The sequence below is a fragment of the Toxorhynchites rutilus genome, chromosome 2 (assembly GCF_029784135.1).
Source record: "Toxorhynchites rutilus septentrionalis strain SRP chromosome 2, ASM2978413v1, whole genome shotgun sequence".
NCBI classification, from domain to species: domain Eukaryota; kingdom Metazoa; phylum Arthropoda; class Insecta; order Diptera; family Culicidae; genus Toxorhynchites; species Toxorhynchites rutilus.
The window spans coordinates 5,171,554-5,299,143 of record NC_073745.1 but is presented as its reverse complement, the minus strand read 5'-3'; the positions used below and the strand labels follow the sequence as shown (position 1 = coordinate 5,299,143).

Here is a 127,590-nt window from a genome sequence, read left to right as displayed (position 1 = left end):
GAGCACCGATGAATTAGCCCATTTTAGCGAAGACATTTTTGTTAGAACAAGTTTGCGTAGCGGGTATACGAAAGCCGTCAAAGTTTTTTTTTTTTTTTTAATTCGTTTATTTTTACAGGCTCAGTTACTTAAGTTTAAAGGAGCCGAATTCTTAAATATAATTTTAAAACTATATATATAAACAATTTTCTTACATCTATGGTTAGTAAGGTGGAAAACCGATTACTCGCGGTGTACTCGAGCTTAGGAGGGTGACATATTTTTAGGAGAAGGATGGGATATAAGGAAATTGTAACAATGTTGATGAGCACTCAATTCTTAAATCTATTCGTATATCTATAGTTTATTTACATTTCAACTTATTCTACTATTTATAGCAAGGGGACGAATTACCCGCAAAGGAAGGAAAGGAGGGTATAAGGATGTAGGGACAATCACACACGAAGATCTATAGCTTTAAGGAAAACATATATATATGGGACATGTAATCAAGGTCTAACCGAGCCAACACATCTCTCACCGGCACATTGGGCTGTCTTCCTCGGGCCCGAAGGGAGTTTTTTAAATTCGATCTGGCGACCAGATACACCTCGCACGACCAAACAATGTGCTCGATGTCGTGATAACCTTGGCCACAAACGCAGAGATTGCTGCTGGCAAGATTGAAACGGAAGAGTAGTGCATCTAACGAACAGTGATTGGACATGAGTCGGGAGAAGGTGCGAATAAAGTCCCGACTCAAGTCCAGACTTTTGAACCATGTTTTGAGGCTAACCTTAGGGATAATCGAGTGAAACCACCGGTCCAATTCATCTTCGTTCCATTTGCGTTGCCAGTTAGCGATGGTATTTTTACGGACTAAAGAATAAAATTCATTGAAGGCGATTTGAGGCTGATAAATATCGCCTTCAATTGCACCAACCTTTGCTAATGAGTCAGCCCTCTCATTACCCGGAATGGAGCAATGTGAAGGGACCCAGATAAAGGTAATGACATAACAGCGTCTGGATAAAGCACTCAAAATTTCTCGTATTCTCTCAAGGAAGTACGGCGAGTGCTTTTCCGGCCTCACTGAACGGATAGCTTCGACAGAGCTAAGACTATCCGTTACAATGTAATAGTGTTCAACAGGTCGTGAGGCGACGCTGTCCAGCGCCCAATGAATTGCTGCCAATTCAGCAATATACACTGAGCAAGGATTCTGAAGACTGTGTGAGGTGCTAAAAAATTCGTTGAACACTCCAAATCCTGTGGACTCGTTTATAGTGGACCCATCAGTAAAGTACATATTATCACAATTGATACCCCCATACTTTTCATCGAAGATCGTTGGAGCGATCCTCGATCGTTGGTAATCTGAATATCCATGGATATCTTGCTTCAAGGACAGATCAAAATGCACAGAGGAATTGATGTAGTCAGGGAAACAAACACGGTTGGGAATATACGAAGAAGGATCAACCTGCATGGAGATGAATTCATGATATGAACTCATGAATCCGGAGTGAAAATTTAGCTCGATCAGCTGCTCAAAATTTCCGATCACCAATGGGTTCATGACCTTACACCGGATGAAGAACCGAAGAGATAATAAATTGAAGCGATCTTTCAGTGGGAGTAGGCCTGCCAAAACCTCGAGACTCATGGTATGCGTTGAGGGCATACATCCCAACGCGATACGGAGACAAAGATACTGAATTCGCTCGAGTTTAATGAGGTGTGTTTTGGCAGCTGATTGAAAACAGAAACTGCCATACTCCATCACTGAGAGAATAGTTGTTCGATACAACATTATAAGATCTTCTGGGTGGGCTCCCCACCAGGTGCCGGTAATTGTACGGAGAAAGTTTATTCTTTGTTGGCATTTTTTACTCAGATACCTAATATGGGCCCCCCAAGTACATTTGGAGTCGAACCAGACCCCAAGATACTTGAATGACATAGCATGAGTGATCGGTTTACCCAAAAGTTGAAGCTTTGGTTTTGCTGGTCTATGCTTCCTAGAAAAAACCATCATCTCTGTTTTCTCCGTGGAGAATTCGATCCCTAGACCAATGGCCCAGGCTGAAAAATTGTTCAAAGTATCTTGTAAGGGTCCTTGCAGGTCGGATTCGTTTGATCCTACGACAGACACCACTCCATCATCTGCAAGTTGTCTTAGGCTGCAATTTTGTGTATGGCAATTGTCGATGTCGCTTACATAGAAGTTGTACAAAAGGGGACTTGAACATGAGCCCTGGGGGAGGCCCATGTAAGAGACCCGACTTACTGCCGAATCTCCGTGAGAAAAGTTCAAATGTTTCTCACAAAGCAAGTTATATAACATATTATTCAATAGAGGCGGCAGACCCCGAGAGTGTAATTTGTCCGACAAAACCTCTATTGAAACAGAATCGAAGGCCCCCTTTATGTCCAAGAATACTGAAGCCATTTGTTTTTTTTCGGCGTAAGCCATTTGAATTTCTGAAGAAAGCAACGCAAGACAATCATTCGTCCCCTTGCCCCTGCGGAACCCATATTGTGTATCTGAGAGTAGGCCATTCGTTTCAACCCATCGATCAAGGCGAAACAAGATCATTTTCTCCAACAATTTCCGTATACAAGACAGCATTGCTATTGGGCGGTACGAATTGAAGTCGGACGCGGGTTTTCCGGGTTTTTGAATAGCTGTAACTCGTACTTGTCTCCAATCATCTGGAACAATATTATGCTCCAGGAACCGATTGAATAAATTCAACAAGCGATGTTTCGCCACATCAGGGAGGTTTTTCAGCAAGTTGAACTTAATTCTATCCGATCCCGGAGCAGAATTGTTACATGAGAGCAGAGCAAGAGAGAATTCTACCATCGAAAACTCGGAATCAAGATCGCACCTACCTTGTGGTATATCTCGAACAATTTTTTGCACAGGAGCGGAATCAGGACAAACCTTCCGTGCAAAATTAAAAATCCATCGATGTGAATATTCTTCGCTTTCGTTCGTTGAAGAGCGATTTCTCATGTTTCGAGCCACTTTCCATAATTTTTTCATTGACGTTTCTCGTGACAAACCTCCCACGAAATTTCGCCAATAAGCACGTTTTTTCCCTTTGATTAAGTTTTTAAATTGATCTTCAAGGGCTAAATACGTTTGAAAATTTTCAGGGGTTCCACGTTTCCGAAAAGCTTTAAATGCATTCGATTTTTCTACATAAAGCTTGGAACATTGGCTATCCCACCATAGATTGGGAGGCCTTCGGGAAATGGTGGAACCTGGGATGGGTTTCGTTTGAGCGCGAATCGCGCTGTCATGGATCAAACGAGAAAGGAAGTTATACTCCTCCAATGGAGGTAAACCATCTCTGGAATTGATGGCTAGAGCAATCGCGTCCGCATATTTTTTCCAGTCAATGTGTCTTGTGAGGTCATATGCCATGTTTATAGATTCAGAAGAATTCGACCCAATGGTGATGGAAATTTTGATTGGCAAGTGATCACTACCGTTGGGGTTCTGGATTACATTCCACTTGCAATCTAACGATAGTGAATTCGAGCAAAGCGAGAGGTCAAGAGCACTTGGGTTAGCAGGAGGTTTAGGTACACGTGTTGTTTCCCCAGTGTTCAAAACGGTCATATTGAAGCTGTTACAAAGGTCATATATCAACAATGAACGATTGTCGTCGTACTGTTCCCCCCAGGCAGTTCTGTGAGAGTTGAAGTCTCCCAAGATCAATCGTGGCTCAGGAAGGAGTGAGCACATGTCATCAAGTTGTTTGCGGCTAACCGCAGATCTCGGAGGTCAATACAAGCTGACAATACAGAGGTCTTTGCCTCTGATGTTTGCATGACAAGCAACAGCTTCGATCCCTCCAATAGGTGGAAGGTCAATTCTAAAAAATGAGTGGCACTTATTGATCCCCAAAAGCACCCCTCCGTATCTATCATCACGGTCCAAGCGTATAATATTAAAATCGTGGAAAGAGATATCATCTCGCGAAGAAAGCCAAGTTTCGGACAGAGCAAAAACATCACAATCGTAGTTATGAATTAAAAATTTGAATGTATCCAATTTAGGGATAAGACTACGACAATTCCACTGTAAAACAGTGATATCTCCGACCTCTCTATTTGAATTAGACATCAAGAGAGATAATCATTGCAAGGAGGGGCCATGTTTGCATCAATTATTGCAAAATTGTCTTTAATACGCATTGAGATGACAAGGGTTCTGATGGAGTCGGAAACATTAAAACACTTGAAGATTTGGTCCAAAAGGTCAGACAACTTTATAAATCCCGATTGAGAAGTTGAACTGGACGGAATAACAGGGACAGTTGGGGTTTTTGATGTCCCCTCGAGTGCTGGGCCATTCGAAGGTGTATTATTCCCACGGAAACCAGGAGGAACCTGATTTTGCTTGTCCGCTGCACTCGATTTTTTAGGCATGCTAACAGGGGGTATCACCGGAGGGGCTTGTCCTTGAACTTTGGGAGTGGTCACATTTTTGCGCCGGGGATTCCCTTGGAAAATGAACGATGTGCCCCCGTTAGCTGTGTCCGCTTCTATTTCGTCAACGGGCAACGTGGCGAAGACATTTTGTGTGTTGATTGGTTGTTGGGCCAGTGGAGAAGCGCCCTTTAAAATATCCGCAAAAGTGCGTTTCGAGCGTTCCTTCAAAGAGCGCTTCTGTTTCTCCCAGCGACTCTTGTAATTTTCACAAACTGAGAGCTCGTGTGGGGATCCCCCGCAATATGGACATTTATGCTCAGTCGCACTGCAGGATTTCCCCTCATGTTGCTCTCCGCAAGTGGCACAGCGCTCCTTGTTGGCACAATAATCCGAAGTGTGACCAACTGACTTGCATTTGTTGCAAGTCATGGGCTTTGGCACGAAGAGTCGCACAGGTAGTCTCAATTTGTCCACCATAACGTAGTCAGGGAGGGCGGCACCAGCAAAGGTGACTCGAAACGAGTCGGACGGCGTAAATTTAGTTTGGTCCCCATCATGGGAAAGTTTCCCGAGTTGGCGACAGTCCAAGATTTTCACTTCCATTGAGGGGAGCTTCTTGAACTTGCCTTTTCCTTCTGCTTTTATTTGTTCGCTCGTCAGACCCGTTTCAGTTATCACCCCCTCAATTTCTACTTTATGGGAGGGTATAAATGTTCGATATTCGAGAGTGAAATGTTGATCAGCAACAATCTCGTTTGCGTGTTTCCGTTCATTCACGACAACTCGCAATTTGTTCGGTCTAACCCTGCGAATTTCAGATACAGAAGTGTATGTGGCCAGATCTTTCATGATCTGAATCACGTTAAGGTTTTTTCCTTTCGGTTTTGGCCGGAGGAAAACAACCCAAGGGCCAGTTCCAGGTGCATCTTCTGGATAAACTCTGACGCGTGGAGCGGAGACAACAGAGGGGGAAGACGAGGACGAGGATGAGGATGAGGACGAGGAGGAGGATTGGGTTGGATCGGAAGCATCAGAAGGGGGAAGCGAAATCGATGATGGGAGAGGGGGAGTGGAAGTAACAGTGGGTTGAGAAGGGAGGCTTGCAATTTTCTTAGAGGGGTGCTTGGTAGGATGAGCGGATTCGTCCCCAGAAGAATTATCTTCCTTATGAGGGACTCGTTTATGTTTTTTCCCAGATCTTGTATGAGATTCATTATCGGAGATCTCCATCTCTGGAGATCCTCCACTATTCTCCATTTTACAAAAATTTCTGTCTTATTTCTAAATTTTTTTGATTTTAACAATAATCTTAAAAAAAATAGCAAAAAATATAATAATATCAAACAATGAACAAATGAATTGAATAATAATATTAATAATAAATATGTGTACCTTAATATATAAGTTGTTCCAATAATGCGCTCTACTGCCCTAATCAGGGAGAGACAGAGGCTACGCGCTACGGAGACAACACAATGGCGCAAGAATAGCTTACGAAGCCACGTGATGATGAATCCCGTTTGCGACAGTCACGCGATGGCGATCCCGTTATGCCGAATCAGTTCAACAGCCGCAATCCGGCTCGCTGCAAGAGCGCTGCTTCCTTTGTTCCTTCGTTCCACTTCACAAAAGGTCAGGTCGAAAGCGGACAGCAATGACCTTCACTCGTACACGATTCACTCGTACCAATAGCACAATAGCAAAAGTGGCAACGCACAATACCGACACTGAACTTTACTCGTCAAGAGTTGGATAGCGAATGTGCCGTCAAAGTTGACAGGAAGGATTCATAGAAGAAAAGAAAACAAAAAAAAGGAAAAGCACAATTAAGTGAAACCGAGAGTTGTGAATTTGATAAAAAGTATGTTTTTTTAATTAAATTGATTGAAAAGAAGGTAGTATAGGTGGATTTGTAGTGCGTATTCTGGATGTGAAATTTTCATAAAATTACAGGGAGAAATTAGGAGAAATTTAAGCAAGGCAAGGCAAAATACTGGAAGCGTGGAAAAAATCAGGAAAATAGGAGCGAGCACGAGAACTGAAAAAGAAACTGTTTTGTAAGCAAAATAATATTATTGAATTTTTGTAAAATTTGAATAAAAATATTTTTTAGTTTGAGCTGATCATAAAAAAGGACTGCTTCGAAATTAGTTTCTGTATCCGCAACACAGGCAGCGCATCTATTTAAACATTTATGTGATAATTCCGCTATGAGAACTGGTATTCTGCCCAAAATATTACTCCTTCACAATCGCACATTCGAGAAAACCAACGACAAATGCATATCTGCTTTTCTAATGGTTAAAAGACGGTAGTAGAACTGCACAATCAACCAAAAACTTTTTTTGTAATCGTAAAATCACAGCTGAATCAATAAACTAGAATCAAATGACGCATGAAATAACATCTAAAGAAACTTATTTGGCAATAGAATCATTCGCCTGCAGAAAATCTTCGGGTAACAAGTGTCTATCGAACATAGTTTTCCTGAAGACTTCTGAAATGGTTTAGCACAATTGAATGTTGTTTTAAATTAAGCTAATCAAGATACTATTAAGAAAAATGTGTCGAAAGCATTCCAATAGAGAAACAACCAATGGATTTCGGCATACTTCTTTACTGAACTTTGACAGCAGGATACAAGTTCAGATAATGAAGCGAAAATTAGAAAAAATAAAACAATATTTTGAATGCCTAAAATGCTCCAATTTGAAACAAAAATATGTTCGATGTGGTTACTTTCATAAAACGTGGAATTGTCAAGTTCAATTTCAAATATAGGAAGACTCATCGCTTGTGATTTCCACTATGCCATTGATCTAATTGATAGCAGTCTCTTAGCTGTGGTGCAAAATACGTAATCTAATCCCGGATTCAAAGCCTCTTTAAAAAAAAAAACACGAATGTTGTAATAACATGTGCTAATTAACGGAAATCTCACTTGTAACATCCCAATCTTTCGTTCGGTAGGACAAAGTGATCCGCAAAAAAAACCGTTCCCCGGTGCTGATCATGCCTAACTAAGCTGTATTAAAAGTAACGTCGCAAAATTCGGGAAATATTTGGGAGCGAGGGCACCCAGAAAAGGTGGACTGAATTTGGATCTTCTAATACACTAGTGCAGGAATAGAGATTTAGATAGCACTCGTTTCCCTAAGTCCTTCCCAAATTATATAGATAATCCTCCAAATATTCCGGTCATTTCATCATGTTATCAACACCCCACATGTACTCTGCTGATAAAAATGTATAAGCAGTTCTCCGTAGACTTGGACCTAGAACAGAGAGTTCAGTTTATGATCAAATGACGTAGCTTAGAAGTTGAAAACAATGACATCCAATGACTCTACTTCCAATAGAAACATGATCGCTCACCATTTAAGTGAGTTTCATTTAGAATACATATTTAAGCGGAGAAGTTCGTTGATATGGAAAAATATTCGAAATAACTATTTTAAGGATAAAAATGGAGTACTCAAAATGGGTGAAAAGTTTAAACATTTTTAAAACAGCATAACAGATTTCATTTATTTTTGAAAACAGATCTGAATGTGCTTTTAAAAAACTTTTGTTAAACGTGTCCACGTGGACGTGGACACCGCGGACAAGCGTGGACAATTTCGTACCCCCTACTCCCCCTAAAGTTGTCCACGTGGTATGTAGGCAGATTTCGAGGTAGAGAGTTGTATGAATTTTATCAAGAATAAACTGAATAAACCGCCTTCGAACTAATTGCCTACGGAACGCGTAACGAACGGAAGTCGAATTATTCCGCCAACAAGTTGATTCAACTGCCTTCGCACTAATTTCTTACGGAGCGCGTGACGAACAGGAGTTTGAACAACTTGTCGAAATCTACTAAGTGGGAGGATCACCGAGAGCAAAATCTTCTCGAACACCGAGCGCAAATTAGGCAATTATTGCTTCGAACGTGGGAAGTCTCGAAGGTGTTGATCTCTCATTATTCAAATTTGATCGGGTTTGTTTTGGTTCTACGAGCAGCGTACGCCTTCGTAACGTACTAAATTCTGAACTCCTCCCAGCCGAGCCAAACATATGATCAGAGATGCCAACCTTCCTGATTTTTCTGAAAAGATCCTGCTTTTTCCTGATTTTTGTACTCTCTACATTATTCGTAATGAATATACTGGTTTCCATGCCAAAGTTTTCTGCATGGAAACCGCAGATATATATATATACATATATATATATATATATATATATATATATATATATATATATATATATATATATATATATATATATATATATATATATATATATATATATACATATACATATATATATATACATATATATATATACATATACATATATATATATATGTATCTATATCTATATATATATATATATATATATATATATATATATATATATATATATATATATATATATATATATTATATTATATATTAGCGCAGTTCTCCGGCTCGCGCTTGTATAAAGGGTGTGTCACATCAAATTGCATCACGGAAAAAACGCTGTAGAAATTCGCCCAGTAGACCGATCCTTTTTTTTTGAACAGAAATCCATTTTCTCTTGAAGTCCGCCTCCGATTTGACAACTTTTGGGTTCTTCCGGAGGGCCTGCTTCATAATCGCCCAATATTTCTCTATTGGGCAAAGCTCCGCCGCATTGGGCGGGTTCATTTCCTTTGGCACAAAGGTGACCCCGTTGGCTTCGTACCATTCCAACACGTCCTTTGAATAGTGGCACGAAGCGAGATCCGGCCAGAAGAGGGTCAGGTCCTCGTGCTGCTTCAATAGTGGTAGTAAGCGCTTCTGTAGGCACTCCTTAAGGTAAACCTGCCCGTTTACCGTGCCGGTCATCACGAAGGGGGCGCTCCGCTTTCCGCAAGAGCAGATCGCTTGCCACACCATGTACTTTTTGGCAAACTTGGATAGTTTCTGCTTGCGAATCTCCTCCGGAACGCTGAATTTGTCCTCTGCGGAGAAGAACAACAGGCCCGGCAGCTGACGAAAGTCCGCTTTGACGTAGGTTTCGTCGTCCATTACCAGGCAATGCGGCTTCGTCAGCATTTCGGTGTACAGCTTCCGGGCTCGCGTCTTCCCCACCATGTTTTGCCTTTCGTCGCGGTTAGGAGCCTTCTGAACCTTGTATGTACGCAGGCCCTCACGCTGCTTGGTCCGCTGGACGAATGAACTTGACAAATTCAGCTTATTGGCGACATCCCGGACCGAACTTCTCGGATCACGTCTAAGCTGCTTAACTACGCGCTTTTTCACTGACGGAGCATCCATTTTTGCCGTTCTTCACCTTCCGGTCGATGGTTAGGTTCTCGAAGTATAGTTTTAGTACTCTGCTGACCGTGGATTGGACGATTCCCAGCATCTTACCGATGTCCCGATGTGACAACTCCGGATTCTCGAAATGAGTGCGCAGGATTAATTCACGACGCTCTTTTTCGTTCGACGACATTTTTCCAAATTTACGAAAAATTGACAGTGAAGCATGGCCAACGTGATCTATACACTCTTATCTGATTATAAGCGAAAGCTGAAGATATAATTCCTAAAAATTAAATTTCTACAGCGTTTTTTCCGTGATGCAATTTGATGCGACACACCCTTTATATCTTACATTAAGTTAAACTTTGTACTTAACTTTTTTTTCTCTACCCTCAATTGTTTCGTGGGTTCCCAAAACATTGCTAGAAAATTTAATTTAACCAGATTGTCTGACAAATAATGTGTATGTAGATGTATCCCCTGAGTTATTAATGTAGGAATACGTTTCAGAGTGTACTCAATTACTCAAGAGAAAACTTTTAAATCCACAGTCGATATAAAAAGATTTTATTTGTAACTTAAAAGATGAGACTATGGTAAATATATCTATAACCGTACTAAATATCATAAAAAATAGGAAAAATTCTACAAGTTTTCCCCTGCTGATATGCTTTCCTCATTTGTTGAGTGAAAATTTGAGTATTGATTTCTCTGCAATTGACTGTAGTGATGCTGTAAGTTTTTCGGAATAAATATAAACGATCAGAAAGTCAAGCGAAACACTAGCATTCCCGCTTATGCGAGGATTTTTTACCATGCTTTTTAATTCTTTTACATTCCCGGTCTTCGCCCGAAGTAATGAAGACATAGAACTATGAATATAAAATTAAATAATAATGCTTCGATTGAAAATTATGTTTTTGTTTTCCCAAAAATCGACATTAACTTCTTTGACAACCCAATATGAGCTATCCTGATTTTTATTTTCATTCTCCCTGATTTTTTCAAATTATAGTTGGCAACCCTGCATACGATCGCTTCAAGTGATAAAAAATTACACGCCAACTGTTCTAGAAGCTTTGAAGAGGCAATGAATGAAAATAGGGAAAACCACGTGATTCTAGTGCCGACCTTCGTTTGCCTACCATTCTTATTGGAATAAAAATTCTTTTGATTTCTTACAGTACTTTATAAATTCAAAACAGAATATTTGCAATATTTTTTCTATATACACATTTTCCGTAGAACGAACGCTGCATTTCCTATTTGTATTTAATAAAACAGTCTCCTGTTTTCTGATATGGCACCATTACTGAAAGACGTAACCCTACGTTGAAAAATTAGGTCATTATTTCTAAGGTTTTCGTTATTGTAACTCATACACAATAGTTTGAAATGAAGTAACACCAGATAGGGTCAACCAGGAATGCCATGTTGGGTATAGCTGCATAGATGTATACACTGGAGAAAAACATTAGTAGATGCAGCTACCAAATCTTCAGTAACCGAAACATTGGTAAAATATACACATTTTTTGTACATATTACCAAATTTTTGTAAAACTAATGTCAAATGCAATGTACATCCCTACCAACGATTCGTACATTTTACTTCATAGCATGAGTAACCTTGAGTATTTTCATGCTTAGCAACTGCGTGTGTGTGCATTCGCCATTTCTCTAGTGGAAGTGGAGCGATTCGGAGGTAAACATTTTGTTTTTGTTGATTCGTTGTACCTTAATATTTCTTTTTTTAGCTTCTAATCGTAGAAAACAAATAGCACTGAGCAATCATCAGCTGAATTAAACTACCAGCGCCGATTCGGACAACATCGTCTTGGATGAGGAGCAGCAGCACCTGCGCAGATCTTCGGTGTTGGCCCATCTGCCGCTCACAACAAACTTCTGCGAAAATGGAAAACTGCAAAGTTTTATGTGAATATTAATATTAGAATATTAACAAGAATAAAATTATTTGAAAACAGCTTTCGAATCAAAGATTTATTATTCGACAAATATCGTTATTACTGTGATTATCCCTTTACAAACGAGGGCCAACATATTCATTGATATTGCCCCAAAATTGAGCCAATATTGCCCCTACAAACCGTGATTTTGCCTGAAATTTGTGTCTACCAATTTGTTTTTGTAGAATGTACCAATAATTAGTAGGGTAGAAAATGACTAACGAATTGGTAATATTTACCAAACAATTTGTCATATTTACTAATTATTTCTCTTAGTGTAGGTCTTTCCGAACCCAGTTTCCTATATTTTCGAGCGGTTATAGGTACAAAGTGGATCGAGCGACGGAAAGTGCTACAAAAGTGCTGGAATCATACCCCGCCTTGCCTCCCCACAGGCAGCACTGTCTACACTTTCAATTATAATTGTATGCGATTATTTATACTGAGCGGAAAGGCATCACTGCAGCGATAGCTTTTCTCCTTCTCGTTGAACTGTCAACACATGAAACATGAAAGTGTTTAAAAAACAGTCGCCAATATCAGCTGGTTTTAGGGATTCTATTCTCAATTGGAATTCTGCTCGGTAAAACAACACAGAGAAAACTTCCAATCGAAGTATGGACAGGTAACAGAAGTATTTTGTTTCATTGCTTTCGATCTACAGAACATTTTACCTCTATCTCATATTTTTCAGAAACCCTTAAACTCTCAATGGCACAGCAATATTCCGTTGCAATCGAAGGAAACTTTAAGTGCAGTTTTCATCAAATTCTGCAAACGGCAGACATCATCTGGTAGAAGTGATGTGAGGACGGAGAAGGTGGTTTCTAGAGATGGGCAAAACAGTTCACTTTGAAGAACGGTTCACTCACTAACCGTTCATCTAAGTGAATCAGTTTTTTTGAACCGTTCTTTCGCTCTTTCGTTCAGCGATATTGAGAACAACATAGAATGTTGGCTGGAACCCAACATCAATAAACAGCTATTATATGATATCGTTGGATTGGATAGTGTACGTATGGGATTTATATTTTTGAAATTTAGTGGGGAAAGATAACCTGCTTCATTAAAAGTCGCAAACTGTATGTGAAAATATGTTTATCGGTCGACAAAAATTATGTAATAGTTTGATGCGCACAAAATATGTGCAATTTTTCATATTTCATACTTCATTTTTACACACAGGTTCCATGTAAGATCATATTTCATAATGTTCATTCAGGGAAAAAAATCAGCAGCGATTTTCACTAACAATCAATCATATAAACAATCACGATAACATGTACACGCAATAGGTCAAACAACGAATTGAAAGCAACGAAAAAACTTTTTTCTCAACATGCCCTCACTATAAAATTTTATGTTTACCTAATCCATGAATCGCCCCAGCTTCCCCCAGATTTTTTCTGATAACCAGAAAGTATAGAAGTTTTGCTTTTAAAACTACAAAAATCTAATTTAATTTTTAACCCAAAATTGAGAATACATTAACAAAATAAACCCAGCGTTACATGCATTTTGCTCATAAATGACAAATCGTTTTATTTTCCTTACAAGCGTTCTCGTTGTATTTATCCATTCCGCCCAGCGCAAATCAGTTCAGCTGCACTCGTTCGTTCGCAAACAATTTGCCCGCAAACACGTCGTACTCAAACAGTTCGTTCCCAAACAGTTCACTCTCAATCAGTTCTTTCCCATACAGTTCACTCGCAAACAGTTCGTTCACAAACAGTTCACTCTCCAACAGTTCACTCTCAAACAGTTCACTCGCAAACCGTTCTTACGGAATCAGTTCGTTCACAAAACGGTCGCTCGCAATCAGTTCGTGGGGAGAACTATCGTTCTTTGAAAAAGAACGACCGCTCGTTCACTCTTTTCGGCGAACTAGTTCGTTCGTACCGTTCGTGAACGGTTTGCCCATCTCTAGTGGTTTCGAAGAAGACAAAAACTCGATCTGTGTCAATAAGGAAACATTATGCGGTAGCTGCAACCAGCCATCCACTGAAATCCCAATAGTCGATGATGAATTCTCCTGCTGTCGCTGTAGAGCACAAGATGCGACGAAAACAATTGAGCTGAGAGTGGATAAAGTTCCGAAGAAAATTTGCACCTGTCAGGGATTTGCTGCTGACAACATGAACACTGCAAATGTTTGCTTTCAATTTTAGTGGCATTGTATTAAGTTTGAAAGCATTGCATGAAAAATAAATGTTTGTAAACAACGCAATTTTATTTTTTTTGTTCCTTGGAAACTTTAAACTTTCTTCAAAACAAATACCGCCATAATAAGGTTCGAGCAGTTTTTCAATCGGTCGACGCGGTGCCAGATTGGCACAGGTTTGGCTTGTAATTGGCTGTCGAATACGAAGGGTAGGTCGACAAAATCATTGCAAAATGGCACGATATCGGCATCGTTGTCGACACCATTTGTTGGGACCGATTCGACACAACAATGTAGAGTGGGAAACAGTTCCCACTCTACACTGTTGTGCCAAATCGGTCCCAACAAACGGTGTCGACAACGGTGCCGATATCGTGCCATCTTGCAATGATTTTGTCGACCCATCCTTCGTATTCGACAACCAATTATGAGACAACACTGTGCCAATCTGGCACCACGTCGACCGACAGAAAAATTGCTCGATCCTCATTATGGCACTATTCTCTTTTCAAAGAAATAGATATAAAAAGTGAAGAAAAAACAAACCGTTGATGGATATTATTTATTTCATTATAAATATATACAAATACATCATACATTACATTTGCTATTAACAGCTAACAGTTTGAGCGCAACGAATGATCCCTGAAAATAATCAATGACCGATTTGTTCGCAGTCCACCTAGACATCAGATTTGGTCTTCATGTTGTATCACAGTCGAGCGAATCATCTCCGATCGCGACAATAACGCCACCCTCGCCAGTCCATCCATCAGCTCCATCGACTCCAAATCGGAGGAGGTATGTATGTGTTGAGAATTAAAACTCCTTCTGTAGCAGTTCGGTTTGAATCTGCTCAAACTGGAAAAATATGATTTTATTTTTAGTTTGAGAATGTAAGGTAAGTGTTTTTTTTTTGTATTACATACAGATTTAGTTTTTTACTCCTACTACGAGAAACGTGCCTGGATTCTAAGTTGCCTCTGCATAAGTTTTTCGCTGCGTAAGTAAGGTTGGTAAGTATCAGAAGATATAACAAAATAATCAAATTCTTCTCACCTACGGTTTTAGAAATCACGCGCTAACTAAAATCGTGTTCTACTTATTAAGTTTCAGTTCAAATAATAGTCACAAAATCAATAACTAGACTCTTTTAAAAATTCACAACCAGTCTTGATTTTTCTTGGTTCTCGAATGTTCGGAAATGAATGGCTTACTTTGACGTTTCTTGCTCTAACTGTTTTCCGGTTGCCAGGGCTGCTGTCACTCAGATGAAGTTAATTTGGCCACTTGGGTTTCGGTGCCCAGTGGTTTCAACATTTCCCCGACCCGTAAACCTCGTCCAGAACCTGCTTCCTGGTCAGATTTACCTGATGACCCGATCTCGATGACTGCAAGTTTAGCTACTGGTCGCCGGAACAGCCCACCGGAAGTGTGAACTTCTGCTTGTCTCACACGGCCATCCTTGCCTGCGATGACTTTGTCCACTCGCCCTCGGACCCATCCATTGCGATTCTGATCGTCTGTGATGAATACTAGGTCGCCTACCTTAAGTGGTTTCGAGTCTTCCAGCCATTTGGTGTGCACGTTCATCGAAGGGACATATTCTTTTAGCCACCGCTTCCATAGTTCATCGGCGATGTACTGAGACCTTTGGTAAGTGCTTCGAAGCGCTTCAGCCTGACGTGTTGGTGCGATGCAAGGATCCTTCAACTCTGTAACGGTACCACGCAAATAATGGTTGGGCGTGAGTGCCTCGGCATCCGTTGATTCTTGCGGCATGTAGACCAATGGTCTGCAGTTAACGATCTCTTCGGCTTCGGCGATAACGGTCAAAAGAGTTTCATCGTTCATTCTACGGTTCGTGTTCAGTGTTGCCATAGTCGTCTTGACCGTCCGTACCATACGCTCCCATATGCCCCCCATATGAGGGGCCGATGGCGGGTTAAAGCACCAACGTGTCTTGGCATCGGTAAAGACATTGGCACAGCCTGTCCCGATCCGACGTATCTGCTCTTGGAGTTCCTTGTTGGCTGCCTTCAGGTTGGTGCCATTATCGGAGAAAATGATGATTGGTGGACCTCTACGCAGCACGAATCTCCGTATGGCCATGATACACGAGTCAGTGTTCAATTTGTGTGCAATCTCTAAATGCACTGCTCGGATCGTCAGGCATGTAAAAAGTACAACCCACCTTTTTTCGACCCATCGTCCTAATGCCACCTCGATTGGCCCAAAATAGTCGACGCCGACATAACTAAATGGTCGCAGGAACGGCATCAATCGTTCAACCGGTAGAGGTGCTATAGTAGGTACTTGCGGTCGACTCTTCTTGACTCTACACCATTGGCAATTTTTCATCGCCCTCTTCACACCACTTCGCAGCTTCGGGATATAGTAACGCTGTCGGATTTCGTTGAACGTTGTCTCTCGGTTTGCGTGTCCATAACGCCGATGATATTCCGCTAGCAGCAAATCGGTGATATCGTGGTCTCTTGGTAGAATGATGGGGAACCTCGTGTCGTAAGGAATAAAGTCCGCATATTTCGTCCTACCGTCCATCCGTAATACATCACACTCATCTAGGAACGGTTTGCAGTGATAGATGGCACTGTTCTTCTCAATCGGAATCCAATTTTCCGATGTCAGTTGACGGTTCTTTTGTGTGATAGCTACTTCGCACGCAAACATCTCACGTTGCGCCGTTTTCCACAGCAGAACTTCGGCTAATTCGTATTCTTCTTGTTTCAGCGGAACAATGGTATAATTTGCATCACGGATCACCAATTTTCGCATTCTTTTGGTAGCATCTGGAATGACCTCGATGGGCGTTCGATCAATCCGACGGCGGCAGTTCGAAAGGAACCTGTAGACGCAACAGATCGTACGAAGTAGAACATTCCACCGGGAAAACCGACTAACGTCGATTATTGGTTTATTTGCCTTCGATGTGTGGAGCATGTGACATGCCCGGAGTTCGGTCTTCGTGTTTGGTGCAGGTGTCTTCTGTATCGGCCACATCTCCTCCGATTGCTGCAGAAACTGAGGTCCAGCAAACCAGGGTCCATCAGAATCCAAGCAAGGGCCCTTGCCCCACTTGGTGAGCATATCTGCCACATTATACTTCGTTGGCACCCAACGCCATTCGTCGATCTTCGTCTCTTGGAGAATTTCGCCGATCCTGAAGGCCACGAATGGTTTATACTTCCGCTGATCGGATCGGATCCACGAGAGCACATTTTGAGAGTCGGTCCAGAGCGTGCGTTTCATTACCTTCAGTTCATGGTTACCTTCAACTGAATTCAGCAATCTCGCTCCTAGTACTGCACCCATTAGTTCCATACGAGGGATTGACATCAGCTTCAGCGGGGCCACCTTCGTTCTTGCCATCACCAATGAGCACCGGGGACCATCGTCGGTTGTTATTCGGAAAAAAGCAGCTGCACCATACGCCTGTTCGCTGGCATCGACGAACACATGAAGCTGTAAGTCTTCGTAGACCTTCGGAGAAGCACCTTGTAGATAACAACGCGGGATTTTTACTTCTTCAATCATAGGCAGTTTCGATATCCACTGGGACCAACGTGTGTAGCTTTCGTCGTCGATCTTCTGATCCCAATCACAACCAGTACGCCACAGACTTTGTAAAACGATTTTGCCATGGATTGTGAAGGGAGATAGGAATCCGAGCGGGTCGAAAAGGCTCATTAAGCATCGGAGGGCTATCCGCTTTGTCGGTCGCTGATCGTTGATGAGGTACGGTAGCAATTCCTTCCGAAAGTTGGTTGAAAAGGTAAAAACATCCTCGTGGGGACACCATATAATCCCAAGAACACGTTCCGTTGCTCCATCATCATTTAGTTGCAGCGGCACTCGATCCTCAGTTTCTTGTCCACCTAGTGCTTGAGTGAACGATCTTTCGTTCGAGACCCAGCTATGCAGCTCGAACCCAGCTTTCGAATGCACGTAGCGGACCTGCTTTGCTCGATTAATGGCTTCTTCAGCAGTATCGGCGCTGTCGAGGTAGTCGTCGACATAGTGTCGACGAACTATAGCTCTTGCTGCATCTGGGAATTGGTCCGCATGTTGGGAGGCATTTAAATTCTTCACGTATTGAGCGGATGTAGGTGAGCAAGCTGCCCCGAAGGTTCCAACATCCATAACGTACACGTCCGGCTTACACGAAGGGTCTGTTCTGAAAAGGAAACGCAATACGTGTTTATCAGCTTCCCGAATCCGATATTGGTGGAACATTTCGCGTATGTCCGCTTTGAAAGCCACCGGTCGTTCTCTAAACTGCTGAATAATGGCTGGCAGCGATGTTAGAAAATCCGGCCCAGAAAGCAGCAGGGAATTTAACGATGTTCCATTCACTTGAGCCGCCGCGTCCAAGACCAAACGTATCTTGCCAGGTTTGTTTGGATTGACAACAACGCCGAGAGGTAGGTACCAAATCTTCTTGGGATTCACCGACACCATCTCTTCATCCGTCAACTTATGCGCATACTGCTTCGTCTGGTATTCTTCGATTTTTCGGCATACAGCCTGTTCGAGGGAAGGATCCTTCTTCAGTCGTCGCTCGAGACCACACAACCTCTTTAGTGCCATAGGGTAGCTGTCCGGCAGCTCGAAATCATCGTGCTTGAATAATAATCCGGTTTCGAAACGACCTTCAACACGAACGGTTGTTCTCTTCAGCAAATCTCTAGCTCGACGAACTTCATCTGACTCAGACAGTTCGTTCACTGTGACTCCAGCTTCTTCTACGACGAAGTACTCACGCATCACGTCGTGCAGTTCCTTGTTTGTAAGTTCGCGGTGACAGCCTAAAAAGCCTTCAATGTGCGAAGCTCCCCGAGGTCCGTAGATTGTCCAACCGAGGAGGGACCTGACAGCGATTGGTTCGTTGATGTTTCCAATTCTTGATTCCAAAGGCGCCATCAGATGGATATTGTTAAGTCCGATCAGAATCTTTGGCTCCTCTCCTGCTTGGTTAGCCGAGTACAGTCCCTGAAGGTGCGGATATTGACCGATAATCTCTCTGAAATTCACGCGCTGTCTTGGGAGGTACAGCTTCTTCACCGTACGAGCTTCGTTCAAGGCCAATCGTTGTTCCATTGTATCACCTGACACTTGCAATGATAAGCACACGGAACCCAGTTCGCGACGGACGATATTTCCTGTCCACTGAAGCGTTAGTGGCTGCGGCTCTCCGCTAGCCTTCAGCTCATCGAAGAGGCTCTCCTCAATAAGCGTCATAGACGAACCTTCGTCCAAGTAAGCGGAAGTTTTAACCGATCGTTGATTGTAGTAGAGTATGATCGGTATAATCCTGAAGATCACCGAGCGCTGCTCCGTGATGTGAGCGTGATGTTGTTCTGTAGTCGGAGGTGCTGTGTGCCTCGGAGTTGAGTTGGCAATTGCATTACGGTGCACCAAAGGATGATGATGCTCACGACAGTTTCCAACATTGCAGGTTATTTTAAACTTACACCAACCTTCGTGCTCGTTTAGACACCGTTCACACAGCTTGTACTGCTCCTTCCATTTCAATCGCTCCGCACCAGTCATACTCCTGAAGACGTCGCAGTTCCTGACTCGATGTCCATCTTTCTTGCAGACTTGACAAACGAGTTGATGTTTCATGGCTGGACTACTGGGGTCGCTGTGTGCTTGGACAAATCCTTTCTCCCTTGACCTTGGTTTGTCTCCCTTGGCAGATGCTGTTCCTTTCGGATCGACGACTAAGATTACTTCAGTGGCCTCCGCTACGATACTGGATGTGAAATCCGCAAATGTCCGAAGAGTTACTCGGTCAGTCAATCTTCGACACTGCACCCACTCGCGCTTCGTTGCAGCCGGAAGTTTCTCGACTAGTTCCTGTATCAGGATCGGGTTAACCAAGTGATCTTGTAGGTTAGCTGCTTCCAAATGGTCACATAATTCTTGGACCGCCATCCCGAAAGGAATAAAAGTTTCTAATCGATCGCTTCTCGGAGCATCCGCCTTCCGGACCTTGTTTAGAAGCGCGTGAATCAACTGCTCAGGTCTGCCGTACAGCATCCGGAGCGTTTTAATCACCTGTGGTACGGAATTTGGCAAAAGTAGTCGACTACGAACGGACTCGAGTGCCGGTCCCTTTAGGCACTCTTGAAGGCGGACAAGATTCTCAATGTTACTAAATCCACAAGCATCCGTTGAGTTAATATAGCTGCTGTAAAATAACGGCCATTCTTCAATTCTGCCGGTAAATGTAGGTAGCTTCTTGGTGAGGATTTGACGAGCGGCGCGTTGTGCCCTGGTAGGCCCCGACCCGTCTCGAGAACTGGTCGTCGACGTTGACAATACCTCCTCATTTCTCCGACTTTCATCCCTAACGGATTCTTGCTTGCGGAATTGACGATTTACCTGTTGGTACTGGAGTGGGGCGATATGTCTCGGCTGTCGCGGTACCTCCGGATTCCGCTTGGGCGTTTGGTCCTCGTAAACTTTCAGAACCTCGTCCACGTTTTCGTTAAGAACCGCTAGTTTCGTATCCGGATTGACATGGTGGATTAGCCAGTCGTGCACTTTTTCCCGGTTGTCGTGTTCGGAAAAATCACCCAAATATTGTCCTCCAACTGCGCCGTCATCGCTTCCTATTTCTTCCAACACCAATTGGTGGCGGTCACGCTGATACTTTTCTTGTAGAGTGCGCTGCTTCCGCTGAAATTCAATTTCTTCTGCCAGCTGCTTCTCTAGCATCTCCTTCTCCTGAGCCAGTCGCCTCTCCTGCAGCTCCTTTTCCTGCTGGAATCGCTTTTGCGCTATCAATTGCTCGATCTCCAACCTCCTCTCGCGGATCAGTTTTTCCGCCTCTAGTTGTTTCTCCTTCATCGCCAATTCCTCTTCCATCCGACGCATTTCAAGCTCCATAACAGCGGAACGTTTGCTGACTCTTGAAACAAGCGATTTGTCATCGCCCCCTTGGATGGCGGAATTTCTCACTCTGCGTCTTGGTTCCGAGATAATCGTTCGAGTCGTAGACGTGGTCATGTTACCGGTAGGTGGTCGATTGTCGAGAGCCACGAACTGAGGTAAGGGTTTCGGAACAGTTCCGGTCGCGGATTTGCTACCGGACTTTTTCCCCTTTTTCTCCCTCTTCGCGGCACATTCCGAGCATCGGAAATCACGATGTTCCACACCGGGTGATTCATTCACGCAAGCGAAATGGAACCATGTCTCGCAGTCGTCGCAGGCAACCATCTGTTCGTTATCCGGGCCATTACATAAGCGGCAGCTTCCCATCTCAAAGTGAGGTTATGTAAATCTTTTGAGAAATGTTGAGAATTAAAACTCCTTCTGTAGCAGTTCGGTTTGAATCTGCTCAAACTGGAAAAATATGATTTTATTTTTAGTTTGAGAATGTAAGGTAAGTGTTTTTTTTTTTGTATTACATACAGATTTAGTTTTTTACTCCTACTACGAGAAACGTGCCTGGATTCTAAGTTGCCTCTGCATAAGTTTTTCGCTGCGTAAGTAAGGTTGGTAAGTATCAGAAGATATAACAAAATAACCAAATTCTTCTCACCTACGGTTTTAGAAATCACGCGCTAACTAAAATCGTGTTCTACTTATTAAGTTTCAGTTCAAATAATAGTCACAAAATCAATAACTAGACTCTTTTAAAAATTCACAACCAGTCTTGATTTTTCTTGGTTCTCGAATGTTCGGAAATGAATGGCTTACTTTGACGTTTCTTGCTCTAACTGTTTTCCGGTTGCCAGGGCTGCTGTCACTCAGATGAAGTTAATTTGGCCACTTGGGTTTCGGTGCAGAGTGGTTTCAACAGTATGTGACGACCAACTATTTGGCGTTGCTATGTGAATATGTAGCAGCATAATGTAGGCAGCCCACTCTGCTAAAACCATTTGAACAAGCTGAAAAAAGAGCAAAATACATGGAGGTTGTAATGAAACAATACATTGTAATTTAATGGAAAAAACTTTTCATACCTACGAAATCTGATTCTCTATCCATTCTCTGTTTTGTTTTGAATGACAGTTCAGAGAGAAAGAGAAAAAACATTCACTGCAGTGATGCCATTTCGGTCAGTGAAAGTATCGAGTTCATTTATAGCTGCAACTATAGGAAATGGTGCCAGCGGGGGGCAAAGAGGAGCTAGATTCCAACACTTTTGTAGCACTTTTCGTCGCCCGACCGACGTGGTGCTTATAACCGCTTGAATATATTTGAAACTGGGTTATCAGAAAATCCTTTTTCAACGTGACGATTATTAGTTATGCTACCCTAATCTGACAGCTTTCTTGTGTGTGAATGGTGTGAATACGCGAGGCTGGCAGATTGTTTTGCTGTCAATTCGTCAGCTGGGATAAAATATCCAGTAAAATTCTGGCAAACGAACAGACGAACAGACAAAATTATATCCTGATGAATTAACATGATAATAAATATGGCAAGCGGTGAGCCTACTTTAAATAGCGAAAACGATAGAACACAACCAACAGAGCGCATAAAGTGTTGGATTTGTCCGGCGAAATTTTTCACTGCTGAACAAGAATATGAACATCACATAGAGGTAAGATGTTCAAATTTAATTTGATGTTTCTGAATTTTACTATTCCTTCAGATGATACATCAAGGCTTCCGGTTTTGCTGCGAGGAATGCGACGATGTGACACTCTTCAAAACAATACAGGAAGCTCGGGATCACGTTGACGATAGACACGATATTAATCTGCAGCAGTGTCCAAATTGCGAGAAATCCTTCAATGCATTTAATCTGAGGAGGCATTTTAGCGAAGTTCATCAAACAGTTCGGCAGTACGAATGCAGTTTGTGTGAGAAGGAGCGTTTCGACGACAGAGGGAAGTACGAAAACCATGTTTTTCACGCCCACCAAGGTTTCCGTGTGAAGTGCCATATTTGTCATCGAATGTTGAAGACTAAATTGAAACCGCACATCGAATATATTCATTCCAATGGGACGGCGAAATGTAACATTTGTGGCAGAGAGTACAGTAACAAATATAAGCTCATGCGGCATTTGAAATGCCACACCGATCCGAAGGAACCAGGGACCTCCGTTCGCTGTGAGCGATGTGACGAAACGTTCGACAGCGTTAGCAAACTTAACTATCATAAGGTAAGCAAGCAATTTCCTCCAGTATGCTTAATAAAACTTTTTACTTATTATTTTTTAGGCCAAACACCAAACCAAAATACATCAATGCGACAAATGCTCCAAAATGTTCTATCGCAATGGAGCGCTTGTCCAGCATCAGAAAACCCATGAAGAAAGTGAGCTTCATTGTGAGTTATGCAATAAATCGTTCAATAATGTTAACCATTTCCGGAAGCATATGAGAGGTCACAACAAACGACAATATAAGGAGCGAAAAGATACAAAACATGTTAGCTAATTATGACTGATAGAAATTTGAGTGTTTTACTAAAGGATGTGATATATCATTCCGAAGCATTTCTCGCTTTTTTAAATATTCTGCTCCGAGTGTATTGCCAGATGCTCCTGAAATCGAGCTTTACCCTTAACAAGTGCATTACACACAGGACAAGACATCCTCTGGTGCACATATTTACCCTTCATGTGATAATAAAGCCCAGCGCTCGTAGCGAATTTTTTGTCGCACTCTTTGCAGTCATATTTTTTGATTAAAACTCTATTTGGATCGTGGATTTTCATGTGACTCACAAGCAAATAGTTATGCTTGAATCGCTTATCGCAAATTTCACACACAAAATTACCCGATCCACGCAGAGTCGAACGTTTATTCGCTTGTCCTGAAACCTTCTGGTGTGACTTGATATGAAGATCCAATCCGACCTTTCGTTTGAATAACTGACCACATTCTTCGCAAATAAACTTACCAATGGTTTCGTGAGTGGTGAGATGTTGTCGGAGATCGGTGATAAGATGGAAGATCTTTGGACAGTGGGGACACTGCTCAGTTGGTTCTGTGTGGGCTTTGGTCTGTACAGAAATGAACGATACATTAATGATAACCGAGCCATAATTTGGTTGTAAGATAATACCAACCTTGTGATACCGCATTTGGTTTCTGTTTGCGAGACTCAATCCGCAAACGTCACACACAATCGGTTTGGCCTTGTGAATTTTTGCGACGTGATTCTGAAGCAAGGTTCTATTACGAAAAGATTTGGAACAAAATTGACAGAATGATTCGATTTGTTGGTGCAGCCGGGCAGCTTTCTCTCGAGCTTTTAGACCAACTTTACACTGGACACCTGTGTGGACAACCATGTGTTTTCGCGTACGAAACGTTTTCCCACAATCTGAGCATCGAAGATGTCGACCATCATGCTTGTGCTGAAAAGAAAGCGAGTGTGAATTTATACCACTCGACAGTTTGTTGATGCCTTACATGAATGTGGTTCCAATAGGGATTTTCCTCATAGCCTCGTCCATCATCGCACAATGCACAGCAATATATCTTTTGAAAACTTCTCATTTCTTTGTATGAAGAATCTTTATCAGTCTCATTAGTCTAGAGTGTTTATAACACATATCAATTGATAAGAATTTGTAATAGAAAAGTTCAAATACTTCATGACTATCAAGATGCTTCCATATAACTGCTTTACTCGTATAACGTTCCTCACAAAAGGAACAAGTGAACATTAATCGCCCCAAGCAGCTCTTTTCATGTTCATCTTTTTCCCCTTCTCCAAATCCTTCCATGCAGATGGTACACATGTGCGCAAACCCATTGTGGTCGTCCCGGATATGTTTTTCCAAAGATTCAACTCCTTTGAAGAAAAGGTGACAAATATGGCATCGGTTGATTTTCTCCTCTGGATGCAACTTTCGCATATGTCTTGCTAGCGATCTTCTATTGGCCACCTTTTCATTGCAGAATGTACATTGCAGCTTGAGATTCACTCTGGACGCTGTCTTTCCCCTTCTCATGTCTTTACTGCTCAACTCTATACCGCACTCGTTTGTCCGGTCATTATCAACATCACTTAATTGGTTTTCTATCAAAATTTCGGGTTCAATATTTATCTCAGTCCGTTCCAAGTCAGGAAAACCGTTCCCGTCGTCTAGCGCTGTCGCGGAAATAGAATCCCTTGCACTGCAATCACTGTCTAGATCACTACTACTGGACAGATCACTTCCGTATTCTCGGGCTAGTAAATCAAACAGACAGCGCGCACAGAGCTGATGTTCTGGGACCCAGCTTATGGCTATCTGAATGAACGATGAAAACGGGATTTATAAATGAATAGAGGAAGTAAAATACTCACTTACTGGCGTTAAATCGGGTGAAATCCTGTGGCAAATTGTGCATTTATTCATTGTCAAAAGGCTTAGCTGCTACTTTCCCAATAGTGAAGGTTTACTTATTTGCCAAGAAATAAACAAACCGTTGAAATATTTGGGAGTTTTGGTATGACATCTGGGAAAATGTTTTATAGCATTAAACTGGCCCATGCCAAAGTACGTAGAGTAGAAGGTAAGTGATATTACCTGTGTATACACACGGAGCGCGCACACAAAGAAGATAGTAATAAACAATCCTCAATTTGTTCGATGTTCGGAAGTTTTGACGTAGGACTACGTCTTTCATTTCTATACCGGGGTGTAAAACCAAAGTTTCGAGAACGAAAGCGTTACGCCGGAGATCGAGATTTTGAGCGTTAATAGCTCTTAAACAACTGAACGAAATGGTATGATAAACACTTCATTTGAAAGATAAAATGTCTACGCGTCATATACTTGTTACTTTTTCATCCAAAAACTTGTTTCAATAGTCTTAAAATTGCTTTCAAAACAGGCTATTGAAATCACCAATCGGTATATAAGCGAGCGCCGCTCGTAAACCCACTCAGTTATGATTGAACAGCGATTGGAGCATGTTGTCGCTGTTGTTGTGAAGCTAATTTCGTTTATCATGAAAGCGCTGATGAACGGTGTCACCAAAAGCCTGTTTGTGCACCTAAGGCCAAAAGGGAATCCATCAGGAGGAGAGTGATGCCACGGTTCCGCTTGAAACATCGGAGCAGCCGCCACACACACACACACACATACACGCGCGGAATTCTCGTTGCTGAAAAATAATCTGCCAGTTCCCCTGGGAATTAAAAAATACATTAATACGAAATAGTTTATTTTAATGTTTTCTATCCATATAACACTGCAACCAAATACATTTGGTTTTGTTATTTTTCAATCAATCGCAATTAACAGGAAAGCTTCTGAATATTTTTTTCCCCATCAGTGGAAATTTTCGTATCCAATGTTGGATGCATAACATGAAAAACGGAAAATGTTTTACATCGCGAAAATCAAGTCATTTTCGAGCGATTATTTGCTTTCTACTCATATAATGCTGCGACCAAATACATTTCGTTTTGGATTTTTTCAATCAAGTGCGATCAACGTAAAACCACGTCTTTCGGCAATTTATTAGAGGTGCAATGAATATTTAGGAATTCCCGCTCTACGCGCACTGGCAAACAATGTTTACTCAACAATTTCTCAAACTAGAAATGGGTGTTGAGAGAAAGGATTAGCGAACGCGAAAACGACAAACGGGAGAAAGATACGTTTGGAGGTTGAAGGAAATTGGCAGAAAACTTCTTCATTCTATCATTCAAATAATGTGATTCATACCACATCGTTTTGCCAGAAAGAGATTATTAATGCTCAAAGGAGGAATCGAGTCCTCCGAGGAAATTACCCAGCACAAATTAGAGTCGACTACCGATTGCTGCATTCGTACACAAATAATTTTATAATGCAGTTTCACCAAAGTGATTTCTTCGGATATATTCACTACATCATGTCATGTATTTCATATTCTTCATTACGAAATCCATATCCATGGCACCTATCGGTAACGAATTATTATCGAAACCACGATTTTCGCTAAATGCTCCTTTTAGTTCGGCCTGTAAAAAACTTTTCTAAACTCTAATCCATCAAATTTGGAGCCCTGAAAAGGGCCGTTGATTATATGCTAAGCTAATATAGCACCCTTTCCTTGGATTCGATGGGCCAGCTGAATGTCCTTGGGCATGATGTGACGCGTTTTGCGTGGATAGCACACAAATTTGTATCTTCGAATAAGCCTCCTGCAGCGTCATAGCCGCGGAACTTTGGAAGCGCAAGTCGGTTTTGAAGTCCTGAGCAATTCCACGAACCAAATGCTGCAAAGGTAGCTTGCGGATCAGCAATTCTGTCGACTTCCGATAGCGATGAATTTCACGCAAAGTTCCCGGTCGATAGCGATGTGGCTTCTCCACCTATCCTGCTACTGGTGCGCTTATCCGAGCTGACTTCGTGTGCCTTACCACCGAATGACTAACGAGCTGTCTGCGAAAGACTAACGAGCTCGAGTCCTCACGGTGCGAGAGTAGAGTAAGAAATGAACGAAAGCAAAGGAAGCGTCATTTTATAAACCATAAAAGTATAGAATCTAAACCCCACCCTTCGTTGCTTACCCTGAGAGAGAAACGAATAACATCGAAGTAAGTATACAGTAATGTATTTGAATCCGGACACTTTGCGTTACATTTAATACCATACCGCAGCCACAACATTTTCTGCATGTTGAATTAATGCGATTGATTAGTAACTATCAAGAAACTATCAGTAACTATATTAGCAACTATTAATCGCATAAATTCAACATGAAAAAAATGTTATGGCTGTGGTATGATATTGAATGTAATGCAAAGTGTCCGGATTCAAAAGCATTACTGTAAAAAAAGAGTTAACTCGACTGAAATTTTTTCGGTTCGGCCTGCAAAAACGAAATTAAGAGCCATTTCTTACTCTACTCTCGCACCATGACGACTCGTTTGTTCGGGACCAAGCAGATAGCTAGTTAGTCTTTCAGTGGTAAGGCACACGAAAGCAGCTCGGATAAGCGCACCAGCCGCAGGATAGGTGAAGAAGCCACATTGCTATCGACCGGGAACTTTGCGTGAAATTCATCGCTATCGGAAGTCGACCGAATTGCTGATCCGCAAGCTACCTTTGCAGCTTTTGGATCGTGGAATTGCTCAGGACTGCAAAACAGACTTGCGCTTCCAAAGTTCCGCGGTTATGACGCTGCAGGAGGCTTATTCGAAGATACAAATTTGTGTGCTATCCACGCAAAACGCGTCACATCATGCCCAAGGACATTCAGCTGGCCCATCGAATCCAAGGAAAGGGTGCTATATTAGCTTAGCATATAATCAACGGCCCTTTTCAGGGCTCCAAATTTGATGAATTAGAGTTTAGAAAAGTTTTTTACAGGCCAAACTAAAACGAGAATTTTCGTTTGGATGCCATACAGCATCGAGAAAATTCCGGAAAGATCTAATCGTTGCTGAAAAATAATCTGCCAGTTCCCTGGGAATTGAAGAATACATCCATGCGAAAGAGTTTATTTTAATGTTTTCAAATTATATGGCAAACACAGCGACCAAATACATTTGATTTCGTAATTTTTCAATCAAGTGTAATTAGCTGGAAAGCTTCTGAAGATTATTCTTTCCCATCAGTAGGATATTTTCGTATCCAATATTGGATGCATAACATGAAAAACGGAAAATATTTCGTATCGCGAAAATTATATAATTTTCAATCGATTATTGCTCAGTCGCCGAAATTTTCATATTCAGAGAGTTCATTCTCCTCTAGTTTGCCTTCCAAATTGCCATCGTAAACCACACCTTCTCTCGGTTCAATCACGCACGAAAAGCATACTGAAATGATATTCAACATCGTTACTGAACGAGCTGAACGGCGAGGGATCGAGGGATTCATTACCTGGCCTGACCTGACCTGAAATGCAATCAGTTTGTTTTAACTGTGAGGGAGCGCAGAAAAGCCGATGCTGATACTCTCGTGACCAAGAGAGTATCAGCATCGAAATACGGTTCCTCGGGAAGACATAGAAGCAGCCGCCACACCCACACACATACACGCGCGCAACTCTTTTCATTTGCTGGTTATCGAGAGGAAACCTGGAAAGAAATGATCGTTGCTGAAAAATAATCTGCCAGTTCCCCTTGGAATTGAAAATTACATTCAAGCGAGTTTATTTTAATGTTTTCTATCCATATAATACTGCGACCATATACATTTGGTTTTGTGATTTGTCAATCAAGTGCAGTTAGCAGGTAAGCTTCTGAAGATTATTCTTCAGAACAAGGTTTTTTGTATCCAATATTGGATGCATAAAACCTTGAGTCTCCAACGTAACACTCTCGTTTTTTAAGTCACCCAAATATTTATTTATTCATTCATTCAGGATGGATTTAGATTCAACTTCAAACAAATGATCTCTAAATCAACGATAGTCCTACGTCACCCTTGCGGTTATACCATAGATATAACCCACTTCCTGTTTTTGTGATTCAGCGACATCTGGAATCAATTAGACCAAACAAAAACCTCAAATCTGTAGGACCAATTCACCCCACAAAAACGTGTCCATGTCACCCCACACAACATGCAAAAACTAAAATCCAATTAATTTCATTCATTGTTATCAAACTTACAGTTTCGCTACATCAAATTGATCCTCTTCTATAGGCGAACAGAACTTTACTGCACAATACACGAAAAGTTTGTTTGATTAGCTGGAAAAACATTAAAACCACTATCGGAAAACTCACATTTTTTGACGATCAAAGTGCTTGCTGTGTTTATGCTACCGTTTCCCTCTACTTGTGAAGTTTACATCAAGTTCTCGAAGAAGGTCCTTCTCTGACAGACGCGAAGGGAATGTCCAAACCGCTCTTCTTTCGAGTCATATGGTGAACGGGGAGATATATAGTACGAAGTGCTTGTTGGGAAGGTGATGGGGTCTTTATGCCGAACCTGGGATCAGTTCATTATGCCAAAAGATCACTGGAGGATGGATCGGCTGGAGATAAACATTGTCGCGAAGACCACCAACCTTCCCAACATTCTCTAGATGCGCCCGATAAAAAACTTGTTGGCGAATAGCCAAAGTAGAGAGACAGACGACCACCAAAGCCACGAAAAAGTAAAATAACACCCCGATATACATCTTTTCATCGACCATGGTTCAGGTTCCGGCCAACTTCCGTAAGACAGCATCAAACAACTCTGCCTCTTCCTGTCGAGTATACACTAGTTCTTCTGGCTTATTTAAAACGTTAAGCCCTGACCGAGTGAGGGGACCAAAGATGAACATTTCGTCTGACTCACGTTGGTCCCTGCGGATCAATAGGGGACTTTTATAAAAATCATTTTCCATTTTTGTTGCTGTCGCTTCTAGTTAACACTCTCTAAACAAAAAGCCCAATGTCAGTGCGATGAAACCAGTTCAACGTATTAATCTTTGGATGCATTAGAAGCGCTCTTGAACAGTCTGCCAAATAAAAGTTTTCATGAATTTTAACCATTTACAAACCAGGGGATTCGAATGTATAGCATATTAAACAAATCTTAGAGAATTTCCGATTCGTTTAGTATGTAAATCGCCAAAATCCGTTCGCGGCAAAAATAGTTATTAACGTTAACTTTATTTCATAAAAACGTGACCTGTTTTCCGATTTGGCACCCTTAATGAAAGACGTAGTTCTACGTCAAAAAATATGGTAGTATGCGGACGGCCTTTGCTATAATCCATAAAATCGAAACTCGCTAGCTTAAATTATCAACCCACCGCAGGAAAGTTGTATTGTTTTCTCCTGTTTTCTTTCTTTGAGATTCGCATAACCGTCAGTCTAGCATTTCAGCTCGTACGTGTGGTGTCGTTGTCGTAGCGGCATACTGCTGAGCTCTCTTTTGCGAAGCCTCCCGCTTCAGGTGCAGTTTTTATGTAACAATTAGCTAGTATAAGTGCATGTGAGAGTAGGGAAGACACGCACGTAAAACGCGTGTTTTACGCTGTGTTTTACATTTCCATTTTCAGCCTCGCAGCGCTGTTGTTCAGTCGGTGTTGTGTCGCGACTTTCGTTTTTCTTACCCCAGTTTCTCTCGTCATGCAATCGTGAAAAACATCGGTTGTCCCCACTCGGTGAAAAAAAAGTCAATTTTTCTGTGATATTTTCCCTTTGGTGGTATCAGATAACTGTGTCGTGCTGGTGTATCGAGTTAATCAAGAGTGCGGGCTTGGATTTACGTGCTGTTGAGAAAGTTTCAGACTCAGTAATATTCGGTCGATTAGACAATATCAAAAAAAGCCGCAGAACTTATGTAAGTGCGATTGAGGTCTGCGCTAAATCGGCATTGCTACGAAACAAAGTGTGGGAATCTACAGACGACTGATTCATTCACAAGAAAGGGATAACAAAGCGGAAGCAGACTGCGAGAAACAGTACATATGTGTGTGTATGTTTATATATAGAGATTATCTTATTCTAGAGGTCGACTGCTGCAGTTTACGAGGTTGTGCGACAGTAATAACAATATCGAGCAGTAGCTATAGAGTGGAGCGAGGATGCTAAATCCGGTGGAAGCGTTGGCGAGCCTCTCCGGCGCTTCACAGCCCGCAATTCGGCTTATACTATCCGTGCTAGCGAGTAAGTTATACAACACAAAAATCAATTTCGAATGAGTTTTAGCGGAGAACGGGGGGTGTTTACGCATCAGCCGATATCACGTTTGCTCAGCGAAGCATTGCAAAAAAAATGTGACGCTCTTGGAGCGATCGATTTGTTTATATCCTAGCCAGTGTTGCTAGAGTGATCGGAACTCTTTCATGATAAGATTGAATTAGTTAGAATCTAAGTGGTGCGGACTCAATCCACTTCATTTTCAAGCAAATTCATGCATGTTTTCAAGCGATTTCTTGCAATAAATTCTCAGACCACCAGAGATGCTAGATTTACAAATATGTTTGTAAATTTACAGACATATCTGTAAAACACTTTTTTATTTTTTTGGAGACTTTTTGGATATAACAATATGCACAGGTTTTTGAAAAATAAGAGGCTCTATTCATCCCATCAAAAATATTTGACTCACCATATGACATTTCCCATAGTTTTAATACAGAAAAGGAAGGAAGGAAGGTATTGAATTAAAGAGACTTTAAACTCTGAGAGTTCATTCGTCTCTTGCCCTTGAGGGCGGGAAATTTAACTAAAGGAAAACTAAGAAAAACTATTGCAAAATTCGTTATTCTCGCTCGACTCAGTCCTAGTAACCGCTATGGACGTATGTCGTATCGCCGCACCCTACACGGCTTTGGGGCCAAAAACACAACCAAACAATTGGAGCAGGGAAAAAGCCCATTTTAGTGTGCTTGAAGAGCTTGCTTCTAAAATGGGCGTAAAAAACTGCTCATCTTTTGCTGAAAATAAAAGAACAGAAAAGGAAAATACTTTTAATGTGTATTCATTTCGATATTATATTATTAAATTTTGTCGAATAAACCTGTATCCTTTAAGAATTTTATGGTCCGGTCCTCTTCGATGTCGTCTCTTGCTAATGCAGTTCTGATGCTGTCTCCAACCTGAAATTTTGTTCTAGAGATGTTAAAACCTGGGCAATTGATTAACAAATGCTCTACTGTGAGCCTTACATTGCACCATGTGCAGCGCGGTTGATTTGCGATCAAGTAATTATGTGTTAATAGAGTATGCCCGATACGCAAGCGTGTCAGGCATACTTGAATGGGGCGCTTAGTACTGTCCATCCAAGGATGGGTGGTATTCTTTATCTTTCTTAGAAAGAAGTCATTAGAGGTGTTCCAATTTATATCCCAACACGATCGTAGGTTGTTATCAACCCATCTGATGATGTCTTCGGACGGGGGGATATCAGTCCATAGTTCAGAATTTCTTCCCTCTTTGGCAAGACGATCAGCTAATTCATTTCCTTGAATTCCGCAGTGTCCCGGGATCCAACAGAAAATGATGTCCTTTCCCTTGATTCCAGCTTCAATGCTTTGGGTCCAGGGGTGCTTATTTTCGCCACTCTGGAGTGCAAGCAGGGAGCTGTAGGAATCGGAGAAAATCACCGTTTTCGTGTTATCATCACATAGTGATATCGCAACGAGGAGGGCAGCTGTTTCTGCTGAGAAAATTGAACAAATGGATGGTAATTGGAATTTTATCTGAGCATTGTCGGAAAATATGCCAAAACCTACTTTATCACCATCAACAGATCCATCTGTGAAGATTTTGCGATGGAAGGGGAACTGTTTATGTATGTGATTGTTGAAGATAGCTGTGACTATACTGTTGGCTTCACCAGCTCTAACAGAGTTTTTAATAGTCCAGTCAAATTTTGGTCCTTGGTCGTACCATGGTCGAGGGCCTTCTCTAGTTAGAGGAGCGGCTCCCGGGAGAGTGATATTGCAAATGTCTTGAAGCCATTTGCTAGCTCTCGTGGTGGTTGATGTGAGATTTGGATATTTCTGTGAGATTCGGATGGCTCTATTGGCCAAGGCTCTGGTGATGAACATTTCGAAGGGAACTTGGCCAGCCTCCACAAGCAAAGCTTTTATTGGGCTGGACTTACAGGCTCCTGAGGCATATCTGATTACGCTATGGTAGCAAGGTTTTAAATGATCAATTGATTTCCAGGATGCACTGCTGAAGAGTTCAATCCCGTATAGCATTTTTGTGAAGACGATACTTCTACCGATTTTATAAATGGTTTTACGCGCGCTTAAGCGGCTGCGACCACTTATTACCATCGTTAACCGAATACGGCTTTTGATATCTGCTTTTGTCTTTTTGATGTGGTCTGTGAATGAAAGATTTTTATCTATTGTAACACCTAGAATTCGAGCTGATTTAACTCGTTTCACAAGTGCACCATTAATTGTGCATGGTTTGAATTTTTTCTTGTGACCTTTTAGACTGCAGCAATGAAGTATATTGGATTTTTGTGCTGAAATTTTGAAACCAATTGAATCTGCCCAGCTGCTGATAGCAGAGATTCCTATCTGGAGTCTTCTGCGTGCAAGTTCAGTGAATGATGCTCGGGCCATAAGCAGTATATCGTCAGCATATGCCAGTATTTCGATGTTTGGTGGAATAACATCGAAAACTGATTGCATTGCTATTAAGAAGAGAGTTGCCGAAAGAACAGAGCCCTGTGGTACTCCGTTTTCTTGAACTCGGCTTTCAGATATTGACCCTCCGAAGAAAACTTGAAAACTTCGGTTGAGGAGGAAACTTTGAATGATTTCGAAGAGGTAACCTTCGAATCCCCATTGGTGGAGTTGATCTATGATATTATGCTTCCAGGTGGTATCGAATGCTTTGGAAAGATCAAGCAAAGCAAGTTCATTGTGTTGTCTCTTCTGTGTGGAGTCATGAAGAAATTGGTTGAGATGGCAGAAATATGTACTTGTGCCTTTTCCTCGACGGTAAGCATGTTGTCTGGGGTCTAGTAGTTGTTGTTCTTCGAGGGTTGTTATCAGTCTTCGGTTAATCATCCTTTCAAAAAGTTTCCCTAAGCAGCTGAGGAGCGTGATAGGGCGATAGCTATTCACATCACGTTTGTCCTCCTTTGCTTTGGGGATCGGGATTACCATGCCAGCTTTCCATGAATCTGGAAAGTATCTGTTTGTCCAGCACTCGTTGAAAATCTGCAAAAGCAGGGTTTTCGCATGGTGGGGCAGGTGTCTTATCATCGGGTATTCGATATTATCCGGGCCGGCTGACTTACCTTTGGACCTTTTAAGGGCCCAGAGCAGCTCGTCCATGGAGAAAGGTTTGTTGTATTCGTGCTGTTGACCTGTAGCAGAGGGAAACACTTCTAGTTCTGCTTTGGCTTTGATATTTTTAAAGGCATTGGTGTAATTCGAAGTGGATGAAGATTTGGCGAAATGATCTGCCAGATGTTCGGCTATGGTACCAGGGTCTTCAGTAGTAATACCGTTGATCTCAATGGAATAGCAGTTAGAAGCTTTCTTGCCACTGAGAGCGTTGACCTTGTTCCATAGTTCTTTTGAAGATGTTGAAGGATTAAATTCATCAAGAAATTCAGTCCAGCTTTGGGTTTTTGCTTCGGCTATTGCTTTTCTGGCATTAGCTCTAGCTTCCTGAAAATTGGATAAAGCAATCCTTTTGCTGTTGTTTCCATCTGGAAGACGTCTGAGAAGACGAAGCAGTTTTCTTCTTTTTTTGATGGCAAGTGCTACTTCGTTATTCCACCAGGGGACAGCCTTACGACCGGGGTTCCCACTTGTTCTGTAGATATTTACTTCTGCAGCGGAGAGAATGGCTTGAGTAAAGTCATCAACAGAGTAGCTTATGTGTGCTTGAAGTAAGCTGTCAATTGTAGATTCGAAGCCTTCCCAGTTGGCTGATTGGTATTTCCATTTTCTGCGAAGAGTAATATTGGGATTCCTTGTTAATGTTCTGATGTGAATTGGGAAGTGATCACTTCCTCTGAGGTTATTGTCAACAAACCAATTTAGTCTGGGTGCCAGTTCCCAAGATGCGATCGTGAGATCGAGGGCAGACGTTGATCCAAAACGTGGATCGAGTCTGGTATGTTGATGATCGTTGATGATAATGAGGTTCAGTTTTTGGATGATTCTAAGAATCGTATGACCTCTTGCGTCACATTTTTTTCCTCCCCAGGAAGTATGGTGTGCGTTGAAGTCACCCATGATAATAAATGGGTGTGGTAATTGTTTGAAAGCATTTACCAAATCAACTTCAAAGTCATTGATATTGTGCTGAAGGGATATGTATATTGAAGCAAGGGTTACCTGGAAAGGTCCCTTGAGTTGGACTGCACATATTTGTAGTGGTGATGTTATGGGGATCACAGTATGAGGAAGGTGACTTAGGACAGCGAGGCATGTTCCTCCTTGTTGGGAAGATAGTCCATCACAAAAATACCATTTGAATTTGCCTCCTAGGGCACTATTCATGTCTGTACCAGTCGGTACTTTAGTTTCTTGGAAAGCTAGGGTTAGTGGGAGATGTTTCTCTTCCGCTAACATTAATTTTATTTCGTTCATTGAACTGTAAAGCCCACGCAAGTTCCATTGAATGGAAAGTTTGCGATTAGGGAAGGGTCTCGAGACGATGGTGTATGATTAGGTGGGGGATTGAATGTTAAGATTGGAAGGAGGGAAGTGGGCTGAGGTGTGGAGGATAAATTGGAGATTGGTGGAGTAGAAATCAGTTGAAATTAGTTGTGGTTGGGTTTTTCACCCTTGGATTGTTTGAGTTTTAGTCTCGGATCATTTTTGGAAACATTAACAATTGGTTTGTTGGTAGTAGAATTGGGTTTGTGTTGGGTAGTAGGTGGATTGGATCCAATTGGTTGGGTTGAAGTGCTGGGTTGTGATAGGTAGTTCTGGTGGGATTGGGTCTTCTGTAGGGTTGGGGTCGATTTCTTATTTTTAGGTTTCTTCCTAGAAGATTCCTTCTCAATTGGTTGTTCATCTTCCGATGATTTGAATTCATCTGAAGTTGTTGTTTTCGAGATGATTTTTCTTTTGTTTGAGTAAGTTGATTCGATTTCCATTGGAGATTCAGAATCTTCCTCAGAGTCAATTGGAATGATGCTGGATCCCTGTTCAGATTTTTTATTGGCCTGAATAGAAACAGTCTTATTCGATTTAATAGGAGTTGACTTTGTTTGTGTACAGTTGCACTTGCATTGTTGGCATCCTGTGTTTTGGATATTGTCGAGCCGCTCTTTCAATTTACTAGCGTAGGAAGAACCATTATTGTTTTCACAAATGGATTTAGCTTCCTTGTAGGAGATTCCTTTATCAATCCTAACTCGTGTTATTTTGTCCTCGGTGATCCAAGCTGGGCACTTCCTGCTAGTGGAGGAGTGATTTTCCTTGCAGTTCACGCATGAGGCAGGTGCATTGCATTGAAACTTCTTCGCCTTTTCTTTATCGGTTTGGTTTAGTTCTGGGTGTGCTACACCACAGTTACGGCATAACTGTATTTTCTTCATACACTTCTTGAAAGTGTGTCCATAATTATAGCATCAGAAGCATTGCATCGGGCTTGGATAGTAGTTTCTGGTTGGTGCGCGAATGAAACCGAAGTTAATCGCTTCGGGAATGACTGTTCCGTTGATGGTTAGGATTAGGGTAGAAGTTGCTACCTTTTCCTTTTTAATTGTATCGTATCTAAATATTCTTTTGACACCGATAACTTTTTGCTCAGAGAGTTCAGTAAGAAGTTGATCCTCTGGCATGAAAACAACATCCCAGCAAGATACAACACACTTGCGTTGATTAAGAGTGGGATGAAAAATTATTTCAATTGGGGTCGAGTCAGTTAGCGACTTCATACCCAATAAAGGTTCAATCTGTTTGACGTCGCGTATTTGTAGAACATATTGAAGGCGACCTTTATCATCGCGTTGAGTTTTTGCATCTTTGAATTTACCTCCGATCACACCTTGGATCGATTTCGGTACAACGAAGGGGTTGGGTGGAAGAATATTACCATCAGTTGCTCTTAACAATAAAATTTGCAAATTTCCGCCAAAGGGATCAGCCCATTTGGGGGAAGTGTGGGTGGTGGGAACACCATTGTATATATTTGTTGGCCTTCCGGCGCCGGAGCTGCTGGAAGCCATGTTCAAGGCTGGCTATACCTAGGTACAGCCAGGTAAAAAGTTTTTAAATTTTCTTATTCTATGTACGTTGTGCGTCGGGGGACAATAACAGCGGGGACGAAAACGGCGGAGGACAGTAACTGCGGGGGACAATGCCAACGCAGTTACAAGGACGAACACCGAAATCACTTGGCTGAAAAACACTTGGGGCAGAAAAGCACTGTTTTAAAAACACTTGGAAAAGTCACTTTTAAATGTCTGTTATATAAAATTAATTTGGGATATGTAATAAAAATTTCCTAACCTATACCCTTTGGGCGTCCTATCTTTCACTAACTCCTGGTAAAATGAAAAGTTTGGTCACTCACCGAGCGTGTTGAAGGACCTCCTCGAAGATCACCACCTAATGATAGTGGGGTAGCGGGGAAGGGACCGGATACCGCCGACGGCAGGGCAACAGCCGCAGCGGTTCGAAACGACGAAGTGAAAATAACCTCCTTTCACACCTTACACCTCCTGAGCTGCTGATGATTGATGAGAAGAAATTGCGCCAAAATCGCGCGTCACTGGCAGGGAAAACGTTGCTGATGAGACGGGCGCAAACAGCGGGACACGTAAGGGGCAGTGAAAACTGCCGGTCAAAGTGGCCAATCCGACCGAACCAACTTCCTGAATGGCCGTTGGGGGCTTCTCGGCTGCTTCCTCCTTTCCTGATGTCCGGACAACTGTTGCTGAAAAAGAACGCTTTATTTAGTACCGAAAACAGCTTTGAAAAAAGCTATGCATCCGGTTGTAGGAGAAAACTTTTATTTCTATGCTTCTCTTTTAGAATGGCGCTAAAAACGTAACCGTTGCGGTCGAGTGTCAGTAGCACCATGAATACAGAAAAGTTATTATATTCAGTTTATATCAATACACATCACGTTAGAATAGCGATACTCAACCTGCGGCCCGGCAGACTTTCTGGTTGGCCCATCTGGTGTGTATGAAGTTTGGAACTCATACACATAAGTACTTTTGCCATGACATCATTGCAGACGAAAGAGAGGATACGGTTATTCACAATTAATGAAAAATTGCATTCTCTGCAGCTAGGGAAAAATGTTGAACGAAAATTGTCTCTGATAATTATTTTCTGTTCTAGATAAGATTGTTTTGCTAAAATGCAAGGAGATTTATTGAAAAAATAGTTAAGTTAGGGTCAGAACTATGTCTTCTAAGTATTTAAACAACATCGAATAAAAAGTTTCATTCTATTTTCAACAACTTACATTTGCTTTCTGGTCTGCTTATGACGAAATATGGGTTACTGTTCGATATTGTTACCACAGACATGGTTTATGGCCGTGTGGTGATCCAAAACTTGTATAGCTTTGCATGACGGATGAAAATATACACTGCATTTTCTTATAAATTTCATCAACGACAAGGATGTCCAATATATCAACGAAAAAATACTGATTTTTATAAAAATAAACAACGCGTATGTATGTGTGTGTATTACACAGTTGGAACATTTAAACACGCTTACAACACATAAGTTATTTTTTATTTTACAACTACTATATTCACTAGGAATATTTTTCATGGCAGAAAAACGTTTTCCGGGTATATATATATACAGCCATTCCATGCGAAACCGATATAGTGGTTCTCAGATTTCCGTCAAAAGTGGTCATTTTGTTCTTTATCGCAAAACATTAGACCCGTATTTTTTATTTTTTCATTAGGGTGCCCATTTCCATTTTAGGGCGGTCCGAAAAATCAATTTTTCCAATTTTCCCAAAAATGACAAATGAAAATTAATAACTTCTGAATCACTAAACCGATTTAGATGATCGACATATAAAATTGAAACTAATGACCTAGTCTTTTATTAAAAAATATTTAACTTGCGAAAAAAAACCATTAAATTTAAGTAATTATTGATTGTAGTCGTTTTTAGTTTTTTATGACTTTGGACTAGATGCCGCTATATTTTTTAATATTTTTTCTTGAAAGCTGAGGATTTTTCACATAACATATGTCGATATCAGAAATGCTATTTTTTCGTTTTTTAGATATGATTTTTCAAAGTTAACCGGTGGTTCGAAAAATCATTCTTCCCTCTTTGTCCAAAAATTACTTTCTGCAAAAAAATCATAACATTTGAACTACTGAACCGATTTAGATGATCGATATATTAAATTGAAGCTAATAAGCAAAATTTGAAGAAATATCACACTTGCGAGAAGACTCTAGTCGCATAGGTCTAGTTTAGTCACATAGGAATATTGATCGGAAACTTAAAACATGTTAAACTCACAAAATTATAACTTAAAAACGATAATTATAGCGTCTCTGATATCGAGATATGTGAGGTAAATAATTTTCAGCTTTCCATAAAAAATATAAAAAATATAGCGCTCCTATCTTTAACCGAGAAAACTATGAAAAACAAATTCAATCAATAATTACAAAAACAAAAATCCATTTTTTTCGCAAAAGTAATATTTTTTCAAAGAAAAATAACTCGTAAGCTTCAATTTGATATGTCGATGATATGAATCGGTCCAATAGTTCAAAAGTTATGACTTTTTGTAGTGGGAAAAATGGGGAAAAATTGTTTTTCAAACCATCGATTAGTTTTGAAAAATCATATTTCAAAAACGAAAAAAGTAGCATCTCTGATATTGAGATATTTTATGTGAAAAATTCTTAGCTTTCAAGAAAAAATATAAAAAAAAATATAGCGCCCCCTAGTCCAAAGCCATTAAAACCATTAAAAAAACGACTACAATCAATAATTACGAAAATAGGATCTATATTATCTGCAAGTTCAATATTTCTCAATTAAAGCTCATTGGCTTCAATTTGATATGTCGATCATCTAAATCGGTTAAGTGGTTCGAAAGTTATAAATTTTTTGAAAAAGTGATTTTGGGAAAAAGTGGAAAAAATGAATTTTTGGATCACCCTCAAATGGAAATGGGCACCCTAATGAAAAAATAAAAAATATCAAGTCTAATGTTTTGCGATAAAGAACAAAATTACCACTTTTGACGAAAATCTGAGAACCACTATATTGGTTTGGCATGGAATGGCTGTATATATATATACAAAATACAATCTTACGTGCATCGTGCATCATGTACAAAGTATTATTGAATATGTGAAAATTCACGTTAAAAGACATTTCTATAGATCTGCACACTTTTACAGACTTTTCCACATTTTTAACAGACATTCACATGTTTTTACAGACTTTTTTTAAAAATCATCTGGCATCTCTTCCTTCCACTTTTTATCGAATATTTTCAAAACGCAGGAGTAAACTTTTACGTGACTCTGACTTCGTTTGTTTTTATTTCCTTCGGAAAAAACGTTATATTAAAGAAAGGGGACATTAAAAATGCGTTGCTCAGTGAAAGGCTGAGATACTCTTTCAGAGATGCAATGGTTAATTAAACATTTGACGGAAAAATGTAGTTCGTTCATTTTATAATGTTAATTATTTTTGCCCTCGACAACAATACCTCTTTTATAGTGTTGATATCATAAGAAAAATAACACTCCTGATCGTTGGATCTCTTTTGACATTTCAATTGGATCTTTTTTGACAGCCGTTTTGATTCAGTCCGCACTACCTAGGTTAGAATGCCTTGTATATGAATTATTCATGTAATTAACTTCAGTTGATCTTCTTTTATTAGATAACGTTCATTTTACGTTAACTCTTTGAATTTTTAATTCGTCATCGATAACATGAGAGCTAATATTGGAAAAATTCTGAACGCTATTGAAGTTTCATGCGCCGCAACGGATTAGCTCTAAATGACCTCGTTAACTACCAGGTCATTGTCGGAGTCTCGACCGAACACTCGTCGGGTGCGGATGAGTTTTTCTTTGCTCCGCGTCTGATTTTTTCTTCTTCTTTGTTTAGCGCGTTTCAACTTGTTTCGGCTCTATTCGCTGCTAGGAATAGTTTGTTGGTGGAAGTTATCGTGAAAATGGTTTCTGGTTTCGTTGTGTTAATGGTGTTGTAATGAAAAAAAAAGTTCAAATTCAGTTAATCAGTTTTGTGGTTATTTTACTGGATTATGGCGTTGTTTTTTTTTCAACTCTCTCGTGTACCGTGGTTATGTGTGTATGCGTGGTAGCTTGCTTTTTAGAGCATGTTTTTTACAGCAGTGATATTAAGGATGGAATCCACTAACCACTAATTCTGCCAGCAAAATGATCCAACTGTATCGAGAAACATCAACATCCCAGCTAAGTACTATTAACAATTTGTTATTTTTATAACCGATCCAAAATGCAATCCGCTTCAAGTCTCTCGGTGTTGTGTGCGAGAGAGAGAAAGTGTCAGTCAGTAGAAGACTGCGGTGATGGCGGGTGCGGCTGCGTGTGAGAGTGTGGCATTACGAGTGCGCGATCGTGGAGGATGACCAGCAAACATGTGATTGTATTGGTGTGGTTGCCTTGCTTCCCAGAACGGACTCGTTTGCTTCGGAAGACCAAGGTAGTTTTATTCTTTTCGTCGGTTGACGTATAGTCGAGTTTTTGTGAGAGGATTGGATCGGAGAGCATATTTTGATTGTGCGATAGCTGACGGATGGAGGCAGGCTGTTTTGTTTGTTCGAGGCAGACGATTTCGGTCACGGCAAGGCGGAGCGGACGGTGTAGCCACGCCGGAGCAGTTTTATGTCGTTGTTTACTTCTCGTAGTTGCGTGAGATTTGTGCAGCCGCATTTTCGCGCGAAGTTGCATTCAATCTAAACGACATTCTAGAGTTTTAGAAGATCCAATAGTTTTAGAGGTTTTTATATATCTAATATTGTCTTCGTGGTAAAGAGCGCATTGACGTCAACGTAACATCGATTTTCTTTTCTTTTAAATCTAGCTAGACGTTGACTTTGATGTGTATGTACAAGCGGCCATAAGATTTCCATGCAATAATATTCAATGTAGTGTGCGTTTCGACCATGAGAATGTTACGGAGGTCGAGAGAAAAGTTTGAATTAACTTACATTTGTCTCTTTTGCTCACCCATGTTTTTTCTTGGGATTAGTAGTTCACCTTGAATGTCAGTGAGTTCTTCTTGTATGTATCTCCTTTTCGGTTTTTTTTGAATAGAGGATTGACGTTGCTTTTCCTTCAATTATGTCATTCTAACCCTTACTACAAGAACAATGATTTCGTTAATAATTGCTCGACTGATTACTTGAGACATTGTTAGTTTTTATTACAAATCCAAATCGCAGGTATCAAGTTTTCCTTTTCGAGGTTCAAATATAAATTGCAAGACTAGGTTCAAGATGCTAGAGTCCCAATTCGGAAAACTTCCGTGATTTCCGTGTATTACAATGGAAGAGCATGACGTGCGACTAGGCACAAGTATTAAGTCTGATCCGAGTCTGATAAGACCTTATCAGGTGACCCTTCAATATATTCAATCTTCAAATGCATTTGATTTTCGAGTTTTTGCTCCGTTGAACAGAGGAGACTTTTCAAGTTATCGTTCAGCTGCTACGAAATACATTTGATGTTCGAGTTTTCGTTTCAACGAGTAATTGGGTCCACGCTTACAAAATAATTCACTTACCAGAGTTATGATCCTTTTGCAGAGACCTTTTCAGGTCACCCTTAATATCTTCACGGCTACGAAATGCATTTGGTTTTCAAGTTTTCGTTTCGTCAAGTGATCTCTAGTTTGCGTTAGCATAATCACATCACTTACCACAGTGAATCCTGATTATTACCCCTTCCCACTAACAAACTATCCCTTCCATGATAAACGCTAGGGAACCACGCTATAGAGGCGACCCTTCTGGCCTTCGGGCGGCGAATATCATACTAACATTCCTACCCTTCCCCTGGTGACTGTAAGGACGTGGCCGGCGTCGTTATTGATCATTGAAAGCTCGAATCACCGAAAATTGCACAACGAGAATGATTTGCTAGTCCCAAGCGTCATTCTGTGTGTTCTTTGTGCAATTTGGTTGGTTCAGGTCAATCACGGAGAGCAACTACGAATTGTACAGTCTACCCAAGCTCAAGCTCGTTAACTACCAGGTCATTGTCGTATATAGGAGCTTCTACAATGTTATTGCTACTATTTGAGAACCACATAAAAACGTGCCGCAACTTATTGTGTCCCTAACGAAGTTTCAACTGTGTTTAATATTATAACTCATTAATAACAACAGTTGATAGAAAGGATGTGACATGTAAAATCTCGAACAAAGGCTTTATGTCATGACCAGTATGTGCTAGGAATTTGATGCTAGTCTTGATGAATACATTCCTACGATGGACACTCAAAATTGACTAGGCGGATTTGTTATGCCAGATCAAGAGCACTTACGGTTGGTAAAGCAAAAAGGTCAAATAATAAAAGAAAACAGTTGTCTAAGTTCTGCGGTATATCTGGGTAGACCACGCTTGACATTGAAATTGAAACTCGTTTGCTTCCGTTATTGCTGTGCTGTGTATAGAATACAGTGCTGTGTGCGAATTTCGAGTGGATTATCTGATCCATTCGAGTCCCGCAGGGGGCTTCTCTCTTGCCTACTGTTCAACATCGCGATAGAGGGTGTTGTGAGACGAGCGGCGTTTAACTTGCGTGGTACGATTTTCAATAGATCCAGTCAATTCATCGATGACGTAGACATTGTCGGCAGAACATTTGAGACGGTAACTAAACATTACACCAGACTTAAGCACGAAGCAGAGAGAATTGGACTGTAAATCAATGCGTCTAAAACCAAATACATGCTGGCTTTCGGATCCGAACACGACAGGACCCGATTAGGTAGTAGTGTAATGATCGACGGCGATGATTTCGAGGTAGTGAACCAATTTGTCTACCTTGGCTCAATGGCAACGGCTGACAATGATACCAGCCGCGAGATCCGGAAACGCATCATCAATGGGAGTCGTACCTACTAAACACTTAAGGTCAAGCAGTCGTGCGAAATGTTCCCTGTACAAAACGCGCACAAGACCGGTTGTCCTTTACGGGCACGAGACGTGCACAATACTCGAAGAGGATCTGCGAGTACTCGGAGTCGGCGGGTGTTAAGAACGATCTTCGGCGGTGTACAGGAGGACGGCGTATGGAGGCGAAGGATGAACCACGAGCTCACGCGACTCACCGGCGAACCCAGTATCCAGAAAGTGATCAAAGCTGGAAGGATACGCTGGGCAGAACATGTTGCAAGAATGTCGGACAACTATCCTGCAAAAATGGTGTTCATCGGGAATCCGGCTGGTACGAGACGACGAGGAGCACAACGAGCAAGGTTGTTAGACCAAGTGAAGCATAGCATGGTGAGCACGGGGTGCCCGCAGAATAGGCCATGTTGTAAAGACGTTAAGCCAAAATAAATAAATAAATAAATGCTGAATGAACGCAATAGATGTGTCTTGACAAACGATAAAACTTATACGAAAGCAGATTTCAATCAAATCCCAGGGGTCAAATTTTACGACGGCTCTGCTCACGGCAAGGTTCTTAGAAGGTTCAAGTTTATTTTCGAGGATAAATTCGCAAAAAAATATGTTCTTGCAAAGGACCTGTTCATGTGGCAAGAAAACAACATTTTTGTGGCAGATGAGACTAAGAATACAAAAGAGAGGATTCCAACAAACGTATTTTATCCTTCATGTCATTTGTCATTTGGCCAGATCTAACCAGCTGTCCTTACAGCTATGACGTGCTACATTGGTATTGAATCCCACAAATTGTGTCCAGTTCCATTCATTAGAGAAGTATTGGGCGATAGGGCATCGGAAGCTGAAGATGAAAAGAGCAAGCAGCGACATTGTTCCGTGACTGAAGAAGGTGTGCACCGGTCTAGTTAGAAATTATCGGGAAACGCCGATGTAGTAGAATGCGTGATTTACTATTCAATAGATCAAAGGCATCATCGAATTCATGGAGAACCGTTAAGAACTGGTTGGACGCATCTGGATCGCGGCCACCAATTGATGGATAGGTTTCTGGTGAGCGTTCGTGAGAATGGACGCTAGCGATGGAGCGACTGTTGTAACCGATGTTCTTGTCACTTCACGGCTGGCTCAAATCATGAAAAAAAGAATACAATATAAAAACAATACACTTTTACAACGAACTATCTAATCATCGAAACACTTTTTATAGCTATATTCAAGATTTGCCTTCAATCCACGCAGTAGATTCGTTTTTATGTCTATGATGCTGTCAAAACCGGTCCCATGAAGCGTTAATTTGAGTCTCGGAAATAGGAAAAACTACATCCATGTCTCGATGCCAGTAATTATGCGTTGAATTAACGTGGGATCAGAATTTGATCGTTCAAGCATGTCTTCAGCCACTTGATTGCAATTAAATTTTTGAAGGAAATTGAGCTCTTTTGACACTAATCGTGCTGCGATTTTCTCATGCCCAAAACGTCAACCAAAAAACAGGAAGTGGGTTATATCTATGGTATAACCGCAATGGTGACGTAGGACTATCGTTGATTTAGAGATCATTTGTTTGAAGTTGAATCTAAATCCATTCTGAATGAATGAATAAATGAATATTTGTGGGACTTCGAAAACGAGAGCGTTACGTTGGAGGCACAAGGTTTTATGCATCCAATAAAGGATACGAAAAACCTTGTTCTGAAGAATAATCTTCAGAAGCTTTCCTGTACTTGATTGACAAATCACAAACCCAAATGTATTATATGGATATTTTATGGATAGAAAACATTAAAATAAACTCTTTCGCTTGAATGTAATTTTCAATTCCAAGGGGAACTGGCAGATTATTTTCCAGCAACGATTAGATATTTCCATATTTTCCTCGATACTGGAAGCCCACCAGTGGTTAATGCTAATTCGATAACCATCTGTTAATAGCACTTGATTGAAACATATTTGGTCACAGTGTTACATGGAAAGAAAACATTGAAATAAACTCTTTCATATGAATGTATTTTTAAATTCCCAGAGGAACTGGCAGATTATTTTCCGGATCTTTCTCGATGCTGAATGGCATCCAAACGGAAAGAATTCCGTGCGTGTATGTGTATGTGTAGCGGCTGCTTCGATGGTCACCTTCTCTTCTCCTGAAGGATCGGCTTCTCTGTGCTCCCTCACAGTTTCAAACAAACTGTTTGCGGCAGATCTCGATCCTTCGCCGTCCAGCACCCTCAGCAACGATGTTGTCTTGTCGAGGTCCTCACGAAAAATGAATGCGTCTCACCACCAGAATATCGCTTAAGTATGCTTTTTGTGCGTGATTGAATCGAGAGAAGGCGTGGTTTACGATGGCAATTTGGAAGGCAAACTAGAGGGGAATGAACTCTCTGAGTTTGAAACTTTCGGCGACTTAGCAATAATCAATTGAAAATTATATAATTTTCGCGATGCGAAACATTTTCCGTTGCGCGCGCATAAAATATTGGATACGAAAATTTTCTACTGATGGGGAAGAATAATTTCAGAAGTTTTCCTGTTAATTGCGATTGATTGAAAAATCACAACACCAGATGTATTTGGTTGCAGTGTCATATGGATAGAAAACATTAGAATAAACTCTTTCGCATGAATGTATTTTTAAATTCCCAGAGGAACTGGCAGATTATTTTCAGTAACGATTAGATATTTACACATTTTCCTCGATATTGGAAGCCCACCAGTGGTTAATACTAACTCGATAACCACCTGTTAATAGTACTTGATTGAAAAATATTTGGTCACAGTGTTACATGGATAGAAAACATTCAAATAAACTCTTTCATACGAATGTATTTTTAAATTCCCAGAGGAACTGGCAGATTATTCTCCAGCAATGATTAAATCTTTCCGGAACTTTCTCGATGCTGAATGGCATCCAAACGGAAAGAATTCTGAGCGTGTATGTGTCGATCCTTCGCCGTCCACCTACTCCAGCACGTTAGGCAACGATGTTGTGTTGTCGATGTCCTCACGAAAAATGAAGGTGTCTCAAAAAAAGGAAGGTCTTGTATTATAGAGACTTTAAACTTTTGCAGTTCATTCGTCTCTAGCCTTGAGAAAGGCCCTTTGAAAACTCTACTCTACTCTACTCTACTCCAGCGCTACCACCTCCACCCTCTTGCCTTGAGAAAGGCACTCGATCCCTCGCCGTCCAGCTCGTCCAGCAACGATGTTGTCCAGTCGGTGTCCACACAAAGAATGAAATGTGTCTCACCACCAGAATATCGCTTAAGTATGCTTTTTGTGTGTGATTGAATCGAGTGAAGGTGTGGTTCACGATGGCAATTTGGAAGGCAAACTAGAGGGGAATGAACTCTCTGAGCTCGGAACTTTCGGCGACTGAGCAATAATCGATTGCGTACGCATACAATATTGGATACGGAAATATCCTACTGATGGGGAAGAATAATCTTCAAAAGCTTTCCTGCTAATTACACTTGGTTGAAAAATTAAAAAATCAACTGTATTTGATCGCTGTGTTATATGGTTAGAAAACATTAAAATAAACTCTTCCACATGGATGTATTTTTAAATTCCCAGAGGAACTGGCAGATTATTTTCCAGAAATGATTAGATCTTTCCGGAACTTTCTCGATGCTGAATGGCATCCAAACGGAAAGAATTCCGCGCGTGTATGTGTGTGTAGCGATGTCTTCCCGGGGAACCGTTTGTGGCATCATTCTCCTCCTGATGGATTCCTTTCTGGCCTCGGGTGCACAAACAGGCTCTTGGTGACACCGTTCATCCGCGCTTTCATGATAAACGAAGAGCTTCACCACAACAGCGACAACATGCTCCAATCGCTGTTCAATAAGAACTGAGTGGATTTCCGAGCGGCGCTCGCTTATATACCGATTGGTGATTTCAATAGCCTGTTTTGAAAGCAATTTTAAGACTATTGAAACAAGTTTTTGGATCAGAAAGTAACAAGTATAGAACGCGTAGACATTTTATCTTTCGAATGAAGTGTTTATCATACCATTTCGTTCAGTTGTTTAGGAGCTATTAACGCTCAAAATCTCGGTCTCCGGCGTAACGCTTTCGTTTTCGAAGCTTTGATTTTACACCCCGGTATAGAAATGAAAGACGTAGTCCTACGTCAAAATTACCAACGGTTTCGTGAGAGATATCTCTAGTTCTCCCTAACTTAAATTACGATTTCCGAACATCACTCCTTTTATTTCGCCGATGTTTTCATCATTTGAAGAGGTGGGTGATCGTTCATCTCTTCTCGGCTGCTTTTGAATGTCTTATACCATTCATACACCCGTGTTTTCGATATAGTTGAGTCATCAAATGTATTCTGCAACACGTGTCGGCACACGAAAATTTTGCTTGCAACACAAAATTACCAACAGAATTATCCACATCTAAAATCGTTGAGCAAAAAAAAAGTCACAGTAGTGTTGTGTCCGAGACACGACAGCATAGTTAACGTAGGATTCCGTTAAGCTTTCTGTTGATTTTGGATATGTTTGAAGAATTACATCGTTAAACTCCTTGATAATTTGGTGACCCTAAAAAGGGCCGTTTTGTTTGGTTGTTGGATATTGTTTTCTCACTCCACCAGTGTTTACCGAGTGATGATGATAGAAGGATGGTAAACAGTCGTTGGATGGTGCGTATCAGATAAAAGATGCCAAAGTGGAACGAGATATGATGAAAACCACCCTCTATGATCCTAGACGAGATGCCTCTTGTGTTATGTATGGATGAAATAAAGAAAAAAAACTCATCAATGTAGTATAAAATAATTACCAATACCGAACACAATTATTGACTTTTCTCATCAGTATAAGAATGTTACTTTAATATAAAGAAAACGTATTTAAAATGGAAAAGATAATTTTCTTTTATGATTTTTACTTTCTGAGTATTTATTCAACCCAATGCGAATTTTAATTGGACTAACAACACTATGTAGAGCATATGGGAAATCACCTTTTCTAATATTTCTTCACTTTTCCAATTTTTTCGCCGTATAAACTTTCCTTGGGTGAAAACGAACACAACAAACAGACCAAACGACCCGTTCTCGAGTGGGAACACACCTTGGTTTTTTTATGAAAATTGAAATAAATCGTTTCATATAGGGGTAGTGGGGGCAAATTGGTCATGGGCGGCAAAGTGATCACCTGCTTGTTTGGTAGTCGGGCTATTGACTATTGAAACCGTATTGGTAGTCACCTTATGTTTGAAGAATTTAATCACTTTTGAGTCACCCTGTACTTCAGTAGAGCTGTCAAAATGTCAAAATATAAATAAAAACAAAAAATGCTCTCTCGATAGCCATTGGGCCGTAGTTCTGTGCGCATGGTATCTAAGGATTTTCACGTGAAATTTAGTATATTCAATCTGATATGTTGGACAAACCATCAGCTTGGACAACTGTTCACCTATTCTAGGAGAGGTGAACAGATATTTTGTTCAATCACAGCGATTAATTAGCATAGAGATTTCTTTCGTGTTTGGGGGCAAAGTGGTCATTCACTTACAGTGTTCTGTACCTAGTCACATTCTGCTCTTGAAGAGGTTTCTTTTGTGGCATTGAGGCTGCAAAAATATGACACTCCAACTGAATGAAGCCTAGTTATGCGGAACGTTACGTGTTTCTTACTACATTTTTGTATGTATGAGAAAATTTAAATTGAGACTCTAGGTGAATAGGCCAAGCTTATTTCATACATGTACCTACTATATCAAGTATGATTTGAACAAATTTGGACGAAAAGAACGCTTAGATCGATCCCATTTAGCTTGATATGTGCGAGTGACCATTTTACCTCCAAGCAAAAAAAAAAGTTCGAATTTTCACCTTTTTTCTAATGATGAAAAATGTACTAATTTGAATTTTTATAGTAAAAGCCGAATGCTATCTTGAACAACAATTAGTTGAACTATAATATTCTTCGAAAAATGGGAATTGAAGCAATATGCGAACGCTGGAAATGGGCATATTCCTTAGGGTGACCACTATGCCCCCATTTCCCCTATCAAGACATTTTCAACACAACTGCTATTATATACAATTTTACACTTACACTTGTGCTAATTTTTTCACAATACATGATCGGTCATTGATATGAAATTTGACGAAGCATGATGATGATGATGGTCCCGCCTCCTTCCCCTACAGAGGTTTGAGCAAGACGAGTTATCTAAAAGATAATTTATTTATTTTTTCTCAACATTGAAATCAGTTTAGCAAACACAAAAAAAACGCACTGATTTTATTCACAGATATAAGTTCAAAAAAATTGCAATTTCCAAAGACAAGCCAATACTCAGTCATGTCCGCCACAGAGCCGATACGGTCCCGAAAAGGCCCTTGCAGCCAAAGGGTCCACCAGAGCACAAGTCCAACCGCCAGCCTTGCTTTGGATTGACAATGAATATCCTCATTCAGAGAAATCGAGAAAATTTCCTTTACGAAAATTTCCTAGACCGGCACTTAAAAATCTTTCAATTTAATATCCTTTATATCTGTGGCACGAGCGCGACGCTCAAACTTTTGTAGACTACTTTTATTTTTTTTCAACTAATACAACTATAAAAACAACAAAATAAAAATAAAAATAGTCCATCATCACCAGATCATGACAGACATAATAGAGATCAATACTAATTAAAAAAAGATAATTTAAAAAAAAAATTAGATAGTCTACATAATATAATCCGTTCCAAAAACTTCGTCAGGTTACTCAAAAACATTGAAAAACAAACTACCAAAAATTGTCCACATTGATTATCCGTTCGTATAAAACTTCGTCAATAAAAATCTTCGTCATAAAATTAAAAAAAAAATCGTTCGACTGTTAATAAAACACAGTTTTCACGTGTGAAATACAGTGCCTCTTAAATTCTGTAAGTGTTGTTGCGCATTTAATATGTCTTGGCATCGAATTGAAAACATTTAATCCTTTGAAGTACAACGAATTTTGTGAAGCACATGACAAGAAATTAGGTGTTCTTAATTCATTCGCGTTTCTGGTGTTATATCTATGGAAATCACTTCCTCTTTCAACTCGATCACACAAATATCGAGGCAGCAAACCGTGAACTACTTTAAAAATGAACACCATAGTTAAATAAACAATTCTTTGCTTCACGGATAACCATTTTAGAGCGTCCAGCATCAAAGATGAGGAAGTGAATCTATTACATTTTAGAATCAACCGCATTATTTTATTCTGCAAACGCTGTAATCTCGATATTTGTGTATCATTGGCTAAAAATAATATGGAAGAACAAAAGTCTAAATGAGGAGAGATGATTGATTTGTATAGCTGTATTTTACTGCACATAGTTAAATCGTTTTTCAATCGGCATAAGATTCCATACTTCTTGGCACATTTCCTGATGACATTGTCAATGTGAGTATTGAACATGAGTTTGTCATCAATAATCACGCCAAGATATTTAATCTCCCGAACGCGATCAATGGTCTCATCATCAATTATAATAGAGACGTTTTCATTAGAACGATTTCGCGAGATTACCATAAATTTAGTTTTATTTATATTCAACTTCAATTGCTTATACTTCAACCATCTACTTAAAGAACGCAAATCTCCATTCAAATGTAAAACGACCTGATTCAAATCATTAGCTGCAATGAATAACACAGTATCATCTGCAAAAAGGTTAATATCACAAAATCGTCGCATGTCGTTGATGTACATAATAAATAGAAGGGGCCCTAATACACTTCCCTGAGGTACTCCAAGATTATTCCCTACGGGACTGGAAATTGAATCATTAAAAATAGTCCGTTGAGTTCTGTCATACAAATAACTTTCAAACCATTTATATGCAGTACTCGTAATTCCAAAGCGCTTAATCGTATTCAACAACAAGGGCCTAGAAATTGTCTCGAAAGCGCGTTTCAGATCCAAGAAAACAGCAATGATGGTATCTTTACATTCTAATTTCTCTTTCCATTTTGCTAACACCAAGTTCAATGCGGTTTCACAGGAATGTCCTTCTCGATATCCCGATTGTTCTGGTATTAGCAAAGCGTTGAGATTTAAATATTGCAACAGCTGGCCTTTAACAACTAATTCTAATATTTTCTCTAATGTGTGCAACATGTTGATGGGACGAAACTCTTCGGCTTTAATCGTTCCAGCAACCTTTTGAATAGGAACTATGAAAGATTCCTTCCACACCTGAGGCACATGCCCAGTTAATAAAGACTTATTAATAAGGTCCAGCAAGATGTGATCAATGACATGAAAGCAATCTTGAATAACTCTAGCATTGACATTATCCACTCCAGCCGTTTTACCTAAAGAAAAGCAAATAGTTCTAAGTTCATTTAATGTAAGGTGAAATCTTTCAAATCTACAATTACTATCAACCGGCTGTCTTATTTCATCAGGTTCATCGACCAATTCAATGGACTGATTGATCAATGAAACACTATTGACGAAATAATCATTAAACTTGGATACTATAGCCTGTTCAGACTGTTCAAGTGTGCCATGAAAAGCTATGGACCGCGGTTTACTATTACTAGGTTTCAATAAAGATTTCAAAATTTTCCATAACTCTTTGCATGACTTTGCAACAGTTTTGATGCCGATCAATCTTCCTCTGAATATATTCACAACGAGTTTTCTTAATCGATTGTGAATATTTATTGCGCGCGATCGTGTACATATTCCAGTGATTTCCATCATTTGTTCTACGAAATTTGTTGTACCATTTGTCTCTCTCACGTTTAAGGCGCAAAAGATCCAAATTGTACCAGCTGTTCGAGTTTTTCAAAGATACATACTTTTGCGTAACTAGCTGATTTGTACACGTTTTCAAGGTAATAGTAAGAACAGCTGCTGATTCATCTAAATTATCGACCTCGAATGGAAAATCCAGGCTTCTCGTCACAAGATTCGAAACAGCATGTTTCGAATATTTCCTCCAGCACTTTAATTTAACAAAATCGTCGTTTGGCACGAAATTATCTACAATATTGATAATTAAGGTCTCATGATCGGCTATTTTCAAATTGGTATCAGTGACTGTGTTAATAGTTTCAAAATTGGAGTAAACATGATCAATTAAAGTTTTACTGTGCCTGGAAATACGCGTGAATTCATTTACTGTTTGTTTCAAATTGAAGAAATCAGATAAGCGCTTCAGATGGTTAGAATTGTAGTCATCACGCCAATTGATATTGAAATCACCAGCTAATATATTTAATTTGCTAGAATCAAGGAACATTTCGAGCCAGTTTTCTAAAATTTCAACAAAACGCTGATCACTTGAGCTGGGGCTATGATACAAAACACCATAATTACCCATCTTCATGCCACGTTCAACTGTAATGCCCAAAAACCAGTTTCCATCAATAACTTCGTTGAGGCGAAGATTGAATTGAACTGATTCTTTGACATAAATAGCAACACCGCCAGTATGTCTAGAATGCGATAAACAAGCAGCTACATTGTAACCCGGAATACTGTATTGATCAAATGATTCAATTTCAATAATATGTGTTTCTGATAATAAAACTAAAAGTGGACGCTTTTCCTCAACAATCTGACGTAATGCTACGTAGTTTGTTGACAACCCCGCCATATTCAAATACAGAACATGAAATTGATTCACAATTCTTCTGGAACATGGTTGCTATTTATTGAAATGTAAGCTGCCTTTTTTCAATTCATAAAGTCTTTTGTATACTAAACACTCAGAACACCAACATTAAAGTTCCAAATTTAAATTTTATTTGCTAGAATTAATCGTATCACTCACCTTGCAATATAAAAATGCCCCCGACATGCATATAATTGCAATGCAGATTTCCTCCTGGCTCCTTGGTTTTGATGTCTCTGTTAGGGAACACATTTCGGTAGGAACAAAAATTCCCCCTACTTTCATGTATTTGCAATGCCGATTTCCCCCAGGCAGCTTGGTTTTAAGGGAACCGCCGCATGTGTCGTCAATTTCGACTAATCAGAAGTGGGTATTTCCGTTAGGATAGGGGTTGAGATTTTTCAATCGTTCTATAGTTTGTTTCATGACATATACTATCGTGCGTCTTTTCCTTAACTGGACACGACGGTTCGAAATAGTCGCGTTTGGAACGGTCGTAAAAATAGTCGCGTTTGCTTTTGACAGATAAATATGTCGTATGTGACAAATCATACTATCGTGTTTTCTTGAGATTTAAATGAATGATAACAGCATGCAAAATTCAATTCTTAAAACGTTCAGCATCGACGGGCTAATATAAACACATAATATCATTGTTCACAAGGCTACTACTTCCTGGGATTATCACGATTTACGTGAAGTGCAAATCAACAATTAGTTACTGGAACAGTTCATGAATAAGGAGAAATAATAAGACGTAGCAAACGACTTTACGAAAGCATGATGTAGACAAACGAACCTGACTGATGAACCTGGTTCTATACTACATGCATATGGAATGACTTCGAAACTCTTGGATAGAAACTATGCAGATACGTCGAGTTGACATAAAAATAAAAATTATGAGTTAAGCTGTTTTCAATGGGATCTTCATCAGCTCTTGCTTCTTGGCGAAGTTGCCATTGCAAAAAGAGAAATCATGTGAAACCGAGGATACCCAAAATATGAATTGTAGGACAGAAGTTAATGTTTAAAGGAGAATTTGGCCGGAAATCAAGAATCGATGAATGTTCTCTTTATTTTATTCATCGAATAAATCCGTGCAAGAAAATTAGTACTAAAATTAGTGGTTGCCAACAATAGTAATTTCGATCTTAAATTCTGAATTCGTTTTTTTTTGCGACACCAAAGAATTCATTGGATCCAACAATGAACCGAAATTTCTCACTTTGAGTTCTTGTATCTGTGCATGAACAAACGAAGCTTTCATAACGAGGGAGTCAGTTCGTTCATACAAAATATCGTTAGATGACAAAATACTCTCGGTAATATAATAAACCAATTGTAGACTATGATACGTCGCTTGAAGTGAGTTTCCTTCCGAGAGTGACACAGCTCGGAACAGGAGAAAGTATTGATCCGGCGGAGCTTCCATCATTAACTTTGAATACATATCTCCCGGTTGCACAAGGATGTAATTCGTCCACTTTTCCCACGAAGCGTATAACGCAATGCAGTGCGAGTATATTGCTCTCAACTGTTTGATGCAATTGGACATTTCATGAGTGGCTGGCACTCCTGCTTTTGCTTTTTGTTCGAAATACAGTTTTTTTGCTCACTATTTTCCACAATGTATGTGATGTACTCTCAACGGAATGTTAACTTTCACGCCGTTTTGATAACAACTTGGTATTTAACCGTAAATCGTTTAATGTGTATAGCTGCTTAATCTTTCTGTGTTCATTCTTTTGGATGTATGATATCGGTCATATCCGCAGTCTGCTCCATTGTCCATCTCACATCCCATCTCTTTTGTACATCGGGTTCGATAAATGTTGTGTACGAAATGAACGAATGTAAAATCTTCTTTGGATCCACAATTTGCAGCTGGATCTTCACTCAAATCCTGAAAAAACGATAGAGTCTTCGTATCACTGGTTTCCTTAGAATGAAAGTTAGATGGTAGTGATTTGTTATATTTTCTTACTATATTGTTTCTCTCTGTATTTTCATAGCCGTCACTATCATGACCTGATTCCAGGAGCTTCAAATTACGAAAACCAGCATCCTCACCAAAAAATTTGTTCGGAATATCATCCGCCATCTGGAAAGCTATAAATATTTATTATTACAAAAAAATACAAGAAAACTATTGTAGTCCAACCGTAAAATTATTTTTTTTTTATTAATTCGTTTATTTTTACAGACTCAGTTACTTAAGTTTAAAGGAGCCGAATTCTTAAATATAATTTTAAAACTATATATATATATATAAACAATTTTCTTACATCTATGGTTAGTGGAAAACCGATTACTCGCGGTGTACTCGAGTTTAGGAGGGTGACATATTTTTAGGAGAATGATGGGATATAACGAAATTGTAACAATGTTGATGAACACTCATTTCATAAATCTATTCGTATATCTATAGTGTATTTACATTTCAACTTATTCTACTATTTATAGCAAGGGGACGAATTACCCGCAAAGGAAGGAAAGGAGGGTATAAGGATGTAGGGGCAATCACACACGAAGATCTATAGCTTTAAGGAAAACATATATATGGGACATGTAATCAAGGTCTAACCGAGCCAACACATCTCTCACCGGCACATTGGGCTGTCTTCCTCGGGCCCGAAGGGAGTTTTCTAAATTCGATCTGGCGACCAGATACACCTCGCACGACCAAACAACGTGCTCAATGTCGTGATAACCTTGGCCACAAACGCAGAGATTGCTGCTGGCAAGATTGAAACGGAAGAGTAGTGCATCTAACGAACAGTGATTGGACATGAGTCGGGAGAAGGTGCGGATAAAGTCCCGACTCAAGTCTAGACTTTTGAACCACGGTTTGAGGCTATCCTTAGGGATAATCGAGTGAAACCACCGGCCCAATTCATCTTCATTCCACTTGCGTTGTCAGTTAGCTTTGGTATTTTTGCGGACTAAAGAATAAAATTCATTGAAGGCGATTTGACGCTGATAAATATCGCCTTCAATTGCACCTACCTTTGCTAATGAGTCAGCCCTCTCATTACCCGGAATGGAGCAAGGTGAAGGGACCCAGATAAAGGTAATGACATAACAGCGTCTGGATAAAGCACTCAAAATTTCTCGTATTCTCTCAAGGAAGTACGGCGAGTGCTTTTCCGGCCTCACTGAACGGATAGCTTCGACAGAGCTAAGACTATCCGTTACAATGTAATAGTGTTCAACAGGTCGTGAGGCGACGCTGTCCAGCGCCCAATGAATTGCTGCCAATTCAGCAATATACACTGAGCAAGGATTCTGAAGACTGTGTGAGGTGCTAAAAAATTCGTTGAACACTCCAAATCCTGTGGACTCGTTTATAGTGGACCCATCAGTAAAGTACATATTATCACAATTGATACCCCCATACTTTTCATCGAAGATCGTTGGAGCGATCCTCGATCGTTGGTAATCTGAATATCCATGGATATCTTGCTTCATGGACAGATCAAAATGCACAGAGGAATTGATGTAGTCAGGGAAACAAACACGGTTGGGAATATACGAAGAAGGATCAACCTGCATGGAGATGAATTCATGATATGAACTCATGAATCCGGAGTGAAAATTTAGCTCGATCAGCTGCTCAAAATTTCCGATCACCAATGGGTTCATAACCTTACACCGGATGAGGAACCGAAGAGATAATAAATTGAAGCGATCTTTTAGTGGGAGTAGGCCTGCCAAAACCTCGAGACTCATGGTATGCGTTGAGGGCATACATCCCAACGCGATACGGAGACAAAGATACTGAATTCGCTCGAGTTTAATGAGGTGTGTTTTGGCAGCTGATTGAAAACAGAAACTGCCATACTCCATCACTGAGAGAATAGTTGTTCGATACAACATTATAAGATCTTCGGGATGGGCTCCCCACCAGGTGCCGGTAATTGTACGGAGAAAGTTTATTCTTTGTTGGCATTTTTTACTCAGATACCTAATATGGGCCCCCCAAGTACATTTGGAGTCGAACCAGACCCCAAGATACTTGAATGACATAGCATGAGTGATCGGTTTACCCAAAAGTTGAAGCTTTGGTTTTGCTGGTCTATGCTTCCTAGAAAAAACCACCATCTCTGTTTTCTCCGTGGAGAATTCGATCCCAAGCCCAATGGCCCAGGTTGAAAAATTGTTCAAAGTATCTTGTAAGGGTCCTTGCAGGTCGGATTCGTTAGATCCTACGACAGACACCACTCCATCATCTGCAAGTTGTCTTAGGCTGCAATTTTGTGTAAGGCAATTGTCGATGTCGCTTACATAGAAGTTGTACAAAAGAGGGCTTAAACATGAGCCCTGGGGGAGGCCCATGTAAGAGAACCGACTTACTGCCGAATCTCCGTGAGAAAAGTTCAAATGTTTCTCACAAAGCAAGTTATATAACATATTATTCAATAGAGGCGGCAGACCCCGAGAGTGTAATTTGTCCGACAAACCTCTATAGAAACAGAATCGAAGGCCCCCTTTATGTCCAAGAATACTGAAGCCATTTGTTTTTTTTCGGCGTAAGCCATTTGAATTTCTGAAGAAAGCAACGCAAGACAATCATTCGTCCCCTTGCCCCTGCGGAACCCATATTGTGTATCTGAGAGTAGGCCATTCGTTTCAACTCATCGATCAAGGCGAAACAAGATCATTTTCTCCAACAATTTCTGTATACAAGACAGCATTGCTATTGGGCGGTACGAATTGAAGTCGGACGCGGGTTTTCCGGGTTTTTGAATAGCTATAATTCGCACTTGTCTCCAATCATCTGGAGCAATATTATTCTCCAGAAACCGTTGAATAAATTCAACAAGCGATGTTTCGCCACATCACGGAGATTTTTCAGCAAGTTGAACTTAATTCTATCCGATCCCGGAGCAGAATTGTTACATGAAAGCAGAGCAAGAGAGAATTCTACCATCGAAAACTCGGAATCAAGATCGCACCTACCTTGTGGTATATCTCGAACAATTTTTTGCATAGGAGCGGAATCAGGACAAACCTTCCGTGCAAAATTAAAAATCCATCGATGTGAATATTCTTCGCTTTCATTCGTTGAAGAGCGATTTCTCATGTTTCGAGCCACTTTCCATATTTTTTTCATTGACGTTTCTCGTGACAAACCTCCCACGAAATTTCGCCAATAAGCACGTTTTTTCCCTTTGATAAAGTTTTTAAATTGATCTTCAAGGGCTAAATACGTTTGAAAATTTTCAGGGGTTCCACGTTTCCGAAAAGCTTTAAATGCATTCGATTTTTCTACATAAAGCTTGGAACATTGGCTATCCCACCATGGACTGGGAGGCCTTCGGGAAATGATGGAGCCTGGGATGGGTTTCGTTTGAGCGCGAACCGCGCTGTCATAGATCAAACGAGAAAGGAAGTTATATTCCTCCAATGGAGGTAAACCATCTCTGGAATTGATGGCTAGAGCAATCGCGTCCGTATATTTTTTCCAGTCAATGTGTCTTGTGAGGTCATATGCCATGTTTATAGATTCAGAAGAATTCAACCCAATGGTGATGGAAATTTTGATTGGCAAGTGATCACTACCGTTGGGGTCCTGGATTACATTCCACTTGCAATCTAACGATAGTGAATTCGAGCAAAGCGAGAGGTCAAGAGCACTTGGGTTAGCAGGAGGTTTAGGTACACGTGTTGTTTCCCCAGTGTTCAAAACGGTCATATTGAAGCAGTTACAAAGGTCATATATCAACGATGAACGATTGTCGTCGTACTGTTCCCCCCAGGCAGTTCCGTGAGAGTTGAAGTCTCCCAAGATCAATCGTGGCTCAGGAAGGAGTGAGCACATGTCATCAAGTTGTTTGCGGCTAACCGCAGCTCTCGGAGGCCAATACAAGCTGACAATACAGAGGTCTTTGCCTCTGATGTTTGCATGACAAGCAACAGCTTCGATCCCTCCAATAGGTATAATAGCGTATAATATTAAAATCGTGGAAAGAGATATCATCTCGCGAAGAAAGCCAAGTTTCGGTCAGAGCAAAAACATCACATTTGAAGTTATGAATTAAAAATTTGAATGTATCCAATTTAGGGATAAGACTACGACAATTCCACTGTAAAACAGTGATATCTCCGACCTCTCTATTTAAATTAGACATCAAGAGAGATAATCATTGCAAGGAGGGGCCATGTTTGCATCAATTGCTGCAAAATTGTCTTTAATACTGGAAGCATTGAAATGACAATGGTTCTGATGGAGTCGGAAACATTAAAACACGTGAAGATTTGATCCAAAAGGTCAGATAACTTTATAAATCCCGATTGGGAAGTTGAACTGGACGGAAAAATAGGGACAGTTGGGGTTTTTGATGTCCCCTCGAGTGCTGGGTTGTTCGAAGATGAAATATTCCCACGGAAGCCAGGAGGAACCTGGTTTTGCTTGTCCGCTGCACTCGATTTTTTAGGCAAGCTAACAGGATATAACCGTGGGGACTTGTTCTTGAACTTTGGGAGTGGTCACATTTTTGCGCCGGGGATTCCCTTTGAAAATAAACGGTGTGCCCCCGCTAGCTGTGTCCGCTTCCATTTCATCAACTGGCAACGTGGAAAAGGTATTGTGTGTTGAGATTGGTTGTTCTTGTTGTTGGGTCAGTGGCGAAGCGCCCTTTAAAATTTCCGCAAATGTGCGCTTCGAGCGTTCCTTTAAAGAGCGCTTCTGTTTCTCCCAGCGACTCTTGTAAGTTTCACAAGCTGAGAGCTCGTGTGGGGATCCCCCGCAATATGGACATTTATGCTCAGTCGCACTGCAGGATTTCCCCTCATGTTGCTCTCCGCAAGTGGCACAGCGCTCCTTGTTGGCACAATAATCCGAAGTGTGACCAACTGACTTGCATTTGTTGCAAGTCATGGGCTTTGGCACGAAGAGTCGCACAGGTAGTCTCAATTTGTCCACCATAACGTAGTCAGGGAGGGCGGCACCAGCAAAGGTGACTCGAAACGAGTCGGACGGCGTAAATTTAGTTTGGTCCCCATCATGGGAAGGTTTCCCGAGTTGGCGACAGTCCAAGATTTTCACTTCCATTGAGGGGAGCTTCTTGAACTTGCCTTTTCCTTCTTTTTTTATTTGTTCGCTCGTCAGACCCGTTTCAGTTATCACCCCCTCGATTTCTACGTTATGGGAGGGTATAAATGTTCAATATTCGAGAGTGAAATGTTGATCAGCAACAATCTCGTTTGCGTGTTTCCGGTCATTCACGACAACTCGCAATTTGTTCGGTCTAACCCTGCGAATTTCAGATACAGAAGTGTATCTGGCCAGATCTTTCATGATCTGAATCACGTTAAGGTTTTTTCCTTTCGGTTTTGGCCGGAGGAAAACAACCCACGGGCCAGTTCTAGGTGCATCTTCTGGATAAACTCTGACACGTGGAGCGGAGACAACAGAGGGGTAAGACGAGGACGAGGACGAGGATGAGGATGAGGATGAGGATGAGGATGAGGATGAGGATGAGGATGAGGATGAGGATGAGGATGAGGATGAGGATGAGGATGATGAAGAGGATGAGGATGAGGATGAGGATGAGGATGAGGATGAGGATGAGGATGAGGATGAGGATGAGGATGAGGATGAGGATGAGGATGAGGATGAGGATGAGGATGAGGATGAGGATGAGGATGAGGATGAGGATGAGGATGAGGATGAGGATGAGGATGAGGATGAGGATGAGGATGAGGATGAGGATGAGGATGAGGATGAGGATGAGGATGAGGATGAGGATAAGGATGATGACGAGGACGAGGACGAGGACGAGGACGAGGACGAGGACGAGGATGAGGATGAGGACGAGGACGAGGATTGGGTTGGATCGGAAGCATCAGAAGAGGGAAGCGAAATCGATGATGGGAGAGGGGGAGTGGAAGTAACAGTGGGTTGAGAAGGGAGGCTTGCAATTTTCTTAGAGGGGGGCTTGGTAGGATGAGCGGATTCGTCCCCAGAAGAATTATCTTCCTTATGAGGGACTCGTTTATGTTTTTTCCCAGATCTTGTATGAGATTCATTATCGGAGATCTCCATCTCTGGAGATCCTCCACTATACTCCATATTACAAAGATTTCTGTCTTATTTTTAATTTATTATTGATTTTAACAATAATCTCAAAAAAAAATAGCAAAAAAAAATATGATAATAATTGATAATAATATTAAACAATGAACAAATGAATTGAATAATAATATTAATAATAAATATGTGTACCTTAATATAAAAGTTGTTCCAATAATGCGCTCTACTGCCCTAATCAGGGAGAGACAGAGGCTACGCGCTACGGAGACAACACAATAGCGCAAGAATAGCTTACGGAGCCACGTGATGATGAATCCCGTTTGCGACAGTCACGCGATGGCGATCCCGTTATGCCGAATCAGTTCAACAGCCGCAATCCGGCTCGCTGCAAGAGCGCTGCTTCCTTTGTTCCTTCGTTCCACTTAACAAGAGGTCAGGTCGAAAGCGGACAGCAATAACCTTCACTCGTACACGATTCACTCGTACCAATAGCACAATAGCAAAAGTGGCAACGCACAATACCGACACTGAACTTCACTCGTCAAGAGTTGGATAGCGAATGGGACCGTAAAATTATATATCGAACCTTTTTTTCAGAACACTATTTAACCAGTTAATTTATTTATGGCTTGTTTTTAACTTGCTTTTTGACATTTGAACAAAGTTGAAGGGGTGATCCTGTGGGTTTTCCATGAATTTAATCACCCCTCGAAAAAAGCGACGATTTAAACAGGTAGCTGAAGGGATCTCAGAATCCAACAGTCAAGTAAATTCACAATATATTCTTCAATATAAAAAATTGTTATGGAGTGCCGAAATCGACTGAAGCGAAAATTTCATCAATCCATCATGAAATGACTGAGCAATAAGCGATTGAAATTGGACAGTTTTCACGATGTGCTCGATTTTCGATTTTCAATTTGTACCCCAATATGCTCCCGAAAGACGTAGTCCTACGTCAAAATCGGAAGGAAAGGATCAGTTTTTGCGGTTTCTTATACAAACAATCGGAAAGTGAAACGGATCTATTAAATATCGATAAAAGATTGCCCAATCCTAACTTTAACTCATAAAAACCAATTTACTGCTTCCTGGAAGTATTGAAATTGAATTTGGATTCTGGGCGATAGGAGATTATTTTGAAGTAATTTGAAAGCTTGTTTACAGTTTTCACTCCAAACGAATATAATATTTTTCCGTAACAAAGCATTTAAAGGAGCAGCTAAATCAGCGAAATAAGGAATGAAACGTCTGTAGTAATTGCAAAAGGCTACAAACCTTCTTACTTCGTCTGCTGATTTTGGCTCGGGATAGTTTAGTATTGAAGAATATTTGCTTTTATCTGGTTGAATTCCCTGTTCGGAAATGTGATGTCCTAAATAGGTTACATCTGCACAGAAAAAAAAATACATTTTCCAGGGTTCAGTTTCAAATTAAATTTCTGTAATTTTGCAAAAACTTTTTCGAGATTAGACAAATGATGATTAATCGAGCATCCAATGACAATTATATCATCTATGTATAAAAATGCGCTTTCTGGAGGTAATCCACTTAAGGCAATGGTCATCATTCTTTGAAAACTGTTCGGTGATATGTTCAAACCGAACGGTAATCTATTGAATTCAAAATGACCAGTTGGTGTAGAGAAAGCGGTGAATTGTTTAGAGTGTTCATCAAGTTCAACTTGGTGGAAACCTGACATCAAGTCTAGGGACGTAAAATATTTAGCTCTACCTAGCTGATCTAAAATATCATCGATTCTAGGCAGAGGGAATTTGTCGGCAACAATTTTTTTATTCAGTTGCCTGAAATCTACGACTAGACGCCATTTTTTGGAGTCTGTTGTTGACTTCTTTGGCACCAAAAGTATGGGGGAGTTATATGGAGATACGGACGGTTGAATTATGTTGTCAGTCAACAGTTTGTTTACTTGTGAATTGATTTCTTGTCGGTGAACTTCGGGTGAACGATAATTTTTAATGTATACTGGTGTGTTTTCAGACAAATTTATTTTCTGCTTATAAAAATTGTTGCGTGATAATGTGTCTCCTTTTAAAGCAAATATATCATTGAACTTAGAACATAGGTCCAATAGTTTCTGTTTACATGTTTCAGGTGTATCTGTTAAATTTAGTTCTTCAAAAAGTTTTTTGTTTCGGTTACTTTTGTTCGTTCTGTTAAAACTGAAGACGTCGTAGCTTTGAAGTGATATGTATGTTCTTTTAAAGTTTTTGTTTATGCGAACTGGTTCAATGTTCGTATTGATAATTTTTATTACATGATGTTTAGAGTTTACAACCGTGTTTGCACAGTAAACTCCTGGTATGATTTCTTGTGATAGTAAGACGTAGTCGTTATTTATTTCTTGTGTAAAAATTTGTTTGAAAACTTCGCATCTAGGTGGTATAATAAATTCTCCGTTAAGGTTATCTTCAATAGGTATTTCAATTATTTCTCCTTTGTTAGCAATAGTTAAAAACCATGTATCGTAACTTATCGAACATCTGAATTTCGACAGAAAATCTCTTCCGAGAATTCCATCAGTAGGTATTGAAAAATTTGAGTCTACAATTTGAAATTTATGCTCAATTGTTGTTCCGTTAGGAAGTAAAATTTTTGTCGATGTTGTACCAAGGGTTTCTGTTTGTATGTCATTTATGCCTGAAATACGGCATTTTTCTGAAAAATTTATGTTTTGTGTAGATTTAACTGTGTTTATTTTAAAAATAGAAATTTCAGCACCGGAGTCAACGAGAAGAGTGGACTCTGATGTTGAAAATTCTAATTTCAGGTAAACAAAATTACTACATGTGGAGTTAATTTGGAAACATCGCTCAGTGATTAATGAGGGTAGGTCATTACTTGACCTTGCATTTGCCGTTGCGGTCGGGTAGGTTGTTCCTGTAGAACATCCTGATATTGACCTTGACTTTGTCTTGGGTCTTGTCCAGTGCCAGTGCTCATGCCCCCAACGGTTATTTGCTGGGGGTTCAGCGCGTTTCCCGATTGTGCTAAGAAAACGCGCGAGCCGTCGTATCGTGTCGAATTGAATGGTGCCCTGTTCTGCGGGTGTCGATTATAGTTTTGATTATGTTGTAGTCTCTGATAGCCATTATTGTTGTTTGTGTTCCTATGCGTTAAAAATGGTCTAGGTTGAAATCTATCGTTCCGTCTAAGGTTGTTGTTGTTATGGTTAGAATTATTACGGTTTCTATTTTTATACAAAGGTCGATTCCCTTGATGTGGATTATTTCGGGAATTTTGCGTCCGATAATGCATTATGTTGGCATTATCGTTGTGCGGCTGTTCGTTTTCATTTATTGTCTCGATCGCTGCAGATAGTGTGCTAAATTGTCCTGCTTTAAGTATCAGTTTGGTTTCGTGATTTCTCACTCCAGATGCCAAAGCTTTAATTCCTGCTTTTGTGGACAACCTTGATGCCGATTCGACTGGAACATCTTCGTCGATGTATGCACGTTCTAGCTGTAGGGTTAATTTTTCGATTTGGTCGGTAAATTTTCCGATTTCGCTATTCTGTTTGATAGCGTTCTACTTTGCAACCACTGACTCGGGTGCGACTTTAATCATACATTTATTTTTTAATTTTTCAATTATTTCGTCAACATTCTGAGGATTATCCCCCACTGCTGACCTCACTTTGCCCTCCAGGCGAGAAAGAATGACCTGGATAGCAATTGCTTGGTTATAATTGTTAATTAACGATTTGCACGCATTAAGAGCGGAAACCGTACTATTTAATTTCTCTCCACGTGGAGGCGATCTGGCGTAGTGGTAACATCCATACCTCTCACGCAGAGATCACGAGTTCAATTCTCACTCCCGACATTCTTCCAAAAAATGGAAGTAAAAGTGACGAACCAGCCGAAATGTGCTGAAAGTCACTATAATAGAGAAAAAAAAAAAATTTCTCCCCTTCACCATTAAAATGAGGAACTAGTACCGGAATTGTTTTAATGATTTCTATCGCCTGCGCCATTTTTGTGACTTTTTCTAGTCTTTTAGCAAATAATACTGCTGTCGCGGCTGCTTTGAAAGATAGTACTTCGTTTTTACGTTTCAGCTCCTTTCCTTGTTCTAAAATTAATTGATTCTCGACTGTATCTTCTATTTTTGATAGCTTAGTTATAAGCTTGTTTGCCTTATCTATTCCTTTATTTAATATTCTCTTGGAAGATCTATGTTTCTCTTTGGCTTTTAGTTCGTTGTAAATCTTCCTCAACTCGTCGAGTGATTTTTTCATTTAGCCTGTCGCTACCGTTGGTTTAGTTATACCTCGGGTGAATAAATTCACCGAAAATTTGAATATATACATATTGTACAAGTTTGCGCTATTGAAAACGATCGATGCGTTTGTATAAATCTTGTCATATTAAAAAAAATTTTTTTTTTTTGAACATGAATATATCGCTAGTTACATTTATTATATTTGTTACTCACTAAAGATGTTGCTCAGTCAGCTCGCGCAGTCCGAAGCCGCCGGACGCAAAGTTGTTCGTGTCCGTTATTGTGTTGGAACAATACCGTTATCGGTTTCGCTAAAGTGATTGTGTCGCTCTAACGGTGTTTTCTTTATTGCGAGAGTGAAGTGATAAGTAATCACAACCAGCGGGAGGGAGAAGTCCTCCACTGCGGGCGCTGTGAGCGTGTGCCGTTCCTCGTCATCGTATTGTGGTGCGATACACCATTGCTGTTGTGCCAAGCGATCATCACGTGGTTCGATTGGAGCACCGTTACAAATCATCCGCACCGTGCGCTTCAAGTATTTTAGTTTATATATATATATTAGGTTAAGGATTTAACAAAAAAAAAAAGAAAAAGTATAATTGTATATCTGCCATAATGGCAGAGTGCGATCCTCTTGATATGGACATTGAATCTGATGTTTCCTCCTCACTAACTACTGGGAAGTCGCTTAAACGCGTTCCCCCCTCAGACGATGTCTTTTCAGAGGAAGAGTTAATCAACCTCAACAAGCCCCCTTCAAGAAAATTGGCAAACTTTTCCACTTCGCCCCCTCAATCTCCCGCTCCCGCTTCCGATTATCTCCCGAACTTGCCTCCCAGCCCAACTGTTCCCGCTTCCGCTCAACAATCGACCTCGTCCTCCCCCGCAGTTGTCCCCTCTCCGCGTGTCAAGGTCTATCCAGAAGATGCATCTGGATCTGGCCCATGGGTTGTTTTCTTCCGGCCAAAACCCAACGGGAAATCGCTCAACGTCATTCAGATCATGAAAGATCTGACAAAAAATTATTCCTCCGTGGTCGAAATTAGAAAGGTTCGACCGAACAAACTGCGTGTTGTCGTGGCTGATCGGAAGCAAGCTAACGAGATTGTTGTCGACAATAGGTTCGTACTAGAATATCGCGTCTATGTGCCCTGCCATAACGTAGAAATTTCGGGGGTGATCACAGAAACGGGTCTGACGAGCGCATTAATAAAAGAGGGAGATGGCAGATTTAAAAAGCTCCCTTCGACGAAAGTTAAAATTTTGGACTGCCATCAATTAGGAAAAGTGTCCCAGGAAGAGGGAAAAACAAAATTCACGCCGTCCGACTCGTTTCGAGTAACTTTTGCTGGTTCCGCCCTCCCTGACTACGTTATGGTGGACAAATTGAGGCTTCCGCTGCGTCTCTTCGTGCCAAAGCCCATGACTTGCAACAAATGCAAGTCAGTTGGTCACACAGCAGACTACTGCGCCAACAAGGAGCGCTGTGCCACTTGCGGAGAGCAACATGTGGGCAAATCCTGCAGTGCGACTGAGCATAAGTGTCCATATTGCGGGGGGACCCCACATGAGCTCTCAGCTTGTGAAAATTACAAGAGTCGCTGGGAGAAACAGAAGCGCTCTTTGAAGGAACGCTCGAAACGCACTTTTGCGGAAATTTTAAAGGGCGCTTCTCCACAGGCCCAACAACAACAACATCCAATCTCCTCACACAATATCTTTTCCACGTTGCCAGTTGACGAAATGGAAGCGGACACAGCTCACGGGGGTACACCGTTTATTTCCCAAGGGAATCCCCGGCGCAAAAATGTGACCACTCCCAAAATTCAATCACAAGTCCCTCCGGTGATATCCCCTGTTAGCTTGCCTAAAAAAACGAGTGCAGCGGACAAGCAAAATCAGGTTCCTCCTGGCTTCCGTGGGAATAGCTCACCTTCGAACGACCCAGCACTCGAGGGGACATCAAAAACCCCAACTGTCCCTATTTTTCCGTCCGGCTCAACTTCCCAATCGGGATTTATAAAGTTGTCTGACCTTTTGGATCAAATCTTCAAGTGTTTTAACGTTTCCGACTCCATCAGAACCATTGTCATTTCAATGCTTCCAGTATTAAAGACAATTTTGCAACAATTGATGCAAACATGGCCCCTCCTTGCAATGATTATCTCTCTTGATGTCTAATTCAAATAGAGAGGTCGGAGATATCACTGTTTTACAGTGGAATTGTCGTAGTCTTATCCCTAAATTGGATACATTCAAATTTTTAATTCATAAGTTCAATTGTGATGTTTTTGCTCTGTCCGAAACTTGGCTTTCTTCGCGAGATGATCTCTCTTTCCATGATTTCAATATTGTACGCTTGGACCGTGATGACAGATACGGAGGGGTGCTATTGGGGATCAATAAGTGCCACTCATTTTTTCGAATTGACCTTCCACCTATTGGAGGGATTGAAGCTGTTGCTTGTCATGCAAACATCAGAGGCAAAGACCTCTGTATTGTCAGCTTGTATTGGCCTCCGAGAGCTGCGGTTAGCCGCAAGCAACTTGTTGACATGTGCTCACTCCTTCCTGAGCCACGATTGATCTTGGGAGACTTCAACTCTCACGGAACTGCCTGGGGGGAACAGTACGACGACAATCGTTCATTGTTGATATATGACCTTTGTAACAGCTTCAATATGACCGTTTTGAACACTGGGGAAACAACACGTGTACCTAAACCTCCTGCTAACCCAAGTGCTCTTGACCTCTCGCTTTGCTCGAATTCACTATCGTTAGATTGCAAGTGGAATGTAATCCAGGACCCCAACGGTAGTGATCACTTGCCAATCAAAATTTCCATCACCATTGGGTCGAATTCTTCTGAATCTATAAACATGGCATATGACCTCACAAGACACATTGACTGGAAAAAATATGCGGACGCGATTACTCTAGCCATCAATTCCAGAGATGGTCTCGTTTGATCTATGACAGCGCAGTTCGCGCTCAAACGAAACCCAATCCAGGTTCCACCATTTTCCGAAGGCCTCCCAATCTATGGTGGGATAGCCAATGTTCCAAGCTTTATGTAGAAAAATCGAATGCATTTAAAGCTTTTCGGAAACGTGGTACTCCTGAAAATTTTCAAACGTATTTAGCCCTTGAGAATCAGTTCAAAAATTTGATCAAAGGGAAAAAACGTGCTTATTGGCGAAATTTCGTGGGAGGTTTGTCACGAGAAACGTCAATGAAAAAATTATGGAAAGTGGCTCGAAACTTGAGAAATCGCTCTTCATCCAATGAAAGCGAGGAATATTCACATCGATGGATCTTTAATTTTGCACGAAAGGTTTGTCCTGATTCAGCTCCTGTGCAAAAATTTGTTCGAGATATACCACAAGATAGGTGCGATCTTGATTCCGAGTTTTCGATGGTAGAATTCTCTCTTGCTCTCCTTTCATGTAACAATTCTGCTCCGGGATCGGATAGAATTAAGTTCAACTTGCTGAAAAACCTCCCTGATGTGGCGAAACATCGCTTGTTGAATTTATTCAATCGGTTCCTGGAGCATAATATTGTTCCAGATGATTGGAGACAAGTACGAGTTACAGCTATTCAAAAACCCGGAAAACCCGCGTCCGACTTCAATTCGTACCGCCCAATAGCAATGCTGTCTTGTATACGGAAATTGTTGGAGAAAATGATCTTGTTTCGCCTTGATCGATGGGTTGAAACGAATGGCCTACTCTCAGATACACAATATGGGTTCCGCAGGGGCAAGGGGACGAATGATTGTCTTGCGTTGCTTTCTTCAGAAATTCAAATGGCTTACGCCGAAAAAAAAACAAATGGCTTCAGTATTCTTGGACATAAAGGGGGCCTTTGATTCTGTTTCAATAGAGGTCCTGTCAGACAAATTACACTCTCGGGGTCTGCCGCCTCTATTGAATAATATGTTATATAACTTGCTTTGTGAGAAGCATTTGAACTTTTCTCACGGAGATTCGGCAGTAAGTCGGATCTCTTACATGGGACTCCCCCAGGGCTCATGTTTAAGCCCCCTTTTGTACAACTTCTATGTAAGCGACATCGACAATTGCCTTACACAAAATTGCAACCTAAGACAACTTGCAGATGATGGAGTGGTGTCTGTCGTAGGATCAAACGAATCCGAACTGCAAGGACCCTTACAAGATACTTTGAACAATTTTTCAACCTGGGCCATTGGGCTAGGGATCGAATTCTCCACGGAGAAAACAGAGATGGTGGTTTTTTCTAGGAAGCATAGACCAGCAAAACCAAAGCTTCAACTTTTGGGTAAACCGATCACTCATGCTATGTCATTCAAGTATCTTGGGGTCTGGTTCGACTCCAAATGTACTTGGGGGGCCCATATTAGGTATCTGAGTAAAAAATGCCAACAAAGAATAAACTTTCTCCGTACAATTACCGGCACCTGGTGGGGAGCCCATCCCGAAGATCTTCTAATGTTGTATCGAACAACTATTCTTTCAGTGATGGAGTATGGCAGTTTCTGTTTTCAATCAGCTGCCAAAACACACCTCATTAAACTCGAGCGAATTCAGTATCTTTGTCTCCGTATTGCGTTGGGATGTATGCCCTCAACGCATACCATGAGTCTCGAGGTTTTGGCAGGCGTACTCCCACTAAAAGATCGCTTCAATTTATTATCTCTTCGGTTCTTCATTCGGTGTAAGGTTATGAACCCATTGGTGATCGGAAATTTTGAGCAGCTGATCGAGCTAAATTTTCATTCTGGATTCATGAGCTCATATCATGAATTCGTCTCCATGCAGGTTGATCCTTCTTCGTATATTCCCAACCGTGTTTGTTTTCCTGACTACATCAATTCCTCTGTGCATTTTGATCTGTCCATGAAGCAGGATATCCATGGAATTCCAGATTATCATCGATCGGGGATCGTTCCTACGATTTTCGAAGCAAAGTATGGGCGTGTCAATTGTGATAATATGTACTTTACTGATGGGTCCTCTATGAATGAGTCCACAGGATTTGGAGTGTTCAACAAATTTTTTAGCACCTCACACAGTCTTCAGTATCCTTGCTCAGTGTATATTGCTGAATTGGCAGCAATACACTGGGCGCTGGACAGCGTCGCCTCACGACCTGTTGAACACTATCACATTGTAACGGATAGTCTTAGCTCTGTCGAAGCTATCCGTTCAGTGAGGCCGGAAAAGCACTCGCCGTACTTCCTTGAGAGAATACGAGAAATTTTGAGTGCTTTATCCAGACGCTGTTATGTCATTACCTTTGTCTGGGTCCCTTCACATTGCTCAATTCCGGGTAATGAGAGGGCTGACTCATTAGCAAAGGTAGGTGCAATTGAAGGCGAAATTTATCAGCGTCAAATCGCCTTCAATGAATTTTATTCTTTAGTTCGTAAAAATACCATCGTTAACTGGCAACGCAAATGGAACGAAGATGAATTGGGCCGGTGGCTCCACTCAATTATCCCTAAGGTTAGCCTCAATCCGTGGTTCAAAAGTCTGGAATTGAGTCGGGACTTTATTCGCACCTTCTCCCGACTCATGTCCAATCACTGTTCTTTAGATGCGCTGCTTTTTCGTTTTAATCTTGCCGACAGCAATCTCTGCGGTTGTGGCCATGGTTACCACGATATCGAACACGTTGTTTGGTCGTGCGAGTTGTATCTTGTCGCCAGATCGAATTTAGAAAACTCCCTTCGGGCTGGAGGAAAGCAGTCCAATGTGCCGGTGAGAGATGTGTTGGCTCGGTTAGACCTTGATTACATGTCCCAAATATATGTTTTCCTTAAAGCTATCGATCTTCGAGTGTGATTGTTTATACATCCTTTTCCCCTCCTTTTCGTCCTTCGCGAGCTATCGGTTCCCTTCCTACTAACATTAGAATAAGTTAAATTGTAAATACATATTAGATGTAAGGATAGTTTTAAGAATTGAGTGTGAAGTGTCAGTGTGAATGAGAATGTGAATGTGAATGTGAGTGCGAGTGTAAACACACATCTCCTTACATCCCATCCTTTTCCTAATGAAAATGTGTCACCCTTCTAAACTCGAGTCGACCGCGAGTAATCGGTTTCCTATTTAATTAACCATAGAATTAAGGAAACAACATGTTGATATATGCTAGTTGAAATATAGTTAAGAGTTTGGCTCCATTAAACTTATGTAACTGAGCCTGTAAAAATAAACGGATTAATAAAAAAAAAAAAAAAAGACGGGTGGGTAATGTCGGGGACATAACCGGAGTGACGTAGGACTATACAAACGGGACAGCTTTTGTTAAATATATATGTTAAATATATTGTTTTATTTTCTTCTCCTACGTGAATACCTACCTATCTACCTGAAAAATGGATTAGTTTACTGTTTACTTTTTATGCATATGTTGATGGTTCTGAAAAGAACCTTTGGTGTTGTGTTTTTGTTATCACTCGATATTCCCATCTTGTTCGGTTAAACCTTCCTGTTTAGCTATTGCGTTTGCCACTCGCCACAGCTTTCACAGTTGGAAAATTTCTTCCCATCCAGCTTGTGACATGTTGTTCAGTAAATTACATTTAATGCGACGTGCCGGAGAAACACTTTGCCACTCACTGAAACTAATTGTTGCCTTGATGAGCGCCGAACCGAAGCTGCTCTGTTCTTGATGCGGGTTTTCTGATTGTCGTGAGCAGCTTTGCAAGCCAACTCGAGCACTCCGACGGCCGAAACTCTATAATCGCTGTTAGGTATACTGGTGCTCCGGCACCAATCCGTTCGGCCTGGTTACCCTTGCGGAGCAATAAGTGAATGCGACCAACAGGGATCTGGAGACCTGCACGGTTCGAGTGGGACTTTGCCTTTCCCTTAACTTGTCCTCCTTTGTTACGTCCACGATGCCGATGCCGTACAACCACACGGGTTTACGGTTTGAAAGAAAATAAGAATTTTTTTTGGGGTCCGCGTGTTTTATACTCTAGCGGTACACACTCACAGGATAGAGACAAATCGGCAGACTCAGCCAGAGGGGCGAGTCCAACGAGACGAACGAATGAGCGTTAAAAGGGAGCGATGGCAGAAAAATACATTCATTACGATTTGTTCGCTCGTTGGATTCACATGCAGGCTAAAAAGGGTCCTTTTCAGGATCACAAAATTATCTTCAATCTAAAGAGTTTATTGTTTTGTTATCACTCGATATCCCCATCTTGTTCGGCTAAACCTTCCTGTTTAGCGATTTGTTGCCACTCGCCACAGCTTTCACAGTTGGAAAATTTCTTTCTATCCAGCTTTGTGACATGTTGTACAGTAAATTACATTCAATGCGACGTGCCGAAGCGCCACTCAGTGTCGTATTGGAGGCGATTTCAACCTGTAATTGAACATTTGCGATGACAGTGGTACAGTGTCGACTTTCAATGTGGGGTCATAATTTGGATCTCTATGTTTACAAAAATGTCCAACTAAATAAGTCGCATTACATGTCCGTCCAATTAGCTAAATGTCGAACTAATTGTAAATTACTGTACTTTCAATCTGAAAACAATTTAAGAATTAATTAATGAAAATTAAATAATCAGGAAATTCCCCAACTATCAATAAGCTCAGAACAAATGCCAAATTCACATACTCATCAGATCCTGGCAAACAAATTATGAAAAAATCAATTTGTGTTTTATTATTATTTTGGATAATGTTTTAGAAAGCATTGAACTGTATTTCCTAAACTCTTTTTTGGAAGGTTTAATGGTCCTGAAAAGCGCCTTGTTTTATGGAATGGTTCCAATTTAGAAAACTTTGTACTCGTGATTTTGAAAAAAACCATTTCGAACGCCCTCGATGCCGCCTTGTTCTGGATATGCCACCAAAGCAGAACAAACACAAACACAAAGAATTAACTTTGTTCTTCTGCTACCTGCTGCCGTTTTGCGATTGCGTTTGCCATTCGACACTCGCTGCAACTGCCTGTTGTTGTCTTGATGTCCACCGAACTGAATGTGTTCTGTTCTGAATGCGGTTTTTCTAGGTGGACTGGTGCACTGGTACTAACGCGCTCGGCCTAGCTACCCTTGCGGGGAACTCCAGATCAACACGAGCGGGAACTCCAGATCAAGGTTCGAGCGGGATTTTGCCTTTCCCTTCATTTTCCTCCTTTACCATGTCCAGACATGGCTGCTAGGGTTGGTTTGTTGATGTGTTGTGATGCGAACTGATGTGGTGTACGGTTTGAATGAGAATGATCGTTACGGCAGCGGAGCGGGGATTTTTAAGCTGACTGGCTGGCTCGAGAATTACGCATGTGTGAGACTGCGACCAATGTTTCGTTCATTTTTTTCTTTTTCCTTTCCAATCGTGCTTCATTCTATTTCGCTGCTGCTCTGGTTGCCCGTTTTGGTCGGTACGATTTGAGGAGCACAAAATGGACCAATCAAAAATGGGCACATAGTGCATTTTGACAATGCTTGATATTTCACAATTATTCAATTATTTATCTCAAGAAAAATGAAATGTTATTCATTATGATAGATGCGTAGATATATTTCCTATCAATTGATGCAAAAACCTTTGCGATCTATTGAGAAATGCTCGAGTTATAAGCGTTCCAAATCTTGCATTTTTCCTACTTGTTCAGTGCCTAGATTTCCATTTCACCCCCTATATCTTCCGGTTAGACGTAGTCCTACGTCAAAAAGATGTTGCTCCTGCCGTGGATCCTGGTGTAGCTGTTGTTGTCGCGTTCCTTCGTGTATAATTTTACAGACATGGATGAGAAAACGCTGAGGTGAACGCAATTTTGAGTTTTTGTTATGTGCTTTTGCGTTCCATCGTGACGAGTTGAACGGTCCCAAGTCTTTTATTCAATTAACACATTGCTCAATGGCTTACTGCGCAGGTTTTTTATTTTTTACTTAACGCATTGTTCAATAGCTTACTCCTTTTTTTTTTCGCTTAGCACATTGTTTATTGCCGCTACTGAGCGGTCTGCCGCACTTTATTTTCACGCGGTGTTCGTGGCTGCTATTGAGCGGGGTGGTCACACTTTATTTTCACACTGTGTTCATGGCTGCTATTGAGCGGGCCGCGCTGAGTGCTATTCTCTTCTCGCGTTTTTTATACGCTTTATAAAATGTGATCATCAACTGTATCACTACTATTGCTAAGATTAGCCACAATTTTACACTGTGTGCTTCGTGCTCCAGGCTATGCTGTTCCTGGTTTTGGATTACGGTGACCTGCGGGTCGCCGTTTTGATTCGTGTTTTTCGAATCCAGCACCATTACTGTTATATCTGATATGTCGTAAACTTTTTGGCACTTTTTTCGAACACTTTTACACTTTATTAATCGATTCGTTCGATAACTCTAAGTCTGCTCCGAAGACTTAGACTCTGTTCACGGTCGCCATATTCTGTTCGGAGTTTTCTACTGGAGAGTTTCGGATTGAGGTACTTCACCAGTTTGAGGTATTTACCAGATTGATTTTATTTCTGTCGTTTTGCTTACAAGAAGGTTCTTAGCCTAGTGTATATAATAAATGGTTCAATACTTCCAAGAGAGGGATAGCTATAGTTACGCTATGCTATGTGCCATTCGTTAATAGTAAACAGATGTGGGTCAGGTCGCAATGCGATGCGGAGGGCTGAGCATTGCACTTTGTGTTAATGGTAAACAGATTAGCGCTAGGGCGCTTGGGACTTCTCACGTTACAAATAATGAGTATGGATTCGGGGAAGGAGAGTGTGTCACATTGGGTGGTTTATGACATGGAAATGGGAGAATGAATGAATCGGTGTTTTATTGGAAACATATGGTCTAGTGTGGGAATGAGGATATCGGCACAGCACACAATGAAACAGCAAAGGATTCCGCCAACATTTCCAATAAAGATCCTCATACTTCGTACCACCTGTCGTGAGTTCTAATGCAAATTTTCAAAGAAATTGCCGGGACGGAAGGGTTGATTTGCAGCCCCCCAATGTAGCTATAGTCAGTTCTTCTAATAAATGGTCTAAGGAACAGTATTCCTGAAACAATCTCGTCCGTATCTCCTGAACCCTACATCCAACCCGAAATCTGTTGCTGAGAAACACACCGTCCTATTTTTTGTCACATGCGGGACTTGGAAACAATATTTACGCAATCCGGGATTTTTAACTAATCACACAATATTATTTTCATTTTTGAGAGACGAGGATTTTCTGAAGTCATGCAGGAAAAAGTCGGGTGAAATGCGGGAACTCAAAAATTGAGATTGAGTGACCGCCCTGAATATAAAAAGAGGGTTTGCTTCTAAGAGGCACAGGCGTTCACAAATGTTCTTATAGATGGGTAGAAAATGTATAGCAATCGATGGAAAATACTCTGAATAAAGCAGAGTTTTCCAATTTTATGTAATAAAAGTGTGTTGTACACCTCGGGTAATTCTAATCTGATCATCAGAGATTGAAAATTTACCATCATGCGATAGTCGGCCGCGTTAGTACTGTAGTGTATTGCGACGCAAACAGAATTGCTAATCTATCCTGTGGAATGAATCACGTTTCATTAGAATTACATCGAAAGGATGAAAGTTATTTTCCAAACTCTTACTTCGTCGCGAAATATAAAGCCTGTAAGGTACTGATAAGAGTTTATTGCTATAATGTGTTTGTGGCGTCATTTCTTGTCATGTTCTAGGTCGATAGCCTCTTCATTGGCTATCAGATGCTAACGCTTATCGACCGGTAGCCTTTTATTAGACCTTCCAATTGCAAACGCTAATTCTCCGACAGTCAACTTTCTTTGTCGAGGATTATTGTTCGATGAAGATTACAGTTGGGCTCCTCGTTTTTGCAGAAGTCGCATTTTTATTTTCATGTTATCACATTTTACCATCTCTCTGGCAAATTATGGATAATTGTAATTTAAGTTGCAAGCTTATTAAACAATGAAAATTTCTGTCCGAATCAAAATGAAGAGAAATGATTACGAAAAAACATTCTAATATATTGTTTTCCACATCCACACTCTTTCAGCATATCCTCTGGCCGCTTTTTATAGAAACCTTAAGACTTCCACTACAGTTAAGAATCTCTACATTGCCAGCACTGGAATCGCAATAATATTGTTCAACTATGGCTTCGACCTATACCACAGCGCACTGGCAGTGGCCGTGACCTACTTACTCAACACGTTCTTCGCCACCAACCCTCTCCTGGTCCCGCTGAGTTTCGGCTATCATATGGGTTATCTCCTTATTGGTAAGTATTGCATTGCAAAAAAAAAACACAACCATACACAGTTTCACTTTGAAAAACATTCCCCTTCCTTCGCCCCTCAGGTTACTACTTCACCACCTCGGATACGTACGACATAAAATGGACTATGCCGCACTGCGTATTGGCGCTGCGACTAATCGGATTGGCGTTCGACATTTCCGATAGCCACGTCAAAGTGCGCCAGAACAAGAAGGATGCCCAGTGCATCGGCGTGCCGTCCCTGTTGGAGCTGGTGGCTTTCACCTACTTTCCGGCGTCGGTTCTCGTTGGACCCCAGTTCTCAATGCTGCGTTATCAGCGCTTTGTGAGTGGTCAGTACGAGCCGCACACCGCCACCGCTCCCGCTTACTCCGCCAAAAAGCTTCTACAGGGAGCGTTCTATCTGGTTGTGAACCAAGCTGGGTCGCAGTTCGTCTCCGATCAGTATCTGCTGTCGGCGGAGTTCGAGCAGGATTCGTTCTTCATGAAGCACATCTACATGGGGCTGTGGGGAAGATGTGCGCTGTATAAATACATCTCAATATGGCTGCTGGCGGAAGGCGCCGCGGTGTTGTTTGGTGAGTTAATCACACACCAATCCAAAAATGCACGCTTGAATCTCATGAATATCGTTTTGGAATCATGGTGGACATACTAGTGTTTTTGTGCTATGATTGTTGTATAATTTTACGTGTGAAGTATTGCTGTGTGCAGCGAAAGAATAGTTCATTCGCGTGCCGTTTTGTTTATTTTGATTTTATTCCGATCGCCCCAGCGCGCTATTTTTTTTTCGTATAGCAGCTGCTGTGGCGGTTCTATTGTTTATTTTTCTCTCCTCTGTGTTGTTGTTGTTGTTGTTTGTCTCTAGCGTCTCCGTTTAATCTGTGTTGATAAAGTTGGTCATGGAATGTTCTGTCTGTAAACTGGGGATAGTGGTGAGTGACCTGCCGATTTGCTGTAGCGCCAAATGTAGCGGTGTATTCCACTACAGATGCACGCAACTCAGCCGAACATCATCGAAACTCATCAGGTGTAATGATGGTTTATCAGACCAGGGTTGTGGTGAGCAAAACGATGTTATCTCGGATGTAAAAAAAGATAAAGCAAGAGGTGTAGAAGTTATCTTCACTCTCTGACTCAATCACAGACATGTGAGATCACATCGTAGCACAGATAGACAACGCGTTACGGATCGGGATGGAAGAATTGAGACTAAATGTAAATGGGTCTCATGAAAAATTAAATGGTGAGAAAAAAAAGACGGGTGGGTAATGTCGGGGACATAACCGGAGTGACGTAGGACTATAAAAAGGGGACAGCTTTTGTTAAATATATATTTTAAATATATTGTTTTATTTTCTTCTCCTACATGAATTCCTACCTATCTACCTGAAAAATGGATTAGTTTACTGTTTACTCTTTATGAATATGTTGATGGTTCTGAAAAGAACCTTTGGTGTTGTGTTTTTGTTATCACTCGATATTCCCATCTTGTTTGGTTAAACCTTCCTGTTTAGCTATTGCGTTTGCCACTCGCCACAGCTTTCACAGTTGGAAAATTTATTCCCATCCAGCTTGTGACATGTTGTTCAGTAAATTACATTTAATGCGACGTGCCGGAGAAACACTTTGCCACTCACTGAAACTAATTGTTGCCTTGATGAGCGCCGAACCGAAGCTGCTCTGTTCTTGATGCGGGTTTTCTGATTGTCGTGAGCAGCTTTGCAAGCCAACTCGAGCACTCCGACGGCCGAAACTCTATAATCGCTGTTAGGTATACTGGTGCTCCGGCACCAATCCGTTCGGCCTAGTTACCCTTGCGGAGCAATCAGTGAATGCGACCTGCAGGGAACTGGAGACCTGCACGGTTCGAGTGAGACTTTGCCTTTCCCTTAACTTGTCCTCCTTTGTTGCGTCCACGATGCCGATGCCGTACAACCACACGGGTTTACGGTTTGAACGAAAATAAGATATTTTTTGGGGTCCGCGTGTTTTATACTCTAGCGGTACACACTCACAGGTTAGAGACAAATCGGCAAACTCAGCCAGAGGGGCGAGTCCAACGAGACGAACGAATGAGCGTTAAAAGGGAGCGATGGCAAAAAAATACATTCATTACGATTTGTTCGCTCGTTGGATTCACATGCAGGCTAAAAAGGGTACTTTTCAGGATCACAAAATTATCTTCAATCTAAAGAGTTTATTGTTTTGTTATCACTCGATATCCCCATCTTGTTCGACTAAACCTTTCTGTTTAGCGATTGCATTTGCCACTCGCCACAGCTTTCACAGTTGGAAAATTTCTTCCCATCCAGCTTGTGACATATTTTACAGTAAATTACATTCAATGGCACGTCGCATTACCACCACTCAGTATCGGATTGGAGGTAATTTTAACCTGTAATTGAACATTTGCGATGACAGTGGTACAGTGTCGACTTTCAATGTGAGGTCATAATTTGGACCCCGAACTCTATGTTTACAAAAATGTCCAACTAAATATGTCGCATTACAGGTCCGTCCAATTAGCTAAATGTCGAGATAAGTGTAAATTACTGTACTTTCAATCTAGAAGCAATTTAAGAATTGGTGAAAATCAATAAGCTCAGAACAACTGCCAAATTCACATACTCATCATATCCTGGCAAACAAATTATGAAAAAATCAATTTGTGTTTTATTATTATTTTGGATATTGTTTTAGAAAGCATTGAACTGTATTTCCTAAACTCTTTTTTGGAAGGTTTAATGGCCCTGAAAAGCGCCTTGTTTTATGGAATGGTTCCAATTTAGAAAACTTAGTACTCGTGGTTTTGAAAAAAAACATTTCGAACGCCCTCGATGCCGCCTTGTTCTGGATTTGCCACCAAAGCAGTTTGTATAAAGAACAAACTTTTTTCTTCTGCTACCTGATGTCGTTTTGCGATTGCGTTTGCCACTCGCCACTCGCTGCAACTGCCTGTTGTCTTGATGTCCACCGAACCGAATGTGTTCTGTTCCGAATGCGGGTTTTCTTATCGTCGCGAACAGCTTTGCCAGCTAACTCGATCACTTCGGCGGCCGAAACTATATAACGCCGGCTAGGTGGACTGGTGCACTGGTACTAACGCGCTCGGCCTAGCTACCCTTGCGGGGAACTCCAGATCAACACGGTTCGAGCGGGATTTTGCCTTTCCCTTCACTTTTCCTCCTTTACCATGTCCAGACATGGCTGCTTGGGTTGGTTTGTTGATGTGTTGTGATGCGAACCGATGTGGTGTACGGTTTGAATGAGAATGATCGTTACGGCAGCGGAGTGGGGATTTTTAAGCTGACTGGCTGGCTCGAGAATTACGCATGTGTGAGACTGCGACCAATGTTTCGTTCATTTTTTTCTTTTTCCTTTCCAATCGTGCTTCATTCTATTTCGCTGCTGCCTGGTTGCCCGTTTTGGCCTGCAGAATCGCACCAACATAAACGAAAGAAAATTAAATTTGTAAATAGTGAAAATGATAATGTATTTCAAGATAAAATAAGTTTCGCGGATGTAGTTGAAGGTTCGAATGTAGCTGATAATAGTATTGTATCGGGTACAAGTATCAAGCAAAGTAATCGTAAGTTCATTGCAATAAAACCTAAAGAGTCCAAACAAGCTTGCGAGGATACTCGTAAAATTTTTAGAACAAAATTAGACCCAAGAACATACAAAATCAGTAACTTTAGAAATGGAAGAGATGGCTCCATTATTGTTGAGTGTGCAACTGGAGCCAATGTAAATGATATGAGAAATAACATCGAAAGTTGAAGACTATAGATCTGTTGTTCCCACGGTGCCGATCATTGCTAACTGGTTACCTACCACAAGTTTGGAAGGAATCCTTAGTAGTTCCCATTCAGAAGGTTGCTGGGACAATTAAAGCCGAAGAGTTTCGTTCCATCAACATGAGAAAATTTTGGAACTAGTTGTTAAAGGCCAGCTGCTAGAATATTTGAATCGTAACTCTTTACTAATACCAGAACAATCGGGAAGGTCATTCCTGTGAAACCGCTTTGAACTTGGTGTTAGCAAAATGGAACGAAAAACTAAAAGATGAAGACATGATTGTTGCTGTTTTCTTGGATCTAAAGCGCGCTTTCGAGACAATTTATAGGCCCTTGTTGTTGAACACGATTAAGCGCTTTGGAATTATGAGTACTGCATATAAATGGTTTGAAAGCTATTTTTATGACAGAACTCAACGGACTGCTTTTGACGATTTCATTTCCAGTCCCGTAGGGAATAATCTTGGAGTACCTCAGGGGAGTGCATTAGGGTTCATTTTATTCATTATGTCCATCAATGACATGCGACGAGTTTCACGATATTGCGATATTAATCTTTTTGCTGTGTTATTCATTGCAGCTGAGAATGTATATGAGGTCGTTTTACACTTGAATGGAGATTTGCGTTTTTTAAGTATATGTTTGATGTATAAGCAATTGAAATTGAACAATAATAAGACTAAATATATGGTAATCTCGCGAAATCGAATAAATGAAAACGTCTCTATTGTGATTGATGATGAGACCAGATTAAATATCTTGGCGTGATTATTGATGACAAACTTGAGTTCAATACTCATATTGACAATGTCATCAAGAAAATTGCCAAGAAGTATGAAATTTTGTGTCGACTAAGAAAAGATTTTACTATTTGCAGTAAAATACAGCTATACAAATCAATCATCTCTCCTCATCTAGACTTTTGTTCTTCCATTTTGTTTTTGGGTAATGGAACGCAAATATCGAGATTACAGCGCTTGCAGAATAAAATAATGCGTTTGATTTTACAATGTAGCAGGTTCACTTCCTCTGCAATGGTTATCTGTGAAGCAAATAATTGTGTATTTAACCATGGTGTTAATTTTTAAGGTAATTAACGGTTTACTGCCTCGATATTTGTGTGATCGAATTGATAAGGGAAGTGACTTTCATAGATAAAATACTAGAAACGCGGATGAAATAAGAACACCACATTTCTTAACATGTGCTCCACAAAGTTCGCTATATTTTAAAGGAGTAAATGTTTTCAACTCGATGCCAAGGCATATGAAACGTGCAACAACACTAGCGAAGTTTTATACGAACGGATATCTTAATGTGAACAGTTTTTTTATATTTTTTTTGTCTTATTATTCTCAATGTATGATTTGACGAAGTTTTTTTTAAACGGATTATATTGATAGACAATTTTGAACAATTTTTCTTCTATGTTATATATTTTTTGTATTCAATTTGTATCCGTCTCTATTATGTCTGTCATGACCTTGGTGAAGATGGACTATTTTAATTTTAGTTTTGTTGTTTTTTATATTGTAGTAGTTGAAAAAAAAACGAGGGGTTGTAGGGTTTGTATCCGACACGAGCTAATTCGTTGGAAGACAAACAGACCATAAAACATATCTCACATTTTTATGGATTTACCTCCTACGAGGCGAAATCCTAAATAAACAAAGTGGACAATAACGATCGTCTGTACCACTTCAAGTGGAATATTTGCTAGCGTTCACAGTTCGAGGGGAAACATAAAACACAAAACGAGCAGAATAAGCGAACTTTGTTGTTTCAGGCACACAAAAATTCCGAGAATTAGCTTACTTACTATGGAAGGGTGGAGTTTACTTCGCAAATATTCTCTTTTCGCTATCCCCCTTCGTTGTTTCTATTCTAGCGGCTGCATAAGTGACCCGTTATAGACAGCTCTGTTCGGGAAAGCACACAAATGGACAGAACTAATGTATGGGGAAATGCGAATGCTTCCAATTTTCATCAATTTAAACCAAATGTAGACTATGGGATTGCAATGTATAACATATCAAACAAATCTTAGAAAACTTTCAATTCGATTGGTATGCAAATCGTTTAAATGCGTTCGCAACAAAAATAGTTATCAACTTTAACTTTATTCCATGAAAACGTGATCTGTTTTCTGATTTAACACCCTTAATATAAGACGTAGTCCTACGTCAAAAATAAAAGTAGTCTACACAAGTTTGAGCATCGCGCGCGTTGTACAGATATAAAGGAAAGTTTTGTGAGAGCCGGTCTAGAAATTGTTCGTAAAGAAAAATTTCTCGATTTCTCTGGATGGGGATATTCAAAGTCAATCCAAAACGAGGCTGGCGGTTGGACTTTTGGCTTAGTGGACCATTTGGCTGCAATGGCCTTGTCGTGACCGTATCGGTTTTGTGGCGGACAAGACTGAGTATTGGCTTGTCTTTTGACATTGCATTTTTTTGAACTAATATCTGTAAATAAAATCAGTGTTTCTTTTTGACGTAGGACTACGTCTAACCGGAAGATATAGGGGGTGAAATGGAAATCTAGGCACTGAACAAGTAGGAAAAAATGCAAGATTTGGAACGCTTATAACACGAGCATTTCTCAATAGATCGCAAAGGTTTTTGCATCAATTGATAGGAAATATATCCACGCATCTATCATAACGAATAACATTTCATTTTTCTTGAGATAAATAATTGAATAATTGTGAAATATCAAGCATTGTCAAAATGCACTATGTGCCCATTTTTGATTGGTTCATTTTGTGCTCCTCAAATCGTACCGACCAAAACGGGCAACCAGAGCAGCAGCGAATGAAGCACGATTGGAAAGGAAAAATAAAAAAAAATAAACGAAAGCGCAGTCTCACACATGCGTATTTCTCGAGCCAGCCAGTCAGCTTAAAAATCCCCGCTCCGTTGCCGTAACGATCATTTTCATTCAAACCGTACACCACATCGGATCGCATCACAACACATCAACAAACCAACCCAAGCAGCCATGTCTGGACATGGCAAAGGAGGAAAAGTGAAGGGAAAGGCCAAATCCCGCTCGAACCGTGTTTATCTGGAGTTCCCCGCAAGGGTAGCTAGGCCGAGCGCGATAGTACCAGTGCACCAGTCCAGCTAGCCGGCGTTTTATAGTTTCGGCCCCCGAAGTGATCGAGTTAGCTGGCAAAGCTGCTCGCGACGATAAGAAAACCCGCATTCGGAATAGAACACATTCGGTTCGGTGGACATCAAGACAACAACAGGCAGTTGCAGCGAGTGGCGAGTGGCAAACGCAATCGCAAAACGGCATCAGGTAGCAGAAGAAAAAAGTTTGTTCTTTATACAAACTGCTTTGGTGGCAAATCCAGAACAAGGCGGCATCGAGGGCGTTCGAAATGGTTTTTTTCAAAACCACGAGTACTAAGTTTTCTAAATTGGAACCATTCCATAAAACAAGGCGCTTTTCAGGGCCATTAAACCTTCCAAAAAAGAGTTTAGGAAATACAGTTCAATGCTTTCTAAAACATTATCCAAAATAATAATAAAACACAAATTGATTTTTTCATAATTTATTTGCCAGGATATGATGAGTATGTGAATTTGGCAGTTGTTCTGAGCATATTGATTTTCACCAATTCTTAAATTGCTTCTAGATTGAAAGTACAGTAATTTACACTTATCTCGACATTTAGCTAATTGGACGGACCTGTAATGCGACATATTTAGTTGGACATTTTTGTAAACATAGAGTTCGGGGTCCAAATTATGACCCCACATCGAAAATCGACACTGTACCACTGTCATCGCAAATGTTCAATTACAGGTTAAAATTACCTCCAATCCGATACTGAGTGGTGGTAATGCGACGTGCCATTGAATGTAATTTACTGTAAAATACGTCACAAGCTGGATGGGAAGAAATTTTCCAACTGTGAAAGCTGTGGCGAGTGGCAAATGCAATCGCTAAACAGAAAGGCTTAGCCGAACAAGATGGGGATATCGAGTGATAACAAAACAATAAACTCTTTAGATTGAAGATAATTTTGTGATCCTTAAAAGGACCCTTTTTAGCCTGCATGTGAATCCAACGAGCGAACAAATCGTAATGAATGTATTTTTTTGCCATCGCTCCCTTTTAACGCCCATTCGTTCGTCTCGTTGGACTTGCCCCTCTGGATGAGTCTGCCGATTTGTCTCTATCCTGTGAGTGTGTACCGCTAGAGTATAAAACACGCGGACCCCAAAAAAATATCTTATTTTCTTTCAAACCGTAAACCCGTGTGGTTGTACGGCATCGGCATCGTGGACGTAACAAAGGAGGACAAGTTAAGGGAAAGGCAAAGTCTCACTCGAACCGTGCAGGTCTCCAGTTCCCTCTTGGTCGCATTCACTGATTGCTCCGCAAGGGTAACTAGGCCGAACGGATTGGTGCCGGAGCACCAGTATACCTAACAGCGATTATAGAGTTTCGGCCGTCGGAGTGCTCGAGTTGGCTTGCAAAGCTGCTCACGACAATCAGAAAACCCGCATCAAGAACAGAGCAGCTTCAAGGCAACAATTAGTTTCAGTGAGTGGCAAAGTGTTTCTCCGGCACGTCACATTAAATGTAATTTACTGAACAATATGTCACAAGCTGGATGGGAAGAAATTTTCCAACTGTGAAAGTTGTGGCGAGTGGCAAACGCAATAGCTAAACAGGAAGGTTTAACCGAACAAGATGGGAATATCGAGTGATAACAAAAACACAACACCAAAGGTTCTTTTCAGAACCATCAACATATTCATAAAGAGTAAACAGTAAACTAATCCATTTTTCAGGTAGATAGGTAGGTATTCACGTAGGAGAAGAAAATAAAACAGTATATTTAAAATATATATTTAACAAAAGCTGTCCCCTTTGTATAGTCCTACGTCACTCCGGTTATGTCCCCGACATTACCCACCCGTCTTTTTTTGCTAAACTGATTTCATTGCTGAAAAAACGAAAAATGTGTTTTAGATAACCTCTGTAGGGGAAGGAGGAGGGATCATCATCAAAAAAAAAACAAAACCTTAACAAATCGCTCTGCATAATGAATGTATGACTACAATCAACATTTTATTTACTATACGATAGATTGTGTTAGTTGTAAACGTAAGCAAAGCGTAAAATCGGCGTAATCGCGTCTTTATGCGCGCAAATCCACTCATTCGTGATTGCTATTACTTAGCTTGGCGCGCACGTGATCGATTCATCAAACGAATACGACGCTTGATATGATGTTTACTTTTGTTTGTTTTTTTGTCAGGTCTTACTTACATCGATGCCAAACCAGGCGAACGTGAATACGATCCGGACGAGCTGTCCGGATGTTCCAACATCAAGGTGGGCGTATTCGAGAACACCAGCAAATTTGGTCACTATGTAGAATCATTCAATGTTCAAACTAACCACTGGGTTGCCGTGAATGTATACAAACGACTGAAGTTCCTAAACAACCGCAACCTGAGTCACTTCGGTGCGTTGCTGTTTTTGGCCGTTTGGCATGGATTCCACAGCGGATACTACATGACCTTCTTCATGGAATTCATGGTGATTCGCATGGAGAAAGAGGTAACAATCGTATCAATTCCGTTTTTGACCATATCCTTGTTCTAATGTTTTATTTCAGGTCGAACCAATCTTCCAGAAGAGCGAAAAGTTTCAAAGCCTTCTCCAGCAGCCCCTTATGAAGATAACCGTATTTATTTTGCTCAAATTCTACACCATTGTTTTCGCCGGTTGGTGTCTGGTGCCGTTCGTGCTTCTCAGCTTCTCCAAGTGGTGGCATGTCTATAGTACTGTCCGTTTCACCGGATTTTTCCTATTCCTGTTGGGTAACGTAGCTCTCAAACCACTGCTTCTACTCATTCTACCTCCGAACAAATCCACCGATGAGGCTAAGAAATCTAATTAATCTAACGTCTCATCGATTGGGAGTCAGCCGCCGGATTTTTCCTCGTTCTTAACTGATCTGATCTTTGCAAAGCTTTAAAAGAAAAAGAAACAAATATAACAGTCGAGCTGAACGCTGCAAAGGGGGGGAAAAGGTGATTCAAACAAACAAAAGACATTTGAATCCATCCAACTTTATTCGTTGGCCGTATTAAGGACACTAGTTTAAGGGACTATTATTATTTCCATTTGCTTGTAAAATCTCGACGGCACTCAAGTATGAATTGTAGTTTTATTGTAAACAAATAATGGTTCGCAGGAAACCATAGGTTCAATTAGTACATTTACAGCGCTCGGCTACCTCTTGCCCATCTCTTCTTAACCGTCACAAGGACTCTGAATGAGTCCTTCGGGAATATAAAAATTAAAGTTTCTCAACCCGTATTTATCATAATTCTTGAATCGTGAGAGTTGAATATTAGAAGAAAATAAGAGCAACAGTGAAAGACGTAGTTTTCCAATGCAATGCGGGAAAGTATTTATTTTGTTAACAAACAAATAACACGTAGTGACCGAATCGATGAGTATTTGAGCGTAATTGTAAGTTAGAGAAGAAAGATTGAAACAATTGGGCAACAACACTAGGACTTAAAAAAATGTGAGAAGAAAACACGCAATTACTTTTAAATAACATTCAAATAAAAAAGTGCTAGTCAGAGTTTATGAGTTTGATGAAACCCGTGTTTTGTATTTTGGGATGGTGAATATCATGACAGCCCTACGATACGAAGCACCATAAGTGTTGCGGGGTGAAGATTGATCGTCTTAATACGGCAAATACGGTATTTTTTTCATTTATTTTTACAGGCTCAGTTACATAGGTTTAAAGGAGCCGAACTCTTAGCTATACTTTTATTAGTATATATCGACATGTTTCCTTGAATCTAGGGTTAATAAAGTAGGAAACCGATTACTCGCGGTCGACTCGAGATTAGAAGGGTGACATAGTTTCTTTTGGAAAAGGAGGGGATATAAGGATATTGTACAATGTTCACACTCGCATTCACAATCACACTCATCATACTCAATTCTTAAATCTATTATTATATCTATTATGTATATACATTTCAGCTTATTCTATAGTTAGTCAGAAGGGAAACAGTCGCTCGCGAAGGAAAAAAAAAGGAGAGGATAAGGGTGTACGGACAATCACACACGAAGATCGATAGTTTTAAGGAAAACATATATTAGGGACATGTAATCGAGGTCTAACCGAGCCAACACATCTCTCACCGGTACATTGGGCTGTCTACCTCGGGTCCGAAGGGAGTTTTCTAAATTCGATCTGGCGACCAGATACACCTCGCACGACCAAACAACGTGTTCGATGTCGTGGTAACCTTGGCCACAAACACAAAGATTGTTGCTGGCAAGATTGAAACGAAAGAGTAGCGCATCTAACGAACAGTGATTGGACATGAGTCGGGAGAAGGTGCGAATAAAGTCCCGACTCAAGTCCAGACTTTTGAACCATGGTTTGAGGCTAACCTTAGGGATAATCGAGTGGAGCCACCGGCCCAATTCATCTTCGTTCCATTTGCGTTGCCAGTTAACTATGGTATTTTTGCGGACTAAAGAATAAAATTCATTGAAGGCGATTTGACGCTGATAAATATCGCCTTCAATTGCACCTACCTTTGCTAATGAGTCAGCCCTCTCATTACCCGGAATTGAGCAATGTGAAGGGACCCAGACAAAGGTAATGACATAACAGCGTCTGGATAAAGCACTCAAAATTTCTCGTATTCTCTCAAGGAAGTACGGCGAGTGCTTTTCCGGCCTCACTGAACGGATAGCTTCGACAGAGCTAAGACTATCCGTTACAATGTAATAGTGTTCAACAGGTCGTGAGGCGACGCTGTCCAGCGCCCAGTGTATCGCTGCCAATTCAGCAATATACACTGAGCAAGGATTCTGAAGACTGTGTGAGGTGCTAAAAAATTCGTTGAACACTCCAAATCCTGTGGACTCATTCATAGAGGACCCATCAGTAAAGTACATATTATCACAATTGATATCCCCATACTTTGCATCGAAGATCGTTGGAACGATCCTCGATCGAAGATAGTCTGATGTTCCATGGATATCCTGCTTCATGGACAGATCAAAATGCACAGAGGAATTGATGTAGTCAGGAAAACAAACACGGTTGGGTATACGAAGTATACGATTAACCTGCATGGAGACGAATTCATGATATGAGCTCATGAATCCAGAATGAAAATTTAGCTCGATCAGCTGCTCAAAATTTCCGATCACCAATGGGTTCATAACCTTACACCGGATGAAGAACCGAAGAGATAATAAATTGAAGCGATCTTTTAGTGGGAGTAAGCCTGCCAAAACCTCGAGACTCATGGTATGCGTTGAGGGCATACATCCCAACGCGATACGGAGACAAAGATACTGAATTCGCTCGAGTTTAATGAGGTGTGTTTTGGCAGCTGATTGAAAACAGAAACTGCCATACTCCATCACTGAGAGAATAGTTGTTCGATACAACATTATAAGATCTTCGGGATGGGCTCCCCACCAGGTGCCGGTAATTGTACGGAGAAAGTTTATTCTTTGTTGACATTTTTTACTCAGATACCTAATATGGGCCCCCCAAGTACATTTAGAGTCGAACCAAACCCCAAGATACTTGAATGACATAGCATGAGTGATCGGTTTACCCAAAAGTTGAAGCTTTGGTTTTGCTGGTTTATGCTTCCTAGAAAAAACCACCATCTCTGTTTTCTCCGTGGAGAATTCGATCCCTGGCCCAATGGCCCAGGTTGAAAAATTGTTCAAAGTATCTTGTAAGGGTCCTTGCAGGTCGGATTCGTTTGATCCTACGACAGACACCACTCCATCATCTGCAAGTTGTCTTAGGCTGCAATTTTGTGTAAGGCAATTGTCAATGTCGCTTACGTAGAAGTTGTACAAAAGGGGGCTTAAACATGAGTCCTGGGGGAGTCCCATGTAAGAGACCCGACTTACTGCCGAATCTCCGTGAGAAAAGTTCAAATGTTTCTCACAAAGCAAGTTATATAACATATTATTCAATAGAGGCGGCAGACCCCGAGATTGTAATTTGTCTGACAAAACCTCTATTGAAACAGAATCAAAGGCCCCCTTTATGTCCAAGAATACTGAAGCCATTTGTTTTTTTTCGGCGTAAGCCATTTGAATTTCTGAAGAAAGCAACGCAAGACAATCATTCGTCCCCTTGCCCCTGCGGAACCCATATTGTGTATCTGAGAGTAGGCCATTCGTTTCAACCCATCGATCAAGGCGAAACAAGATCATTTTCTCCAACAATTTCCGTATACAAGACAGCATTGCTATTGGGCGGTACGAATTGAAGTCGGACGCGGGTTTTCCGGGTTTTTGAATAGCTATAACTCGTACTTGTCTCCAATCATCTGGAACAATATTATGCTCCAGAAACCGATTGAATAAGTTCAACAAGCGATGTTTCGCCACATCAGGGAGATTTTTCAGCAAGTTGAACTTAATTCTATCCGATCCCGGAGCAGAATTGTTACATGAAAGGAGAGCAAGAGAGAATTCTACCATCGAAAACTCGGAATCAAGATCGCACCTATCTTGTGGTATATCTCGAATAATTCTTTGCACTGGAGCGGAATCGGGACAAACCTTTCGTGCAAAATTAAAAATCCATCGATGTGAATATTCCTCGCTTTCATTGGGTGAAGAGCGATTTCTCATGTTTCGAGCCACTTTCCATAATTTTTTCATTGACGTTTCTCGTGATAAACCTCCCACGAAATTTCGCCAATAAGCACGTTTTTTCCCTTTGATCAAGTTTTTAAATTGATTTTCAAGGTCCAAATACGTTTGAAAATTCTCAATGGTTCCACGTTTCCGAAAAGCTTTAAATGCATTCGACTTATCTCCATAAAGCTTGGAACACTGGCCATCCCACCATGGATTGGGAGGCCTTCGACGAATAGTGGAACCTGGGATGGGTTTCGTTTGAGCGCGAACCGCGCTGTCATAGATCAAACGAGAAATGAAGTTATACTCCTCCAATGGAGGCAAACCATCTCTGGAATTGATGGCTAGAGCAATCGCGTCCGCATATTTTTTCCAGTCAATGTGTCTTGTGAGGTCGTATGCCATGTTTATTGATTCAGAAGAATTCAACCCATTGGTGATAGAAATTTTGATTGGCAAGTGATCACTACCGTTGGGATCCTGGATTACATTCCACTTGCAATCTAACGATAGTGAATTCGAGCAAAGCGAGAGGTCAAGAGCACTTGGTTTAGCAGGAGGTTTAGGTACACGTGTTGTTTCCCCAGTGTTCAAAACGGTCATATTGAAGTTGTTACAAAGGTCATATATCAACGATGAACGATTATCGTCGTACGGTTCCCCCCAGGCAGTTCCGTGAGAGTTGAAGTCTCCCAAGATCAATCGTGGCTCAGGAAGGAGTGAGCACATGTCAACAAGTTGCTTGCGGCTAACCGCAGCTCTCGGAGGCCAATACAAGCTGACTATACAGAGGTCTTTGCCTCTGATGTTTGCATGACAAGCAACAGCTTCGATCCCTCCAATAGGTGGAAGGTCAATTCTAAAAAATGAGTGACACTTATTGATCCCCAATAGTACCCCTCCGTATCTGTCATCGCGGTCCAAGCGTATTATATTAAAATCGTGGAAAGAGAGATCATTTTGAGAAGAGAGCCAGGTTTCGGACAGAGCAAAAACATCACAATTGAGTTTATGAATTAGAAATTTGAATGTATCCAATTTAGGGATAAGACTACGACAATTCCACTGTAAAACAGTGATATCTCCGACCTCTCTATTTAAATTAGACATCAAGAGAGATAATCATTGCAAGGAGGGGCCATGTTTGCATCAATTGCTGCAAAATTGTCTTTAGTACTGGAAGCATTGAAATGACAATGGTTCTGATGGAGTCGGAAACATTAAAACACGTGAAGATTTGATCCACAAGGTCAGACAACTTTATAAATCCCGATTGGGAAGTTGAACTTGACGGAAAAACAGGGACAGTTGGGGTTTTTGATGTCCCCTCGAGTGCTGGGTCGTTCGAAGGTGAACTATTACCACGGAGGCCAGGAGGGACCTGATTTTGCTTATCCGCTGCACTCGATTTTTTGGGCAAGCTAACAGGGGGTATCACCGGAGGGACTTGTCCTTGAACTTTGGGAGTGGTCACATTTTTGCGCCGGGGATTCCCTTGAGAAATAAACGGCGTGTCCCCGTTAGCTGTATCCGCTTCCATTTCGTCAACTGGCAACGTAGCGAAGACATTGTGTGTATTGATTGGTTGTTGTTCTTGAGCCAGTGGAGAAGCACCCTTCAAAATTTCTGCGAAAGTGCGTTTAGAGCGTTCCCTCAAAGAGCGCTTCTGTTTCTCCCAGCGAGCCTTGTATGTTTCACAAGCTGAGAGCACGTGTGGGGATCCCCCGCAATATGGACACTTATGCTCAGTCGCACTGCAGGATTTCCCCTCATGTTGTTCTCCGTAAGTGGCACATCGTTCTTTATTGGCACAATAAGCAGCCGTGTGACCAACTGACTTGCACTTTAGACAAGTCATTGGCTTTGGAATAAAAAGTCGCACGGCTAACCTCAATTTATCTACCATCACGTAGTCAGGGAGAGCTGAACCAGCGAAGGTGACTCGAAACGAGTTGGACGGCGTAAATTTCTTTTCTTCTCCTTCATGGGAGACTGTTCCGAGCTGGCGGCAACCCAAGATCTTAACAGTCGTCGAGGGCAGTTTTTTAAAACGGCCGGTACCTTCACTCGTAATGTATTCGCACGTCAAGCCCGTTTCGGTTATCACACCCTCAATTTCGACTATGTGAGAGGGAATGTAGACCCGATACTCAATTGTAAAATGCTGATCGACAACAATCTTGTTTGCGTCTTTTCGATCATTCACGACAACTCGCAATTTGTTTGGTCTAACCTTCGAAATTTCCGAAACGGAGGTATACCTTGCCAGATCTTTCGCGATCTGCATGACTCTCAACGCCTTTCCATTTGGCTTAGGCCTGATGAAAACAACCCAGGGACCAGTTCCGGGCGCATCTTCTGGATAGACCTTTACACGGGGAGTGGGAATAACAGGGGGGAAGGCGAGGACGGGGATTGAGAGTGGGAAGACGAAGGTTGAGAAGGAGCGGGAAGAACAGAGGGAGAAGACGAGGTTGAAGGTAGAGTGGGATCGTTAAGGGCAGATGGGAGATTTGCTAGTTTTTTGGAGGGAGGCTTTGTAGGGTTAGCTGACTCGTCCCCAGAAGAAGTATCTTCCGTATTTGGTAAGCGTTTGAGTGACTTTTTTTATCACTTAGGAGGGAACTAGGGTCAGAGACCTCCATATCTGAAGGTCCCCCACCCTCTGCCATTTTAAAATTGGCACTTATATTCTAAGTATTTTTTTTAAAATAATATTTCACAATAATAATAATTCACAAAAACAAACAAAAAAAAAACTTATAATTAATAAATATTTTCTCTCACTATATTCAATCTTATTCACCTATGAACGCACTCCAGTGCAGATGAACGGGAGCGTGCTGAAAGCTCGTTGGTGGTGGGAATGTGCCTACGACACCACTACACACAGTCGTCGGTGAAAGCTTACCCGCACTGTCACTGTTGGCACGATGACTCGGCGAAATCTCCAATGTCGGCGAAGCAGCGACAAAACAAAAACCAATGCTTGGCTTTCCGAGGATGAAAGCCTCTATCCACTTGCAGGCAGGGCACTTCACTCACTATCCAGATAGCGAAATGAACTCTTCAGCGGCAAAAAAAACAACAATCACGCGGTAACCGATAACGGAACTTGGACGCGACTTTCCTTCGTCTGAAGTTTCAGTAATGATGTTGGAAATGTAAAGTGGTTTATTTCCGCTTAATTTAAAGTGTTTCTGTGGTGAGTAATCGGTGATCACAGTTATCACTGATCATTTAACCGGCAAGCAAACGGTAAGCGACGATTTTTTCCATTCTTCTTCATTGAAAAGAATTATAAACAAATATATTAATAACACGGTGGGTTAATTAGCCCAGCCGTCATCATGGCGGCAAAGAACAGCGGTGGAACTCTACCACCAGATAGAAGAAAAAAAAAGAAATTATACTGATACAATGCCATTATGGATGGATCCTTATGGTGAGTTTGGGGCAGCGCACTTCCTTCTACTTAAAGCAGAAGAAGGCTGCACCCTTCCTAAGAACCCGTTCATAGTTGGCAAATCTATTGAAGATGCGGTGAAGGGTGAGATTGAAAACGCCCACACCGAAGAAAACCGTACACGGTACGTTTTAAAAGTCAGAAAACCTGAACAAGTTGAAATACTGCTTTCAATGAAAACATTAATTGATGGAACCAACATTAATATCAGTTACCATCCAACAAAAAATTTCTCATGAAGAGCCTAAGCGATCAAAATGTAACAAAAATATATCGCATGACGAAAAAAGGAAAAGATGGTATCGTTACTCCTCTTCCAACATTGATTTTAACCATATTGGGTACTGTTCCTCCTCGGTATATAAATTTTGGTCCTCTAAAAGTTCCAACCCGCCCATATGTCCCAGAACCTATGATGTGTTACAAGTGCTGGAATATTGGTCACACCAAGGCTCGATGCCCAAGGAAGGAACCGCTTTGCGGCACTTGTGGCGAAGAGCATAAAATTGTCAGTGAAACCAAATGTAACAAACCTTTGTTTTGTCTAAGATGCAAAACAGCTGATCACGGTTCTTTCAATAGAAAGTGTCAGCATTATCAGGATGAAAAAGAAGTCCAACGGCTTCACTTCCTAAAGGGTCTCTCTTTCGAAGAAGCGCGCAAAATAGCAAAAGGCGGTAACACTACCTATGCTGGAGTAGCGCAACAGAGGCTAACTATAAACACAACTGAGGGAGAATTTAATAAAATAATCGATATTAAAAATCGTGAAATCGAAGAACTTAAAAACCAAATCGCAAATCTGAACAAAAAAATCGATTTGCTTTGCGTAAACGAATCTTTGACAGAACTGGACACGGAAAGTGAACGCGAAAACATTAACACTGAAAATAACACTGAACAACCGACAGAACACACCATATACATTAACAAAAAACGGACAAAGAAACACAAACGACATTTAACAATTGACAACGGACAACAACCAGCTAAAAAAAACTCCGACAAGAGAAAACTTAAAAACTCCGCCAAAAACAAAACAAATTAACAAAGAACCACACATAATCGAACCCAACAACACACAAATGGAAACGAATATGGAAATTGACAATTCTTTTAATAAAATGAGGCTACAGTCATCCGCTTCTGGTAGCAGTACATCTGCCCCTCCCAAAACTAAATTTTAAAAATGGCCAATAATATTACAAAAATTAATTTCAATGATTTTACTAATCTAGCCATCCAATGGAACGTAAGAGGTCTCAGAAGTAGACTTTCTGACTTGCAACTTCTAATTTCAGAAATAAATCCCATTGTTTTATGCATCCAGGAAACAATGACTCCTGGTAATTTTTACTCTGATTACATTAAAAACTATGTAACTTACTTCAAAGAAGGTCCCACCCCCTCTTCAAATGGGGTAGCAATTGCAATAAAATCTGGGACTCCCTATAAGCTGCTTAAACTTAACATTTCGATGCAAGCAATAGGAATTTCAGTTAAATTCCCAATTGCAGTTACAGTTGTGAGCCTGTACATTCCACATCATGCTGACTTGGCTGCACTAGGTGGTCAACTGGATCATCTTGTGAGCCAGCTTCGCCCCCCATTTATAATTACGGGTGATCTCAACGCTCACTCTCATACTTGGGGAAGCACACACCTTGATCGAAGAGGAGAGATAATTGAAGATTTCACTTCTGATCACTCCCTTCAAATTTTGAATAATGGTCAACATACCAGATTACACTCTTCTAATGGTCTCACAACCGCCATTGATCTGACTATCGCTTCTAGTCAACTTGTTTCGAAGCTATTATGGAATGTCTATGAAGACAACTGTAATAGTGATCATTTCCCCATTATTATTTCCCTTGGTCAGACTTCTCCGGAAGTCCCCACTAGACCAAGGTGGAAATTTGAACATGCAGATTGGACTAGTTACCAATTGGATACTGAAAACTGCCTCCTATCCAGACAGGATTGGTCTTCAGAAACCTTTTCTCAAACCATCCTCGAAATTGCTTTAAAACACATTCCAAGAACCAGTGGAAACCCTGGAAAGAGGTGCGTCCCTTGGACCCCCGAGGTAAAAACTGCTATTAAATGCAGAAGAAAGGCTTTACGAAAATGGAGGAACACCAACTCAAATAGTCCGCTCAAGCCCATTCTGTTGAAGGAATTCCAGAAGGCACGCAGTGAAGCTAGGTCTGCCATATTTAAAGCCAAACAAGAAAACTGGGCCAAGTTTGTTGAAGACATCAACCCTCAAACGTCATCGAAAGAGTTATGGAGTAAAATCGGAAGGCTAAATGGCAAAAAGAGAAAAAAACCAATACAATCTCCTTATTGACGGTCAATATACTATTGACCATAAAACAATAGCAGAAGCTTTTGGGGAAAATTTTGCCAAAGCCTCGTCCAACCATAACTACAAAAGTCTTTTCCAAACCAGAAAAGCCGAATGTGAAAAGGAACTCGTTGACTTCAACTCCGATTCTGAGTTTGATTACAACAGGGAATTTTCCATCATCGATCTTGAATGGGCACTTAGTAGAGTTAAAGAAGGCTCTGCAGGACCAGATGAAATTAGCTATCCTATGTTGGGAAACCTGACCTACCTTGGAAAAAAAGTCTTATTGAAACTTTATAATGAGGTATGGTCCAGCGGGAATATTCCCAATTGCTGGAAAGAAGGTTTGATAGTTTCACTTCCGAAACCAGTCAAAAACCAACATCTTTTGGACAATTTCCGACCTATAACTCTTTCGAGTTGTGTTGGAAAAGTTCTAGAAAGGATAGTAAATCGACGTTTAAAGACCTTTTTGTTGTCTAATAAGTTGCTCGATCCAAGGCAATACGATTTTCGTGCAGGAAAATGCACAGAAGATCACCTAGGAGAGTTGGAGGCTACTATACATGACGTTATTGAGAAAGATCACCACGCAGATGTGGCATCACTTGATCTCAGTAAGGCATTTGATCGAGCATGGAGGTATCCAGTATTGAAGAGTCTCTTCGACTGGGGGCTCCGTGGAAGACTAGGTTTTTACATTAAAAGTTTTCTTGAAAACAGAACTTTCAGAACCATAGTCAACAACACGAAATCTTCATTAAAAGTCCAAGAGAATGGCATTCCCCAAGGCTCGGTTATATCACCAACCCTCTTCATCATTATTATGCAATCCCTTTTTGCAAAAATTCCAGAGAATGTAAAAATCCTTGTTTATGCAAATGACATTGTGCTAGTTTCAGTTAGCGTCGCTGCATCAGCAACAAGGAAAAGACTTCAAAAAGCAATTGATTCAGTTCAAAACTGGGCTCAAAATATTGGTTTCGAAATATCCCCGGAAAAATCAAAACTTCTGCATATATGTAATCCTAAAGCTCACTTCAAAGTTTCCAACCCTAAAATTTTCGAAACCCAAATCCCCTCAGTCAAAACTCTCAAAATACTTGGAGTAACTTTTGATAAGAGACTGAGTTTTATACCACATGCTCAGATGGTCAAAAAAGATGCTCGCAATAGATTGAATCTATTGAAGGCGATTTCTGGTAACCTAGCTTCCGGACTCTCTTTTACGGATAGTAAATGCTTGGTTGATACCAAAAATACTCTATGGTGTAAGCATCTTCAGCCGAGGTGGTGAAAACCACTAAAAACGATCGAACCGGTATATAACAAGGCAATAAAGATAGCCATCGGTGCCTTTGTTACAAGTCCTACCCTCGCTGTTATGGCAGAGAGTGGGCAACTACCATTTGATCGACTCGTTACGAAATTTGTGACAAATAGAGCTATTCGTTACCTTTCAATTCCTGACCGTGATCATGATATTCCATTAATATCTCGGGCAAAGGACCGATTCAAAGAACACACGAATCTGGATCTCCCCGATATATGTGTACATTTGACGGTCATGGAAAGGAATTGGAATGTAAAACCGCCGAATGTTAACCTTGATTTACTCGAGGAAGTTCGAGCAGGAGATCTCCCATCAAAAGTGAAGGCCTGTTTCAATCACCTCGTAGAAACAAAATTCCAGTTTGAACATCAAGTATACACTGATGGTTCTGTAAGCACTGACGGTGTCGGTTGCGGAATTTTTGAAAACCGTTATACCGGTAGTTTTTCTCTTCCTCACCAATGTTCAATTTTTAGCGCAGAAGCTTTTTCGCTTCTAATCGCTAGTCAAGAATGCACACATGATTCACTTCCTACTGTTATATTTTCTGATTCCGCGAGCTGTCTCCGGGCTATTCAAAAAGGCAAAAACCTTCACCCGTGGATTACTCAAATAGAAGAGGCTGCTTCTAATAAAAATATTACCTTCTGTTGGGTTCCCGGTCATACCGGAATTACTCGAAATATTGCCGCCGACAAATTGGCCGGTAGAGGCAGAGCACATTGTGGCGGGGAAAATTGTTGGTGAATCTTCAAGCACAGCACAAAACAAAAGACCGGTATGTGTCGATAACAGCCGCGTATTAAATTACTCCAAAAGTGTTGTTTCACCCGTTTTAAATCATCGTTGACCAGTACATCGCGATCCTGTGTGTCCGAATTACATATGTACGTGTTATCCAGTTCATACGATATTTAGTTGGCTATTTATTATCGAACCAGAATTTGCATCTGCCGATTGTGTGTTGTATACTGCTATTGTGTCGCTAGATAGTCATCAACACTCGATTCCCATTGAACCAAACACACACGCATCCAACCAGTGTTGTTTCTTTTTTTTTCCGTTCCTTTTTGACACACTATGAGCACTCAACGTACTCCGCCGGCAGCTGAAGCCAGCAAAAATACAATATTAACAAACAAGCGACTGCGAACTGATGACAATAACTGTTTTAAGATGTTTTCGGCCGAACATGATAAGAATGACCATCCGACCACGATGGAAGAAATGTTACGGACGATGATGCAGCAATTCTCTGAAACGAAACAGCTTATCGACACGGTACGAACTGAAATACTAAACGTAAACTGTAAAATTGACTCCGTTAAAACAGAACTAAAGAATGAAATTAAATCGGTGAAAGAAGAATGTGCTGCAAAATTCCAACACCACGACACTGCTCTTGATTTGCTGAATTCGAGGGTGGATGATATGTTCCAGACAGTCGGAGTTATGCAAAACCGCAACGAACTCATCATAAGCGGCACCCCTTTCAGGACCGGCGAAAATTTACAATCGATGTTCATGGAAATGGGAAAACACTTAGCGATGAACGACACGACCACCTTGATGGCGCAAACTAGGCGCATGAAATCTGGCGGAAATTTGGACGGTGACGGCCTCATTGTTGTGGAGTTTGCATTGAAGGCTACGCGAGATGCGTTTTACAGTGCATATTTGCGGAAACGAGATCTTACACTACGGCATATTGGACTGGATTCTGATCGGCGCGTGTATGTTAACGAGAACCTCTCCATCGAAGCGCGTAAGCTTAAATCGGCTGCATTACATAAGAAGAAGGCGGGCAAATTGGCATCGGTTTTCACCAAGGAAGGAATCGTCTATGTGAAGGTTGCAGTTGGCGGATCACCCATAGCTATACGGTCGGAGAATGAACTGGACAATTGTTTGTAAATCTGTTAGTAATTCTGTGTTTTCTCGTACACTTTTGAAGTAATGTTGATATGTAGTAGTTTATTTTACTGTGACTTGATTTAAATATTGTATGTTAAAAATATTTGTTTTCCGCTCCTCCGTAATTATGCAGCCCTCGAAAAATTGCTTCCCTTACTACACATAATGTTATCGTCACACAACCACACCTACACGAACATTCCGGGGGCGGTGCTGAATGCTGCTCTACTTTCTGGGAAGCTGAATATTTGCCATGGAAATTCCCAAAGTCTTTGTGCGCGTAATTGCAGTAAGCTTGATGAGATTCGAAACTTTTTGCTGAACCCAAAAGTCGAAATTGCGTGTTTCACGGAATCATGGCTAAGTCATAAGATCAGCGATCGTATTATCAGCGTCTCTGGTTACACCGTCGTGAGGAATGACAGAATATATAAGCGCGGCGGAGGCATTGCAGTTTACTATAGGGATCATTTAAACTGTTCTAGGGTTTTCGGCACGACTCTCACAGAAGATTCGACGGACAAGACTGAATGTCTGGCGTTGGAATTTCGAGTAGAAGGTATCAGAATCTTGATTATGGTCATCTACAATCCTCCGGAAAACGACTGCTCGTTTTTTTTGGCGGAGAAGTTGGCCAATTACGCCGCATGCTATGAAAACATTTTTCTACTGGGAGATTTTAATACTGACTTGATGCGATCTAGTAACAAACGTACGTTATTCGAATCAACGCTCCGTACTTTTTCTCTGTCATCCGTGAGCGACGAACCAACGTTCTTTCATGGTGGAGGGTGCTCACAGCTTGATCTCTTCCTAACCAACAACAACGAAAAGGTTTTGCGATTTGGACAGGTCAGCTTTCCCGGGCTTTCACAGCACGATTTAATTTATGCGTCAGTTGACTTCGACGTCTTACGGCCTTCCACTCCACGTACTTATCGAGACTACGCAAATTTTAATGCGCATGTTTTGGAACACGAAATTCTGTCCATCCCCTGGAACCAATTCTACGCGATGGAATGTCCAGCCGATTCCATGGAATTCTTCAACGCTCACATCAAAAGAGTACACGATGTGTGTATTCCTCTACGTGTCACTGCCAGTCGTCGACAGTACAATCCATGGTTCACTGATAGTGTTCATCAGTTCCTGCTTGAGCGTGACTTGGCGTACAAAGATTGGTTGCAAGCACCTTCACATTTGAAGGACGTCAGGCGGCAGAGGTACAAGATATTGAGGAATCTTTCATTTCTATACCGGGGTGTAAAATCAAAGTTTCGAAAACGAAAGCGTTACGCCGGAGACCGAGATTTTGAGCGTTAATAGCTCTTAAACAACTGAACGAAATGGTATGATGAACACTTCATTCGAAAGATAAAATGTCTACGCGTCATATACTTGTTACTTTTTCATCCAAAAACTTGTTTCAATAGCCTTAAAATTGGTTTCAAAATAGGCTATTGAAATCACCAATCGGTATATAAGCGAGCGCCGCTCGTAAACCCACTCAGTTATAATTGAACAGCGACTGGAGCATGTTGTCGCTGTTGTGATGAAGGTCACTTCGTTTATCATGAAAGCGCTGATGAACGGTGTTACCAAGAGCCTGTTTGTACACCTTAGGCCAGAAGGGAATCCATCAGGAGGAGAGTGATGCCACGGTTCCGCTTGAAACATCGGAGCAGCCGACACACACACATACACGCGCGGAATCCTCGTTGCTATCATCGTTGCTGAAAAAAACAGGAAGTGGGTTATATCTATGGTATAACCGCAAGGGTGACGTAGGACTATCGTTGATTTAGAGATCATTTGTTTGAAGTTGAATCTGAATTCATTCTGAATGAATGAATATTTGGGGGACTTCGAAAACGAGAGCGTTACGTTGGAGGCACAAGGTTTTATGCATCCAATATTGGATACGGAAATATCCTACTGATGGGGAAGAATAATCTTCAGAAGCTATCCTGTTAATTGCGATTGATTGAAAAATCGCAAAACCAAATGTATTTGGTCACAGTGTTACATGGATAGAAAACATTCAAATAAACTCTTACACATGAATGTATTTTCAAATTCCCAGAGGAACTGGCAGATTATTTTCCGGATCTTTCTCGATGCTGAATGGCATCCAAACGGAAAGAATTCCGTGCGTGTATGTGTGTGTGTAGCGGCTGCTTCGATGGTCACCTTCTCTTCTCTTGAAGGATAGGCTTCTCTGTGCTACCTCACAGTTTCAAACAAACTGCTTGCGTTCCAAGGCAGATCTCGATCCTTCGCCGACCAGCACCCTCAGCAACGATGTTGTCTTGTCGATGTCCTCACGAAAAATGAATGCGTCTCACCACCAGAATATCGCTTAATATGCTTTTTGTGCGTGATTGAATCGAGAGAAGACGTGGTTTACGATGACAATTTGGAAGGCAAACTAGAGGGGAATGAACTCTCTGAGCTCGGAACTTTCGGCGACTGAGCAATAATCGATTGCGGGCGCATACAATATTGGATACGGAAATATCCTACTGATGGGGAAGAATAATCTTCAGAAGCTGTCCTGTTAATTGCGATTGATTTGAAAAATCACAAAACCAAATGTATTTGGTCACAGTGTTACATGGATAGAAAACATTAAAATAAACTCTTTCACATGAATGTAATTTTAAATTCCCAGAGGAACTGGCAGATTATTTTCAGTAACGATTAGATATTTCCACATTTTCCTCGATACTGGAAGCCCACCAGTGGTTTATGCTAACTCGATAACCATCTGTTAATAGCACTTGATTGAAACATATTTGGTCACAGTGTTACATGGATAGAAAACATTCAAATAAACTCTTTCACATGAATGTATTTTTAAATTACCAGAGGAACTGGCAGATTATTTTTCGGGTCTTTCTCGATGCTGAATGGCATCCAAACGGAAAGAATTCTGCGCGTGTATGTGTGTGTGTGTAGCGGCTGCTTCGAGATCTTCCCGGGGAACCGTTTGTGGCATCACTCTCCTCCTGATGGATTCCCTTCTGGCCTAAGGTGCACAAACAGGCTCTTGGTGACACCGTTCATCCGCGCTTTCATGATAAACGAAGAGCTTCACCACAACAGCAACAACATGCTCCAATCGCTGTTCAATTATAACTGAGTGGATTTCCGAGCGGCGCTCGCTTATATACCGATTGGTGATTTCAATAGCCTGTTTTGAAAGCAATTTTAAGACTATTGAAACAAGTTTTTGGATCAGAAAGTAACAAGTATAGAACGCGTAGACATTTTATCTTTCGAATGAAGTGTTTATCATACCATTTCGTTCAGTTGTTTAGGAGCTATTAACGCTCAAAATCTCGGTCTCCGGCGTAACGCTTTCGTTTTCGACTTTGATTTTACACCCCGGTATAGAAATGAAAGACGTAGTCCTACGTCAATAATCTACCAGTTCCCCTGGGAATTGAAAAATACATTCATGCGAAAGAGTTTATTTTAATGTTTTCTATCCATACAACACTGCAACCAAATACATTTGGTTTTGTGATTTTTCAATCAATCGCAATTGACAGGAAAGCTTCTATTATTTTCCCCCATCAGTAGATAATTTTCGTATCCAATGTTGGATGCATAACATGAAAAACAGAAAAATTTTCACATCGCCAAAATCATGTAATATTCGAGTAATCATTTGCTTCTTACTCATATAATGCTGCGACCAAATACATTTCGTTTTGGATTTTTCAATCAAGTGTGATCAATGTAAGACCACGTCTTTCGGCAATTTATTAGAGGTGCAATGAATCTTGAGGAATTCCCGCTCTACGCGCACTGGCAAACGATGTTTACTCAACAATTTCTCAAGTGAGAAATGTGTGTTGTGAGAAAGGATTAGCGAACGCAAAAACGACAAACGGGAGAAAGAGATGTTTGGAGGTTGAAGAAAATTGGCAGAAAACATCTTCATTTTATCTTTCGAATAATGTGATTCATACCACTTCGTTTTGCCAGAAAGAGATTATTATTGCTCAAAGGAGGAATCGAGTCCACCGAGGAAATAACCCAGCGCAAATTAGAGTCGCCTATCGATTGCGGCATTCGTACACAAATAATTTTATAATGCAGTTTCATCAAAGTGATTTCTTCGATATGGGGAAATATTCACTACATAATGTCATGTGTTTCATATTCTTCATTATCAAATCCAATATCCATGGCCCCTATCGGTATCGAATTATCATTGACACCACGATTTTCGCTAAATGCTCATTTCAGTTCGGCCTGCAAAAAACTTTTCTGAACTCTTATCCATCAAATTTGGAGCCCTGAAAAGGGCCGTTGATTATATGAAAAGTCCAGAATGTAAACCCCACCCTCTTTATTATATAAGCTTACTGTATACTTACTTCGATGTTATTCGTTTCTCTCTCAGAGTAAGCTACGAATATAATAAGGGTGGGGTTTGTAACCCGCGACGCCGGGGGAGCGCGCGAGCCCGTCGCTACCGGGGAATTTGCGCAGATAAGCGGTCGGCTTAAGCGCCACTCCCGTGAGGGAGACCGACCGCCGTGTTATTTTCCTTGCCCGGCAATGAGACACCCACTGAGGGCGGGTTTGTCCTTTTCTCCTCACAAACCCGGTTAGCTTCGCGACTTTTTTCCTGCACTCTCGGGAGAACCCGCGATATCGTTTGTCCACGAGACGTAATGCAGACACAAGGAAGTCTGGGTCGATCCCACTGACTACCACTTATGCTGAGGTCTCCTCACTGGACCTACTAATAATGATCTTCCCCTCAACTTCAGAGCTCGCTTCGGAGCGTAGGAGTGAGAGTGGAAGTAAACAAAAAAGGAGTCTCCACCCTGACTCGTGACCTAATTAACACAAAAAGAAGAGTGAACGGGTTCGTCGGTGTTTAGGCCACCGCGAGCCAGTAAATACACATTTGTTTCTTAGACCTTAACATATAAATCGAACGGAAAAGTTTATTTTACACTACATTAAATATCAAAACATCTCTCACAACATTCTCAATCACTTAAATCAATTAGCTTCATCAACACTTCTCTTCTACATTGAACATTTAGTCAATCAGGAAAGAACATCCATCAACATAGAAAATTTATTTACTCTAAGAACATTAATCAAATTTCATTACTCTACTCTAATTTTCCTCCCAAGTCTCGATCTCATCACATCTAGGTTGAGAAGACGGCGCGCTTGCTATTTACTCCGTTAGGCTATTCATGAATGGCTTCGCTTATAGCGATTGAAATTACACAGTCATATGGAGTGAGCTCTCCACTGCATGCATTATTTGTGTGTGTATGGCTTTGAATTGTGTGGCTTTCGTGGTTAGTAGCTATTTATAGCGTTTTGCTCAATATCACTTATCCTACATGCGCATGTTAATAATGGATAAGGAAAAAAGGTACTCACTACCATGGATTTATGTGATTCGCTACGTCGACGGGTTCTACTCCTAGCTGGGCGTGCGATGAGCGGTCCTAACTTCCGGTTTACGCCTGTTGCGGCTGCCAGTATTGTTCGCGCAGCGCAGTCTTCGAACCAGGCGGAAAGGTTTGAGCCTTGGCTGGATTTTTGGTCAATTCCAACGTTGACTCCGTGGGGTCAGTAGCGGCGCTTCCTCCGGATGTATTTAACGGATGCACGGGAGGGTACAACTTCAACTTTGCCTAAATCTATCGACTATCCAGCTTTTGTGAAATTCGCGGTTCAAGAAAATAACACCACTCCGACCTCTTCCACGGTCCACGTTGAAATGGAAGAACATAATTTTTAGTCCTCAGATCAGCGTACTAATCAATAGGACCGGAACTGCGTAATTATTAACGAAGTTAATAATCACGCAAGTCATGCCAAGTTCCCTTGTCCCTACATCGGTCTCATATTCAAATATTCTCGGGCGATCACCTTTAACCTCCCGAGCGCAGTTCAAATCGAATCGCTTGCCGGGTTTTTGAGGTTCCAAGAACAAGAAAACCTCCGCCGAAAGACTCTGCTATTTGGGGGAAATATCCAAACGAAAAAAATGAAAAAAGGAAAGCATGAGTCTTTCGGGTGTATTGGTATTTGGGTGTCTTGGCTAAAACACAGCCGTCGAATCACATCCAGCACCCATTATGCCAAGTTGCTCAAATCTAAAAAGAGGAGCGGCACTCGCGTTGCCTTACATCCAATACATTGAAAGAAGAGAGAGGCTCCGATTCACACAAGTGAGCTGGTGTAGAATCTGAACTTCAAAATAACTAAACGAGGGGCTTCCAAATGTCGAAACCAGTACCACGCTACATCATTCCCTGCTGAATTTTCGAAAATTTGATTGGCATAAACCAATCAAATTTTCGAAGGCGAAAATAGAGTCTCCCTTCGCAGAATGTTCACTAACATTTTCGGGGTCATATGTGGTCATCGTCAAACTGAATTGACTCATCCTCTATCTCCAGTATCAGATCGGGTAATCTGTCTGTAACTGACCATCAACGCTTTACAGCTCCGGTCTCCAGCGAAATGTCATGCGAACCACTGTAAAAGGTTAACTCTAAACGCCCATCAAAAATTACTGGCATTACAGCAACTAACTAACTACTGAACTGAGAAACAAGAAAAACTCGAAAATACATCAATCGATCTGACCTTCAAGAACTACTATTAGTTGACAATCCTATTCACACAAAATGAAGAAAAAATATACTCAAAATTACCCAAAACTATAACTAAAATCCTTACATCCTCCACTTCTCATTAATAGAAGTATTTCTGGAGATGTAAAAAAAACGTACTATCGACCTACGTCGAAAAAATAACTCGATGAATATTGTTCATTCCGACCTCAGAACTTTACCCGAGTAAAAAGGAATGAAAACAATATCCATCTTAAATCAGCCCGAAATTTCTTCGGATATGGAAGCTACTTTGGAAACTCCAAAGATTGCGTGCTTCCACCGAAGAAAAATCTTAAAGTTCGCCATTCTCAATCGTTGGCATGCTCCAACGATGAGATGACCTTTTTCCTAACAAAATCACAAAACAAAACTAAATAATCAACCAATCACACATTCACGCACCCCTCGCTTACAAGCGATGTACACTCATTCTCCCAATACACTCACACAAGTCACTCAAGCTATTGCCAACTAAACAGTGTTTAAGAAGTAAACAAACCGGAGCGATGGTTTGGTCAGTGAAGTTTGTTTTTTTTTTTTTTTTTTTTTTTTTTTTTAATTTATGTGTTTCACACGGACGATTCCGTGTTTATGAAGAAAAAACCTTGTGAGCGATATGGACAACGATGGAAAAGGAAAGTGAAGATGGTGAGTCGTTCCAATTCTTAGGTGTTAAGCTTTTTTTTCTCTTTTTCTTTCCCAGATTAGGTTCGACAAGGGGAACAGCATCACCGATTGGACTGGATTGTTGCTGAGGAAACGATCCAAACAACGACGAAGGACGAGGATGACCAGGAACGGGACCAAAAAGGGACTAGGACAAAAAGGACGGAGGAATATTGAACGGGACCATTGGAGACAAATAATGAAGGAATCTGCAAAACGACTAGGACAACTCTTGGAAACCACAACTGAAGGAAAACACAGGAATGGAATGAAAATCATCAAAAGAAAACACAGTAATGGAAAAGGATGGAGGCTACTGAAAAGCCGGTAGAAAACGGGAACAACTGGATCTGGACACTGGTGAAACACAAGGGAAACACGGACAGGAAAATTTTCAAGGATAGGACACGGAATATGAGCTGGAGGACACAGTGACAAGACCAAAATCACAACGATAACCAAAATGTAATTATTCAATCTAAATATCTATTAATTTTTTACTTATTTTAGGAATTAAACTAAGGAAACTGTACCAACACGGATAACCTAATAAACTAAGCGGAATTTCTTCGAACCAAAAAAAAAACAAATAAATAATGGAATACCGGAACGCCAAAAATGACGAAAAAACAAAAACAACCGAAAAATATGGAATATAAACAAAGAAAAAACGTGAGTGACTATAACTTTTTAATGAATTAACAAACTAATCTAACTAGAATTAAGACTAACACTAGAAGTAAGGGTTAGGGAACTAGGAAAAAATAATAACTAACTACAACTAATATTTACAAATATTTACAATCCGGGTCGCTTTTCCCTACCAACTCGGTTCCGAAGGTCGGTCTCTTTCTTGATGTTTTCGTTGGGATTCCCGTTAGTCACTTCGGCTACATAGCTTTCAAATGCTTGATTCTACGGAATCACCCAGATCGAGAGGTTTATCTAGTCTCTTCTTCTTCCGACTGCTTTCAAGTGCTGAGGCGCTCTCCTCTTCGTTTCTTCACAAAGTCCACTACTGATTGTTTCGAAAATCATCATCAGTGCTCGCTTTACGCTTCGCGGTACCATGACCGCTACTTTGCACAGGTCATCGCTCCGACTCTTTCCTTTTCTTCGTGAACTTTGCTACTTTTTTTTTTGAATCATTGTGAGCTTTCAACCCAGACTTTAGGCAATCTTCCAAAGTCTCAACGATTCCTCAATCGATGGGATTCGACGTAGACTTTCCACATAGGTGTGTTTTCTATTATTAGTTCCTTTCTGAAAGGTACATAGCTTGAACACATAACCCTTAGGTTTTTGGAGCATCAGAAGGAAAATTCATTTTTTTGAGCTGGTTTGCGAAAAATACGCCAATGCGTTTTCCAGCGTTATCCTCCAGCTCATAGGTGTGAGAACCAAGGACTTTTCTTACAACACATTGTTCGTATTTAGGAGCGAGCTTTTTGCAAAAACCTTTGCCTTTATCTGACAGATCAAATGTCTTTTTCAGGATCTTTTCCCCAACAACATACCGTGGACAATCTGTGTTTGATCGCAGATTGTAATTTTTTTCGTGTCTTTTATAAGCTTTTGCCAGATTATTCCTCACCTCTTCGAACAATTGCTTCCGTTCTTCTGACAATTTTTCCTGACAGTTTTCTTCCTGTTGGTGGTTATCTCGAATGATGGCGTATTCCTTTCCATCCGAGACCTGGTTCCGCCCAAAAACGACGAAATAGGGACTATATTTGGTGGAATCGTGAACTGCGTTTCTAATTGCGTTGGCAATCTCTTGTAAGTTGTTCGTCCAATGCTTATGTTCTTTTTTAAGGGTGGCTCGAATGGCTGTGGTTACCACGCGATTCACCCTTTCGGTGTTATTGACCTGTGGGTGGTAGGCAGGTGTCAACCAGTGGTTTACGTTATATTTAACTAGCAGTTCGCGGAAAATTTTGGACAAAAATTGAGTTCCATTATCTGTAAGAACGATTTCTGGAACTCCGAAAAGTCGGAAAATCATGTTTTCTACGAAGTCTACGAGTGAATCAGCTTTCGCCTCTCTAAAAGGCTGCACGAGTACAAATTTGCTGAAGACGTCCGTGGCCACCAGTAGGCACGTGCTACGCTTTTTCCCCGAGACAGGCAGTGGTCCGATATAGTCCAAAGTGACGAACTGCCATGGGTACTCTACCGGCTTTTGCGATCCCATCGGAGGAGTTGCATTTATATTCACCGCTTTGCTCGTTTGGCATTGCACACATTCTCTACAGAAGTTTTTTATTTCTTTGGCCATACCTGGCCAAAAATGCCTTTCCTTTACAGACCCCAGCGTCTTCTCGAAGCCGAAATGGGCTTTCCCATGCTCGGTCCTAATCACATCCGTTCTTGCTGCTTTCGGAGTGAACCACTTCCACGCGAATCGAGGGTCGGATCGTTTATTTTGGGATTTGCAATATTTGTAGATTCTCCCGTCAATTACTTTGTAATCTTTGAATTGAATGGGGTTTGCTTCAATTTGTGACATTAGATCGTCGTACTGAGGATCGAGTGACGTTACCGTTACGGTTTCAATTGAGCGCGACAGACAATCTGCAGTTATGTTATTCTTCCCCTTTCGGTAAACCAGTTCCACGTCATACGACTGTATTCTTAGGGCCCATCGTAGCAATTTAGAGTTTCCTGATTCCGCCCCTATTTTAAATAGCCACAGTAAACTTCTGGCATCAGTTACTATCCGAAATTTTGTCCCTTCCACATAATGGCGGAAGTGGTCTATCGCCATAAGAACCGCCAAACATTCTTTCTCGACCGCTGCATATTTCCGTTGAGTGTTGCTTAGCTTTTTGCTAAAATAGCTTATAATCCGCGTTTGCCCTTCGAGTTCCTGCACCAGAGCAGCGCCAATAGCGTTGTCTGAAGCGTCAGACTCTATCGTGAAAGGCTTTGAAAAATCCGGATTGCCCAGAATTGGGGCCGATATGAGCGCTGATTTCAGCTTATTAAATGCCGTTTCCGCCTCCTCAGTCCATGAAATTTTCTTCTTATCCTTTTTCAAAAGGTTTGTTATTGGGGTAGTTATTTCGCTGTAGTTGCTAATAAATTTTTGGTAAAAACCAGCCAATCCCATTAATCGTCGGACGTCCTTCACTGTTTTCGGTCTCGCGTAATCAAGGATGGGTTGTATACGGGATTCATCGATTGCCACTCCGTGTTCCGATAAAAGGTACCCCAAGTACATGACCTTTCTTTGGCAAAATTTCGACTTTTCTAACGAAATAGTTAGTCTTGCTGCTTTCAACCGCCCCGCTATTATTCGCAGTAATTTGAAATGCTCATTGAGCGTTTTTGTTGCCACCACCACGTCATCTAAATACACGAATACGTTCGGCTGAAGATCGAATCCGATCACTTTATTCATCAGCCGGCACATCGTGAATGGGGCATTCGTTAGTCCAAAAGGGCATACTTTGAACCGGAAGAGTCCCTTTGATGTTCGGAAGGCTGTAAAATTTCTGCATTCTTCTTTCAGAGGAATCTGAAAGTAAGCATCTTTCAGGTCGATTACTGAAAAGAATTTCGCATTTTCTAAACGATGGAAAATATCCTGCATATTTTGCATAGGATATGCGTCCTTTACCGTCATCGCATTTATCCTTCTCGAATCTAAACAAACTCTGATCTTTCCATTTGATTTCCTCACAGCAACCAAGGGGTTCGTCCACTCGCTATAGCATTCTTCAATCGCATCTAACTGTTTGAAACGTTCTATTTCTTCATCAATTTCCTTCTGTATGTAGGGTGAACATTTATATACAGGTTGATTCCGCGGTTTGGCATCCTCCTTCAATATGATCTCGTGTTGTATGAGGTTCGTCCTCCCAAGTTTACCAGGGGCAGTAAAGGCAAATTGTTTTATTGTCGTTATCAGCTGTGCTCGCTCTTTCGTTGTGAGATTATGCTCCGTTTCGATCTCATCAGGTATCGGTTCCGCCGGAGAATCGAATGTTGGGAAATCTAGTGTTTCATCTTCTTTTTCTGGAATTTTCGGAATTTCCACGGTTGGCTCCACTGTGAAACACATTTGTGAAGTTTGCCCGATATCCAATGTTTCAATTTTCTCCAAACCGTACCCCATATCTATCATCGGTTTAATGCTGAACCCTTCCCAGAAATTCGTACCCAAAATGAGTTTTCTGCTGATCTGAGGTACAATAATGGTCGGGATGACACGAGTCATGTTTTTGTAAGTGTATGGTACGTTAAGGTATCCCAGACACTTGTATGCTGTTCCATCAGCTGTACTCACTCGAATCGCTGCTGGAAGGATTTTCAGTCCGTATTTTATTGCAAATTCTGACGAATTTGTTACGCTCACTCCGGCTCCCGAGTCTAATAATGCTTCGATTTCGGTATCAAAAACTCTCACTGTGATATGGGGACATTTACTTGAATTGATCGTGATGTGATGTATCGTTGCTAGTGGGTCAAAGTTTTTTATTTTTGTATTGGGAATCGTGAGGTTTCCAAGGACGGAAGGATTCCCCTGCTCACATCCTCGAGTTAGTTTCCCGAATCGTTAGTACGATTGCGAAACGTCATCGTCGAAGAGCAACGTTCGCATGATCGAATCGTCCTTCCTAGAATGCCACACCCAAAACAAAAAATTGTTTTCGGTCTCGAACAATCCCGCCATGTATGTCCGGGCTGTTGACAGTTCCAACAACCTCTTGTAGGTGGCGCTGATGTATTCGGCTGTTCCTCTTGCCTATTTCCTCTTACATTAGACGTTCTCGGTCTCATCGGTTGACGTTCTCTGGACTGGTTTAGTTCCACTGCATTAACCATCTCCTCCTCGTCACTCGTGTACTCTGCCGCTTCGATTTGCAGGTTGTTTAACGGTCTTCTCGCTGGTTCTAGGAAACCCATCTGGAGGCTAGGGTCAGTGGCATCAATGCGGTAATTCAGCTTTATCAGCTGATGCAGGTCTTTCACCTCGATCGTTGCCAATTTCGAACGATAGTGCAAGCGCATATTGTCCCACACTATCTCGAATTTCCTGCTTTTCGACAGAGGTTTGGAGAGCATTTTTGTCAGTTTTTCGATTTCTGTAACAAATGCGATGAATGACTCGCCTCTCTGTTGTTTCCTCTCATGGATTTTCTGTCGTATCCCTTGATCTTGATTTGGGTTACCAAATCTGTATTTGATCATGTGTTCAAAAGTCTGCCAGTCGTCAAACTGATCTACGAATGTGAAAAACCAGTCAGAGGCAAGACCATCCAACAGCAAATGCACATCCCGTAAAAGTTGTCCATCTGAAACTCCTTCTCGCTCCGCAATCTTTTTTAATTTATACAGGAAGCCCTCTACGCTTCCCGATCTGTTTTCTCCCGTGAATCTAAGCTTCCATTTTTCGACTCTATAAAAGTCTCTGCCAGTCTGGTGTGTTCGATCCTGACGACGATGCCCTCTTGTTTCGTGTCTTGTTCTTTCCGTAAATCGCGGTTCCCGGTAGGAATTTGAATCATCTGAGGACTCATAGTCATCCGAACTTCCAGCATGTTGTTCGCTTAAATTTGGTCGAACATTCTGAGCTTGTCTCGTTATTGTCGGTTGGTGTGTGATTGTGTCCGGACCTCCCAAGACGCTGTATACGGGTCGTTTTGTATCGGGTCGTGGTGCATCGGGTCGTGATGTATCGAACCGTACTTTTGTTTCCCTCCTGCATTCACTGGTTGCCTGTCTTTGGCTATCGCCATCGAGCCTATTCCCTACCGCACAAGTCATTCTGTTGATATTAGAGGTCGCCAGAACGCTCTGCATGGTTTTCTCTAGTTGTTCGATTTTTTCTCGCAATTCCCTATTCTCTTGTTGCAGTTCTGTTTCCCATACTCGTCGGGCTTTCGGTATTGCACCAGTATTTTTAATCGGTAAATTGTTTGCACCCACAGGTGTAGTCAGTTCCGGCAACGGTAGATGATGTTGTTCGTTTTCAGTACGTGGAGGACTCAAGGCTTTGGCTAAATCTGCTTCATTAATCATGTAGTTAATCCTATCCATCACCGGTGATGCTGGGGGACCAACCTTATACTGCCTCATCAATTCCCCAATATTTCGAACCAAATCTCTCTTCTGTATTTTCTCGCTCTCGTTTTCCGCTGAACACCGTTTTGCTCTGTAATAACAGTGTAAAAGAACCGACTCCCATCTGGTGTCCATTCCATACCGCCATAAGGCTTTCTTCACTTCGTCGAATTTTTTTTCCACCACTGGATATTCGTCCCGTATACTTAAATTGGAACGATAGTTCCGCCCTACTTTCGCATCTGCCTTAAATAATTTTCTTAAACACCGCTGCTTCTCCGCGAGATCTAGCCCGATTGTATCTTCATCGAGTTTCTCCCGAATACCCAGCTCGTAGTCTACTTCGTCCATAGTCAGATACTCCGCAGACGGAAATTTATCCATTTTGTTTAATTAAAGTAATACCAATAGTTAATGTATATATATTTAATTTTTTTTTATTCACAGGACAACGAGACGTAGCTGACTGATTCCGAATATTTGATAAATACTTAAATATATGAAACAAAAATTTAATCAATGTACCATACAGTTGAGAGGATGAATTTCAACAAAGAAAAATATTTAGTACTAGATACGAAAAATGTTTTTATAAATAATGACGTAGTAGAAGAGAATAATAATAACTGCCCAATATCGTTTTTTTTTTTTTTTTATTTTTGCTGATATGGATGAATAATTAACAAGAAGAATAAATGTATTATATATGCGAGTTAAATGTTCAAGGATTATTACCGAAATAGTTATCTCTATGCATAAACAAAAAGTATTTAAATGTAATAATTGATGAAGATTATCTTAGAAATTAATAAGCAAAAAATATACCAAAAATATTATGAACAAAAATGTAAATTATTAACTCAAAAAAAAACCTTTCACCAAGAATCATAAATTTTTCTGAAGAAATAAGAAAAAAAAAATTTATAATTTTTCAAATAATTTTCCCAAAATTATTTTCCAAAGACTATAAATGTCGTGCCGAAAACCACGTTGGGCGCCAAATGTAACCCGCGACGCCGGGGGAGCGCGCGAGCCCGTCGCTACCGGGGAATTTGCGCAGATAAGCGGTCGGCTTAAGCGCCACTCCCGTGAGGGAGACCGACCGCCGTGTTATTTTCCTTGCCCGGCAATGAGACACCCACTGAGGGCGGGTTTGTCCTTTTCTCCTCACAAACCCGGTTAGCTTCGCGACTTTTTTCCTGCACTCTCGGGAGAACCCGCGATATCGTTTGTCCACGAGACGTAATGCAGACACAAGGAAGTCTGGGTCGATCCCACTGACTACCACTTATGCTGAGGTCTCCTCACTGGACCTACTAATAATGATCTTCCCCTCAACTTCAGAGCTCGCTTCGGAGCGTAGGAGTGAGAGTGGAAGTAAACAAAAAAGGAGTCTCCACCCTGACTCGTGACCTAATTAACACAAAAAGAAGAGTGAACGGGTTCGTCGGTGTTTAGGCCACCGCGAGCCAGTAAATACACATTTGTTTCTTAGACCTTAACATATAAATCGAACGGAAAAGTTTATTTTACACTACATTAAATATCAAAACATCTCTCACAACATTCTCAATCACTTAAATCAATTAGCTTCATCAACACTTCTCTTCTACATTGAACATTTAGTCAATCAGGAAAGAACATCCATCAACATAGAAAATTTATTTACTCTAAGAACATTAATCAAATTTCATTACTCTACTCTAATTTTCCTCCCAAGTCTCGATCTCATCACATCTAGGTTGAGAAGACGGCGCGCTTGCTATTTACTCCGTTAGGCTATTCATGAATGGCTTCGCTTATAGCGATTGAAATTACACAGTCATATGGAGTGAGCTCTCCACTGCATGCATTATTTGTGTGTGTATGGCTTTGAATTGTGTGGCTTTCGTGGTTAGTAGCTATTTATAGCGTTTTGCTCAATATCACTTATCCTACATGCGCATGTTAATAATGGATAAGGAAAAAAGGTACTCACTACCATGGATTTATGTGATTCGCTACGTCGACGGGTTCTACTCCTAGCTGGGCGTGCGATGAGCGGTCCTAACTTCCGGTTTACGCCTGTTGCGGCTGCCAGTATTGTTCGCGCAGCGCAGTCTTCGAACCAGGCGGAAAGGTTTGAGCCTTGGCTGGATTTTTGGTCAATTCCAACGTTGACTCCGTGGGGTCAGTAGCGGCGCTTCCTCCGGATGTATTTAACGGATGCACGGGAGGGTACAACTTCAACTTTGCCTAAATCTATCGACTATCCAGCTTTTGTGAAATTCGCGGTTCAAGAAAATAACACCACTCCGACCTCTTCCACGGTCCACGTTGAAATGGAAGAACATAATTTTTAGTCCTCAGATCAGCGTACTAATCAATAGGACCGGAACTGCGTAATTATTAACGAAGTTAATAATCACGCAAGTCATGCCAAGTTCCCTTGTCCCTACATCGGTCTCATATTCAAATATTCTCGGGCGATCACCTTTAACCTCCCGAGCGCAGTTCAAATCGAATCGCTTGCCGGGTTTTTGAGGTTCCAAGAACAAGAAAACCTCCGCCGAAAGACTCTGCTATTTGGGGGAAATATCCAAACGAAAAAAATGAAAAAAGGAAAGCATGAGTCTTTCGGGTGTATTGGTATTTGGGTGTCTTGGCTAAAACACAGCCGTCGAATCACATCCAGCACCCATTATGCCAAGTTGCTCAAATCTAAAAAGAGGAGCGGCACTCGCGTTGCCTTACATCCAATACATTGAAAGAAGAGAGAGGCTCCGATTCACACAAGTGAGCTGGTGTAGAATCTGAACTTCAAAATAACTAAACGAGGGGCTTCCAAATGTCGAAACCAGTACCACGCTACAGGTTTACATTTTATACTTTTTTGGTTTATAAAATGACGCTTCCTTTGCTTTCGTTCATTTCTTACTCTACTCTCGCACCGTGAGGACTCGTTTGTGTGGGACCAAGCACACAGCTCGTTAGTCTTTCGGTGGTAAGGCACCACGAAAGCAGCTCGGATAAGTGCACCAGCCGCGAGGAGTGTGACCACATCGCTATCGACCGGGAACTTTGCGTGAAATTCGTCGCTATCAGAAGTCGACCGAATTGCTGATCCGCCATCTACCTTTGCAGCATTTGATTCGTGGAATTGCTCAGGACTTCAAAACCGATTTGCGCTTCCAAAGTTCCGCGGTTATGATGCTGCAGGAGGCCTATTCGAAAATAACAATTTGTGTGCTGTCCATGCAAAACACGTCACATCATGCCCAAGGACATCCAGCTGGCCCATCGAATCCAAGGAGAGGGTGCTATATTAGCTTAGCATATAATCAACGGCCCTTTTCAGGGCTCCAAATTTGATGGATAAGAGTTCAGAAAAGTTTTTTACAGACCAAACTGAAAGGAATATTTTCGTTTGGATGCCATTCAGCATCGAGAAAATTCCGGAAAGATCCAATCGTTGCTGAAAAATAATCTGCCAGTTCCCTGGGAATTGAAAAATACATTCATGCGAAAGAGTTTATGTTAATGTTTTCTAACCATATAACACAGCGACCAAATATTTTTCAATCAAGTGCTATTAACAGGTGGTTATCGAGTTAGTATTAACCACTGGTGGGCTTCGAGTATCGAGGAAAATCTGAGAAGAATTAATTGTTGCTGAAAAATACTCTGCCAGTTCCCCTGGGAATTGAAAAATACCACTGCAATCAAATACATTTGGTTTTGTGATTTTTCAATCAATCGCAATTAACAGGAAAGCTTCTGAAAATTATTCTTCCCCATCAGTAGAAAATTTTCGTATCCAATATTGGATGCATAACATGAAAAACCTTGAGCCTCCAACGTAACGCTCTCGTTTTTGAAGTCACCCAAATATTTATTTATCCATTCATTCAGGATGGATTTAGATTCAACTTCAAACAAATGATCTCTAAATCAACGCTAGTCCTACGTCACCCTTGCAGTTATACCATAGATATAACCCACTTCCTGTTTTTTAGACAGCAGAATACCTTCGAAAACCTTATGGCAGCGGGTAAAGAGTCTTGGAGTAGGCAAAGATAAACAGTCGCGACCTTGTGCGTTTGATCCAGATGATGTAAATCGTACATTCGCTGCAAATTTTACGAGAAATACTCATCGAGAAGCTGTACCTTTGAGACTAGCACCACCATCGTTGTACAGTTTCTCATTTCGACCTGTGCGCTACTGGGAAGTCGTGAATGCCATCTGGGACATCAAATCGAACGCCGTGGGAATGGACGGTTTACCGATTAACTTCTTCAAGATCATACTACCATTAGTTGTGCAACAAATTACGCATTTATTTAACATGTTTATCAGTAGTTCCACCTTCCCTTATCCCTGGAAACATGCGAAGGTTTTGCCACTGAAGAAAAAAGCGCATTTGAACGATATCTTCAATCTACGACCTATTAGCATCCTTTGTGCATTGTCAAAGGCTTTCGAGAAGCTCCTCAAACACCAAATGACCAGCTATATAGAGGAAAATGATTTACTAACTGACTGTCAGGCCGGTTTTCGTAAAGGACAGAGCATCAAAACCGCAGTTCTTCGAGTGTACGACGATTTAGGAACCATTGTTGATAAAAAAGGTGCTGGCATACTATTACTGCTCGACTTTTCTAAGGCTTTCGATACTATTCCACATAGCAAATTGCTTGGCAAATTAGCTTCTCAGTTTAACTTCTCTTCTACTGCCGTAAACCTGTTGGAATCGTACCTGCGTGGGAGAAGACAGACAGTTTTCTGTGGTGACCGCTGTTCAAGCAGTGTCGAAGTGTCGTCAGGAGTACCTCAGGGCTCAGTTCTCGGTCCTCTGCTTTTCTGCTGCCATATCAACGACCTACCGACGGTGCTTACATACTGTTCCATCCAGATTTACGCCGACGATGTACAACTATACGTTGGTAGGCTTGGTCCATGTACTCGGGATTTAATCAGGATGATGAATGCTGATCTTGAACGGGTTTCGAATTGGTCGCGACGGAATGAACTCCAAGTGAATCCTGCTAAGAGCAAAGCACTTTTCATAACAAGCCGACGTCGTAGAGCTGGAAGCTTTATTTCCCCAGAATCTGAACTAAAACTGGACGGGCAGAGTATAGAATTGTCGGAAAGTGTCAACAACCTAGGATTTATCTTCCAACATGATCTCCAATGGGACGAACTCATAATTCAACAATGTGGAAAGATCTATGCTAGTCTTCGAATGCTTTACTGCTGTACCCGCACTGCCCCGACCGCCACCAGACTGAAACTGTTTAAATCACTGATCCTGCCGCATTTTTTGTTTGGCGACGTCCTCCACGTCCGCCCCAGCGCAACATCTTTCAACCGGCTGCGTGTCGCATTAAACTGCTGTGTGAGATATGTATATGGGCTGAACCGCCTTGATCACGTGAGTCACCTGCAACAGCACCTCATTGGGTGCTCTTTACAAAACTTTTACGCGCACCGATCCTGTGTTTTTTTATGGAATCTATTGAAGACAAAGTCTCCTGGCATACTTTATCGGAAACTTATCCAAACTCGTGGACGCCGCTTGCAGAACCTGGTAATACCTGCCAACAACACCGCATGCTATGCTAATTCATTGTTCGTTCGAGGTGTGGTAAACTGGAACTCATTACCCCCCGCTGTGAAGCGTTCCCCTTCGGAAGCAATCTTCAAGAGTGGCTGCATAAATTTTTGGAATCGAGTAAATTGAATTTTATTATAACGATAGTAAAGAATAGGATAGATTATAATTATGTCTGTGCCAATTTAAAACCGGAGGTAGCAAATTATTCATAAAATTCATATCTTACGCTACTAGACAATAAACAAACAAACAAACAAGAACCCCCTAATATTCCCATTCCTCGCTCTGATGCGAAACGATGGGTAAAACAGCAGATTCGCCAAAGTTGGGACATAGCCTGGAGAAACAGTAGAACAACTTTCCTTCAAAGAATTAAAAACACCACTCTTCCATGGCATGACAGAAATAACAGTAAGGAAAGACGGCTTCTCACCCGTCTTAGAATCGGCCATACAAAGGCCACTCATACATATCTTTTTCGAAGAAACAAAGAAAAACCTCAATGCTCTTGCAACGAGGCCCCCATTTCTGTAAGTCACTTTTTACTGGATTGTCAGCACACAAAAGAAGCTAGAATATAATATTGGACAGAACTTAAGGGACATTTTAAGTAATGATAAAACACAAGAAAAAAATCTAATTCAATTTTTAAAAGAAACAGAACTTTATAAAGAAATTTGAGAAACAAACAAAAAGTAGAAATCAAAAGAATATCGGAGACGAATGAATCGTTAGATTTAAAGCCTCCGTAAACAAAGAAAAAGAAGAAGAAGAAGACGTAGTCCTACGTCAAAAATATAGCGCCCTTGGTCCCGAGACCACGTGAACTGTAAAAAACAAATACAATCAATGATTACGAAAGCTTATTTTTTTGCAATGTAATATTTTTTTCAAGAAGAGCAGCTAATTAGCTTTAATTTGATACCCCCGAATCGGTCTAGTAGTTCTGAAGTTAGGAATTAAAAAAAAACTTATTTGGGAAAAATGGGAAAACAATATTTTTGGACCACCCAAAAACCTAAATGGTCACCCTAACGAACAAATAATAAAATACGCGTTAATATTTTGCGTTAAGGAACAAAACTACTTATTTTCCCGAACCACTATATTGGTTTGGCATGGAATGGCTGAATAATTTTGTTAATTTCCTTCACACTGAACATAAACATCATATCCGAAGTTTAACCATAATGTCGGAAGAAGCTGTTTAGTAACGGTTGACAATTCTACAATTACTCACATCTCAAATCGGCAAAAGAAACAATTTCTGGTATGCAACACAATTTTCCAATTATGACATTTTTAATCGTTCTATGATTTGGAATAAGGCCTCCCAGTGAAATTCCTCATGTGAATTATTCCAAAATAACAACACGTGCACTTGTACTGAACATAAAATTCCTCCCCCCTACAACACAACATGGCAACAGGTGTACTGACCACGTGCTTCCTATGTTTGTTTAACCACGCGAGTTTCCATGGCGCCCACGATTTGCTAGGGAAACCAAAAGTACCGTATTTGTGTATCATAAATAACATTTTCATCAAAATTCGTTGTCTGTTTACATCGCAAATTTCCTCTCTCACCGTGAACATAATTTTTTCACTGAAAACTGTTCCAAATCCTGGATAAAATGTGACCAAAGTGAAAGTTTTCGAATGTTTAACTATGGAACTTAGTTTGTACGGGTCCCAGGTAAGTGTAATCTCGCTAAAATGTGTTTTTTCATTATCATCAATTTACAGCCACGAAAAAACGGCAATTGTTTATCCACACAGATCAACCTAGCAACGCGCGAAAAAACCACCCCCACAAACAGCCCTGCAGGTGGAGGAGCGGGACCGTATCGGCCGGGTTCGGCCTTCAACAGTAGTCGTCCTTTTCCTGCGCACATCAGGCGCCCGCTGTCGGCTGACAGTCAGATTCGCCGAAAGTCCTCGCTCGGACCGCCATCGGGATTCCTTTCGAAACGTAGCACATCGTCGTCCAGTCTGCTGAAGTCACTGCTGGCGGAACCAATTTCGCGCTATTGGGGCTCGAAAACGCTCACAGCGTCCGCGCCATCTTATGCCACGGGGGGAAGTGGTGGTTATCATTCTTCTTCGAAGCAGATGTCAAAGGTGAAGAGCAAGAAGAGAAGTTCTGTGGCTAAGAAAAAAGTGCTCGATTGTAGTTCGGAAGAGGATAGCAGCATGGACGAAGACACGCAGGAGTCGAATAATGAGACTGAACTGGAGAATATTTGGTCCGGTGATGGGCTGAAGATTGCGCCCGGCATAGACAGAAAGCCGCCACTACCAAGGTTAGTTGGGAGGAAGACTTACCCGAAGAAACCGGTGAGCAATGTTCCGAAGTTGGAGAAAAAACTGGATTTACCAGGAAGGGTTTCGTTCAGCTCGAATGACCCTTATGAGATTGACTACAGTGACTATGAAAATGATCTTGCGATGCAAAAACCGCGAAGAATGGAATCGACCTATGATGAAGCAAAGTTTCAGGAGCCGTTGATGGATTCCTTACCGAAAGCACGGTCGAATCCAGCGAAGTTTGAGGATGATTTAACCAGTTCCGGATATGAAACTAGGGAGGAAAAAGCGGAAAAGATGGTCAAATTCGATTCAACACCCGATTCGTTCTTCGACGAGGAGGACTCCAATAAAATCATTGAGGATTACAAGAAAGAGATCGAAGATATCAATCGCAGGAGAGATATGGAGTTGAAATTGGTGCATTCGGAGGGAGGTAAGCAGTATGATCCGAAGCAGTTCACAACAGTGGAGATTGTTGAGACATTTGTCGAAGAAACGTACAAATTTGCCAGTTGCACAAGTACGGTTGAAGATACTGATAATGAGAGTGAGAAACCATGTGGAAGTGTTTCGGGTCCCAAAAAGGATGTTATCAACGAATACTATGAGTGTATTAATGAAATCATAAATCAGCAGGGTGATAAGAAACATAGGAAAGAAGGCAAAGAGGACGTTTTGATGTTGAATTTGAACAATGAATCGAAGCCGGCTCCTGGGGATAAAAACTTTCAATCGAACCAGTCATCTACGAAGTCGGTGTTGTTGATGGACAAGAACAAACTGGAAGGTAATTCGAATCAGGTTATCAAAAACTATTTCAAGGCGAAGGAACAGAACTTCAATGAGACGAAATGTAATAAATCCAACCAGAAGAACAATAATCTGGTCGGCAGAAAGAATGGGAAGGCTTTGGAGAAACCAAAGTCAGCGGATGCCCACAAATCAATTCTTCGGAACTCGAAGAAAAACAATGTCGGTAGTAAGTTCTCCGCATCGTTATGCCGACAGGATAGTAACATTTCCGAGTTCCAAATGGAAAAGGTTGTCAGCTGGATGTCCTGCAATGAGGATACCTTTCCGAAACCATACGAAAGCCATGCGGACGCTGGTGGGATGTTGAGCTTGGTCGAACCAAAGTGTCGGGCGGTGACTCCATCTGACTTGAACAAGACGGATGACGAATCGAATTTCAACTTTGATCATGGACGGGTGGAAACGGCCGACAGTGAGCAGACCAATTTTGACGTTGAGTCAATGGCGAGTGAGATCATCAATAAACCCAATTCGGGTGAGTGTCGGTACCGACGAAGTAGTACAGGCCTTAAAGATTTTTTTTTATCAATTAAACGTAGACTTCCAAGCCCTCAAGAACGAGGTAGAATTTCGCTTGAGCAACATCCTGGACTCACGGGACTCCCCGGACAGTAGTGGTCAGTTTCAACCGGTGGATCGTGACAAGGATAAAGTGAAGGATCTTTTCTCTTATCTCGATCAGGTCGAGATGAAGTGTGAGAAGAGCCTTAAGATGGGTGCTCCTTCGGAGTCGGATCGATCGGAGATGGATTTTGCGGCGGAGCCGGATTACATGGAAACGGTTCCCAAGTAAGATAGGATCTTTGTAATCAACACCGTCAAAATTGGGTCACATTTTTTTTTCTAGGTTATCCGATTTGCTAGAGATTCCCATCCACCAACTAGCCCGACGGGTGATCAAACTTTCACTACGTGCCAATGAGCTGAGTAACGCGATGCACCTCTCCAAGGATCATTTGTCGAACGTGAAGGCAGACAAAATGAAGGCAGTGCGAGCGGAGAAGGTAGTCTTCCAGAACAAACTGAAGGAGCAGAAGAAGCACTACGAAGATATCATTGGTCGGCATCAGGAGTTCATCGATCAGTTGATCAAGGATAAGTCTGGTTTGTGCGATAAAGTCACACAGTTGACCAGACGGATCGAATCACAGAACCAGAGTTGGGAGCACAGACTGAAAACGGAGCTTGACAAGGCAAAAGACACCGCACTGGCAGGCGAGAAGATTCGAAGGGAGAAGTGGGTTAGGGAGAACACTAAGAAGATCAAGGAACTTACGGTTAAGGGCTTGGAACTGGAAATCAACAAGATGACTGCGACTCACCAGAAAGAGATAGCAGAGTTGAAGCGTCAGCACAAGGATGAGATGCTCGTAGCGATTTCCGAGCTGAAATTGCAGTATGAACAAAAGGAGGCTGATATCAGACAGAATCTGTTGAAGGACAGAGAATCCTTCATTGAGAAAGAAAGACAGGCCCTGTTGGAAAGATTCGATAAGCAGGTCTGTGAAGAACGAGTGATTTTCGAACAGCAGCGTCAGCATCTTCTGAACGAGTTTGAAATAGAAAAGGAGCGGAATCTGAAGGAGTTGAAGAATCGCAATCAGTACTTCGAAACACAGATTCAGCAATTGAAGAAAGAAAATTCGAACAACTTGGAATTCTCTCGAAACGAATACGTTCAGATGTTGAAGGACAGAGAGAATAAACACAAGGTTTGTGAGGTTATAGATAAACCCGTTGCTCGTTAATAAAATTCCATTTGCAGGAGGATTTGGCTAAGCTGCAAAATCAACTGGAAGCAGATTTCGCCATATGGAAGAAGAAGCACGAAGAAACGGCCAAAATGACCATGGAGGAACGCGAGAATAACCTCCGGCAGCAGATGAGAGTAGAACGGGATCAGCAGATCGATCGAATCGTTGCCAAAGTTGACGCTGAGACGCAAAAATATCAACAGGATTTTGATGCCAAAATGGGGTAAAATTTGGTAGACTACTAACGAAGGAAATTTAACGTTTTTCAATTGCAGTCGTCTGAAGGAGAAACACCAGGTGGAGATGCGTGAGCAGGAAGCCTCGGAGGCTCTACTTAAGCAGAAATATCAAGACACTAGAGCTAAACTTGCCGAAACGGAAGCTGCTACTCAAAACATGAAAGCATCAATGAAGCAGTTGGAGCTGCAGTTGAATCATTCGAAAAAACTATGCGAAGATCTACTGCGAGAAAAGGAAACGATGAAAGACGAAGCTAGACGGGAGGTACAAAAGGACTTATCTAACATGCAGAAAGAACGCGATAGGGAAATCGAGAGGATCTACTGCAGGTATGTTACATGCAGCAGTACACGATCGGTTTCGTATGGTTGAGGTTACGCTTTTTTTCGTTAGGGTCCAACAAGCGATCGACAAAAAAGATTCTACCATAGGGAATCTGCAGAAAGAAGTCGCAGCTCTCAAGGAACGTTGTCTCAAACAAGACGCCGTGATCCGACAGCAGCGGATCGACTATTGTATAAAGTAGAATAAGATAATAGCAGCCAAATGCTAGAAGGCACATTGGATCGATTTTGTGTTAACACAAATGTATCGACCAATTGTGGCAAAAAACAAAAAGTCCAGTTTTAGACGTATTTTTGTCCAACGTATTTTGAATATAAATCGATGAACTTGAGTACTTCGAGTTGAGTGTGATATACCGAATTTAATGCATGACTTCAAATTATAGATGACAATATCCTTCATATAGCTTTTTACTGTGGGAGTGTAATGACCACCATGGATGCACCCCTCGCACTCCCCTGCAGCAGAGTAACAGCCAAACCTTGTAATATATACATCTTGATATTTTTTCCACCAAACGAACTGTCATTATCGAAACGTGTAGAATAAAAGTTGTTTTTCATTTTTCTCTCCGTAAAGTTCGAGTTTATTCTAGCTTATCCGAAGTAACCGTTCCTTTTCCCAGGGTTTTCAGTCGCGCTTTGCCTTCAGGTTATGGGCCCAGAACCGGGAAAAGTGGAATTTGCGGTGAAGAGAAGCTGTTATCCGGAAGAATCGTGTTTTTCGTTCCGAGTCGTTCGAGCGGTGTGAGAGAAAATGACGGACGGTATGCGAGTGACCTTCGCGAAGCTGAACAGCAGCAATTACGTTACGAGGAAGTATCACATGACGACGATGCTAGAACATGACGAAATCTGGTACGTGATTGATGAGGCGAAGCCGGAAGAGGTAGACGGGAACAACATTCTGGAGCAATGGAAGAAAGATGACCGGAAGGCTCGTACGACCATCTCTCTGTTCGTGGAAGACAGCCAACTCCGGTTTGTCAAGAAAGCGAAGTCGGCACGGGAGATGTGGAACAATCTAAAGACGTACCACCAGAAAGCCACTATCAGCAATCAGGCGCTGCTCCTGAAGGAACTGTGTGCTCTAAACCTGTGCGAAGGAGGTGACGTGGAACAGCACATCGAATTGATCGAGAGCCTCTACGAACGTCTTGAGAACGCTGGCGTGGAATTGAGCGAACTGCTCCGGATTATAATGATGCTCAGAAGTTTGCCGCCGTCCTTCGATAGTTTCGTCACCTCTTTGGAAAATCGTCCCCAAGAGGATCTGACGATGGATCTGGTCATTGCTCGTTTGCGGGACGAATGCCAGAAGGAGGAGCGTGCCTTGAAGATGATCGCAAAAGTGAAGACCGACAAGAGGAAGTGCTTCTTCTGTCAAATGCCAGGGCACCTGCAGAAGAATTGTCGGAAGTTCCTTGCTGCCAAGAAAGAGGAGAAACCGAGCCAGCCCCCATCGAAATCCGGTGAGCAGCAAGCGAAGCAGATTCAAGCCAAGCCGACGCCAGAGGAACAACCATCGACCAGCACGGATGTCGTCTACGGTGCAGTATGCTTCCTAGCCGGAAGAGTGATTCCGGACGCCTGGATTGTGGACAGTGGCTGCACCTGTCACATGACGAATGACCGTAAGTTTTTTAATGATTTTAAACGGGAGATTGTAGTCAATGTGACATTGGCCGACGGCACCGTAACGAAGTCGGCTGGGTGTGGCAGCGGGATCGTATTTGGCGTCAACGGAGATGGCAATCGAGTTGCTATCAGGCTGGATAATGTTCTGTACGTCCCGTCTTTGGAAGGAGGCCTGATTTCGGTCCGTAAGCTGGCGCTAAAAGGGTTTGCAGTGACTTTCGGAGTGAAGGGCTGTGAAATCCGAAATGCAGAGGGCGTCGTCGTTGCTGTTGGCGAATCGATTGGCAATCAGTACAAGCTGAAGCAGGGCGAACAGTGCAAGGTGGTGATGGCCGGAGAACACAACGACCAGTGTCAGCACACCTGGCATAGGAGATTCGGGCATCGAGACCCCAGTGCCATCAGCGTCATCAGGTCGAAAGATTTGGTGAGCGGTTTGGAGATTAAGGATTGTGGTCAGAGAATCGTCTGTGAGTGCTGCCTGAAAGGGAAGCTTTCCAGGAGCCCTTTCCCGGCGGTGACCGATCGCAAATCGAAGCAGCCTCTGGACCTGATTAATACTGATCTCTGCGGACCCATGGATCACCAGACGGCGAGCGGCAACAGATATCTGATGACGGTCATCGATGACTTCAGTCGATTCTGCGTAGTATTTCTCCTTAAGACGAAGGCCGAAGCAGCGGACAAAATTAAAGAATACGTCCGGTGGACTGAAAACACTTTCGGTCGGAAGCCTCGAATCATCAGATCGGATGGTGGGGGAGAATATACCGGTCACGAGCTACGGAATTTCTACAGAGAAGAGGGCATTGAAGCGCAGTTCACGGTTCCCTACTCACCCCAACAAAACGGAGTAGCGGAACGTAAGAACCGCTCTCTCCAAGAGATGGCAAATTGCATGCTTCTTGACGCAAGTTTGCCAAAGCGCTACTGGGGAGAAGCTGTCTTGACTGCGACCTACATTCAGAACCGGATGCCTTCCCGAGCGGTTGAACGGACGCCGTATGAGATGTGGACCGGAATGAAGCCAGACATGACGCGCTTCCGAGTGTTCGGATGTGACGCGTATGTTCACATTCCGGATGTCAGAAGGAAGAAGTTTGATCCCAAGGCGAAAAAGCTCGTATTTGTTGGCTACTCGGATCAGCACAAGGGATTCATCGATCGAGAAACGGACAGGATTGTCATCAGCCGCGACGCCCGCTTTATCGAGCTAGGAAATGGCTCCGAGCAGACCGATGCCAAGGACGTGCAACGTGATGTTCCGGAGGAGGAGGAAGCTGAAAGTGAGTGTGAGGCGATGATGAATCGAAGCCGAGAAGATCAGGTGGAAGCTGTAGAAGAAGAAGTGCAAGAAGAACAACAGCAAGAAGAAGAAGAGCACGAAGAAGGTGAAGAAACCGTGTATGAGAGTGCTAACGATACGAATGAGAGTGATTTCCTGGGATTCGAAGAAGAAGACGAAGAAAACCGTAACAGTGTTGGACAATTGAAAAGAAGTGATCGGCAAACTCGCGGAGTTCTT

General features: G+C 41.3%; 5 protein-coding genes across 12 annotated transcripts; 3 read left to right on the top strand and 2 right to left on the bottom strand.

Moving 5' to 3' along the window:
• Positions 1–6,089: 6,089 nt before the first annotated feature.
• On the bottom strand, positions 6,090–25,408 carry LOC129768668 (PR domain zinc finger protein 5-like). 4 transcript variants are annotated; one of them, XM_055770453.1, is made up of 6 exons: positions 25,116–25,297; positions 24,411–25,055; positions 24,229–24,351; positions 23,883–24,173; positions 23,714–23,816; positions 6,090–6,160 (listed from the first exon to the last, which is right to left on the bottom strand). In XM_055770453.1, the coding sequence occupies exons 1-6, from the start codon at positions 25,161–25,163 to the stop codon at positions 6,105–6,107; spliced, it is 1,266 nt and encodes a 421-aa protein (XP_055626428.1). In that variant the 5' UTR covers positions 25,164–25,297; the 3' UTR covers positions 6,090–6,104. The 4 variants fall into 4 exon arrangements, with proteins under 4 accessions (XP_055626428.1, XP_055626430.1, XP_055626427.1 ...); XM_055770455.1 differs by lacking the exon at positions 6,090–6,160 and adding an exon at positions 11,575–11,618; XM_055770452.1 differs by lacking the exon at positions 6,090–6,160 and adding an exon at positions 25,335–25,408 and having other exon boundaries at positions 23,319–23,816; positions 25,116–25,263.
• On the bottom strand, positions 14,208–21,894 carry LOC129768666 (uncharacterized). 3 transcript variants are annotated; one of them, XM_055770449.1, is made up of 6 exons: positions 21,820–21,894; positions 21,396–21,744; positions 21,266–21,335; positions 14,885–21,196; positions 14,755–14,824; positions 14,209–14,686 (listed from the first exon to the last, which is right to left on the bottom strand). In XM_055770449.1, the coding sequence occupies exon 4, from the start codon at positions 21,110–21,112 to the stop codon at positions 15,089–15,091; it is 6,024 nt and encodes a 2,007-aa protein (XP_055626424.1). In that variant the 5' UTR covers positions 21,113–21,196; positions 21,266–21,335; positions 21,396–21,744; positions 21,820–21,894; the 3' UTR covers positions 14,209–14,686; positions 14,755–14,824; positions 14,885–15,088. The 3 variants fall into 3 exon arrangements, with proteins under 3 accessions (XP_055626423.1, XP_055626425.1, XP_055626424.1); XM_055770448.1 differs by having other exon boundaries at positions 14,208–14,686; positions 14,755–21,196; XM_055770450.1 differs by having other exon boundaries at positions 14,208–14,686; positions 14,755–21,196; positions 21,266–21,744.
• LOC129768669 (zinc finger protein 225-like) lies at positions 22,163–23,449 on the top strand. The gene is made up of 3 exons (XM_055770456.1): positions 22,163–22,403; positions 22,455–22,970; positions 23,029–23,449. The coding sequence occupies exons 1-3, from the start codon at positions 22,266–22,268 to the stop codon at positions 23,245–23,247; spliced, it is 873 nt and encodes a 290-aa protein (XP_055626431.1). The 5' UTR covers positions 22,163–22,265; the 3' UTR covers positions 23,248–23,449.
• Positions 25,409–30,541: 5,133 nt separating the features above from the next.
• Positions 30,542–87,852, top strand: LOC129766949 (lysophospholipid acyltransferase 5). Of its 2 annotated transcripts, none has more exons than XM_055767545.1 (6): positions 30,542–30,641; positions 31,200–31,357; positions 77,190–77,414; positions 77,495–77,989; positions 86,490–86,794; positions 86,853–87,852. In XM_055767545.1, the coding sequence occupies exons 2-6, from the start codon at positions 31,276–31,278 to the stop codon at positions 87,135–87,137; spliced, it is 1,392 nt and encodes a 463-aa protein (XP_055623520.1). In that variant the 5' UTR covers positions 30,542–30,641; positions 31,200–31,275; the 3' UTR covers positions 87,138–87,852. The 2 variants fall into 2 exon arrangements, with proteins under 2 accessions (XP_055623520.1, XP_055623521.1); XM_055767546.1 differs by lacking the exon at positions 30,542–30,641 and adding an exon at positions 30,648–31,031.
• Positions 87,853–93,644: 5,792 nt separating this feature from the next.
• Positions 93,645–124,742, top strand: LOC129767999 (centrosomal protein of 131 kDa). Of its 2 annotated transcripts, XM_055769343.1 has the most exons (8): positions 93,645–94,156; positions 120,613–120,662; positions 120,746–122,564; positions 122,629–122,878; positions 122,937–123,801; positions 123,855–124,066; positions 124,119–124,412; positions 124,477–124,742. In XM_055769343.1, the coding sequence occupies exons 2-8, from the start codon at positions 120,636–120,638 to the stop codon at positions 124,607–124,609; spliced, it is 3,600 nt and encodes a 1,199-aa protein (XP_055625318.1). In that variant the 5' UTR covers positions 93,645–94,156; positions 120,613–120,635; the 3' UTR covers positions 124,610–124,742. The 2 variants fall into 2 exon arrangements, with proteins under 2 accessions (XP_055625318.1, XP_055625317.1); XM_055769342.1 differs by lacking the exon at positions 93,645–94,156 and having other exon boundaries at positions 120,087–122,564.
• Positions 124,743–127,590: the final 2,848 nt, after the last annotated feature.

Bases quoted from the DNA above. Each gene is read 5' to 3' on its own strand.
- LOC129768668 (XM_055770452.1), bottom strand. From the start codon at position 25,163: ATGAATAAATGCACAATTTGCCACAGGATTTCACCCGATTTAACGCCA. The intron at 25,056-25,115 runs GTAAGTGAGTAT...TCGTTCATTCAG, and splicing joins TTTCACCCGATTTAACGCCA to ATAGCCATAAGCTGGGTCCC. The intron at 24,174-24,228 runs GTAAGGCATCAA...CTTTCTTTTCAG, and splicing joins CCTATTGGAACCACATTCAT to CACAAGCATGATGGTCGACA.
- LOC129768669 (XM_055770456.1), top strand. From the start codon at position 22,266: ATGATAATAAATATGGCAAGCGGTGAGCCTACTTTAAATAGCGAAAAC. The intron at 22,404-22,454 runs GTAAGATGTTCA...CTATTCCTTCAG, and splicing joins AATATGAACATCACATAGAG to ATGATACATCAAGGCTTCCG. The intron at 22,971-23,028 runs GTAAGCAAGCAA...ATTATTTTTTAG, and splicing joins GCAAACTTAACTATCATAAG to GCCAAACACCAAACCAAAAT.
- LOC129767999 (XM_055769342.1), top strand. From the start codon at position 120,683: ATGTGTTTTTTCATTATCATCAATTTACAGCCACGAAAAAACGGCAAT. The intron at 122,565-122,628 runs GTGAGTGTCGGT...AATTAAACGTAG, and splicing joins CATCAATAAACCCAATTCGG to ACTTCCAAGCCCTCAAGAAC. The intron at 124,413-124,476 runs GTATGTTACATG...TTTTTTCGTTAG, and splicing joins ATCGAGAGGATCTACTGCAG to GGTCCAACAAGCGATCGACA.
- LOC129768666 (XM_055770450.1), bottom strand. From the start codon at position 21,112: ATGGGAAGCTGCCGCTTATGTAATGGCCCGGATAACGAACAGATGGTT.
- LOC129766949 (XM_055767545.1), top strand. From the start codon at position 31,276: ATGCTAAATCCGGTGGAAGCGTTGGCGAGCCTCTCCGGCGCTTCACAG. The intron at 31,358-77,189 runs GTAAGTTATACA...ACACTCTTTCAG, and splicing joins TATACTATCCGTGCTAGCGA to CATATCCTCTGGCCGCTTTT. The intron at 77,415-77,494 runs GTAAGTATTGCA...TTCGCCCCTCAG, and splicing joins TATGGGTTATCTCCTTATTG to GTTACTACTTCACCACCTCG.